Here is a 121,783-nt window from a genome sequence, read left to right as displayed (position 1 = left end):
TCCACATGGCAGTGGAGGCAAAGCTCTAAATGCTGATTAATAATAATGTTAGCTGTGAAAACGGTTATGTGTGAAAGCATCTAAAACAGTATTACAGCTTGTTTATGTAGGTGCAGTATAGATACACAACAAAAACATTTTTTTTAAGAGCAGCAAAACGTCAAACAATCACATCAAGTTTTCTTTTAAATTGGACTAAAATACATAAATATGACCAAATATTGAGATAATTTAGATAATTCTATATTATAGTTCACATGTAATTACAATTCGGTATTTGTTTGATATGAATTTATTTCAAGAAAGTGCTTAATAACGATGATACACATATTCAGATGTTGCCCGATTTAGTCCACAAACAACAAAAGGCTGTTTAAATCAGTATGATGGCTTAATATCCGTGACCTTTTAAATGAGGATTTTACTTGCTGCCAAGTCATCCTCGGTAATTAGAACCCTTGACCTTAATTCATCAAAAACAAGGCCAGAGTTTCAAAACCCAACCACACAGCAAAGCGATTACAGAAAGCTAATTTTTTTCCCCCGTCAAAATCACACTGAAACATTGGCCAATACTAAATCCCTAAAAACTCCTCCTATTTCCAACATAAATAAAACATGCAGGGCCAAGCTGTTTGCTACAAACTTTCATCATGTTTCTCTACCAACTCATCAACTTTTTCTTCGTGGCTTCCGAAAAGGAAGAGGACTCCAAGTATGATCTGTCTCTGTATAAGCGTGGCGACCTGTTAGAAGTGCCCAGGACGTTATTCACACATTTTGGAATTTACCTGGGTGACAACCGTGTGGCTCATCTCATCCCGGACATCCTGCCTTTGATTTCCAACAATAAATCTGCAATCGCCAAGATGGTGACAAACAATCGCTTGCTTCTGGGGGTCATCACCAAGGTGGCGAGTGTAAGAGTGGACTCTTTGGTGGACTTTGCTTTCGGCTCAGAGATTCTGATCAACCACATGGATAAAGTGTGCAACCAGCCTCCCTTGGATGGGGACGAGGTGGGACGGAGGGCTGAGAAACGGCTGGGATCAGTCACCTACAGCTTACTGTGGTACAACTGTGAACACTACGTGATGTACTGCAGATATGGGATGGCCATCAGCTACCAGACATACCAGGTAGAGTGACAGACCTCCTCATGCACTCAGTGCTGTCTTACAATGACACTGACTGACCAGTATGGGCATAGAAACAGTTTTCAGTCAGTGCAATTGATCCTCTTGTCCATAATGGCAATAAAAATATCATGTCTTAATGCCCTGCCTCAGAAAGAGGGAATATATTGAACCAAAACTACTGAAACTTTTTTTAGTAAGACAATTTATTTGACATAATCAGATTGCTGAAGGCTCACATTCGCTTTAATTAAACTTTAAAAAGCATTTTTGCACAGAAGCATGGCTGTGGATCTAGTTTTTGGCTACATCATTGAACATTAGGAACAAATATCTTTACAGCCGGTGTGGACAGGAGAGACCATTATAACGACCAAGAACTACTTAAATGTACACATTAGCGTGCAAGTATTGTTTTAGACAGGAAAAATGTGAACTTATCCTACAAAACTGCTCCACATTGTAATGAATTAGTGTAGATGGTGTGTTTTGCAGACTTTCTAATGCTAAATACATCAGAGAAAGTTATGAAATGTACTTTAAACAAACTAATGTTTATGTCACTTTTCAGCAGCTTTAAAAAAAAAAAAAATTTGTGATTATTATTTTATGATTTTTAAAAAAAATACAAAATCAGATTTCTTTTTCTGCCTTTGCATCTTGCTGACTGATGCATGGCAAAGGTCATGTGCAAAAGCCCGAAGGTTTAAGGTTCACTGCACGTGCAGCATTTGCAAAGCTGCAATACTGACTAAAGTAGCATTAATCTATCAGAATTTGTGACTCAGCAGTCTTATTTCCCATTAAGTGACTACTTTAATAGTTAAATTCAAACTTATTGACATTTGGTCGTATGAGGGTGTTTCCACAGCAGAGACCTGTTTGCTTCAGTCCACTGAACTGAAAATGAACTTCACCTATTCATGAGGTGAGCAGCTCCATCTAGTGTTACTTTATGCCCAAATTACTGTCATCAAGATTTTTTTCCTTTCACCACAGACTTCTGCTGCTTTACAAATTCATCCTTTACTTTCCACTGTCTCACTTTCTAATTCTGTTTCTTTCTGTAGTTTTGCACGATAGTGCGGAAGATTGTGTTCAGCAGAATGAGCGCCTATCTGACTGCGCTGTGTGGAGTATGCATCGCGCTGTTTTTAGGTTGTGTCACACCGCTGACAGTTTTACCGACTGTGCTCATCTCATTCACCATCTGGATGGCGGCCTAACGACCTCTGGTGAGACGAGTCATGAGAAAAGACTCTGGTGGAACGCTACAATAAAGTCCTGTGGCTTCACTGTGAGACTGAAGGCATTGAGAAACAAAGCTCTTCACTATGATAAACAATGTCAGTGTTTACTGTTTAGGTTGTTTAGATAGTTGTGATTATTTTTGTGTAAAATAACTGCTTGTGTTTTATTTTTGCCTTGATAGGATATAAATCTGCTCCAAATGATGGCGGTGCTATGAAACTTTTTTCTGTTAGATGTCTAATTTTGTCTGCTATTCATTGTTAACGTTCACTGGCTCTTATATTCAACTTTAATCTCATTAAGTAGGAGCAGTTCATAGGTAATAAATGGATTTTGTCACAGCACAGTCGCAAAACTGTAAAGGCTCAGATGAAGCTCAACACAGATGTTAAAAAGCAAAGACTGAGATAGGATATACTTATACTATAGTGTGATGGTACTGTACACACAATATGTGGCCAGAACTCGTGTTACAATGCATATTTTATCACCTTTAAAACCACTGAATAAAAGTAGTCAGTGTAATAGCACACTCACATCCTGCTGTACCTTAAATGTTGGCTTGGACAAAGTGCAATACGTTTCTTCTTTTGTCATGTAGCAGCGTTAGTTGTCATGTTCATTTTTGCCAGTATATTAAACTTGTATTTCTACCTGCTTCCTGCTGCCTTCCTTATTGTTTTTGAATCATCCTCGTATAGACCAGATAAAAACAGCATTTCAAATACGTAATTGGATGGTCCATTGAATACACCTTTAACACTTCTGGTAAGAGCCAAATGTTTGGCTCATCACGTGGTCTACTTTCTAACATTGCATAACCAACAACAATAGCATTATGCAGTGCACAGTGTTCCTAACCCTTTTGGCAAGACAAAGCAAAAAAACGTAATCGAATTGATGAAATAAATACAAAAGATGGTGGTGATTAACAAGGATTATTTCAAGTTTTAAATTATAAATCCTATTTATGGTCAAAGGGAACATAAAATGGGTCATGACTCAATTAGAGGTGAGCAAGGAATATTATAAGTAACAAATCAGATTTGTCTTCAATTTATGTAAGCACATAAGGGGATGTAATGAACCTCAAACTGAACTAATATGAAAAACAAGAAAAGGTCCAAGGCTTATTCAGATGGTTATTTCATTCTAACAACAATGACGATGCTTCTGCATAATAAAACTAAAACTGGGTTACAAACACACAAACAGCTCCCCCACCAAGCTGTAACCTTCAGCACACAATCGCTCCTTTAGTCGACACAGGATGACTGCCAACACCTAAACAAGAAGCAAATGAACTCGCAGAGGACAAATACAAAAGTACGGCCACTGGATGACTCTACAAGATGTATGGGAGAATAATGAGAAAGTGATAACATTTTTTAAAAAGAGTCTGTCTTTGATTTATGTGAGGACTTCAAACTGAACTAAACTGAGTTGCTGAATTTCTGGATTCCTTGTTATTCTAGAATTTCTTTGATGAATCAAGATGTAAGTTTGAGGAAATTCTCAGAAAGGTTTTATGACCTGGTAAAACTTTTTCTTTGAAAAATAGTTTGTGTCTCTGCATCATGCAGAGGCAAAACAAGTAACAGCAAACTAGGGTAGAAGATAAGACAGTCAGAATAGGCATCCAAGTCCACAGGGACAAAACAGACAGGAGCATGTAAAAGCACGCCAAAGAGCAAAACAGAGCCAGGAAAAAGAGGGCTAAAAGGCACAACAGAAAATATGAAGCAATGACTAATGTGCATATACATATGTAATGTGGAGGTGATGAGGGAACTAGGTGCAGGTATTACACCAATAATCATTCGTACAAAAATATACAGTTAGACCTAAAAAAAACCAAAAAATATTATTAAATCAATCACATCAGGTAAAGGTGCATTTTTAGATTAATTATAAAATGATGAGAAAAAAACATACTAGTTTTAGTTGCGTAAGACTCAAAATGTTCAACTAGGAGTCAGACCATAGGGAGATCACATCTGACAGCAAAGACAATGTACAGAGACCATCTGTTCTCACATGGCCAGAGCTCCATACGCAAAACTGAGCAACCTCCATCACAAGCAAGTTAAGTCAAGGTTATTTCATGTAATACTCTTTCCAAGGTTGAGTATGGGCCTCTCACAACATATACAATGATGTGGAAGTATCATACAAATCAAAATGATGTCAGGATGTTTGCCATCAAACTATTTTCTTAGTAAAAAGTCCCTCGAGTCAAACTATATAGCCCATATACCTGTGTCTTTAACTTGTATAATACAGGTCAAAGAAATGTTAAAGAAGGATAATTGCTTTAACATTACACTTTGGCACTAATCCTGCAGAGAAGCACTATGTATTGATTTACGAGAGACTAATGTAATGGCCTCAATCCCATAAGTTGTATTAAATGGAGTGCAGGTGCACAGTCCCTGCTGAGATTGAAGAGTAACTGGGTTTTGCCACTTCAGGTTGGATTCACCGTGGGAAATCTGATTTTCATTTCTATATTCCCAGACGATGTCAAACTTCTCCCTTATTTAGCTACCGATAAATACCCTAAAACATAAAGTATATCACATGGCTGCTATGAAAATCCAGTTTTCTGTTTCTGTGAGAAAAAAGAGGGATTGATCTATACTGAGAGCACAAGAAGGCAGTTTCCAGGTAGAGCTGAATTCTTTATGGTGATGTTTTTTTTTTAATATTGTTTGATATTTGATCATTTTATAGTTGAGACTGTACGATCATATAGCCTCTATCTCATTATATTGTCCTAGCCACAGCCTTGAGGGAAATTACAGTCCAAATATGTGAAATGGTTCCAACTATTTCTACCAGTTGAAAGCTTTCCTAAACCCATGCTGTGATTTCCAAATGCAAAATTGTGTCTGTTTTTAATGCAGTGTCACCTAAGGGGCTGAAGATCATTGCCATCCAAAATTGGTTTTCGGCCTTGTCCCTTTGCAATTTCACGTTAAGGAACATCATTCTTAAATTGTTGCATTATTTTCTCATGCAGTCCTTCACAGAGCGGTGAACTCCTCCCTATATTCACTGCTGAAAGACTCTGGCTCTCTGGGAAGCTCTTTTTATATCCAGTCATGATACTGATCTCTTACTAGTTAACCTAATTAGTTGAGATGTTCAATCAAGTTTTCCCAGCCTTTTGTTGCCCCAGTCCCAACTTTTTTTTAAACATGTTGCAGGGATCAAATTCAAAATTAGCATATATTTTTCAATAAAACAAAAAATGTCTTAGTTTCGATTGTATATGTTGTCTTTGTTTTATAATTAAATATGGGTTTACATGATTTGCAAATCATCTAATTTCTGTTTTTATTTACATTTTACACAGCATCCCAACTTTTTGAGAAACGGGGTTGTATAAAACAATGGGTGCATGCACATTTATGGGGTGTGTTGCCTTTAAATAAGCTGCTTTCAGAACTGAAATCTAAACTCAACTATATTGCCCGAAATTTAAACTTTGACCACATGGACTCCACCTTGATGGGGCAGTTGGATGTAGAAGGTGCTATACACCAGTCAAGTCCTTAAGTCCTTTTTGCCAGATAACCCACTCTTTAACACAATCTTTGGCACATCACAGGGTTTAGTGTAGGTTCTTGCTATTTTCTATTTCTTTCCTACATTTGGGCAAAATCTTTAAGAGCATCTGCGTTTACATACACATATGCACATGACACCGATATTTACATGCAAATTAAGTCCAACAATTACCCAAATGTTAAATTTGCATACTTACTTGTCGTTCAGAATAACTTCTTTTATTTTCTTTAATTAAATGCCACCAAAGATTTGTCTGTCAAAAAAATAAAACCCTCTTTTGTCACATTACAATGACTCAATTAAACATTTCCAGAGTTTTTCTTTCCCAGATTCTACTGAAATTAGACAAACAAAACTATTCACCTGTAATGATACCAAAATGGTGTAACTTGAAGTTACATTATGGAAAATAAATGACATATTGACTATGGAACACCTACCTTGTTTTTGCGTATTAGACCAAATTAGCATCATATTTCAACAATGTTATGGCTTCTGGGTCACATAACATGCATTTCAAGCCCAGTACAAAACTAAACCAACATTTTCAAGCTTGAGTTTGATGAGCACAATTTTTGTTCATTGCAAATCTTCCTGTTCTCAAGACAAAAATGGAAAATCAGTCGCTTATTGTTTGGTAGTTTGTTCGTATTTTTCATTGTTGGAGATTGTTACAGGTAGTTGAACTGGTGTGATGGCAACTGCGAGGTTTGGCACAGAGACCGTGTTGTGTGTTTTTTACAGTTTCATTTTTTTTGCACAGCAGCAGCCATAGTAATTATGCTGAATACTGATGCATGGGAGTAGTCTATCAGCAGGCAGAAGGAATATTAATCCCAGCTGTAAGAGAGCAGTGTTGTAACACTAGTATAAATTGACTTTATGCACACACTAGAAGCCTTGGTTCTGTGTTTATTGTTATTTGGACTCAAATGTATGGCACCCATGACTGAGGTTGAATCCTGTTTATCTAATTTAGATTCAAAAAAAAACTCTGATGTCGCTAGAGATACAGATATAAATTGAAGTAACCCAAGGAGGTTGCCTTGACATAAGAATAAAATAGAATAGAAGATATCTCACATTTTTTATTGCATCAGAATCAAACAAAAACAAAGGGTAACCAAAAAAATTGCAAAATACAACTGTTGTGAATGCTATCAGCACAAAATTGCCCATAGTTGTTATCGTGATCTTAGGTATGGCTAGGGGGCCTTTTCCACTTTTTAGCTGGCTCAGTAGGCAATGAGATACTGTGTTTGAGACAGTACCGACGTCAAGCATACCCAACCTTGGTTGTCATGGTAACAACAATAAACCTGTGATTAACCTTGTGACAGGCTTGCAGTTGGGTTAGGTTTAAGAAAAGATTGTGGTTTCGGTTGAAATAAGTATGTTAATTAAATAAGTTACATCACATACATCACGTGAGATAAAAAACATTAAGCAAGTTAACTTAAGTATGTAACTTCAAAAAGGTCAATTTTATCTTGTGTTTTCACATGGGACACTAACTGTGGTCCCTTGGGTGAAGAAACTCTTGTGTTTCATACATCTAACTACCCAGACCTCCTCCCTACATGGACTTTCTTACTCTATATACCTAAACACTTCCTCCTAGAAGTCGCATAGTAAGGGAAGTTTGAAGCATAATTATGTAAGTGACTAACTAATAGCCTAACAGCAATTTAATGGGCTGATAACATTAAAGTCAATGCCAAATAATGCCTCTCTGAAAAGATTACACATTCACATTATGCAGATGACGCCCACATTTATAGTGGTAAGTGTTTTACTGTCACCACTCTCGCAACCTCTTTTGCCGTCAAAAACGATTGTGCACACTGTACATTATCTGTCCAGCACTGAATAGTACACAGACAAAGTTAGAAAACAGTTAGTTTGTAAACACAGTGAAACATTTAGCAGCTCAAGAGTTTAGCAGGCTTATAGCAGCACTAAAAAGAGACTGAATAATGGATTTACATTCATCAGGTTGCTAGACTTTCAAATGAATGCTCTGTCAGTCTTTATCTGCTGGTTGTATAAATAAGCCAACTGTTTGCTAGCAAATTTTACCAACTTAATAAGTGATAATACCATATGTCAGTTTTGTGTCAGTTTGTTTTTGCTGTCCACAAGTGGCCAAAAATGATCACTTTAAGCAAGTATGAGAACCTCTGTCCTGTTAGAGCATTTTTTTTTTCTGTAATGTTCTCCTTCAGATGCCAAAAAGGTTCATGCCCTCACTACACACAAACAGTTTTAGGGGAACAACAAATAAAAAGGTGTCAACTTTAATTTTATTGTATTTAAATACATTATTTAGGTAAGTACTTTGGCATGGATAATGTATTTGTTTAGCCTTGGCCTTGCTTATTTGTTTGTTTGTTTATAGTCTTTCCATGCTGACTTGTTAGTGTAAGGTCATCCTAACACTCTGCTCCACCTCCTAAAATCATGGGGGGAAACATACCCATTTATTCAGGTTTCCTGAGTTGTCTCATTACTTCACCATCTGTGTCGCTACACAAATGGGCAAAGTGGTTGTTTGCCAAGGAGGCTGCTTGACTCTATTTCTAGGGGCCAGATGGTTTCTTAGTTTATAACAGTGGTAATCAAATCATTACAATGACAAGCCAGAGGCTTAATAATTTAAAATGAACTAGTTACATTATGCTGTACTTTAAATTGTAAAGTCCCACTCATTAAAATGTGAGGGTCACTGCACAAAGTGAGGTCTATAGTGATGATGCAATTTGTGGGTTGTGGAGTCAGTGTAGCTTTCGTTTCCTGCCTCATTCATATTACCTGGGCAAAACGATGTTTTTGTCTTGACTGACAAGAATGCTGTAAATAATTGATGATGGAAGACGTGAATGTGCTTTTGAGAATCACTGTGCCTCCTATTCAATTCTGGAGGTGGATAAAAGGCAAAGCACAGAGGGATAAAGCAAAGTGTAAATATCTTGCATGATGATGCCTTTTATTTCACCATGCAAAAAACAACCTCAACGTGCATTATAGGTGAGTTGAACACACACTTCAATGTGAATACGTAATTGCCTGTTTATATGTGGGAGCCAGACTGCCAGACTGCACTGGCTCCAGTACGGAATCAGTCTGCACATAAGTGTGCATAAATACTCAACACATGGGTGGTGATATTTTGTTCAGTGTGTCACTTCTGTCTCACTGCTGCAAGGAGAACATTAAGTGGATGACACAATCTTCATACCTAATTTGTATTTTTGAGTTATGTGTTAGGAAGTTTAATTGGAGGAAGTTTTTTTTTTTTTTTTTTTTTTTTTCTTCAGTTTTGTAGTAGACAAATGTCTGTCCTTTGCAGAATATTGTCTGTAAACCAGATAAATTGTATTTTCTTAATTGAGGGACTGGTCTGCGGAGGTACTCTCAGAGTTGAGCTCTTGACTATTGATAATACGTTTTAACAGTTTTTGATGAGTTATTTGTCTTCAAACACGTCGTAATTGGACTTTAAATTATCATATTCTCTCACTGTGCGCCTTTCAATGGGATTTGAAAGCAAATGTCGAAAAATACACTTTGCTTTATCCCTCTGTGCTTTGCCTTTTCCCAGTGTTGGCACACATTTCCCACTCTACACTCGGTCAGAAGAAGACATAACGTAAAATCACACTACTTGGTGGAAGGCGCATTTCCTCTGTGATTTAACCCGCCTCATATTTCGGTCTCTCACGGTCTCAGGTTAACGCAGCCCAGTGCCAAACGGACTGCAGTGCGCACTGGTAAATATTGCGCGCTTTGCCGCTGTGCGCACTTTGTTTCGCCTTGGAAGAAGGAGGTTATGCCGGTTATGTTTCGTTGGTTTAATTAGTTTGTTCGTTGGGAACGAGAAGAAGCACGTCAAAACTTTACCGGAGGCAAGAGCAATGAGAGGAATTCAAAAATCCAACTGTGCAGATTGAGGTGAGTGGATGTTGGTCTGCGTGCTTTTACATATGATGTCTTTTTCTTTATAGATAATCATCACAAATCGTCACAGAAGTCAAGAACTGGTGCATTTTAACTTCTAAAATGTTTGTTTTTTTTCGGCGCAGTGAATACTTGTAATACAAAGCAATTAGGCTGAGACAGACCCACAGTCAGTGTGAAGACTAATTCAACAATGCAAATAGAAGACTTTTAAAGTCCAGCAGCCGAGTACGGAATCAGTCACAGATTCAGGTTTGCTCTGTTGAAAGATAAACGATTTGTTATAATTATCAAATGTTAACATTTCATTGCAGATCATTGCAGAATTTATTATTCAAGGAGCATACAGTGGCTGTGGTTTGTGCATTTAGTGTGATATTGCAGGAGCCTTTAAAAGAGAATCCACCTCCCAAAAGGTGTATTGTGCTTTTGGATGGTAGAAGTTAATATCTACAAACACACACAGTGGTTATCTAAGAGTTGGAAAGCAGAGCATCAATGCTTCATTTGTCTTCTGGTGACACTTTGAGGAGTTTGGAGTTACTGACAGTATAAATTACTGACTACAAATGCGCTGTATGATATTTAAGATGTACATTTTAGTTCATGGTGGACCTTTGAGGGTTAAAACAACTGTTTAATATTTTCATTGCATCCATCTCATCCTATAGAGCTTTTATAGAGCTTTTGTCTGATGAATCCCAGGTAATCTTCCTTTGTAATACTAGTTAAACATTAGGCACCAGTGCAATCATAACTGGAAAATAACTGTAACATGCAATCTAATAAACTTTTTGCCAGGTTTCAGATGCAAAAACAGAAAGTAAAGCCTCAGAGAATTGTGTGTGTATGCATGTCCATTTCTCACACTGATCTCCATATTTGTTTCCCAGATTGACTTATGGGGACTGTTCACCATGGATACAGCAGATCAACTAAACCTGACTCAACTGGAAGATTCTCAACTGGAAGGTAAATCGTCAAACTGCTGCTCAGCTGCAATCAATGATGAGAACTTTTTGAAACTGGATGACAGCACAAAGCTGATTGGAGTTCAAGTTATTCTCATCCTTGCTTACAGCACCATCATCTTGTTCGGAGTCATTGGAAACTCTTTAGTGATATACGTCGTCTACAAGTTTAAAAATCTGCGGACTGTGACCAACTTCTTTATTGTGAATCTGGCTGTTGCCGACCTGTTGGTGAACACGCTGTGTTTGCCTTTCACCCTCGTCTACACCCTCTATGGCGAGTGGATGTTCGGTCAGGTGCTATGCTTCATGCTGCCCTGTGCTCAAGGCATGGCCGTGCACGTGTCCACCATCACCTTGAATATCATCGCTCTGGACCGCCACAGGAGCATCATCTACCACATGGAGACCAAGATGTCCAAAGACATGTGTGCTTGGATCATTGCCATCACGTGGGCCGTCAGCGCCATGCTGGCCAGCCCACTCGCCATTTTCAGGGAATACGGGACGTTCGATCTCTCACCGGATGAGTCTATACAGGTGTGTACAGAGAAGTGGCCAGAGAGCAACCTGAATGGAAGCATCTACAGTATATCAATGCTTCTGCTTCAATACAGCTTACCATTGACCATCAGCTCTGTGGCTTACATCCGCATCTGGAATAAACTGAAGAATCACATGACTCACGGTCGAAACGACCGGCAGCAGCGCAGGAAGAAGACCACCAAGATGCTGCTGACCATGGTGGTGGTCTTTGCTGTCAGCTGGTTGCCTTTCCACGCCTTCCAGCTGGCTGTTGACATCGACAGCACTGTGCTGTATATGAAGGACTTCAAGCTGCTTTTCACTGTATTCCACATTGTGGCCATGTGCTCGACGTTTGTCAATCCAATCCTGTACGGGTGGATGAACAACAACTACAGGACGGCCTTTTTGTCTGTGTTTAAGTGTTACTGGCCCTTCAGTGTGCTGTCAAGGTGCTCCAAATGCAGACGGATACAAAACGATGAAGACGGGGGCTGTACTGATTGTAAATCAACAAATGTCTAAGGTGCACAAACAATGACGGTTCATTGATAATCATTTGCTTAAATGTCCTTGCGGGCAAGGGTGGAGGTTGGGCCACAATAATCCACCCTCTACTCCCAACATGTGGTGAGAGGGTAGTTAGGAGGTAGACTGTGGTTATATTACATGTACATTTGTTTAATCACGGTGTCATTCTAAGGCCTCACCTGAAGGCCCAGCTGCTTCTCCCTCAATTTTCCCTTCGGTATGTTCACTTTAATTCTGAAATACCTGTCAAATACAATGATCCATTTAAAGATAAGACACGCACACAAGCCTCCCTATAATTTCAAACTATAATTTATAATTAGGAGCTCACCTAAAACCATAAAGGTGCACCTGTCTTCACATCAGCCTGCTCTTCTTCTCCATCCTGTCGCTGTGTTATCTGCATGCAACAATAACAGTGAGATTTTCATGGGATTTCTATAATGAAATTAGACTCATGATGTTGAGCCACCCATTTTATTTTTAATACTTAAGATGAGGGAAGCCAGGGTTACCGTGCCAGAGCAGTTAACGCTACCTAATATGATTAACTAAGATCAGGTGACTTTATATTTCCAAGGGTTGAAAGCCAGATACGTGAGGGAGTGAGCAGGTTTTTATTTTAACTGATTTACCAATTGCTACCTGTTGTTATGCTCTGGGCGGTGAAACCACTCTCTGCATGTCCCTTCTCTGTTTTGGCGGTGGCAAGATACCTACAAAGTACAAAAAGTACAAAAGGAGTTTGGATGGACCAAGTTATGTATTCTGTGCAGTGCCGACAGTAGAGGTAGAGTTCACCTATGTTTGATGTATGGACTGGCAGCCCTGATAACTTACCGTTGTCAGCACGCTGATTGCGTCCTCCTGTCTGGCAGTAAGTACAATATTTGTTCGGGACGTAAGCCTTCAGATATCCCACTGTCAGAGTAATCAAATGATAGCACGTCTAATTTGGAAGTCTTGGCTGTCGTCTCTAGGAGAGAAAATCACAATTCTATGACTTCCCGCCAAAGGCAGTGCAACTGCGTTTGCTCAAATATTGGAGGGGGCAATTCTGTCCTCCCAAAATATCGGTGGGGACATATTCCCACTGTCCATAGGAAAACCTATGCTTGTTTGTTAACATTTTGTTCTCATAAAATTAGGGATTTATTGAAGAAATTACTTTTAACATTTATCAGGGGGGCTTTAAATTTGCACCATTGTAGTTTTCAATCCAAGAAAATTGACCGTGTTTGTCACTTTTAGCATTTGCGAGTCAAACTGAAACGACTGTTTGTGACTGTTGATCCAGTTTGTTTGACTTGTGTTCTTATGATTTTCCAGGCAGTTCCTTTTAATGTATTACATGATGTGGATCTTGAATTTGCACAGGGATGACTCAACCAATAGAGTTTGATTAATTGTGACAGCACTCACTTTTGTTTAGGGAACATACAATAGACTTTGGGATTTGGAGAGAAGCTGAATCTTCCATTTCATTATATGAAAAGCAAAGTTATCCCCTCCTTCTGACTCACAATACCCTTACTCCAAAATTTCAGAATAATAAATGTATAAACCAATAATACTATGTTGGTATTAATGAACTAGAGTCCTACAATATCTTCACAGATGATTTCCCTCTTTTCTGCAGTTTTATATACAGTCACTTAGCAGAGAAAGAAACATACTAATATTCATGCCAGGCTCTAAAGCCAAGTGGCTTTTTATTGCCATATTTATTGAAGAATTTTACTGAAATTCAGCATAACGAGACCCATCTGGTCAGCGTTTGTAATACGAGTCTGGAACATCAGGATTAATATCTTTTTCTATGAGGCACTCACTCTTATCTCATAACTGCAGTTGCAGTCAAAATCTGTTTTCACATGTCACAACCTTTTTGGATTATCTAAAACATTACATGTTACATTAAACGATACAGTTCTGTCACCTAGAGATTATAATTTAATCCATGTGTATCTCAGTCAATTATTAAATCGTCTGTAAAATGGTAGCCAAGAGATTTGACCTCACGATGTCCTTTACAAGCATCTACATTTGATCTGAATTCAAGAATTTTTTTTTTTTATGATCTATCCCCTTACTTCTAATTAGTGTCACAGTCTTTTTGGCATCAGGCCTGATGTCAGTCAGCTCTTTATTTGGATCGCACACGTAGCTGCTGAAAAACTGCACTGCTGCGAGAAAACAGAACATAATCACCTGCACTGCTCACATAACATGAATAAAGTAGAAGAACATATAATCTGTGTCTCGAGGAGTCATCCATATACATTTTAAATAAGAATTGAGGTCACACTGAACACCAGGTTCCCGAAGACAATTTCTGGCATGAAACAGCTCTATCGTGACTAACCTGCATGGTCTACACACAGTACTAAATCTACAGCTGCAGTATTTCATCCCTGTAGTACATCTTTGCTTGTGTACCTCTTGAGCTTTCATCTCAAGGATATTGTAAACTACTGAAAATTAGCTCATCTGAATTTACTTGATTGTATGATGGTGATACTGATACCATCAGTGTTATTATCTAAAGTCATGACAACACAAATTATATCAAATGAGATGTGTTCATGTTAAATGTATTTTTCATCATGTATACGCAACTGTAATAAGACAGTTTTTTCACTGGTGTTGTTGCAGGTTTTTAGAGCAATCACATCTCGTAACTGCATTTCACACTTCGATGTGCTGAAAAGACCAAATAATGCATTAATTAGTATGGTGCTTTTAAATAAACTAATTGACCCGAAAGTAAGTACTTCTACTTAATTCAACTAAATTCCTAATTTTCATCATTTGTTGAGTGGAATTATTAAACTCTGATTTCAGAAGCAGCGATTGGTTTCTGCTTCTCAAATGTGCTGAAATTTGGACAGTTGGTAAGAAGGTGTTCGGTGACACCACTTTGGGTTCTGTAAAACTGTGAAGGGTGTGTTACATCATTTTATGACACTTCACAGACTGTATGACTACAAATTAATCAATAATTGCCAAGACAGGTCCCTTATCATGAAGTAGGTTTACTGAATTATCTGGTGGGTAACACTGGAAACCCTTCAATAGACTCGCTCTGGATTTTGCTAAACCAAGATAATCAGAAAACCTGATTTATATATATATATATAAAAAAACAAAAAAACAACAACATCTTGACATTTTTGACTTATATTCAATTATCTTCATAAACCTCCTGTTTATTTTAGCTGAAAACTGTTTTAAATGAGGGGTCAGTGATGTAAGGATTCACATGTATGGAGTGTGAAGAGTTGGGTGCTGATTTTTTCTGATACCTTTTTTGATTCAATAATTCTTTACAAAATGGACACGTAATGGACATTGCAGAATGTCTTATCAGTGGGAAAAAATATCAAATACATGTGACTTCATGACATGTAAAATTGAGAAACTGCCTGAATCAGACTTGCATTTAGTGAGGTCTTTGTTTTGGGGTCTGAGTAGTTGCTCAGGGATGCAGATGTTTGCAAGTGTTTGCATTTTGGGTTCAGCAGGAAACTGAAACAGACGTTCTTATTAGACAGAATAAAGGAGTTCCTCCCCCTCCCCAATATGTCTTTGTTTGGGGCATCTTAATTACCCCGATTTGCTTTTACAATGATTACGGCAGTGCTCAGGTTTTGAAGACCTCTTCCTGTTGACCACTTCCTCCTTGATTTACTCTGAGTGTGTACGTGAGGAGCCGGGGGACTGGGATATTAGCTCCAGGTCTCCATTTTTAGTAAGCTATTCATGGCGTGTTCAGGATCAAATCAATACGTGTTTCTTTAGCTGTCTGATGTTATTGAGCAGCTGGTGCAGTCAAACAGTGTGTCTCAGCATGAGGATACTGGCTAATGAAGTACAATAAAAAATAGCTTTGAGACTACTTAGATGAACCATTGTTCGCTGATGGTCTCGTCTTTTGGCTTTCATACGAGAAAGCACTTAAGCCACTATATCTGTCCATCTCTTGACTTCCCATCCATATTAATATTTGATTGATGGCATTTTGGCAGACGCGTGAGTATCGATTTTGTAAATTAAATGTACTTCTATTGTGGAATAATGAAATGGAGCCAGTATGGAAACAGTGTGACAGGATATTCATCAGAGTCGTAGTTACGGGCAGCTCATTAGGTTGAGTCTGTTTAAATAGGATGCTGGTACTAGATATATTTATAAGCAAACAGCAATGTGACAGGATTAGTACTTATGTAATTAAACAGAAAATTCACCATGTTATAATGTATTAGTAAAACTACATTTTTAAATGAAAAGAAAAATCATGCAATTTTGAGTAAAATTTTTTTTTAAGACCATTAGAAAAACAAAACATGTCATTTTAAATTCATTGCTGACCACTAGAGAACAGAAGAACTCCAAATCAATCTGACATACAACCCTGACGAAATCTTAGCTTTTAAAATGTTCCTACAAATCCCAATTCATCTATGGAGCAAAATGTTCATGTGCAGTCTACACAAAAATTCAAAACTGTCAAAATAACATGAAAACTTTATGTTTTCTAACACGTGAGCTTGACGTGATTCAATTATGTCAAGTCAACAAGTTTAGATTTTATGGTCATTGTACTAAGATTTATAAAGCTGATACAGCTTGATTTGTTCCATTAACAATCTACATTGTGCAATAAGCATATACTTTAATAAAAGCTGAAGTATTATTTTGATGAAGTAATTTTCCTACTCAATAAAAATGTGTTCATTTTGCATAAAAAAAAACAACATGACTCAAAAGATTCATAGCGTTATGTTGAACACAAAAAATATTTATACTGCCCTAATGTAACTTCACCACAATTCTACCAACTACAAAATGTTCTTCATTAAACAATGAATGCTACATTCAACAGAAATTCTTTTATTGTGTAATTAAATAAATTCTGATTAGGGTGAAACACAGATTTGAGGCAGGTGTACTCAAACCTAATTATATTGTTGTGGACTTTTGTGTGCACGTTTCCAAAAAGGAGAATGAGCAAGTTGTGCGCTGCAGCTGACATGTTAGCAGCAGTTCCACATTTAGACAACCAGCAGACTTGGATCAATGTTTGGAGTCACTTTTAACCATGGAAGCAATGTACAGTTACATTTAATATGGTCCTTTGGCTTTGATTTGTTTTTACAACTTCTGAGAAATAATATGTTTTTAGCTGCCTAAATGTTTTACTTTCTCTCTAATGTAGTTCTGGTATAACATACTGTGTTTTATGGCTGCCTGCAGGGGTCATGTGACAACCACAGGCTGATTGTGAGCATCTTAATTCGTTGTCGGACCAAAACATTGAGAGACTAAAAAGCTGGATTATCTCCATTGTCTTAATGTTGTACTCCCTATTAGCAACCTCTTTCTTTTTTTTTTATTTTTTTTTTTTATTTATTTTTTTTAACTTTATTACCTTTCTTCAATGTTCAATAACCTCAACATACTGAACTCATTACCTCATTGTGACTGAGCCGTCTATCTTTTGTGTTGGTCAAAGAAGTGAAACATGACACTGTGGCTCCCCCTGCTGTCTCAACAGACTAACAACATAGCCATAAGAGTCACTCCTCTCAACAAAACACGCAGTCAAAATAATTTAATCTGAATCAATCCTGTTATTGATGCTTTTGAGCATTATTGTTTTATGTAATAATACATTTGTCCATATCCAACATTGGAATACAATTATTGGAGAATTTTGTAAACAGGAAAACCCCAAACAGATTCACCAACTCTGTCATAAAAAACAGTCAGAAATGTTGCATGCACCTGATACATTTACTCATACAATAAAATATCAATACTTGGGGTCGATGTATCAATCAAATATTGCCTTGCAAAATTTTGCGATATGCTGTATTGATTTTTTTTCTCCACTCCTATTAGAAGAACCATAAAAGTACATGCAAACGTCAACGTCATTGATGAAATGCAAAGCAATGTCTGTATTTAAAAGGTGAACCCAATTTTAGAAATAAAGGAGAGGAATGAATTAATAAAGATCAGTACCTCTCTCCCTTGTCTCCTGTGGTTATTAGCAGGATAATTATGATTGACAATTGTGCTTCTTTAGTATAGAATATTTTTCTGTGTTTGGTACATGGAAGCTGTATTCTTTTATTACTAGAAACTCTACGAACAGATGCTCCTCCACTGGTAAATCCTCACATCGTGACATGTCTCCATGTGTTTTGTTGTCTCTGTCGGGCTCTTTAAACAACCCGTCTGTTCAGTAACCACCTGTGAAATGAGATTTCCAGCTCACAACAACAAACTGGGAAAGTTCAGAGAGAAAAGTGTATTTTTACTCAACTGTTATTGCACACAGACAACAAAGTGCAGATGAACACATGAAACGTAGATGCGGCACGTCGGCGGGTGTGTGTCTGTGCTAATAAGAGGGGGATCTATGCAGTGGGAAATGTTGTGATGAGGTCGTGCCCCTCCGGTGGTCTCATTCTGGCTCGAGCGTGAGTCTCACAGTACAGCTGGCCCTCCACAAAGAAATAGCCCTTCTGTTTCAGGTTGACGTCACAGTCGGAGCACACAAAGCAACCGGGGTGACGATATTTGTCCCGCGCTTTCACCACTGTCCCACTGTAGCATCAAAAACAGACAGATGTCAAGAGTAAAGAGAAAGATTTGCATGGAAAGTAATGGCGTGTCATCATGATTACTTGTGTGTACAGTTTGTGCTCTAAACACACTAAAAGTGCAAAAAACAGGAACTCATTTGAGTTAAAGACAAATTTAACACCTGGCTCAAAGGCAGTGTTTCTACTGTCCTCTCTTGTTATAATATTAGATTGTAAGTGTGTTCTGTATGCATTTGCTGAAATGTGCAAAACATTACTGGCCTGATAGCAGCTCTGGGATCGTTTCATTTAACTACATACGACAACAAAAATCCACATAAAAATCACATAAACCAAATCATCAAGGACATATTATTATTTGATGAATAATGTCTTGCATTTTCTAGCATTTGACCTAAAACATAATAAAAAGTACAAACTAAATATCTTTGGCACCCTATAATATAGTGACATCTTGTATAATATCCCAGCAGTAAATACAGATTTATGAAGCTTGTATTTAACTGTTTAAATGTACATATCTGTCTCCTGGCTGCAGTTTGTTGTGATGCTATTTTAGGACTGTATTGTTTCTGTTAATTTTCTAAACCTTTTGTTTGTATTGATGCACGGAGGGTCTTTACGTGAATCACAGATGATTTGCTCTATTTTTACTCACACAATCCCATTCCCACACTTGTCGCAGACGGGGAGTTTCTGCAGGTTTCCTGTGGGTGGAGTCGGTTTGGTTGTGGGGGCTTTGACTGTCCGAGTCACAATGGGACGATTGCCTGCCCGAATGAGAAAGAATCTGCTCAGCAAAACAACACTGTTTAATGGGAGCACATTAATGATAACAAAAAAACTGGAGCGATATAAAGCGAGAGACTGCAGGAACAGGGACACGGCCTCTTAATGACAGTTTCTTTGGGTTTTAAGCATATTTCAGAATTTCAGCTTAATTAATAAATAGACATGGGGAAGTGGTTTTCTATTGACATTAAATGCAGCTTTAATGCCACAGTACTTGAGGGGAAATGCATTCAATGACACATTGCTTCTAACAGTTTTTCATATGAGACATCCAGTGACAAAATATTGCATGACACATCCGAATACTGAATTGTAGTCTTTTTCCAAAAGAATATAATTTCCTGAAGTGATTATTTATGCCTTAATCAATCATCATTAAATTAGCAACATGTGCCATAGACCTTCAGCAGGTTGGTCTCAGGGTTGTTGGTTCAATCCCTGGCTCCTCTTGCCTACAAGTCTTTGAGCAAGACGTTAAACCTGCAAACTGTTCCTCATGCATGTACAGGAGGGAAAAATGGGACTTTTGAGTAAAGTGTCCCTTTTCATCAACACACGTCATGTCGATATGTTGGCCTAAAATATGAAGTATTTCTTCATAATATTATCTATGCGTTAAAAAGTAGTTAAAATAATATGTTCGGGTATTATTTGTTCAGAAGAGAGCTGAGAGGTTGATGAGAGGATTGATACCAATCATGTCTGTATACTAAATATGAGGCTGCAACTTAGCCCCGTGTAAAGAAACAGGGAAACAGTTTACCCGGCTCTTTGAGGGTGTCCCCAAAGTTCACTAACAGGACTTGTGAAATGTTGCTTTGTTTTGGAAGAAATGCATCATCTAGATATAGAGCTCACCATCACCGTCAATGAAATCCTGCAGAGCTTTGAAGGAGCCTGACTGCCGAGGCTCCTGAGGCTCCTCCTCTTCCTTCTGTAACATCCGGTACACGTCAGAATCCTCGAAGTTGGTCAACGTCCTGGGACTGAGCAGTGCATTCACACACACACAAACAAACAATCAGAGACACAGGAGCCGGACACAAATGTGCATTCTTCTAACTGTGATACAGCACTTATCTGCAGTCTTATTATTGTGACAAATAATCATACATACAATGCTAATGATGCAACCTTTTTACTGATTCTTGAGTCTTCTTTTCAAATCATCATTTAATACATAATAATTCCTTCCAGTCTGCGGATGATGGTTGTAAATACATTGTAAATACATACAGTGTTCATGTTAATAAGTCGGGAACTGATGCTGAATGAAACGTGGCTTTGGTTCGATGTGATTTACGTCTCATCCAGAAGTTGCGGTTCAGCCACAAAGAGAGTCTCCCCTGTCCGCTGGGGTGATATATTCTGTGACACACTATACATCAGAGAGCCTAATGAAATCCATATGAACATATAGGAAGGCTGAAGACTAAGATACTGAGGGACATACAGGCAGGGTGATTCAGGAGGTAAGTCATGTATAGAGCAGGTGGACTACAGTAAATATAATAACATCAGAAGCCCAGCAAGACTTCTACGATTGTTAAAAAAAAAAAAAGAATCCAAAAGCTGGATGGACGAAACGTGGATGCTCTGTTGGATTTTTGGATCCTTACAACTAAGGGAAATGTAAAGCTTGGCCTTAGGGTGGCGCCGTGGGAAAGACAACTTAATGCTGAAACAATTAGTTTATTGGTGAACTAAGTGTGAGTTAATTGCACTTAGAGGTTGATTAAAAAGTCATCGTATGAGTTTTGAAATTGTAAATCTGACCGAGTTAGTTAAATTAACTTGAGCAAACAAGACTAACAACATTTAAATATGAAGTTGAATCAACTGTTCAGTCACATTCTCTCAGTTTAAAGAGTTTGCCCTTAGATTGAAATGCTCTTAAATAGACATGAAGATATTTTGTGCCTGAGTCAGTACGAAGACAAGCTGTGAAGGCTGCTCCCAGTGACAGTTAGAGACCAGGTGTCCCACTTTATGAGACTGCATGGTATTTTTGTCCCTTATCCTGTGTCCCACAAATTCTGACAATGACACATTTTGATTGGCTATAGATTTCAAAAGTCAACCCTGCAGAACAGATGGGTTTATTTTCAAAAAAATCTGGAATCTGAATAATTGCCAAAGTCATCATTTATGTGTGGTAGTCATGAATGTATTAAAGAAACTATATTCTGTATGAATATGACATCCCAGTCACTCCACGGAAGATATAATCTACATATCATATGGCTGTTTAAGAATTTACTGCTGACTGTCTTAAAGAACCAACACATACACTGATGAACAGGCCGACCAAAATATCAACACCTCCATCCCTACAGTCATGGTTCTGGCGGATAGTGTCTGTTGCTCATGGGGCTTTTTAAAGACACTGTTTGCTATGATCAGCTGCAGCGCTCACCTCTCGGACTTGTGGGGAACCAGGCCTCGGATCTGGCCCTCCATGGCATCCTGGATATTGCCTGAGGAGTAGAGGCCTATGGGGGTGTTGTAAGCTGTACTGACCACCTGCCGCTTGTCATCAATGTTCGCTGCCGCAACAAATGGCTGAGCCCTTCGGTTGTGAGCAGTGCCGATGGGTTTATACTCCTGTAGGGAGAAGAAGGAAGCGAGGATGCAAATGACAAAATCATGAGAAGCAAAATGGCAGCTGTACATAATACACGTGAATCTATTTCCTACAAACCTGTGGTTCTGCTTCCAGGTTTATTTTAAATGGGTGAGCTCGGCCGTCCTCGACAACACGTGGAGACCACATTCTTGATTCATTCCTGTGAATTAAAGATAAATCAGAGGGTCGCCTCAAAATGCCTGCTGAACTGTTGTGGCTCTTTTTGAGTCTGTATATGAAAGTGGGTCTATAATCCCAACCTATAAAACATTCAGACTGCTTACATGCTGGCCTTTCTCTAAAATGCTACATGCAGTATAATTACTTCACCATTCCTATACTGTTATTTTCTTTTGTGTTTCAGAATCTACCACTACTACTAATACTGCAACTAATAATAAAATAAGCAATGGTAATTTTGAAAGAAATATACTGCATAAACCATAAGGTAGTTTAATGGATTAATTTCCAGATAATATTGCAGATTTAAATTTAGAAAACACATTTTCTCTTCAGTAGACATAAAATAGATTACACATTGCTTTGCTTTAAGGGGTCACAAGCCAAAGAAATTCAGGATCTACTGCTGTATCAATACGGAAAATAAATATTGGACACATCGTTTAAACACACTTGTACACGGACAAACTGCAGCAATGAGTGTGGACACGGCAAAAGCAGCACCTGTGCACCACAAAAACAACATCAAAGTTTAGCATGTATTGTCATTTTTTTTTTTTTTTGTAACGTACAGGCGTTGCTTTTGCTCCACCCACCACTGGTTAGTTAGCATGTTTATGCTCGTGCTTATAACCTTTCAACAGTGAGGCCGAGCTGATTGGCAGATTCCTTTATCTTGTTCTGGGCTTCACAGTGCAGCATGTCTGTGGCCGGGACTCCCTCGATGGCCAGGATGACGTCACCAGCGCACAAGTCGGCATTGGACGCCTTGCTGCCAGGAGTGATCTGGATGGGCAGGGATGAAGAAGGGAAGCAAAGGACAAGAAATAAGGAGACAGTCCTGTGCGAATGAGGTGATGGAATCAATCGAAAAACAGACGGTAACGAGGTGCAATGTACAGTAGGACACAAAGGGTCAATGATTGAGTATATGCTTAACACGGAAGAGTGTGGACGACATATTTGACATTCCTCCATCATCAGTCAACACCAGATGAGGGAAAATGACAAAAACATGCCCTCTTCAAACTCGAGAACTGACAACTGTAGTTGCTTGAGGTCATGAGAAATTTGGGACCCAGAGGCCAAGTCACGGGGCAGAATAGGCCGAACTAGTGCATTAATAAAGGTGGTGGAAAATAAATGTGTTGCTTATTTTTGTTCTTCTGAGTTGTTTTACTGTTTGTATTTATAACGAACAAAATAAAATATATTGGCAGACTCAATATACTATTTTTCCAGAGTCCTAACTCAGCTCTTTTCAACAATACATTCAATAAACCAGTACATAGATATGCATATAGTTTATATACACATTTACACTCTTACATTTATAATCTCAGGTGTCAAGAAGTTGAATAATACTTTTTTTTTTTTTTTTTTAAAGTAGGTTCAATTAAATCAGTATTTTCTGACTTTATATAATAAAGCTGTTATCTACTCTAATTTATTTTGATTAGGTGGAAGTAAAAATGTCAGCTTCTGCTCAAGTTCTTCCGATCTCAGTACTTCTGTCAAGGATCTCTCATCTATAAACCCTACAGATGTTAATTTTGGCTTTCAGTCGTGCAGCTGTTACTGACTCAATCAAGAATGTTTTTACAGGTGGACATTTTTAAAAGAATAGCTTTGACCTTCAGGGGTGAGTAAGACAGGAACATGGAGTATGTGAGAGCTGCTGCTGGTTTACACTGATCACATCTAAAATCAATGTCGGATTGCAGTTCAGATAACATTTGAAATTGAAATCTTGAAATGTAAGACTGAAATCAAATCGGAGAGGAATTAATTCAAATTCAAGTTTCCTGCTAAATATCACGAGGAAACTCCGCGTTTAGTTCTTCTTCACGTCGTTATTTTTCAGTTCATTACCATTTTAATATTGTGCACACATAAACTAATTAGCTATTTTGCGTTACAATGAATCCAAGAGTAATCACTTCAAATTTGGCAGAAAACAGTAAACTCTGTATTTCACGTTCTGTCCTTCTATAAATCCTATTCACTCGGACACACACTTGATGTACAGATGGTGCTGGCTTTGTGTAAAGTCTCAGGTCTGTTTTCCATCACTGGCACTTCATCTCTTAATGCAGTCCTCAGTGGCGAGGGCCTCCAGTTCGTTTCCCCCTGCTGGGATCACAGCTTTATGTGATTTTGTGTCTCTTGAGTCTCACCTGACCTAAATTCTCCTGCAACATACAAAAAAAACCACAGACTCCTCTAAGAAGCCTGATCATTCAGTCAAACTCAAACCAACAATTTCTTCAGGACACAAACTCTGCCAAACAGTGGCTGCTCTCTGAGGATCCCCACCACAGGAAGATACCCTGGTTGGTATGCATGTGTGTGAACTGCCCCTCTCTCGTCATGGAGATACAATAAACACGCACCGCTTCCCATTACATGACGGCATCCAGATGGAATATGTGTTCTGTCGGCCAGGAAGTGATGAAGATGAAGAAGAGCTGTGAGAGAGCCCCCACGGTCGTTGAGAATAACTCGGGAGGCAGCTTCAAACCGAACCGAACATTCCCTTGTACACTACACAGGGCATGACCTATGTTCAGTCATATTGCGTTACTGTACATAGCAAACTTGGCAAATTAGGTCATCTGCCTATAAATAACAGTGGATAAAAGTGCTGAGGGGATGTGTCATGCTGCCAAAGAGGGAGCAGTAATTTACAGTGGAGCATTTGTTTCAGCTCTGCAGTCTGGCTGGCTGTGTGCTTTACTGCTCTGATGTCTGCGAACTGAACCTGTGCATAACCATGGGCTTTATTGGATTCTTTTGTTTCCAGCCGTCGTGTCAAACATTTGTCTTTGTTTAAAGTAAAACCATCTTTTCTTTTTTTTGCTTCCTTCTCTCCTCTTCTCTCTTCTTTTTACTATTCTTGTTTGCCCTAACTTCCCCCCCCCTCCCTTCTCCTTGCATTTGTCTTGTGTCTTCATCCAAAAGTCAATGTAAGAAAGAATAAAGAGAAGAAATAAAAACAGAGAATCCAGTTGGAGTCGTGGGGTATCCAGGAAGTACAGTACAAGGAAGATAAATTTGGCAGGTTCAGGATGTTAGATGATGTGAAACCCTCGTCACTGAAGGAACACTCCAGCTACTGGATTTAAAGAAAAAACATCACACTTGGATTCAAGGAACAACAGATACGATGTTGGGGGTCAAAGGTCAAGGTAACGGTCACCTCACATTCATTCCTTTTATAAATGTGATTTTTTTTTTTTTCCCGAATGCCTTGAGGGACTTTCTTCAAATTTAACACAAACATTCACTTGGACTCACAGGTCAAAGGTCACCGTTACCTAACAAAACACGTTTGTGGCATTTTATGACAAAATTTAGGAATACATTTCACAATGTACAATTATACAATGGTAAAGTGATGAAATTTACATCATGAAGGCCAAAAGTCAACTTCACTGCGACGTCGTAATGTCCTGCAAAAACAACGTTTCTGTCCATTATTCAACATCATTCAGGAACAGAAGGAGAGATTGTGACCACATCTCCCCTTTGGTCTGACACTAATCTGATACACTAATCTTGGGCGTCCACCTTGAAACTGTGTTGGCTGTAAAGGTCTTCTGTGCTGTTAAAGATGCGTGTGAAACATCCATGTTTTATAATTTGTGGCTTTCCTCACAGCAACATATATTTTTGGAGCATTGCCTGCTGTCAGTCAGCTGCATTGTTTAACCATCGGAATACATAAGGACAAGTCTTCGCTACGTTTATGAGTTTGGGCTGACGTGGGCGTAAACTGCAGTTCGCGAAAACATACAGCTTCGAGGCGGTAATTCTAGTTAAGATTAACAATGGATGAAATCACACAAAGTAAAAAGGAGTTTTATCCCAAACCCTCTACTTCCCCTCAGCATTAAAGCAGAATTTTAGCATCTTTCAGCTCATCGTTTCAAAATTCTTTTTTGATAATAAAGCGGAGGCCTACGCTACAAAGCTCAACTAAACCTAACAAACGTGATGATAAAGCGAAATGGCAACATACTGTACACAATACCCGTCTAAATGGCAGTTAGCATCTTGGTTTGCGACACAGGTTTCTGTCAAGAGTATAAGTTTGTATGTCTGTCTTTTTTTTTTTTTACAGAGTTCCCCTTTAAGGCAGCTGTGTGTTGAAGAAAACGATGATTATCACTTGTGTTTACTTTCCTCAACCAGCTGGGAACAGCAGCGGGTCACAGAGGAGGATGTTCCTGACCAAAAATGGCAGTGAAGAGAGACACCGGATTCACTGCAGCAACAGTTTGTCACGCAGACAACATTTCTCTTTCCGATATATCAGATCTTTTCTTGGTTCTTTCTTTGACATGCCTCTCCCTGACATATATCAGATCTTTTCTTGGTTCTTTCTTTGACATGCCTCTCCCTGACAAGCACAGTTGAAGCCATTGCTTCTTGTGTTACTCCTCACGTATCATTTACCCTCCCAGATTCCTCTCCGCTTCCCTCTTCCATCCCAGTCTTCTCTCATCGCTGATCTCATGGAGGTCTCCGAGTGTCTGCTAACACAACAGGTGTGACATTATTGAACAGAGCCGGTGGTTTGTGACCTAACTATGTTTTCAGTCAGTAGTTCCTGATGTCTTTCCCTAAATATAGACGTGCACAGTCCCAACAGAGCAGGATTACTGAACTCTTCTCATCTGACCCTGTGTGTCTCTGGGGATTCAGCCCACAAACTAGTCTAAACACTGATAGAGAGACGACTGCTCAGTTTCACAATGTTTACTTCTGTGTTTTGAAGTGGTGGAAAAAGTAACTTTTCAAAAATAGAAAACTAGGACAAATATTTTCACGATGTCTCTTGGTGAAGTATGTCTTACCGACTTCTTGTATTCTATTTATGCGACTCTTTCCAAGGGTAACAAAAGTCAGCCTACCTGCACTTCTAAAGCTCATTACTTACCATGTTGTATGTTGTATGTTTGATCCACACAAAAACCTAAGCGCAAAAACAAACTTGCTCTTTTAGAGAGAGGCTTGGAGACTCAAGGACCGAGATATGAGGTGTTAATAAGTGCGCTTTTGACTTGAGCAACATGAGCTGCTTCCTTCTACTTCTGGTCTTTGTACTGAGCTGTGCTAGCTGGCCACCAGCTGCATATTTACTGGATTTGTCCTCTCGTCTAACTCTAATGTGAACTGTGCCTTTAAATTTACTAAATTCTCTTTTGGCTTCCATGGCCATTCACTTCTATCAACAGGAAATACCATAACTGCAGGGAATTACCATTATCATTACAGATGAAGATAACTTCACACAGTTTAACCAAGTATCATTGCAATCAATCATTTGCTTGTCCAAAGTATTAGTTGTTCTTCTTAAATGTCAAAAAGTTTCATCTACAGACTATCTTTCACCTCCCGGCGCTGCTTGTGCTGTCAGTTTACGAGGACGATAGGCTGCATGATCCATTAAGTCAAGCTAAAGTTGAAGTTTACCATCTCCTGAACAGCTGCACTGTTACAAGAGACATATCACGACACTGTGGTCATCACTCCAATCAATGGCAAATCTATTCCTCTCCGTGTTGACGCAGTTGCCGGCACGAACGTCCTGTGATGTATGGAGGTTTAGATAAGTTTGTCTCAACATAGAAATGCTGTCTCTCAGGATTCAAAAAAAAAAAAATTCTGTTTGGCCAGACTTCAGGTTTCAGTTGGAAATCATTCGCACACGCTGCAGGATTAGAATCCTTTTTAGGAATATTTTCTGCACTCCTAAATTCTTCTGTCTGAAATCCACTTAATGAGACGTATGTATGTGTGTGTGTGCGTGTGTGTGTGTGTGTGCGTGTGTGTGTGTGTGTGTGTGTGTGTGTGTGTGTGTGTGCGTGTGTGCGTGTGTGCGTGCACATGTCAGTCTACAATGCAAGCTGCTATTTGTATCTAAGCCTCTTGCCTTTACTGTGGCACAGGTGCAAGCCCCATACCACTCCAGAAAGAACCCGCCTGGAAACACAATGATGACACTAAAGCAAACAGTGATTAGTCTGGATTGGACCACCAGAGGAGACGAGACATTTGTAAAATACACAACTTAGAAAAATGAACTGGGGGAAGAAATTAAACGAGAGCCATAGAAACAAGTCAAACGTTTTTGTTTTGCTCATGTTGTGAAAAAGAAACTGTAACAGCCAATGGAATCTTTTATCACCTTTTAACAGAGACATCATATCACTCACTCACCCTGGAGATGGTCAGAGGCTGGTTGAAGTCCTTTCCTCCCGTCAGGCGAAAACCCCAGGGGGCCGGCCCGTCCAACACGACATTATGTGGCATGACCCTTTAATGTCTCCCAGCTGTTACAACAGCAGCACGGACAGTAAACTGCACACTGCCGGGATCACAGTTGAAGAGTAGAGGAATATCAAAGTGATGGAGATTTTGAACCATGCGGGGGAGGGGGGGGGGGGTGTAGGACGGGGGTAGTTAGGGGGAGGAGAGTGGACAGACCACACCCCAGCAATGAGGTAACTGGACAGATTTTGGGATCCTGCTCTCAGTCTGTACCAGCAGCACTTGCTCACCTAAATCTCTTGAGTATGTCTTCTTCCGTCCTTTTCTATCTCTCTCCAAATAGCAGCCAGCCATCTGCCTCGTAAATCAAGTGCAATTTAGGCATAAGCTGTGTTTCTCAACCAGTTTGGGCTCACAGTCTGCTCTTACCCAAATTAACACTTGTAGACAGAGTGAAGATGTAAACCAGCCTCTGTTAGGAACCAGCCTGCCCCCTCCCCCCTCCCCCCCTCAGCGATTCTCCTGCCCGGGCGGGCAGCTCGTGGATCTGGCTGGCTGGCCTCCTCTCGCTCTGGTTGACGGGTCTTGCTGCTCCTGTCCATATTTGGTCTGGAGGCGAAGCTCCTCTCTGAGGCTCTGGACGTCTCAGGCACATTCCAGCCACTATTGATCTGGATGGGACCCAGGGCTCACACTCCTGAGCTTCAAAACAATTCATTTGTCTTTGTTTATACCAGAAACTGGGGGTCTTGTCTGCAAAAAGGAATCTTTTCCTTATCTCTCAACAAGCTTCTTCTGCAGCGAACAAGAATCCTATTTACTCTGCTGGTTCCTCACGATCAGTGTTTTGTTGCAGCCAACCCAGGATTTGTTTTGCTTGCTGCATGCCTCTCTCTGCATGTACCAAAAATGATGAAAAACACCGAATGTGTCCACCAGAGCGCTGTGTCAACAAACTGCGAGTAGGGCATGTTAATCTATGTCAGTAATGAAGCTGACATTGAGCACGAGATGATTTCATCGCGTGAATGAAAGAAAGTCACGTTAGGAATCACGCCACAAAATTCACCATCTGCTGAGCACTCTTCCAATCAAGCGTTTCAGCGTGGACCACATTCATGGTTTGTTTCTGTGGTCTAATATGGGAAACACTAATAGTTCAAAAATTGCCTCTAGACAGTTTTAACAGAGCGAATCAGTGGTAAAAGTTTACTCGACTGCATATATTGATGCTTTTAATTTCTTTCATTCTCAGTGCAACGCTCACCAACTCGCACCTGCATCAAAAGCGTATTTGGCACACGTACAGTGAAGAGCCAAAAAAACAACTAAAATACTATCCTCTGTATGACTTGATAACCCTGTGAAAGAAACATGTAAATGTCATCAACAAGTGTTTTTCCTATAAAAGCTACAGATGCCACACGTTTTATACAGCCCCCTTTTCCAAGTATTTTCTGATATTTAGTTTGTGAGGTTAACGTTTCACAGCACGTCACAGGTCGAAATTGTGTTGCACCTGTCACCTCAACCCAACAGTGAAGTCACGACGTTGTAGAATACTACTTAACCTGCTAAACAAAACATTTGTGACCCGTTTTTTAAAGATTCAAGTTGTCAGAAGGAAGAAATGTGTGTGGAGCTCCGAGTGCCACCGAAATCCCACAATACTTTTAATTTGTTCACATAAGCGTCCCTTCTTCTTTTGATAGGCACACTACTGCCTTTTATTGCACATTACCGCCACCATCTGTTGACGTGCGGAATTGTGTAAACCAAACGCATTCACCTGTATCCCGCCACCTTCGTGCTGGTCGACGGGTCAAAACTCCACAGGCTACCTTCTAAAGATTTCCTTTTCAGTCACGAACAATGTCTTTTCTGTTGAGCTGAAAGCAAAACATATTTGGAAATATTTCATCTACCAGCTGGATTTTATTAGCAATACAGCCCCATAAAATTATCCAACAAATGCTAAGATACTGTAGAAATACTTAGGTCCAAGAGTGTGCATTGGGTTTGATATTAACATGAATAACATATAAGATTTACATCATCATTACATGTATAAACATATCAGGAGTCAAATTCACGTCTTCGGTCCAAATCCGTTCTGATGTTTGTATCAAAGGCAAGACAAGAGGTTTACGGTTCGTTTGAACACTGAGGAGGTTGTGATCATGTTCTCTGCACACTTTCATACACTTTCTTGGTGTTTTCTAGACTACATATGCATAAATTAATAGTTTTTTTTTTTTTTTTGCATCACAGAAGAGGTTTACATATACATGGCTATTAAATGAGCGAGTTGGATGTAAGGCAGCAATCACCAACTCTACTCAGTCTACCTACAGTTTAAATACCTCACTGACTCTTGAAACAAGAAATACCCGCAGCAGAAAAAAAGAAGAAGAAAAAAAAAAAGAGGGTCTACAAGCCCGGCTACTAGAACAGCTTTCAGATGAGTCGAGATCAGCACCACCGATGAAGACGACGTGAAGGATGTGAGGAAAGAAAGGAAACCAAATGTGATGGTGGGTGAGAAACAGCTGACTTTATAAAGCAAGTGGATGTTGGCCATTTCACAGCTCTCATACAAAAGGCTTACAAAAACACCACAGACACACACACGCACACAAAGTGTTCTCACACCAGCTGAGAAAGTGAATGACAGGAAGTGACGTGAAGGACAATGGACGGTAAAATATTTTAAGGTGCTTCAACAAAATTGTTTTGTTGTCAGTGTCCAAAGAGAAAAAAAAATAAAAAATAAACAAAGATAAACACATATTCATATTTACTGATCATGACAAAGCAGAGATGGAAATTGCCAATTATTCCAAATAATACACACATGAACAGTGATACACTACGTACGCAGTCTGACGACAGGGTGAAACGATGCCACCGGATCCGGAGGAAAAACTGCAGTTGCACGACTGAAGTTTTTCGTCAAATGTCATTTCATCCTTAAATCGGCACAAAACAACAGGACACCTGGCGAGTCATTAATATAGCCCATTAACTATTATGTTATCTGGACAATGACAATAAAATAACAATCCTTCAAATGTAGGTTAGGTGCAGTTAAAATATGTTTGAAAAAAAGAAATAAAAGCAACGTGGTGTCCCATTCTTTCCGAAACAATCCAACAACAGTTTGATCAGCGTTCATCCTCTAATAAATATAATACCTAAAAAGGTCAGTAACCTGTCTGCGCACACCGTCCACATATGACCCCTGAAGCTCCAATCAGAGTAACCTTTAGTGTGTAAAATCTGAAGTGAATCTGAAATTAAACAAACACAACTCGGTGTCCCAAGGTTTGTTAAAGTGCGTCAATCCTAATGTCGAAAATACCGTTGTGTTTTCAAATCTTAGACAACACGTTTTAGAAAGCAAGTACAGCAGTGTCAGTGATGTTTTGACTCAGGTGCAATATCTGAAAGCATTGTTGATTATGATTAATAATACCCCCAAATTCGAATCAACCAATGAAAACCTTGGGTGACACAAGACATCGATACATGCAGTCTTTTCCACATGTAACTCGGGGACGCTATCGTTCTTTTACCGGCCTGATGATGCAACATGGCTGCTCAGTTCACGCAACAGACCTTCTGACACAATACTGCTTTTACAAATCTCTCTGCACCGAACCTCTTTGGGGATGTTTGTATATGAACACTGAAATTTTCATCAAGATTTAAGAAAAAAGAAAGAAAGAAAGAAAGAAAAAAAAGGTGATCTTGGTGATCTCACTGCCCTTAAACAGTTGAAACAGAAAGGAAAGCATCACTGCGGTCCTTCGATATCCTTCCATCGCTGTCGAAAGTTTTAGGTCGCTGACTGAAGCACAAATTTTGGATTCTCCATGATAGAAAAATAAGGGTAAAAAGATAAGATTAAAAAAAACAATATCGTTTTAGAGAAGTCTTTCATTAAAGATGGCTAGTTACAGCTAAGTATTCTGTCTGTGTGAAGCTGACAAGCCACACATACACGCAAACACACATAGATGTGCGGCAGGTCTCTGTAGATGTCCTGCGGGTGCTGTGCTGAGGGCGGTGAATGTGTCACAGAAAAGGGGCGGGGCCAGGGGGAAGTCTGGAATCATCATTATAGCTGCTTCACGTAGTTTCCTGGGAAGGTTCCAAACAACTTGCTCCTTCGAGAGGTCCCTGCACAAACACAGGGTGACAGAAGGAGGTCGTCAGAGCTCAAAACACGGGCTGAGACTGGAGTGTAGCTGTTACCAATACTATTGTAGGACACTGTAGCCTAGAAATCAGTCAGCTGTGGACATTCAAATCTAAACAACTGACAATTAAAGAGGTTTTCAAGTAATTTAGCTTTCTGTAATGGGGATGTAAACAGATTGTCAGAGTAATTACACTTAATCTGTTAATCTCAGTTGGGAGGGACAATGTTGACTTCTTTCCACACAGTCAGGTTAGATATATGTGGTAGCACCACACTGACATCTAGTGGTGTCAGCCTGTTGATATTCGCGAATCATTTCGACAGTATGTCTCCAACACGCCACCAACTCTGATACACTTAACACTGTCCCAACTTGGCCTGGATACAAATAGCATGTTTAGTCCAGCTGTGTCTTAAAATGTTTCATTTTCCTTTATGTAGTAGCTATAAATGTAAATTACTATGATACAAAACAGATATTGCATTTTTCTGTCCTGGGAGAGGCATCGCTCCTCCACAGTTTTTGTAAATTTTTCTCCAATTTAAGAGATTTTCAGGGAATTTCTTCTAAACTGAATCTTGGGTCTAAGACGAGTTGGTGCTATATGTTGTGAGGATTATAAAAGCCCTTACAAAATGAGTGATTTGGAGCAGAATGTAGCATTTTGTGACATCTAGCAATGAGGTTGCAGATTTCAAACGACTTAACAACCCTCCACTTCCAGTCTGTGGTGGGAAACTCAACACAAAAGGCTCTCTCCAGGGCCAGTGTTTGGTTTGTCTCATCTGGGCTACAGTATGAAGGGCTTATTCTACGATAACGAAAACACAATGACTCTTAGTTTCAGGTGATTAAAAACAAATAAGAACATAATTATGAATATTATATTCCATTTCTGGCAAGAGATCTCTCTCAATTCTAGACAGTACTGACTGTTTGTTTGTTCAACAATAAAGGAGTACGAAATGGATACAACCAAGTAAGGTTCAAGTACCATGAAATTGTACTTCAGTACAATACTTGACTAAATGTATTATGTTACAAAACACAAACGACTTGACAAAGTTGTATTTTCTTACATAATAGGTCAATAGCGTTGTAGAAAAAAAAGTCTACTCTATATTTCATGTGTCTATAGTTGAACTCATTCATTCCTTCATTGACTTTCTCATGGTGAGCCTGTGTGCCTCTTTGTGGCTTTTGGAGGTTTTGCCATGTCTATATAAAATACACAAATTGATCTGCCTTCTCTGCTGTACTGATGAACTATAAGGTTATTCACAACTGTGGCTCGGCGTATGACAGGTTTTCTAAGTACAACAACATATTAAAACAATTATTCTTTTTGCTCGTTGACGTATTTTCTCATCTTACCAACAAACCAGCCGTCATCACACTTCTCCATCACATCAACAATGTCTCCTTCCTTCAGCTCCAGCTCGTCCTCGTTGCGAGGCATGTAGTTGTACAGGGCCTGGTACCTGTGTTGGAAACACAGATGTGAACTATCCACGACACACGGCACTAACGATATTCTGTTCTGTTTTGATTAGTCCGATAGAAGATTGTCAGCATAATCATAATACAGTTGTAACAAATGTCACTTACGGGTCTCCTCCACCGTGGAGTGCATCCTGTACTAACCTCTGAGTGAGAGAGAAAAAGAAACACAGACAGACAATAAATCAAAATGTGCTATTTTGGGGGCTTTTGTTTAGGGTTCGAGAAGAAAAGACTTTTCATGTCCTCACTCATTACTCAGAGATATTACAATTTAATCATCTCATTGAGGAAAACTACACATTATTAAGAAATCAGCCTACTTTAGCATGCATGGTACAAAATGTGTGGTGATCAGTCATGAATGATGGCTTATTTCCAAAGACTGCCTTCCTGCACAGAGACGAGAGTGCCGTAAGAGCATGGTTGAATGAAGACATGCCCCCCTACCCTTCGACCTCTAACGGGTGACAGATAGGACCTCCGGGAAAAGATGGGGCTACGAGGAGGTTTACCACCAACAACTGGATCCTGCTTAACAGGCAGAAAGACCAGACAGCTATGATCTTCAACAGTAAGCAAGTCAGCGACCTTCGAAATGAGCTGAACACACAGCAGAAAGTCGAATGGCATGCTGTAAAACATCAGCCATCAACATGTCAGTAAAAATCTTCATAATCACACCGCAGGACAACTCGCACTCCCATTTACATTCAAGCATGTCTCTGCTGCCCTTGAATCATCATGTTGGTACTTAGACGTTAATACACAACACAGGTTAGTCCACAATATATTTCTATTAATCATTCAGTTCAAACCAACAGCCCAAAACCTAAAGACAATCAATTTAGAAGTATATTAATCAGAGAAAAGTTTCAAATTGGCAAATTCTTTCAGCAAAAGCCTCATTACAATCCTCAGCACCAAACATGTGATCAACGCCATCATCTTCACATTCTGGCTTTACCTTCACTTTGGGAGACCTACGTCCTGGATGGGGTGGAGCAGGGACAGGGGGAGGAGAGCGTGGAGTGGAGAAGGGCGGGGCAGCCGTTTTAGCGGGAGACGGGGCGGGAGGGGGAAAAGGTGACTCGGAGACGGAGCAGGATGTGACGGGACGAGAAAAACAGGGAGAGCTAGAGGGCTGAGAGAATGAACGCTGCGAGGCAACGTCTGCAGACGGGTGAGAGAAGAGGAGGGGAGGTGGTGAGACAGACGGAGAGACTGGAGGTAGCGGCGATGTTGAGAGTTGAGGAAGGGATGGGGGTCGAGGGGAGACGTGAGGAATGGGGGAGGCGATGCTACGGTCATGCTGTTGTGACCGGGAGAAACACGACGAAGGAGAAGTAAAAGATGGAGAAGGGGGAAGTACGGAGGTCAGAGGTGGTGGTACGGAGGGTGAGGAGAGACCGGGGGGAGGAAACTGTGTCAGAGTGGAAGGAGAGACTTCAGCCTATAGGGATAAACACACACATGAATACTGAAGCTGAATCATATGACGACAACTTTATAGATGCTTTAATGCTGTTGTGTGTGTATTTGACGAAACCCCAGAAGAGACATGGAGGAAAAAAAAAAACTGATGGATGAACAAAAAAAAATCCGCTCTAAGGATGAGAAATTTGCATTTGAATCATGGCGAGAAATATCTCACTAATGTCCCACGTTTGATAAGGAACAAAAAAACAAAATAAATAAAACATCTCCAAAAATGCCCCCCAAAAATGAACACCATACTTTATCAGCATACTATCATTTATAACTGTCTAAGAAAAGACCAACAAGCTGTCAGCACCTGTCACACTATAACTTACTTTTATTCTTGGTCTTAAAAAAAAAAAAAAAAAAATCCCATTTGACTTGTACATTGATAATATATTTGAGTTCCCACTGCATTACTCCTCTTTGACTGCACATATACAAATCCTCAAAAGTCCTGTACTTTATCCACACACTATCATTACATATGTCAGTCCATAGGCTTCTGCAATTCCAAGACAATCTTTGGATTTCAGTCAGTAATCAATTACAATTACAGTAGTTTATTTAAAATATCTATATTTAGAATTCTTTTGACCCACTTTACGTCCAATCCCTCTTCACCAGCCATTCACTGCAGAGTTTCACTCTGCATGAATTTGCATTCACTGAATAAGTAGGACACTCCTTAGCCTCCTGTATAACCTCCACAACATCTGTCACCATGGATATTAATAGATGCTTTGATCAGCTGTGAAGTTACTTTACTATGTCTTGTTCACTTATAAAGTAATATGGCTGAGTAATACGAGTACAATGATTTTTTTTTATTTTTTTTTGGCAAAACTAAACTAAGAGAACAAAATGGTCAAAAAGTCGATTTTTAATTTTTTTTTTCTTTTTTTTTCTACAAAATAAGAAAATATTTTCCTCAATGTCCCTTTCAGGGCCTTGACGTATTTTCAATCTCAACAAAGGCAGCTCACACCATGCTCTACCTGTGGACTGAGTCTCTCATTTAAAACTATTAGGTCCTCCTCTTTGTCCTTTCTAGTTTCATCCTCTTCCTCCTCTATGAACAACTCAGTGTATCCCTTTCCTTTTACTGACGGTGCTCTCTGACACTCAAATTGTTGCTCATTCAGAGTTTTCGACTGCTCCCCCCACAAAACGGGCCGCGGCTGCATTGTTGCAGGCTTCTCAAACTGCACGTCCAACCGAACCGAGTCACTTGCTCGAACAACAGGCGGGGCTTTCACTGCTGGCTGATGGGATTCTTCGTCTTTTAGCGGGAGCCTCCCTCTCCGAGAGTCACTGGTCAGCTTGGCAGTTGGGGAACCAACAGGAGACGATCTTAAAAGGTCCCCGTCGTCTGCGCTGCTGGAACCATCCAGAATCATGGACAGCAGCTCGTCATAAGGGTCTTTTACTTGCAGCTCAATGTTGGGAGTTTTGCTGCGTTTGTTTACTTGCACAGTGGACTGGTGCTGTTGTGGAAGTTGTGTGGGGGACTGAATTGGCTCTGTGTAGGACAAAACCTCTGGCTCGCATAACATTTGGGGGGCTTCAGTGATATGTAACCCGCCGCTGTTATATTGCAGAGAAGAGTCAGGAGGTGGAGAGCTGAATGAGGAATGAGGGGCGGGAGGAAGAGGAGGAGGAGGAGGAAGAGGTGGAGCAGGTTGATGGAAAGGCAGCACAGCTGTGGTGTGACCTAAACTGAGGCTCTCTTCTTTAAAAGTGGGGAGTCTGGGAACTACCTGGGGTGTATGGGTGAAGCCTTTTTGTGATGGTACAGGTGGGAGTGACTTTGGCTCCTGGGCCTTAAGGAAAGGTGCAAGTTCAGCGGGGAGGGGAGGGGGAGTGGGCGGTATGGGGGTGGACGTGAGGGAGCGAACTGGAGTGGATGTGTCCAACGTGAGGGAGAGCCACTCGGAGGTGATAGCTTGCATGTCAAGCGTTCTCAAAGAGGGGTGAAGGGAGGGGAGGTCACGGGCGATGGGGGGTGGAGGTAGATGATAGAAAGGCTCCATGAAAATAAAGTGAGAAAGAAGGAAAAGTGTGATTTATCAAACTAGAAGAGAGAAGTACCCTGAGTGTTTTGTGTGTCTGGCTGAACAGAGATTAATGGGCTATCGAAACAGGATTCACTCCTGTTTGCAGATTTATTTATTTATCTGAATATATTCAAAAATAGCACACTGTCTCATAAGGCCGGAGGCCTATTCCCTTTGCTGATGACTAACACTATTGTTCCAAAGCATAAATTAATGTCCAAAAATCATTAATGCTTCATTTATAAAGTAGCTCAAAGTGCTTTTTTTTTTTTTTTTTTTTTAAACTTACAACCTTTTGTGCATTATAAATGTGGAGTTCTGCTGTATGGCTTCATTATTTGTTGTAGTCAGAAGAGTGAGTGCGTGCGTGTTCTGCGCTCTTACCTTGCTGGGTGTGGAGCTTGGTGTCCTGTTGCCAGGGTAACAATGTGGATCTATGTGGTGGGAGGAGCTCTTGGACGGCGAGCGCTTGACGATGTCAACGTAGGACACGGGAAAGATGCCCTGTTTGGTTGTGTCTGGGATCTTCCCCTCGTACCAGTTCTGATCCACCTGTCTGATCACAATGACTCTCTCACCCTACACACACGCCACACACCCAAAATACACACATCATTTTTGTGCATTTTTTATAGTTTACAAAAATATACCATACTACCTTTCAGACTTCTTAAAGCCACAGAGGAGTGTTTTATTTTCATAGGATAATAGCATCATCACAATTATCAACCTATTCCAAAGGGTTTAGTTTTGTTTGAAGAAGAATTGTCAGTCTGTGGCACCAGCTAATTTTCTGGATTTCGTTTTCCACTACAGATAGTTCCCCCTCAGTGTAGCTGGTCATCATAGTGACGTTGCGTGACTCCACCTTCAATGCGACACATACAGGAACAATGGAGGATATTGAAGGGATAGTGTTCTTGATTTTTCTGTATGTGGTGTTGTTTTAAACACAATTAATTGAGTAGTCCAGTGAATTAAGAAATTGCGGCCGCTATAGTGGCTTGGCAATTTTACAATTGAAAGTTTGTGCAGAAGGTGTCGCAGAATAATGACACAATGATGACACTAGCGACGCTTCTCTCTGATCAATCAGTTTGATGTGACCTGTTAGTACCGGCTCGGCTCATTGGAGCTGATGTGATCAGGTACAATCTGTAACTTTTATCTAATGAAACCAAGACAGGCCTGTACAGTCAGGTAGAGTTGTACCGTAGCATGCAGTGGAAAAGTGTTGTGTGAAGTTCAACCGTTGTGTATCAGTATTTCCAGGTCTGATTCGCAGGTTGATTAGTCACATGTATTGCGAACTACCACTGTGTGTATTGATGCTAAATTTTTGGGCTTCAAATCAGCAATTCATTTTCCAGAACTACCGCTGGTTGCCTTCATTTGATCAAATTAATGATCAATATCTGGTAACCATAAAATGTATTACTCTGAGGTTTTAACGACATCTGTATGACGACTTTTTCCTCTGCAATTTGAGAACGTTTTGCATCTTTTCACCGTCATACAACTTCAAAACTCAGCGCAGGAAATACAGTTTCAACCCATAGCGTGGATCACGAACCTTTCTTAGTGATAGCTCCACATTCGTATCAGCATTGAAGTTGTAGCGTGCCATTGCCTCTCCAATCTCTCTGACATGCGCTGGAGGAGGAGGACGGATTGGCTGCTGCTTCTCTGACGACGGCATCCTCTGTGCACGTGTGAAAATTGGTGTGAATGAGTGAATGTATTATGGACACTAACTGAGACAAAAGATGCACTCACGCATACAGTATTCAGTCCAGACGCACCGAGTCACATATCAGCAGCACACTTACCTCTACATATGATATGGGGAATATCCCCACCCGTCCGCGGTGCTCTCCTTCATACCAGTTGGCATCTATCTGCCTGATGATGTTTACTGCATCACCCTTTTTAAAAGTCAGCTCCCTGAAACACAGTTGTATCAGTGAAGTGTCTTTGCATGCAATTTTGATCCGCTGTACAGACATAAATGAGACAAGAACTGAACAAGACATCATCACTTCTACAGCATTTCATGTTAACGGGCATCAGAGGCCGAGTGTCAGCCAACAAAGCAGAAGTAAGAAAGACCCAGCACTTCATTAACCAGCCTCAGTCATGCATACACAAAGACTGCAATAAAAGCCATCCAGATGTATTGGTAAGTGGTAATGTGATGAAGACTTCTTAGAAAGCATGTATGTAACAAAGTCTGAAGTAACATTTAATGGAGCAAGTTGAGATGTCTTGATGTGCAGTTACACATTCGTGGTTTAGAGCTCGGCCTCCTTGTGCGTGCACCTCAAAACGTACGGTACTTACTTTGCCGTTTGTGCCTTAAAATCATAAATGGCTCTCGCGGGCTGTTTCTGATGGAGGAGAGAGAACAGAATAAGTTGTGTCATCTGTTTATGGGAGACCTAGAAGAGTAGAGTGAGAGAGAGAAAGCCGGCGGGTATCATCAGGTATAACATTAAATATAGATGATACATATGTACATTTCTTTGCGCTGCAGTACTGGGAAATTAAAGACAAAGAAATTAGCCTGTGGATCTTCAATCTGAAACATACTTATGATGCCAAACAATCACCTCATTTATGACACATTATTTAAGTGTAGTGTGGTTTAATAGTGGTGAATGGTTGTAATTAGGATCAGACATGTCGAATAAAAATGGTGAGCTAATTTGTGTGACAACTGAAAACACTGAAAGGTTCATTCGGTTAAAATGATTTTTGTCTGAAATGCAGTTTGCTGTTGAGAATACAAGCAACCAGTTTCAATGTTGTACCTCTCTGTCAGGAGTCGGTCTTCTACTCTGGGGTGTGTGGCGTCCATCCATGGTGGAATAACTCCTGAGGACATCCTGGTCTGTGATGAGCATGACAAAAGTTCACAGGAGTTACCATAGTAACCACTATAATGCCATCCGATTACCTACAATACAAAAATGTGATCTGGGAAAGCATTAAATGATACAGTGATGATGCCATTCCAACAGGTGAATGAGGGAATAAATGCTTGGGTCAAAAATGACAGGCAGGTATGTTTTATTTCCATTTCATAGGAAAAAACAAAGTGGTCAGACTTCTTCCACAATACAGCACAAAAAGACACATGCAATCCTACAAAATATGACAAAAACACTTACATATATACAAGCAAATGACATCAGGGAAAGAAAATGAATTTGTAAAATATGATGACTCCATAAATCAGTCTTCAAAACAAATATTCCAAACAAAAACAATGATAAATAATGATAAAAAGAAATAAGGAATAGTCACATTTATTTACCCCAAACAGCAAACCTGTCTCTAAGAAATGACATTCCTATACAACTAAATGGAAACAGCAAATATGTTTTTAAGAAAACAAAATTGCTATTGGATTATTTTATGTTAAAACAATGAGGAAATGTTATTGGTTTATGTATTTGCAAATAAGTTGATCCTGAACATTCAGTAATATGTTCACTGACAACGGATTTTTCACTAAATCATCGAATCAATATCCACTTGTTGTGACTATACCATCATTACACCTCTTGGGAAGGCTTGTGGTCCGTTTTAACACAGTCCAGAGACTTGAGACACATTATGTCTCGACATGTCACCAGAAGCACATTCTTTCTCTGACCTTGTCCAAAGAGCTTTTGTTGTCTAAATCTAACATCAGATGTAAGTGTGGATGGAAATTCCAGCGTCTTGTGCAAGTGAGAAGCACTTTGAGTGCCCAAACTCTAATGCAGGCAATAAATGGGACACTTCATTCATTTAAAAATAAATGTATCCAGCCAGCAATTATGCTGCACTAATAACTGGGAAAACCTTTTAATTGTATAGAGATGTAATATTTAAGGAGACAGGGTTGCAGCCAAAGTAATATACCATAAATTCTCAAATAAATGTTTTTCAAAATTGTGGAAAAAATATTAGGCATTCATTTGAAACAATCTTCTGTTTGGTCCATATCACATTTTCAGAAGAAACCTCCCTGTTTTCTGACCTGCTCTTGTTTTAATTTGCCATTTCCACCAGTAAAAACAACCAAATTATGTCTTACTAATCGAACCACTCTGTTACTATGTTTTTCCTGACAGACCTGTTGTTCTTCCTCATTATCTAATTCTAATATTTTCTACTTTTCTTTTTGTTCAGTATGAAACGTCTGTTAATAAAACAAAAAAAACCTTTTGAGAAGCTCAAAGGGCAAAATCTGCCAATTTCACTCACCAACTGTTCATGTCAGCAGGAAGCGTTTAGTTTTACTGACAATGGGTTTAATATTTAACAAATGAAGGGCCAGATTATATTTGAGAATTAACAGTAAATGAGTCTTAATGAATGTAAAGTAAATAAACAAAAAAAATAAGCAGTCACGGCAGTGTCTGCAGACCAATGAGGAGAATTGGAAAACGGGCACAGGCAGTATTCAAGGAGACACCGAAGTAAATGTACGTGGATGCATATCTATATCCATGCATGTATGTGTGAAGAAAAAAAATATCTATGTGTATGTATGACTTATTACAATACAAAGTGAACATGTGTGTATATGTGGTGTGATATGTTTATTTTCTGCACCTGAGTAGCAGAGACCATTTCCATTGCCCTGCTCCTCTCCATATTCATTGTTGTTTGAGGTCTCCGAGTGTCGTCCGTAACAGGCACTGATCGGTGACTGTAGCTGTGGTGACTGCAGCTGTGGTGACTGTAGCTGTGGTGACTGTAGCCGTGGTGTGGAGGGGTCCCCTCTATATGAGGCGTACCCTGTGGGGCTCCCATCTGGGTACAAAGATGCAGAGGACTGACCTCCGTGCCAACACCCCCTCCTCCCCCGCAGCGAGGAGCTTCGTTCAGGCACATTTGGCAGCAGCTCGGCCAGGATTCTCCTCAGGATGCTGTCATCGGGTGCCCTTGGGCTTCTGTGACCTCTTTCTGCTTGAATGTGCTCATATATGTCTCTCAAGGCTGCATCTAGTGCTTCATAAATGGCCTGCTTGGACTTAGCTCTGCTACCTCGACCTCCGCCACCGCTGCATCTTCTAGAGGTAGGTGGTGAGCCCTTTTTCCTGCGGAAAGGCACTGGGCTGACCAGAAAGGCCAGCTTGGACATCGCTTGCTGGGACTGTGAGCTCTGGATTTGGGAGTGGCTGCTGTTGCCCTGCTTTGAAGGTGTCTGGTGCTCCTGCTGTGCTCGTTCTCTCTCATGGCGGATCATGGTTGTGAAACGGGTGTACGAAGCCGGGCAGCGGCCTTTGCAGGAGCTGATGAGATGGCGGTGTTGGTAGCCCTGGCTCTGGCCTATACTTTGGTGACCAGGATGATGGTGGTGATGGTGGTGGTGATGGTGATGACGAAGGTGTTGGTGGTGGAGCGTGGAAGAGCCGTAAAGGCTCTCAGAAGAGGTTAGTGAGCAATGGTCAAAATCACTCTCACTGCAGAATGAGGAGCCCTCCACCTGGATGAAATCACTGAGGTCAGATGCGACAGCGTCTTGTTCACTGTCAGAATAGTCGGGGTTGGCTTGTGGGCCTCGGGGAACGGGAGGAGCAGGAAAGGACCGTCCGCGGCCGGGCTCTGGCCCAACACGAGGCTGACCCTCTGGTGGGCTTCGAGGTCGATGCAGGTGATCCATGGAGTGAGGTACGGTTCCACCGTTGCCGTTGTTGTCTTCTTCTAGTAAAGATTCTATAGAAAAACGACGTTTTGGAAAACTAGGCGTGCCACCACCACCACTGCTAGCTCGGGATGACGAGCCGCCTGGTGTGGTGGTGCCTGAAGGCACCTCACTATCACCTAAGTTAGGCATAGATTTGGACTTCTGAATAAGACGCTCATATTCAGAAATGCGGTTTGGCACCATATCGCGTGGCACTTCCATACCCCAAGACGGTGTCCAAGGAGAGAGACGATGTCGATGCAGATGAGGCTGGCGCTCCAGTTCCAGGATGCGAGCACGGACCGAGCGGATGACTTCAGATGGGATGAGCTGAGCTCGGTCGATCTGGTGCATCTTACGATAGAGCTGGAGAAAGCCCGGTGAGTCGTGCGCCCGTCGCCGGTGGAGCCGCGGCAATGAACGGGTGGAGGTCGATTGCGTCGACGGATTCCCATCGCACACCAGTGACCCAGCACTTTCTGAGCGGGTGGCGTTGCGCCCACCTGAGCCAGGATGCCCGTCATTTAGCAAGTCATCACAGCTGCGTGACTTCAGCTTGCTGGATGAGGATGGCACCTCCTCTGCACTGCTCCATGTCTCGGTGTCCTGGCGGTTTGCCTGCCAATTGTTCTTACAACAGACAGACTGCTTCGAGGAAGAGCTGCCTTCCTGGCTGGAAACCTCATGGCAATGGACAGGTTCAGAAGGGATAGGGGGCAGAGAGGAACTCTGATAAGGACCTGGGGAGGTCAGACTGTTTGAGTACATGATGCATGCGTCCCCACCTTTCAGATGTCCAATAGAGAGCAGCGTGAAAGAAGAAGGAGGAAAGTAGGTTAAGCAATAATACCCAGCAAAAAGGTGGGGAAGCTGGGGAGAGGGAGAAGAATCAGGAAAGAAAGAGAGAGAGGAAAATAAGATGGTTTTATATATTTGTGATATTTTTGTCCTTCGACTTCCACCAATCAGTGAACCTCAAACCGGACAGACACAACAAAATCTTCTTTGATTGTCTGGTGATGTAATAAGTACAGTGCACATGTATAACCGGGGAAAAGGAGGGCGAAGGGGGAAAGACAAAGGCAAAGTTAAAGGGAGATTCTTCAGTGTATGCGTGTGTACCTTTGGCTCTGGAAGGTGAGGATGGTGAGGAACGAACGACAGGTTTCTTTAGGCTGCTGCTGGGTCTGTAGGCATCCACCGGTTTAGGGGAAGTTGCAGCTCTGCTCTGAGACTGAGCATTCGTTTGGGAACTTGATGGCTCAGACTTCCTTCTCTTCCTGTAGTCGCTGGCAGCACTACAAAACAGACATCAGTGACAGCTACTTTGAGAACTCTAGACACCGATAGATGCAGTTTGTGGAGGGCATATTGAATTTAGGCACTATAAGTGCACTTTGGGGCACTTTTTCCTTTATACCCTGTGTCATGAGTATTTAAAACCCTTTACAGACCAAACTAAAATAAATTACAAGCAAGAAAATCGTTTTTCTAACTACCCCATTTCTAAACCACTCTTAAGAGGGACAAATGAAGAATCAAAATGTTGCCACAACACACAGCATTATGAAAACCATGAATAGATTTGAAAGAATAATTGTTTTTTTTACTTATTGTTGTGTCCAAAAAGATAGACAACAGCGTGAGTGTAACCTTTCTGATTCTAAATGCCTTCCTCCCCACTAACCCAATGGATTTTCTATTGACAACAAACAAGCTTAATGTCACTTAAATGAATTACATGGCCTATTCAATACATCCCTCCCTATTCTGCCCTTTCTGTTCACCGAGGAAAATGCGACTGAATAAGCAGGCCATTGGTGAAAAGGAGCGGGACGAGCGGGGGAGGAAGGGGGGCTGAGGGAAGGATGGGAGGTGAAGGGCAGAATCAATAGGTTTGCTGGGTTAATTTATTCTGGCTCAGTTAGTGAGAAGGAGAAGCAAAGAAGCCTGCAACCAACAACAAAAGCAAATAAAGACCAACACTAATCCTTGCAAATCATCATTAATAGCAGAAACAGGATATTTAGAGCAGAGACGAGGCAAGAAAGAGCAGAGTTTTGATACTGTGCTGAATCACAACAAGGACGGCTGCTGTTGAGAGGATGGGGGAGGGGGATGGGGGTGATGCGGAGGAAACATAAAAGAAACAGCAGTTACCTTGCAGGTCTCTCCGGAGGCTTGTCAGCAGGGGCAATGTGGAGGGATGTCTGAAATAGGGCAGACAACAAAAGAGAAAAGTGAGTGCCGCAAGAACAAAGACTTGAGGCAGAGCAGCTTACAATGCACAGCCTGCATGCGGTTGTCGCTGTGCCACACTCAAAACACTCCCCCAGCAGAAGGTGCGATGGATGCTGGTTCCACATGGCACACCTGACCAAGAAGAGGCCTACTGGTGCACACGGTGAAGATACATGTCTGGTGTCTCTTGGGTTGCTCTGAAGGATGATGGCAAAGGTGATGTATCGAAGGATGTTATGAGCTCAGCTCAGAGGGGCAAATGTTGCCCCGAAAAACCTGGCGTGGATTGGCTGGAATGGACTTGGTGGCAAATAATATGCTAAGCATCCAAAGATTAGGAGGATGTGTCTTTAACAGCCTTCACAAAGCAACATCCCACTCTTCATTCAGTAAATAGCTGCTGCAAAATCATACTGCATTGATTCTACTTTACATTACAATCATTTTAAGCACTTAAAAAAAAATAACATCATCTTTAAACTAGATTTCAATTCATGTGATTGGTTAGAAATTGTGAAATTAACAACACTACTGGAACACTCATGAATGTGAGATTACCTCAATGCGCTGGCGAGCGGAGATGTCTGGATTATAATCCAGCCGTTTTTTAGGAGGCTTGAGCCCCAAGCAGCAGCAGTGAGCAGGAAGGGGAGGAGGAATAGGAGGAGGAATAGGAGGAAGGTGAAGATGAGGTGAAGGAGGAGTAGCAGTGGTGACATCATGGGGAGAATACAAAAGAAAAACAGAAAACAAGAAACATGTGGAGAGAGTGACACCCGTTAGAGAATCCTAAAAACCAGAGATGGACTAACTCACAACTACTGCTCATGTGCTTTGCTTGTACGACGGACACACATGCACTCACTCAATACACACAAACGAACACGCGCACACACACACACACACACACACACACACACACACACACACACACCCCTACATCTATACATTCCTTCATATAAACATTCTAGTGAGATCTATCGATGCTTGATGCTAATTTCAGAATACAGTTAAAACTATGGGTTCTCAATGCTAAAATAAATAATATCTTTATACCACAGAAGCACATACATACACGCATGTACCCATGTAGCACACACACACACACACACACACACACACATGCAGAGTGTAAGAACAAGCTGTAAGCCAAATGAAGCACAAGCTGCAGTGTTGTGTTTATTTGGGAGTTCAATCCATCGCACAGTGAGATGCTGTGATTTAGTGCTGATTTACTGGTGCAGATAAACTACAGTTCATTCAGTTGGTCAAAACATTTTGTGACTTGTCACCTCAATAAACACGCAAAACACTGAACGCACTGTGACATTCTGTCCTGGCTGGATCAGTCAGTGCATATAAGGAAGCCATCTACACTCTAAGGGCTTATTGAGTGAGGTGAAACATTTCAAATATTGCAGGTCAAAATCTCAATACACAGCTGAACATGGCTTTGACGAGACAAAAATCATGCCCACTTCGTATGTGAAATTTACACCTGAACATTTCAAATAAGCCCAGCAAGCCGTCACCTGATGTCATGCTCTAGCATGGACAGAGGCATGTCCTCATGACACTTTGTAAATTAGTCAGGCTGGGGTAATTTGATCCCACATCTGTGGTGAGAGGCATTCCCTGCCATAAATCAGTAGGACATTACTTCCCCTACATCCAGTAGAGGGCGCTAAAGCACTTTGCTTACAGACACACTGAGCACTTCTTTCTACTTTACCAAAAGTGAAGATAAACAAAAATATTAGCAGCCATAAACAGAGGATGAAATGAATAAATAGGCTCAATAAAACGCAGATTAACTGATATATAATAGAAAGTACAAGATATGTTAAAGAAACTGCACAGACTTTTGTCATGGCAATGATTGTTATCTATATTGATAGGAAACATCTATTGCATATTTTTTTAAGTTCTGATCGACTGACTGATTCTTCTGTTCAGTTTTACCAGCCTGGAGGTCAGGTCATCTAAAACATCTGAAGCACACTGCCTTTTAACCAATTTCCCTGCTTGTTTTTGAAAAAAAAAAAAAAAAAAATGCAAAACTGAACCAACTGAAATGAAAGTGTCCAGTTTGTGTGTGAAAGTATGAGTGCCTGCTCGTCTCAAGGCCCAAAAAAACAGCAATACAGAGACGTAACACAGCCTGTCACAAGGGTGTGTGTGTGTGTGTGTGTGTGTGTGTGTGTGGGACGGAGGGGGGGGGGGGTCACAGCACCAAACAAGTACCACATGCCCAAACAACTCGCCCCACCCAATCTAACAGTGGAGACATTAAAAAAAAAAGAAGTAATGGGTGGGGTGGAGAGAGTGGTTGTAGGCCTATGGCAAGGTTGTGGTTGAGGTAGTAGCTAGGCCCCGACTTACCGGCCGCCCAAACTCCAGCTCGGAAAAGAACTTATACCAAGGCTCGTTCTCTAAATCTATGTCATCATAGGTCTGGGAAAGCATGATAGTGACAGAGAGAGGCAGAAGAGGAAAAGACAGAAGAGAGGAAGTGTGGAAAGGAGTCACACACAAAGAGAGACATGGACCTCATGGTTAGGAATGGGCAAAGGTGGCAAAGAGAGATGGGCACAGGATGAACTAGGATGAAGATTTAGACTGGCTCATGGGAACAAAAGTGATGACGCAGAACCCATTTACTTCTGAAGTTTCACTTGTACAGTATATTGGTGACAGTATGAGCGTCCCAGTCAGCCAGCCAAGTGCTAAACGCTACCACACTCCAAATAGGGATCCGGCTAAGTGTCAAATATTTTGTTATTCACAAGTGTAAAATACCTGATCAGAGTTAACATAGTGATTATGCTTCGTGTGCTGCAAGGACAGCACCATGAACCATTTAACTGCCACTAACTTTTTAAAATCTTACATCTTTTAAAATCCTATTTATTTTTATATCACTTTTCACTGTTTTTCTTATATATCTTAAAACTTTTGTGCTAGATATCTGATGAACTATACATTGTTCTGTTGATGAAAAGTGCTATACAAATAAACATGTCATCCTTTGAAATGACACAAATCTGCCACATTTCCCCCCTTTAGTCTGCCTCAAAGTTATTCTCCATCGACACATTACACACTAAACCCATTATGTCACAATGCAGACGCCTTTAAAGGTGGATTTAAAAATGTTTTTCTTTATTTTGATTTTGATTTTATACACTTTATTAATCCCCGAGGGGAAATTTCTTCACTACAGCAGGGGGGCTCTCAGGGGGGAGATGCTGCAGCAGGCTGCCACTAGCGCGGCGCCAGGTAACCTGACCTGAGGTGCATGTTTTTGGATGATGGGAGGAAGCCGGAGAACCCGGAGAGAACCCACGCAAGCACAGGGAGAACATGCAAACTCTGCACAGAAAGGCTCAGGACCGGATTCGAAACCGGAACCTTTTTTGCTGTGAGGTGACAGTGCTAACCACTGCACCACCGTGCCGCCCAAACAGTTTACAGTTCAGGACTGAGGTGTATTGTTTACATTGAGAGTTGTCAGCTGTCACAGTGTTTCCTTATCAAATGTTAAATATTATTGGCTGAAAAGACACTGTATATAATGCAATACTTTGCATTCATGGCATACAAATGATGGACAAATTGCTTTTAGGAGCAAGTTGTTATTTCTGTTGATGTCACATGAGAAATTATAACACTCAGCTCTTCCTTTGTATCACAGAGATGCATTTCCTTATCAAAACAGCCTGCAATAAACTGGGATGTTAAGTACAGTAGGTACATGCAGCGAGTTAATCATCAACTCTTTCCTGTTGGAAGTTTAAACAAAACAAAACTCCCACAGCTTTTCCTTCCTGTTTCCATTTACACACGGTCAAAAGGCCTTATTCATTTTCAGAGAGTTTTAATGTTTTTCTAACTGTAGACATGACGCAGTGTTTACCACACGCTCTTTCTGACCTTATTCCCACGTGAAAATGGGAGTTTTCGTGCCAAGTGAAATGCTGCCAGGAGATGTTTTGTCGGTGTTGTTGCGTTACATCTCTCTGGCTAAAAGGATAATTTAGCTTTCAGAAAAATTAGTCACCTTGTAAAAAAAAAAAAGGAAAAAAGTGAGGCCTGGCAAAAGTGCCAATCAAACAGATACAATAGACACAGACTCCAAAACAAAACAGCGACACAACAAAAGTGCGAGAAAAACGTTTCTTTTAAACATAATTGCTCAAATGGATGCTTCACCACTGAGGATGTTTTAGGGTGGCCTTTTTGTACCTTGGATAATAGAGAAAAAAAAAGTAGTAATCAGACAGCAGTTTAGCCTGTGTGGGTACTCTCTCTACAGCTCTCTCTTTTTATTGCCTCTGTCTATCAGGGACTGACTCATGCATTATTGCCCGGGGAGCGCTCGCTGCAGTCATCACATTAAACATCTGTGACACCTTCACAAAAACCTCTTGCTTCTTACTCTTTTGCAAAAGATCCTCATCTGTAACTACATTAATTCCTCGGTCCTTATCTCAAGTGCGTCACAGCTATTATTTTTGCCTCTCAACGCAGTCATTATCTCTGCTGTCTGCTTTGTCATTCACCCCACACATAAGCCAACAGCCAGTACAGTCAGTCGAGGTTGGAGTGCTGGAAACATTCGCTTTTTAACGCCCACATGGTCTCTGACAGAGATTAATGCAATAGTCCATAGAAAAATAACATGTCTACCGGACTAGTACACAAGAGAGATACATTTGTTTGTGACTATCTTCTCACTCCCACAAGGCCGTTAGTTTTGAAACCTAATTGCTGCAGGGTTATATTACACAATGTTATCTCATGTTTAGATGTTTATCTCGAGTTGAGCATCTTTTACTGAACAATAACAAGCATTGCCTTAAAGAAATCACCAGATCTTCAGATTAATAAACTCTAATAAATGTATTCTCGCAACATGTCGGAGTGAAGTCAGTAAGAGAAGCACTTCTCAAAGGATTCAGAGGTGAAATGTCAGTATTTCAGAGATACTCACTGGTCTTTCATGCTCCAGAATAGAGGACTTCCCAGGCTCGTACTCAAAAATACTCTTGGGCTCTGCTCGGTACTTGCGTGTGTCCACTTTTCTGTCAGGAGGACCCCAAACATTCCTGGTGCAGGGAAATCAAAAAAATGTTTTTTAGAAAACAGATAAACACTTTGTTAGTTATTTTTTAAGCAATTTTTAATCTGATAATTAAAGGTGACCCGAAATTGAGATGTGAACAAAGAGTTTCTGTCAAAGATTTTAATATACTACAAAAATAACAAATTACATCATCCCATTTACTAAGTCATGTACAAGAAGTCGAGGGGTGGTACAATTTTGTGGTGCTCTTATTGATTAAATATCTCAACAATACTGAGGTGTAATAAATGAGGAAGTTCATCTTGCATGTCTGGTGAATCTTTCTCCCGGTCGCTGTCTCTGGCTCTGAGTTGGAGGAGGGATGGCATGGGTGGAGGTGGCGGGGGTACAGGGGATGGCGAAGGCTCTCGAGGTCCCAGATGCCCTCCGTTGTCTGAGGGGCTCTTGGACAGAGGCCTGTATGTATGTGTCCGAGGAGCTGGGTGGGCCATGGTGGTGCTGGTTGACGGGCTGTAGTCATCTGTTCAGGATAGGATGGAGGAGACGGCGGTAATGAGGCCAGTAAGCCAGAAAGGAGGACACGTGTTAGGAGGAAATGGCTTTTTGTATGAAACACAACTACTGTTAACAAAGAGAAGATCTCACCGTTGTTTATGACAGCATATGATGCATTGTATGTGTCAGAATAGTCATCATCTGTAGAGGAAAAGGTACGAAGACTGATTTGGGATGCATGCACAAACACTTTGTAGGGTACAGGTTACACGTTTGTAATGTCCTCAGAGAAAGCACCTTTAAGCAGCTTGAACATAACAGCTGCAAATCATTTTAAACAGGGATTATTTTTCCCAGTAGAAGTATCAAAACCTCCAAAACATCATGATCCACTTTACCTTTATCTATCCACAAGTTCAGGAGCAAGTTTACATTTTTTTTTTACATTTTTGAGCTTCTTTGAATCATGTGATTCAGAGTGAACTGAATCTGACAAGAGCAGCAACAGAAACAGGAAACTATCCACAAGAGCCACCTTTCAATTCTACAGGAGAAAACCCTCTAAAGATACACTCTGAGTGATACTGGAATATTGCCTTGTAAACCCACTACATTATGCGACTATTCAGGGAGCCATAGGCATTCTCTGTGATGCATCAAGACCATCACAATCCCACATAATCCTGACGTAGTCCGTGTGTGTGTGTGTGTTTTGTATTTGCTGTTGCAGAAGAAGCCTGAGCAGTTTGTAACAAACAAGCCTTGTACTGATTGTGCGATTCTGTCAAGCCCATAAAATTGGAGCAGATTTCCCAGGACAGCTCCGTCTCTATTAGAGGTTTCTCTCGATCCGCCTCCTCTCCAGACTCTCTTGCTCTCATCTAATGAGTTCTGGCCCAGGGTCTGTTTAGGTCTTTTGGATTTAACAAGAACTGACACGCACAGACACACAAACATCCACACACGCGTACGAGCAGCATGCATACATGAGTGATTCCACTGAAAATGTCTGATGATCAAATTGCAGCTCATGATAGGACATTTCAGTGTTTCAGTGAAGCCTTACCTGCTTTGTGAACTTTGTGAATCTGTTTGAACATAGTTTTGTACCAGTCCTTAGGCCTATCCACCGTCTGTGGAGAGAGAAATAACCATAAAGATTCATGAGCCGTAAAATGTAACATAAACTGGAAAGCTCAAGTTCGGAACTATAAAGGATCCCCACGATTTTATAGGACATTAAGGAGCTAAGGAAACCCACAGTCTTTTTCTGCTATTCATATTACTCACACAGATAATCTAACTTATCATGCTGAGGCATGAATAAATTATTTATAAAGGTTCATTTATTATATCTGGAGACATTTCAAACCCTCCTTGTTCAATCAAAAAATAAGAATATTGTTATAATAAATCACCTTTTTCTCATCCAAGATAAATATTCTTGTCAAGAATGATTAAAACTTGGAAATATTACGTAACTATTAAACTTGTGTTAAAATGTCATGGTGGGATATGTTTGATTTATCTATAATATATTTGGTCTGTACTTGAATAAGAAACAAGTCTCAAAAGTGGATTACATATTTCTCCTCTCACAGTCACATCTTGGACATCTAGGCAGTAAAATATAACTTGTTGACATATTGTGTTTCAATGACATATTGGTAATTATTAAACAAAAGCTTGGGGTGGACATTTGGTGGATATTTTCTTTCAGGAAGACCTCAAAGATTGAATTTATTTTTGTTAATATAGTGTAGGTTACAAATATGAAAAGTGCATTGCATCGACTCCTATCTCATCACCTCTGGATCAAAAACAATAACCAGATCCAAATCTGGTTATGTTATAACATTTTTACTGCTTACTAAAAACATAGAAGTGAAAAACAAAGGATGCCTCAACATTAAAAAAAAATAAAAATAAAATAAAAAATCTTAATTTCCACATTCTTGATTTATAAAAGGCCACAGTAACCAAACATATAGCTGCTATAGCATGTAACTTCCTAAACAACTATGGAAGTCTTTTTTTTTTTAGTATGAGCACCTCTGTGTGTGTGTTAAGGTAATACTTTCTGAAAACACTGTCAGGTTTGATTTTACACTGTAGAGTTACAGAAGCCATGTTGCCACAAAACGTAAAGGCTCATGTTGCTGTGCCTAAAAAAATCCAGGTGAAACCCTGGTATGTGTGTCTTTGTGGAAACACGATGGCTCTAACAGCCACTTCAAAAAAGAGCTATCAAATGGCAGTGAGACTTAATCCTCTCTTTATGCAGTAGCACTGAACACTGCCTGGATTCTGGTCAGAGAAGAGGCAGTTTGGCTCCACAGTGAAGGAGTGTGTGTGACTGTGAATGTAGCATTGGCACAGCAAAGAGACGGGCCAATTACCGCTTCACTCTCCACGGTTACCAAAGCGAGTGGCCACAAAAATGTTTGTCTGCTCACAAGAAGGAGCATCTGTTTTTCTTCTTTCCTGCTTTTTATCCGTTTCAACTTGTCTCTTTGCTTTTATTGCTCGTCTCACATTCTTCCTCTTTCTCTCTCTCTTATTCCGTAATTCAGCATGGCCGCCATTAAATGCTACTCTTCAAGAAACGGATGACTGAGAGAAGTGTTAATGCATGGAAAGCCTCAGAGATAACACACTGGCACACACTTTGACAAGTAATCAGGGAAGACTTTGCGGCACCAAAGCAAAGGCCTCGTCTTATAGCTAGCACACAGAGGAAGAGTAAAAAAAAAAGATAGAGAGAGTGAGGGATGAAAAAGGGCTTTTAATATGGGGTCAAAAGCTGCTGACAGCTGGAAGTAATCCCTCTCTAGTGAACCTGATCATATATCAACACAGCAGAAATGGGTCAAAAGACACTCCTGCGCTACACTACAGCAACTAACTGAAGCGGTCAAAGAGATGTGCTTAGCTCACCGTGCGAATGGCGATGGGGATGCCAGACTCATCCACGGGGCCGATGCCTTCATAATGGGGGGCTTTAACGACGGACACCTTTTTTTCTTCCTCTGAGAAACGAGCGATGGGCACAGTGCTGCTGATGCTGGTGTGGCCTGACATCACAGACTCTCTGGTGACTGACTCGCTGCCTTCTACAAGAAGGAAGAAAGGAGAGAGAAGAGACAGACATGACAGCTTGTTCTCGAAAAAGTCCAAAATTTGTCGTCCACATTTCAATGGTTCTGTCTCCTTCTAATGGATCTACAGTACACATCATATTCTGCAAACCTTACTTACTTTGACTTCTCCAAATGTATACTCCTTAACTCCTCAACTGATAAAAAGCAGTGATAATGAATACTTTTAAGCATGTCTTATGGAGCAGTAACATCACTAAATAACTGCTGGCAAATGACCAGATATCCTTGGCTCAAACAAAAACAGTGATTCACCTGAACTCCTGCTCTGTCTCTGGAGCCCAGTGTGGAGTGAGGCCGGGGGCGGAGGGTAGGCTGGAGGAGACAAGGGCCTCTGTGGGTGACTCGTACTTCCATTCATAGAGTGAGAGAGGAACTGGCCCTAGGAGTGACCCACAAGCCAGAAACAGCGTAGTAAGATACAACCAATAACGGATGAGAGTAAAATGTACAATACTAAAAAGTCTTGCAGAACTTAAACATTAGATCAAGAATGTGAATGCAAAAAAACATTGAGCAGACAGCAGAATGATTAGTTTTATAAATCCAACATTAGTCATTATATTGCTACAAGCATTTATAGGGGCAGAAGAACCAGGTCAAATAGAGGAAGGAATGGGCTGGTAAACATATATTGGATCTGATGTGATTCATAGGAAGTGCTGAATCTCAATGTAAGAACAATTAGTGAGGGAAAAGTTACTAAATCACTTCAAAACAGAAAATATTAAAACAGAAAACTCCTCGACATTCACTTAAATCTCATTATGAATTAGTTGACATCAAACTCTTGACATAAACAAGACAGTAGACATGATATATTCATAATGGGAGGCTTTTCTGAAAAACGCTTTCGCATTCAACATGACACAGGAATAAATTATTTCATCTGACAGAATAATACATTGGAACTTAATTTTAAGGCTTGCAAGTTCACTCCAAAGATTCATGGTGAGATGAGGTAAAACTGATGACTACCTTGAGGCAAAAATGAGAATGTATCGCTTCAAATTAAAGGTCCCATATTTTACTGTTTTGTGGTGTTTTATTTGTAGTCTTGAAATACATAAGATATTTTGTGATTTTAAATACTCAACCCATCTCAATATAGTTTTAAATTGACCATTTTAAGCTTCTCTCTGGAGCTCTACCAAGAACAGGCTGTGATGTGTCGGAGTCTTTAAGGCACATTGATATCAATGACCCTCTCTTCTGATTGGCCGACTCTTTTTGTGACATCACAAACGTACAGAAGTCCAAATGGCAGAGTTGCTACACACGTGTTATGCGCATTTCTCTGTGAACCGAGGGTTTTGACACATTCATCGTATTTATATACAACTGTACTTACTATATAATCCAAAAGGAAATATATATATATATATATATATATATATATATATATATATATATATACACACACACACAATATGGGACCTTTAAAGAAAAAAGTGATCTCTCTGTTTACCGTCGACATGACAATGTTTCTTGCCACCATATTATAGTAGTAAGTCCTAACTTTGAACAAAATGAACAATTCAATGACAGAGTAGATTACGGCTGCAGTTACTGTAATTCTAATGCTACAGCCAACGAACTCAAAGCAATGGCTTCAATTTAACTTCTGTAATATGGTTCCAGATTCAATGACCACATCTTAGATTCTGTAAGCATTTCAAAAGTCAGATGTTGCCTTTGTGGATGGATGATTTCTTGGTTAGAGAACCAACTCTGCCTAATCAGCATCTCTGTGAGAGAGGATTTGTGGTCGAACAACAACACTGGATATTTGTCACTTAATTGCACTGACGGAAGATGCAAGTCCGGAGGCTTGAAGTATAAATACTTAAGGCAATGTAACATTGATTGGCACAATGGATGCAAATTGCTCGGAAAATGTCAGACGAAATAATGCAGGCCGAACAAAACGACAATTCAGTTTCAATATCAGTCTTGAATAGCTGTGAACACAACATGCACATGCAAAGTCAAGCCATAATCTAAAGATATAACATTATTTGTCAGGGTCCCTTACATCTGCTCACTGGTAAAGTAACTACAGTCTTGACACATGTTAAACAGTAAAAAACAAAAACATCCTCCCCTTAAAAAAACAACAGTCCTTTAAAATGCTTATAACCTGTAGCTAATGGCATCCAACAGGGTTCTTCACCCTGCTGCAACTTGACTGAAAAATGACTGTCACATCATGAATTTTTGATGTGAACTGAGACAGTGTTATTGCAAAGAATAGCAAGAAAAAAGGCATACCAACGAGACACAGACAAGCACACATAGACAGAGTTCTAATGACAGACAAGTGTGAATTGAATTTTGGTGTCTGACAGGTAGGGTGTAGTTGATGGTTAGTGAAAGGTAAAAACTGGTAGTAATCACACGCTTTGTAGAGGTTTGGTTCAGCCATCCAAATGAGTGGGAGGAGGGCAGGACCGATTTGTTTTGGGTAGTGATGTGCGTTATAGAGGTGACTTGTTTGGATAATTACGTTAGTGACAGTGGGTGCTGCAGCAGTGGAGGCCACAGAGGTTGTTAGCGCATCATCAGGGCCAGCAGTGGATGTGTAGGTGGAGACATGGCTGAGGGTGGGCGATGGCGTGGGTGAGGCGCCAGGTGAGTCCAGGCTACAGATCTGCAGCTCGTCCAGCAGACCCGCCGTGGATGACGAGTAGTGGCTGAGAGCTGACACCGTCACAGGGGAAGCCGTGGGCGACGCACCGATGCTCAAATTGCTGACTGCGGTAAGGCTCGGCCTGCTCAGCGCAACGGCCGTGCTGCCAGCTCCACTGGGAACATATGGGGTGGGTGATAGGGCTTTGGGCATTAGGCCTGGCAGGTAGTCGAGCGAATCTGAGCTGTGGCAGCGATAGGGGGAGTGCCGCGCTGTGGGGTCAGGGGAGGGAGGCCCCTGGTGTCGGAGTAAGAGGGAGTTGATATGAAAGGGAGGAAACGAGGAGAGTGCTTAGTGATATCACTTATTAGCCACATTGTCAAAAGGGATGTGTGGAAATAACATGTGAGCCTAACAGAAGGCGAAAATGCTGATGTGAAGACACACAGAGTCATGAGGCCGCAGCATCATCTTCTGAAACGTGATTAATGCTGAAAATTGAAGAGGCTCTGTTAGTTCAAACTCTGTGGAAGGCAGCAAATTATAACTAGTAAACAATAAATGAAACACTTAATTATCACACAGACAGTAAAAATTCACACAAATGTCATATCACAGTTTGGTTGTTGGATCGGTAGCTTCAAGAGTAACAAACTAAAGGGCAACACACACAAGTAGCAGATTATGTGCATCAAATCACCCAACGGCTTTTTTTTTTCCAAGAAATGCGAGTGTCACAATGTGCCAGCTGCTGTACCCTCGACTACTTCTTCTGTTATGTGCACCAAATGATGTGATGCTGCTGGTGTGTCACCCTTTAGTCACTCTTGATGTCACCAAGTCATCAACACAGTGATTGCATTATAAAGTACTTAAAATCTACAACACGACTGCTGCATTAGTCACGGTATGTAGTCACTTATGTACCAACAGTTCTGCAGGTGAAGGTCTTGGTGGAATTGCAGGCGGAGGCTTTGTCATCTCCACCAGGGATGGAGCCGGGGTTGGGGTTGGGGTTTGGTTCGGGGCTTGATCTGGGACCTTGACTTCCACTCTGGGATTTGCTGCATTTTTCAGATTCTCTGTGCCCAAGTGGACAGAAAGCGAAGTTGTCTGTGTCGAGGGGTGAGGGAGGGTGGGGCCTTTTCGTGGAGGTGGGGAAGTGAGTGGAGGAGAACATGTGGTCGGGGTCTTCAGTTGGGGATCAATATAAGAGGTGGAGTGAGCAGGTGGGTCAGGGATGGTGACAGGGGTTAGCTTAAGGGAAGACACTTTACGTTCCTGTATATTAGCAGTGGCCGATGCATTTAAATTGCTAATATCATTAGGGACGGTGGATGGATTTGCCTGTTGGAGTGGGTTTGTACGGGTCTCTGAGTAGGAGTAAGAAGCTGTGCTTCTAACAGTGTGGGACTCTTTTAAAACTGCTTTCTCATTCTTGGTGAATGTTAGCATTCCAGGACTCAAATCATTAGCCAGGGCAATCAGCGAGCTGTAGTCTGGTGGATTAGTGCCAGTGGGCGAGAGGTGAAAACTTTCTCTCCTGGGGGGTGGCAATGGCACGGGACTGATATCCTTGTTAGCCAATTAAAAAGCAGCAGCCATTGTAAGTTCAAACGACAACAACAAGAAAAATCATCAGCAAAAAGCTTGATACCATGAACAAATACAGTGTTGTTCTGGGTGAATTATCCATAATTATGGTTTGTGTTCTCATTAAGAATAACCTTTTCTCACAGAGACTTTTGCAAGGCAATAATGTTACAACACGACATGATATGAGCCTTAATTACACAGCAGTTTAACAGAAAAAGGGCCAAATGTCAAGCTGTATCAGTCCAGTGTGTCAGATATGTTACCTGTGTGGGTGACTTCTTGTCCTGCAGGTTGGGTCTGACGCTGCGGAAGCCTTTGGCAGCGAGAGATGAGTTACTTGCGTCTCCATTCTTAAGGCCGTCTGTTACACTCCGTGACCGCCAAGAGTCTGGAGATCAAATTTAATCATATTAACATTATTTTCTGCACTGTGTTTATATTACATGATCTTGTCTCATATTGGTTATTTCATAGCTTTTTTTTTTTGTCATGTGTAATATTAGGAGTCTCCACCAGAATTACCCTGAAGAAGAACAGAGACTTACCCACATCCGATGAGTGAGAATCACTCCCTGGAGAACAGAGAAGACACGGCAATAATAAGTGACGAGACTGACTGTGTGGTCACATTCATCCCTGGAACAAGTTCTACAACGTAAGATTACACCGAAAGGAGCTGTCATCTCTTGTGAGAATGTTTAGGATGACAAAGAGTGTGACAGGGGAGACGGGTAGAAGACTCGGCGGTAAAGAGCACAAGACAGAAAAATAATTGCTCAAGGATTACATGACTTATTCTAATGTGACACAGTTCACGATATCACCCGCTGTGCCAACATTTTAGGATACGCGAGTATAAGTGAACTCTGTTCTCTTAACCAGAAACCACCAAGACAAACATTTGCAAACTACCAATTACCAAGAACGACTTCTGCTTCAGTTTTAACAACTATTAATCTAGTAAAAATTTGCAGCTAGACCAGTGCGTGCAATATAGACAAAAAAGGGTTTCAGAATTTGAAAGTAACTGTAAAGAAATGCAAATCAAGAAATACAAAGGCTCTTGGTGGCAACAAAAAGTGTTTGGAAGCTGTAATATCCGTCAAAAGGCAGATTAATAAATACTGACAGTTAGGAGCCAAAAATTACTGCACATGCCACAATTACTATTCAACTGTTCCCATTTTTGAAGTTTGTTAATTACAGAGTAATTGAGCGTTAATATTTGAAGCCTGCAGGCGTTGTATTTCCACCTAAAAAACAACTAAGTATATAATTTACCTTGGGCTTGGACTGTACAATGAATCTACTGTGACTGCATAAAACTGAACTATGGATCAGGAAGAATGAAGCATTTCAGTCAACACAAAATGCCCATCCACAGATATTTCCACTTTTTCAAGAGGAAGAGTGAAATATACTACACACACAGTGAGGGAATGACATGGGGCAGTATGAGAGCATGCCATATGGCTTTCAAAAGGAGGGCAGATTCACATCAACATCGGTGGGTACAGTACGACTGATTTAGGAAGCAAAACGAGCCAAAGAAAGAAAACACTAAACACAGGATAACAAAAGAATTATACAATGAACTGATTAGAAAAAATAGCATCCCCAAGTCTAAACATTGCTTTAAGCATACCAAGGCAGCCACAGCATTTCAAATATGCTCAAGCCATATCAGGTTGATGAAGCCAGAACATTTTCAATAGCAACAAGTCACTTTTTGTGAAGACTTACCTCATGCTTTGACCGATAGTTTAGCCCAGACAATACAGTGGCCTGTATTTTAGGTACTCGGTAAACAGTCCTTATTCCAACAAGTGTTACTTTGTGTGTTTGTGAGTGTTAGTACCTGTGGCTAGATTTGGTGAGCTCTGGACCCTCTTCATGGGAGAGAGTACGAATGACAAGGCCACGCTTTTACGAGCACATCCTCCGCTATCTGAGAAATCACAGCCGGGCACGGTGATCATCGAGGCAGAAGCAAAAGCACATGCACATGCGTGTACACGCAATAACACAAGGACATTTACGAACAAATGCACCCAGCCAGGAAAACAAATTATGTAAATAATGCAATTAGAGGCAAAGCACATGCATTTCAAGGGTCTAATTTGTACTGAGAGCTCAAAAAAACAAATGAGCTCAGGATTTGTCTTGAAAAGGGTCAGGACAGGTAAGCAAATCGAAGTACACAAATTGATATGATATGGTATTAGTTTACACTGACCTAAATATAAATAAAGTTAAAAAAATAAAATAAAATAGACAAACTAATTGCGTGACCAGAGTTGCAACTGAATTAGGTTACAAAAATCACAAACAGGATCACAAATTTAGTAGGACTGATGGGATAATTAAAATCAACAATGTTAATAATTTCGACTCAGTGTAGCTAAACACTAATACCTTTCTGTTTACTGGCATAATGTCACAAGTTGGAAACACCCCCATTGACTGATCTGTGGTGAAATAACTTCACTTCTCATGAGTAAAAGGTTTTCTTTCTAAATGCTTTTCTCACTGAAGAATCTGGCAGTGAGTTTGAGAGAAGCTGCACTTCTGTAGCTTAGATCAGTACTTTAAAAATCGCTGAACAACAAACCTGTTTTGATTCTAAATCTGTGTTGCTGGTTGTCTTTCAACATTTAACAAAGCTATTTTTATGTTGTAAATACAGGCATATGACCAATATGAGTCAAGCTACTACTGGCAGATGCACAGAGTGGTGGTGTGTGTGGAGAAGGCTCATTGATAGATTACTCATCACCGTTTCTCTGGATGAAAAACACGCTTCAGCTCAGGACGGCTGCCAGGTTTAGGGCAGAGCTTTGGAAATGTATTGACGGAGGGATACGTAATTATGTTTTAAAGCAACAAGCCAAATATACATGATGCTTTCAGACACAACACCCCAGGCCCAAAATGGACCGAGACCCAAGTGGTGAAACAGGGTCAGGAATAGAGTTACAGCCTCGTGCCTACAGCAGAGGAAAAGTAGCACACACAGCAGCTCATAAAAGAGCTCTGGAGCCTGAAATGTGGAAACGTATTGACTTTTTGTTTTAAAGTACAAGATGTCAATAACAGTTTCCAGACGAGATAAACTACAATCAGTCGAAACATATTTTTTAAACTTTGCAAAACAAGGACATGGACATGACGGATGGATGGATGACTCTCCAACAATGTCATATGTAGTTTCTATGTTGGTTTCCATTTGCATACCTGTATTCATATTGAAGAGCACTTCTTACTGATCTTCTACAGGGGGACACACTTTCCTGCAAAACAAACACAGAGTACTTTAAGCAAAAGGCTGTTTTATTATTTAAAGTGTTTCACAATTTCATAGCAATTTTATAGCTAGTGTTTTCTAGAGACCTATTTACAAAATGATATTTTGATGATAATACAATAAATAACCGCGTTATCAACAATACAATTACGAGTGAATTTCCAGGCCAAATTTCCAATGGTAGAGACGAAGCATCTCACAAACATCCTCTCCTAGAAAACATTGCCATTCAACTGCTTTGACCGCAGCTGGAGAAAAAGAAAGAGGTACCATCTTCCAAAAGCTGATGGAAGCTCTAAAAGTCTCCTCCTGAAAAACTGGGGATGCCTCATCTGTCCATCCACGCTGGATTACAAAACTGTGGAGTGGCGCATGATTTGTGCAATAACTATGCTGCGATAACCACAAGCACGCGAGTGTGATTAGTGATTATTGTGCAGATTAAATCGGGTTTCCTCGAAGCTACAGCAGGTTGAGTGCAAGTTAAGACAGAATGAACATAAAATATATCGGTTTGCGGTGAGAAATAAAAATGAATGTAAACAAACAAACAACAAATTCTGACATCTATTCACGATTGTAAAATTGCAGGTTTGTTATTGCTACGCAATGAAAGGTTTACAAGAAATGTGATTTCAATATATGGTTAAAACCTGCCTCAGAAGTATTAACTCGCAAGCATTCAGTCCACACAACGCAGCGCGTTTGAGGGTTAAAGACGTAAAATCTCTGAGCAGAGAGAATGTGAAGAGATTAATGGAGTTTAGAAGTAGTAAAGCTGTGTGCCGACACTGCAAGTTACCATACGTCAGCTAAATTTGAACTTCTGTCACACATTTTATTCTTTCCAACTTGAAGATTTATGGGCTAAGGAGAAGACTTCCTGGAGCTTATAGATGATTGAAAGCATCCACTGCACTTCCCAATTTTCAAGCAAAACAAGCCTGCTTCCAGACCTCTGATTTGTTCAGTGATTCATGGGAAGTAAAGTGAAATGCCAGATCAGTTTAACTCTGAGCGTAATGAGGCAGAGGCCTGTAAGAGACTGGCAGCTTAAAGCGTGCGGTGGCTGCTGCCCGATGCTTGCAGGGATACGCACCCTGTTCAGGACAAGTTTAGAAAACCCATTCAGAGGTGCCAGAAGGTTTGTGACTACTTTACAATGTTTTGTATTTTGACACAGAGCTGATATAAAATGTGACCAGGTCCTCATTTAAGTTTTAAAATTGGAAGTGGAAGTCCTCAACAGTCTGACCACAAGCTGTCTTTTAGGCTTTGAATTCATTTTTTTTTTTTTTTTTTTTTTTTTTAACTCTTTCACTTCAGATTTTGTACAGCTCTCTAGATTATAGGTACAAGTTGAAACTAAATCAACACATTCCTCCTGTTGTGTTCAAAGATGTTGAAGCCAAACACATGGAATCCAAAAGTTGGAACATAACCTCTTGTTGCTGATTAAGAGATATAAAGATCTCAGCAAGTTTTACAGCACACAGACGAAACCTAAATGGTACTGATAAATGACACAAAATACCATGTTTACTCATAAGTAGTAATGCCTTTCTCGTGCTATAGGGAGCATTTTTCTTGGAACTGCTGCAGCAGGACGCATGATTGATATGAATGAGGGCACACATCAAAAGCCAAAGTCAAAGCACAGACTGTTGCATCGTTGCGTGACTGCATGGACGTGTGTCATCATTGGACTTAGTGATCATGACAGATACTACAAGTGACAAACTACAGTGGCTGCAGCAGGGATCATACATGTCTGGTATGTAAATAACTCTCTCACGCACACGCACGCACACACAGTTTACGTGATGCATTTCACAGAAGCTGTTTACATGTTAGTTTATGTGGCTCAAAAAAGTCTTTAGCTAGTCTGAAACATTATTACAGAGATGTGTAACAATTGATTTTATGAGTGAAGTTTAATGATTGTGATAATAATAATGATGATAATAATAATATTAATAATGATGATAATAATAATAATAATAATAATAATAATAACAATAATGATGATGTGCTTAGCTACGATTTTCATAGCAATTTAATCCGGTGTTCAGGTGGAGCTTGCACAACCAAATCAATATGAATACTTTTCAAAATGCTGTTCTTTCAGTCTTCATATGTAAATGTTTTGGATAGGCTGATTTGTACAGTGATGTTGCACCACAATAGGGTTCCATTCATATATGGCTATCAAGCTATACGATGGTATTAAAAAAATGTATGGTTATCATACCATGCACAAATGCTTATTACCGCTATTGAAAAAAAAAAAGAAGCAACTTGGGGAGACGCTCGCTTGCACATTATTTGACACTCCTTTCCTCCTCGACGGCCTGTCAGATTCAGCAATGGAAGCCACACGCTCAGATGACATGAAGAAAAGCGAAAGTGATCATATCACCATCTCCACCCCCAAAAAAGTGATTAAAACTATGTGGGATAACCTTGGAAATCCTTCAAAGGAACGCAGGGTTGACCTCGAGGACGGATATCCAGTTTGCCATAGGAGGAAACGCATCAAACACCTTCACGCAGATCACAGTACGTGTCCGGTTAACAACTTTAATGCTTAACAAAACAACGTTTGAGTGTTTAAGTCAATCAAACAATGTACTATTGAAATAATTTTCCACATCTGAGCTCCCAACTTTTCCAGCTCTGGGTGGTGACATCAGTGTGAGAGTTTAATGAACACACAGCTCTGGCTGAGCTGAACTCACCTCCTGTAAACTGTCAACTTTTTTCACAATCGTTTAGAGCACTTCTGATGGCACTTCAAACAATGTCACTGGTAAAATAATAATAATAATAATAATAAAATACTGTAAACAGTGATACTATTATAGCACAATATTTTTGGAGGTGGTTATCATTCCGTGAAAAACTCAAAATTATAGTCCATGTAAACATCCGCTGTGTTACATATCAGTGAGGATCTCTTTATTCTCCACTGGACATTTAAGCTGTGGAATGATGGAAGTACATATTTAGCTGTTTGTGGTTGAACCTAACCCTCAACCTTTTTTTTTTTTTTTTTTAAACCTGACAACAGATGACATATACTGTATTATCAGACATTTGCTTCAACACTGACAGCTTTGGGCCTCATCGCACATTGACAAGTAGAGTGTTGATAATTGTGGCTGTCATTCACTGGTGCTTATTTTGGAAAAGGTGTGCGGCCATATTCTGACATGAATGTGTAAACTGCCTTTGTACTCGGCTCTAGTGATGAGTGCCACTGGATGAATGGCATAACATTAACATGTATTTGACCGTGCTGACAACTTAAAAGGCTTCATTCAGATAAAAAGTTGGTACATCTAGATATAGGAACGGTAGATTTCCGAGATCTATTTTTCCATTATAACTGAAATTGATTAAGAGCCATAAAAATGCATTCCTATTCTATAAAAATATACTCGTTATGACAATGTATACTGTTTAGGTGTAACTAAACTACAGTATTCTGAAAAGTGTATTTTTTCCTCACTCTTGCAGTTCCCTAGTTCCAACCAATTAGCAACACTTTACTTAGTTTAAAGCCGCAGTACATTTGCAAAAGGTGTCTTAACATTCGAACTAAACTAATAAACTGATCATTAGCTTATTGCAGAAATCTGTACTGGTGAACAAGTCGGCCAATAAGTAACGAGAAATTTCAAAACAGAAATGCCAGACTATGTTTGAGGTCATTTGGAAACAGTGTGTCCATTTCATTACTCGTTCACCAGAGGTAACCAATACGTTTATTTTCCAGCGCTGTATTTTTTCACAAAGTAGCTAACACTATCCTATCTAGGCTGTTATGTTCACCGTGTCGTGTGATTAGTTACGCATAGAAAGACATTTTTCGCTTATGAGTTTGAAAAGTAGACATTAAAGACAGAATAGTGGCTATATGGAAAAGGCGATATAGTTTGTCACCTACATATATTTTTGTCAGTTCATTTATTTAATGTAGCATTTCATAACAAAACACATACATACGTTGGATTTTTATCAGCCCAAATATGGAGCTAAATGAGAGCAAATAGTACTTGGAATTTAAATGGCTATTAATTGCATTCAAGCTGCTTCAGCTTTGCCAAAATAGTGACATGAGCAACAAAGATAATACAATTTGTTAAAGAGAGCATTGGATCATCTCTCAGGCAAAACATATAGTCATCGATTCCAACTGCAGCGACTGGCAATACATTTTACAGGAGCGCTCAGCGACAGGTGCAACATGAAAGTACTGCACATTACAAAACCTCCATTAATAATCATCAATATACTACTATTTGCCACCATGTGAGGCTTTTCAAACACAGTAACACTGGTGATAAAGAAGTACTATGACTTGTGGGAGGGCATGAAGCGGGACATCATGGGATACTTTCTGTCCCTCAAGACCTAATCCTCACCCTCATACAGTACGTCCTCATAAATCTGTCTCTGAGAAACACACACGGAGACACACACACACACACACACACACACACACACACACCCGCGGGGGTAAATCATGGGTCTGGCGTCGCAGGCTGTCGGCGTCCAAATGATGGTCAGATTATAAACAGCATCATGTTTCTTGGGGACAGATCAGCGGCGACACAGCAGCTGTGGCCAGGGTGTAATGTTATGGCTAGACACGGGAAGGAAACGCTGCAGGCTCCACACCTCTGAACCACTCTGCCCATTTGTACGGACAGACTCTTTTAAGCTGTGCAGCCCTCTCTAATGTTGGTCATGGATCATTAGCTGCACATTTTAGCATGCGTATCACTGGATGTGATAAATGTTGCTATTAATATTCAGCAAGCGCTTTTCCAAAAAAAGAGAAGCGGTGGGTAAATGTTGAGAGACCAAACACTATTATTTCTAATGGAAGAAGTGAAGTGTAAATCCCCAGAATCTTAAGAAAATAACTGGACCCTTATTTCTCAACGAGTTGTTTTCAATTATTGCCCTAGTTCTGCAGGCCCAAGAATTTGGTATGTTAAATTTCTTTCAAGTCATTTTATTTTGTTACTTTGCCGTGGTTTATCCACCAGCTATAATTTAAGCATTGGTAGGCCACTCTGGAGACTAGTGTCTATATAATTACGGGCTGCAAATACACAACTCGAAGCAATAAGCCACAGAAAGCCGTGATGTCCAACATGAAGCCCATTGAGTCTCTAGTCACTTGGTTTGTACCAGTGGACTAAAAGGGTTTGCACACTAAATATATAGGACACTGCACTAACTATGATGGTAAGGTTGTCCTGCTGCAAACCTATAATAGAATAACATTATTGCTGATTTGAGCTCTGTTTTCTGAGCCCTCCTTCCCTCGGTGACAAGGTAATTCTCAAAACCAGAAAAGTTTTATTATTGTTGACTTGGAAACATCTCTTGTTGACAATTTACTTGCAAAGACTACAGATAGGTCACAGTGACCATATGGGAATTTCCACGCGCAATCTGTGTCCGTGCGCTTTTTTAATTATCTCGTAAAATTAGAGTGGAGACAGCACAACAAAGCTGGACCACTAGAGACTGAGGATAAAATACACCAGAGAATAGAACGAACCACTATCTTTCACCATATTAACAGAAATCATTCAGTTATTGAGCATGTGATGAGAAAAAAAAAAAAAAATCAAAGAAACCCGACCCAGTGTATGACTGTCAGAAGTAAGAAAACAGCAACATGCCCTCAGTGGCCAGGATGCCTTTAGTCACTGGCAGAATGCTTCAGCAGAGACAAAACAAGAGTCTGGAAACAAATGCCACCATCATTCAGCCGCAGTATTTCAACTTTCCTTTATCTTGTACCTTGAAAAAAAACAACAAAAAAAAGCCCACATACTAAAACAATTTCAGCTTAGGATGGAAGTAACAACTGAAAAGGCTTTATACTCCAATAACTGTGCATCTTTTACTTTGTTTATTTTTGTACTAAGCCATTTCTCTTTTTTTAAATTGCATGTGGTCCATTTGGAATTCCTATGTGGGACTATGAATTATAAACTGCTAATCTGTCTCTTATCGGCTGATTCATTTGCAATGAATGTCTCCACCAACAAAAAGATTACACCAAAGTATTACAATATTTTCAGTTTCATATTTATGCCTCAGTCGTTCTCTCCTAATTGCGTGATCCACAAATTGGTTGAGGCATGCTATTTAAAATATTGCAAAATTATTCTCAGACGGAACAAGGACTTCTCATTTTCCGTTTAGAAAGGCTTCTTCACTTGCAAATATCCCTTCATACACTGTATCCCATTTACAAAACAACGGACAGATCCGAGGCTTTGCCATGACATGGTGTACTTGGATCCATAAGCATAGATAGGGACACTCGAGCTATCATGTAAAAAACAAAAACAACTTTCAGAGTAAAATGTATTTGTAAGTCTGCAAATCAGTTAATTTAGTTTATGATCAATCTGTCTTAATGGATAAGCTGACTTTAAAATATCCGAAAATGGTGAAAAATGTCAACCAGTGTTTCAAGTTGCAGCCTACATTGTTTTTTTTTCCTGTACAACAGTCAACTAGAAAAATATATTAAATTAAATATTTTACATTTACTTGTAGGAAATTGTATTTCAAAATGCCATATTTCAAAAGTCTAAATCTGACAGACCTTTTACCATTTTTTTTTTACAAAGCCTTTTAAAGGCTGTGTGCGTGTGTGTGTGTGCGTGTGTGTGTGTGTGTGTGTAAAGTCAGTAGGGGAGAGAGTGAACAGTCATTGGAGATAAACTGACTATAGTCTCAAGGGTCCTGACCCTGAAGTGGTCACTCAGACTGAGACATACTCACAGGATGTCAACAGATTAAGCTCCTTAGCCAATCTATTTAAAGCCCTAAAAGACCTAGAAGTCATCACAGACATGTTCTGTTCAGCCTTTAGAAAAGATTTTTGTTTGTAACAAGCTTAATAATTACAAAAAAAAAAACATGCTGAAAGAAACATTATTTAACATTAATGGTGCAATATTCTGTGTGAATTAATGAGACCCTGTGTAGAACCTTCAGCTATGCTCCAAAGTGAACATGAGGTAAAACCCGGGACTCAGACATTTTATATGGATAAAACTGAAGTGAAAAGCAGAGAAATTTGTAAATCTAAATCCCTTTTCAACAAGAAAACAGAATGCCTCAAGGGATCCAACATAAATCCCAAAGTCGAGACATGGTGAGCCTGAAACTGAACCAACAGGGAGAGTGACCCCTCCAAAAAAGGCAGAATTTAGAATTTCTCCATTCCTTAATTATTGAATTGAAGCCAAGTTATTTCAGTGGTGCATTTTTGTGGTCAGAAATCGTGGGCAGCGAAGGGTTGTGGTGAGGAAAAAACAGAAAGGCTTGGGAATCAAAAGGCTGTCCATCGTACTTTAAACGGACAATATATTTTACAGCCAGGAGGTGTTCATGTTGAGCATCAGCTCAACAAGTAAGCATGTCAAAAGTATATCATTATCGGTGGATTATATCCACAGAGGAGATGTAGCACTCTCAAACTCTGGGTTTGGAATTTATCATTTCTAGACTCAACTTTTGAAGCGTATAAGCATCAACATTTTTACAGTTTGAATTTTAAAATGTGTAAGAGAATAAATCAAAGCAAGTTCTTTTCTAAACTAGCGGAATCATTTGCCAAAGACTCAGATTCTTCAATTTGAGATGTTTTTTCACCTTTTTTTTTTTTTTACCATTCAGTGTCCAAATCAATACAAAGGAAATCATAAATACAGTGAAATTTTACAATTTAGCGGGGATAGCTAGCGCGCTTGCTTAAATTTTTTTTTTTTTTTAAATCCAGGTGACAACATGCGCTGGTGGTTAACTGAAACCTGAGGTGGAGTGGTTGGTGAACTAGGTCAGCTATAACCATGCCTCAGAGGATGCCTAGGGTGGCATTTCAAACTTTTGAAGGACAACCTCAACATAGTTAAATGCAAACGAGTAAGTTGCAAAGCTAGGCGTCCATTCTGCAAGAATTTGGGCAGACCTACTTTACATGTAATGCAGGCAATACGTCTATTCACGAGGCCAATTGAAGTTATATGGTTTGATCATCTCTGCTAGGCCCATCATGAACAGAGATAACCACAGAGCATCTATTTGATCTTCGCATCCAATATGTCCATTATTCCATAGCAGGCACTGTTTTATTTAAACGTATTTAATGCATAAAAAGGGACATTTGGGAAAGTCTGTACGAGATTGATTAAAACGGATACAAATATCTTTTGCTTGTGTTAATATTCAGGCAAATCCTTATGGTCCATCCATACTTCACCACAGAGATGTGTCAAAGTCCTTGATGAGGGTACTTCCTAGGTGCAGAGTTAAAATCCCTTTAATGGACACATCAGAGTGTAATATCATGGTGCCTTCCCACATTTTCACTAAGAAAATTCATGCATTTTTAATGATTATTTCGGACATGTTTTGCTCAGCCTTATGAAGTAAAAGTTTGATTTGCTGTTGCTTCAGCACACTGAAACAGAAACGTCTGGCCTGCATTTGAATTTACAAACGCAGATAACTGTAACCACTAAACAGTTTCGGCTTCACATTCTTGCTAGTCAGAAATATGTTAAATATTCAGCCAAACCAGGCTTTAAATCAACATAAGTGCTTTAATTCATTTCTAAAAACAAACACAGAAACATGTTTTTCTCATATATTTCAGAACCAAAAGCTTCAATCAAATGAGTCCTCAAGCAAAGTACTGTTGGAACCCTTTTTCTCAGCAAGTACAAAGCTACTTATTGTCAGATGCAGGTCATATTAGAAAGAATGTTTTCTCAGTGCCATGGAACTGTTCTACCAGCACATTACTGCCACTAGTTGAACAACAACCACTTCCGACAAAGTCTGTGGTATCGGCCTTGTTTGTTCAACCTTGCCACTCATTAGCAGACCCCCCTCTGGCTGTATGAATGGATTGGTGAGGTCAACATACTGACCCTGCATGCCCACTCGATGCCCATACTGCAAACAACAGAAGACCATGTGTTCTGCAGATTGCATCACAACACCACTAACAAGCAAAGCCACTGGCCTGAGAGCACTAATGCAATTATGTAACCCAAGCCTGAGTACTGTGTGTCGGGGATATGGGAGAAGAAGAATGAATTGGATGTGACAATTCGTGGGTTTGTTATCTTCCCATTCGTATATAGAACTTAAGATGCACACAGTGAATACTGCTCTGATGTACACAGTGAAGAGAGATTAAAAAAAAAAAAAAAAAAAAGAGAGATAGTGACAAAGAAAGAGCCGATTAAGAAGTACGTGGAAAAGCAAATGAAAAACAGAAAAGATCCACAATACAGAGAGGATGAGAGATCATAACATGAAACGTTAGATGTACTACTACTGTAGACGTACTGTTGAAAATAATTGATATTAGCATGTTGGATTATGTAAGCTGTCTGGAAAAAGCTTTCTGGGGACAAACTATCACCAGTAAACAATAGAGCTGCCACTGCTTTACATCTACTTCAAACTAGGACAGACACAACAAGCTAATGTAGACACTGTTACAAGGAGATAATAGGACACGCAGATGGAGGGAAAATGTTAGTGGGAGCTGAATGTCAAAGCAATTTCAAAGATGAAGCTTGAGCTCTTCCTGACTGGACATTTTGATGGTGTGTTACAGCCGGCCTCTAGTTATGGCTTCAGCTTTCTCAAATGGTTGCATGAAGGGAGTACGGTAAACTCAGCAGCTCAAAATAATGTTGAAACTGTAGTGCTGTCAGCGGAGGGATAAACCCAACCACTACATTGTTATGCTCACAATGGGTTGTATGAAAGCAACAAATGAAGTCTTGTTAAAATGCTTCGGTGATAATGAGCTTCATGAGCACGTCGACATCACTTCAACAGCAGGAACGTACGGCAGGTAAACGCCACACGTATCACCTAACGCAGCTACGAGAGAGCATCTAAGGTCATACCATTAAATAGACAAGTCATAGTCATAAAAAACAAGCAAAGAGGGCTTAAACAACACTGTATACATGCCAACTTTTTTTCCCCCCCATACCTAGAAATATTTATGTGATATATTTGTTTTAACTAAGAGGAGTCTTTCAGGAAAATGCAGAAAAGAGCTTTCTCACAAACGTTCCTATCTAAAGAACGAAGATGATTGAAGGAAGCAGTAGCAAAGAAATGAATCATAAAAATGCTCGCTCTGTCCTGCCAGCTGAATTCTTTGTAAATAGTGGTGATTATGAATATTGTTTGTGAGGAAGGTAGTTTTCTGCAAATAATTATTTTGGATCACTGCCCCTCTACAAATGATCCAAAACAAATTCTTATGACTGTGTATTTGGTTTTCTTGTACATAGTTATGATGACTTAGAGAGACAATTTGCGACAAATTACATTGCAATTTCTAATTTGTTTAAGAATGAGTTAATATGTTGTTCGTTCAAAACATTTTTACAAATGTAATGCTGGAAATAAACGAAATAGTTTGAAAAATAGTTTTTCATTTGAGGCAAGGGGTACACAAGCAGAATGGCTATCAGCTGTGGCTAAGATTACATTCCCCATACATAGTCTGGATTCCCCAGGTACCAGTGTTAAGTGTCGAGCATGAAGATAAGAGGAACTTTATTAGCAGCGGTGCTATATTTACTGCCATTAGACAGGACCCTTTAACCTCTGAGGTGGTCCAGAACACTGGACAAATCTAGCAGAGGAATCTTCATGTGCTCTGAAGAAAATATGATCATTTCAGCTTTAGTTATTCCTAAAATTCAACATAAGGCCAAAGAGAAATGTAAACTTTCCTGGTCTATCAGAAATTATCTGAGGAAGATGGCAGTCTACCCATTTCTCATTAGTTTAAGAATGAGAAGTAACAAGTAAATCACTTTGCAGAACAGTCCAATAGGTTTTGGCCCTTGTGATGAAATGTTGCCTCTATTTTCACGAGGCTCCTTTTAGAGAGCTTTGTTGATGTTAATGGTAAGACGCCATTCTGCAACTTCAGTCAACATATTCTTAAATCTTTGTGAAAATATAGAGGCATCTTTAATAGTATTGTACTTGTCAAATTGAATGACATAGATGCCCGTTTACTGCCAGTATTCCATATATTCACTGCTTTTATTCTGATAAGATCATTTCTGAACATCTTTGTCCGTTTGTATAACAGCTTTTAAGCAAATACCCTGTATCAGGAAGAAATGTGGAAGAGGAGAGTCACAACTGAGCTACAGTAACAAGGGAACTTATTAGGTGCTGAAAAGTGAAACAATATAGTAGTAATTCTGGACAGTCCCGCTCAGCTCTCTTATACGCAGATCATGCATACTTCAAAATATTCTGTGCTTTATATACAAGTAAATAAAACTGTGTTCAAACCTGACTCATTGTAATCTCTCTCCAACCGAGTACAAACTGTACGTCGAAGACCTACCAGTACAGGTGATGCACATCTAGCCAAGCAATCAATGTATCTCTATCTTAGTCTAACATGGTTGAGTTCTGACAACAGGTAAAGTTTTTCTGGGACCGGATTTAAACCAGTAGAACCAACCAAAATTAGGGTGTGCCGGTGACGCTTACAGGGAAGAGATGTAGTGTCTCTGTGTACGTGAGATCCAGAGGAAAGCGAACCAAGCGGCCCGTTCTACGAACCGAGGCTGGGAACCACCCCTTACTGTGTACCCGAAGGGTCAAGGTGACATTCCACAACACCTCCGAGACTGGCCTAATGGAGGGATCGGTGCATTGCTTTTGTTGAATGGGAAATAAGAGACGGTGAAACAGACTGTAACAAGAGATGGAAGTACGTAAAAGGAACACAGGAGGAAAAGGAGATTCTGGGGCAGAATTATGGGAATGTAAGAGGTTAAGGGAAAGGAGACAGGGAAGGTCTGAGGGGTTGAATTTATTTATTTTTTTTTAAATATATATATATATATATATATATATTTAATCTCATTGATAGAAATGTATACATTTTTGTTTTGTCTAGATTTAATTGTTCCTTTTTTTTGTTGTTGTGAAAATGTCAAACAAATAAATCTGCTGGGGTCAGGCATAAAACCTTTCAACCGTCAAAACTGCAATCTAAGTTATTTCCTGAAGCTATTTCTGAGGTGACCATGGTAGAAACCACAGTTTTTATTTGACACCATTTCCCCTGTCAACTGTCACAAAAGACAAAAATTCTACACTTGGTCTATAATTGTGGCCTCTGGCAGAACAGATCACAATTCCCTTTTGGTGTTTGGGCTGTAAAATCTATTCAGATCTCTTTTAATTTACATTCTGTCGAAAGCATCATGTGTTCATAACAAGTAAATATAGATGTGTGACAATTGACAGCACAACAATGTCTGTGTATTTAAGGGTGACATTAAGGAAACACTTTCAAAATAAATCACTTTAAAACATATTGAAATATGATAAATATTCTGGTGTGGAAGAGGTTAATTAAACCGGAAGAATACTGGTTAATCTATAATCTTAAAATCATTTAAGAAAGATGTTGTCCTGTGTTATGGCATGCAAATGTATTGAGTATCACTGTCATATGAGTATCTTTTGTGACATTTAACCCTAAAAGCCTGACCTGCCTCCCCAAACAACAGAGTGCAGGTGCAGCAGTCCATCAAGCAAAGAAATGTAAAACGTACCGTCATAAAACCAAAAGACAGGACACTCGCTAAGAGGAGTCAGGTGTAGAGGTGAGCCAGAAAGTTTGTGCTCCTTCTTCTCTTTCTCTTCTTCTTTTCCGATTCTTTTCCTTCCCTCTGCTCAGGACACGTCTCTCCTTCTGGTCAAGCTCTATTCCCAGACCTCACCCCGTTTAATGCCTGGGAAACACAGAGACAACAGAACAAGGAGAAAGTTAGAGAGAGCGCCAAAGAGAGGGAGTGACAGGGAAAGAGAGTTCCCTGTTTGGGTGAAGCAGTGATCAGATACGGCTATTTTCAGACGCAGGCATGCTCTTCTATGAGACTGGAAAGTTACCCCCCCCCGCAGTGTAAATGGGTGGGGGCTAAGTGACAGGCCTGACCATCTCTATTTTACCACACGCACACATGTTTGCATGCGTGCATACCACACAGTATATGCTGTACATGCACACACATGCACGCAAAGACTATGTCGGAGCACACATTCACATGTACAAACACCAACACACACACATATACGTGGTAATTGTATATTCCAACAGGTAGACACACCTTTGCCAAGTTAGGATAGCGGTGAGCGTGAGCCGACGCCTCTATACACTCATCTTTATTCCCAGGTTTTAATGCGACACAGTGGCTACAAGGATCTTCGATGTGCGCCTATGTAAAGTGTCCCTCTCCACACGGAAACTGACACGAGTGTCAAATTGTTCTCACGAGATTTTCTTTCACTTTCAGTTGCTGACGGTTTGACTGCCTGTCAAGAAGGGTCGCTCAGACATGTGCAAATGAACACACAACTACATGACAGGCGTGCGCACACACCACACACACACACACACACACCACACACACACCACACACACACACACACACACCACACACACACTCTTTTCTTTTTATCCATGTCAATAAACCATATTCTGTCAGTGTCACATCAGGCTGTAAATATAAATACAAATTATGTGTCCACTCACCTGTGATATTAATACTATTCCTGCTGTGTAATCCATACGGGAATGTATATTTGGAAATGACCACACACATACACACACAGGCTGAATATACACAGGAGAGAGGTCAGCCAGAAGCACCTCTAGACCCCCGACTCCCTGCTATTCCCAGAATGATGATGTAACTACTGCTATTAGCATCTCATACTTAGAGCCTGGATACCTAAACCCAGCCAGGCAGCTACTGTGCAATATGCAAAAGCATCCATCTTTCACCCTTCAAACACATTTGCTACAATAAAACAAAAACAGGCATACAAATTCTCAACTAACAAATTATTGCGCAGTTGGGTCCAGAAAGAGTTCGGCAGTCACTACAAAAGGAAAATCGATTTAGTCATTGTAACGCAGCTCCATCAAGTCCTGAGCAGTGAGTTGTTTTCCCCAACAATCAGACAGCCCCCCCCCCAAAAAAAAGTTACTGATGTTTAATTCTGTTTAAATCAACTAACTCTAAATAAGGAAACGGTGAGGTGACATTACTTTAGTTTTCTGACTGTTTAGATTGCATGCAAATAATTACAAACAATCGGGGTCTACATATTAAATGGGCCCACTGTTCCCGAGTCTCAATAACAATACGTTTAACATGGTAAGTAACGAGCATTTTAGTTTAAGGCTACAAAGGTACAATGCTAAACTCATGCACGAGTTCAGCCAAGTGCCAACGTGTTGCCAACCTTTAAATCAAACATGGACGGACTCGGTTGAGTTGTCCTGGACCAACACTGTGTGTGTCTGCTGTCATCGGGCCAGTGATGAAGTGGAAATGTAAAAATCCTTTTTACGTGGGTACAAATGGCTCCAATGATAACTAACACTTGTGCAGCTATGTCCCCCTTGCGCCTACGCTGCAGACCTTGGGGTTTGTAAAGCCCGCTGCAGTGATCAGTGTCAGCAGAGCAGACAATCAAACAGCAGCTGGCCTTCAGAAACTTCTGGTCACATGCCAAGGATCACCGAGGTATGGTGAAAATCTGACAACTGTCAGGTGCTAATGATGTAACCTCGGGTGTAAAAAAAAATCAGGGCAGTATCAGGGGACCGATGAATTCTTAAGTCCAATTAGGGACACGATTAACTACAGACCACCTACATGACACTTTACAAAAGAGGACCAGCACCATCTACAAAAAAGTTTCTCAAGTTTGATGGATGGGATTTAATTGTTACGGGTCACAACCATCGTTCATTCTAACTTAATCCCGAGTTGCAAAAGCATGTCCTAACACGTTTTGCGTGCGAATGATTTACAAAAACAATTAAAACCAACATGACACAGCAGCAGCTTAGGAATGATCTCATTTAAGTACCGGAGCAAACTATTTTTATAGTGACTGACACAAACTCCCACTCAAACACACCGACACTTTGACCTATGAGCCACTCTGGACTACAGTAGCCGCGTCGACATGGTCTCACCCGTACAGTTTCAACACCTAATTCATTATCAGCTTCTGCAAGGCCCCGCCATTCCCAGTTAAGTAAGTGGCAGGATATAAAAAGCAGAGAGAGAGCTGTGCATGTAGTGAGTGTCACTTACTGGAAAACACTTAAACCTGGGAGAAGATCAAAAAAGGAAAAGTATATCCACAAATACGTCAAACTCTTAGACGGTGCCAACATTTTGTGACTCTGGAAGAGGACACGTGGAATATGAGATAGGAACTCCAATATGTTATATGTTGATAGACTTAACACAATTTTTAGATGTAATTTAAGAAAAGAAATGGACAGATTACCTTTTTGATTGGTGTATCCAACTTCTCGAAGTATACGTCTGTATTGTCAATTTTGATGGATAATTAACTCGATGCTACAGCAGCGAAAAACTATGTTGCTTCGCGCGTTTTTGTTCACAATAAACATACATGTTGAAAACTAAGTTCAAATTTTGCATGTGTTCCTCCATTCACCATAATTCGCAAACATCAGGCAGCAGCTAACATTGACCAACATCATTGTCTGACGTGTAACAGAGTGCATTTGCTAAATGTAACCGACCCGTGTGCTCAGGGTTCCTTGTAATTTAGCAGGACACACTATTACTTCAACTGTGTTGTGTTGTTTAAAACAGGTCCAGACCCTCAACTATTTTGAAGCTTCTTTTAAATACAGCCTTCGTATAGTGCTGCAATAAACTTGTGTTTTTTTCTTACAAGTACTGAAAAGCATCAATTAAAATGTATAGGGCTGAAATAATACGGACAATGATTGCATTTTATAAAAGGATCATAGTTTGGCAGGACAAGCTAAAGTAAAGATGTACAAGATAATCAAATATTTTTCTGCTGTATAATAAAACCTTTTTTAAAAAAAAAAAAAAAAAAATATATATATAGTTTTCTTTCTACAATCAAGAATACAATGATCATGTTCCTTATAACATTAAGCATTTATTCAATCTTTCTGTATTTGCTAATAAAACGTTTCATATTTGATTATCATACATCAAATGCACATTCACTAGATTTATGTAGGTGCTATGGCTTCCTCCCACAGTCCAGAGACGTGCATGCAGACTGGTGATGCTACTCAAATTGATTCTCAAGTGGCTGCAGGTGTGAATGTGAGGGTGGATGTCCGTCTGTCTGTCTGTCTGTGTGTGTTGGCCCTGTGATGGACTAGTGACCTGTAGGGTCAGCTGGGATAGGAAAAGCGGGTATCGCTAATGGATGGGTAATGTGCCACTGCGTGAACCACTGTGGACAGAACAAGAAGAGATCACCATTGTGTTGAGTGTTAATTCTTGCAATGATAACGATACGAACGCTATACTGTACAGCGGATATGCCAGTTAGGAAGCTATGAACATGTACATACAATCATCCGCTCAAGTAAAATATTAAAGAAAAAAAGGCTGCGAGAATAAAAAGTCATCGCCACCAAATAGTATGGTAACAGCTGAAGGTCACTGAGAAAGATCAGGGAGCATACATGTCCTGCAGGCAGTGTCTTTTATCAGCGAGACTAAGAATTAGGCAAGCTCTTCACACGCCACTTGAGCCATGACATCAGCTTCTGAAGAAGGGCAGTGAGAGGGGGAGATAAATGAGGAAACACTGTAGAGGGACAATGAGACAAGAGAGAGCACCAAAACAAAGAAATAAACAGACAAAGGAAAATTAAAAGGGTGTGTTTGTATGTGTGGGAGAGCTAGAGAGAGAAGGAGCGAGAACGTAAACAGTGGGAGTAACTCCCTCCCCTGTTACATCCAGTACTTTCAGGAGAAATGTATCACATGCTCTGATCCCATGTTGGCCTGCCTTGATCCTCTCACCTCTCACTCAAACATACATGCCCAGCAAACTGTCTCTCGCAGTAACTCTAAACTGGCATGTGCGACTGAGTTAACTCTAACAGAGACATACGTCCTGGCTCATTGACCATCAATCAAGTCAAAATGCTACGATCGCTCATTAAGTGTGTATATTTAAGCCTCTATGAAAGGCTGTTTATTTGGTGCAGCGCCCCCCCCCCCCCCCTCTCCCCTGTGAGACAGATAGCAGCCAACTGTTGCTTGTCATATTACATCCCGCTGTGTTGCTTCCTCTCTGCCAGACACAAGCATGCAGTCATAGAAATACATAAAATACTACATCAAAGCCCCGGTCCAATAAAGCCCACAACACAGCACTCACACAGGGCAGGTGTGTGTCAGTGGGGGTGGTATGAGGCTCCCGGAGTGACAGCGTTACACTTTGTGCATCCTGAACACCTCCCCAACTCTTGCTGCTCACCCAGCATTGTATGGGTGTATTGTATGGGTATTAATGGGTCTCACAGATAGCATCTGTCGCTGCTGGCCCTTTCGAGTGTTTCCTCATTACATCATCCCTTTTATACCAGTTAGCAAATAGCCCCCCAATAATATCCAGGGGTTTTCAATTGCTATTTGCTCATTGTGAAAACTGGGATACACAGCTGGAGGAAAGACAGCCAAACAAAGCAACACATTGGTCTCAAAATATGATCCGACTCAGCGCCTTATGGATTCTCATCCTCGCTAAGAAACACTGAATAAACCTCTAATAGCAGGTCGACGTAATCATTCTTGTACCAAGAATGAGGGGAAAAACAAAAAAACAAAAAAACAACTGTACCTCAACAATGACTTCATAGCTCCCGTGAGGCATCAGCCTTCATAATACCAACTACACATCAGATGTAGAAAAAAGTATTTTAAAGATACTCTTCATTAATTAAAGTAGCTCCACGGGACACACCTGTGATTAAGGATCGGAACAAGATAGACCGGTGTCATACATTCAAAATACAGACCCGAGTAAGCACTTTAACGCTGTACTGCACCACTGTATACTCGCAAGTGCAGGCTAACAATAGAGATTACCCGAAGCATTTAGGATGTAGGTTAAATGTGGATATTTCAGTTTACGCCAGCTGTTTGTTACCCCCACATAAATGCCCTCACGCGGACGGGCCGCACCGCTAATGTTTAAGCGGTCGTCTTCCCGCAGCTTTACAGCCTGTGGTTTCAGCATTAAACATCATCCCCAGTCCCATCTTCCTCTAACGCACTGGAAACAGAAATCCGCTGGGATGCACTTTAATGGACAGCGTGGCGACCCGCATCCCGGACGAGACGCTTCATTTGCTCGCCGATTGTAACTACGGGGGGGGGGGGGGTCAGTGTTGCTCGTAACGCACTTAAAAACCAGTGAAAACCAGTGAAAAACAGCCCGTTTACCTGCTCAAACACAGCGACATGACGCCGGAGCCGCGGGTCGGAGCCGAGCCGAGCCGAGCCGAGCCGAGCCGCGGGTCGGTGGGAGAGAGATAACACGGCCCCGTAGCGACACCGCTGATACCGTGTGTGCTTACCTTAAAAGCGCCGCCGCCTCCCCCGTCGACACGTTCAGAAACGTATCGTGAAAGTAATCGACGTTTTTCACGTGAACTGACTTTTAAGTCCTCAGTCGAACAAGAGCAGAAGTGACACAAAAAAAAAAAACAACAAGAAAAAAACAACAACACAGCGACTCGGGAGCCGGCGGGGTGATGAAACCGTACACCTGTTTTTTTTTGTTTTTTTTCGACGCGCATGGATGTCGCCGGTGTCGGTGGCCGGTTAAAGGTAAGTCCCTCCGTCGGGGGTCATCGGGCCTCGGGTAGAAGCGGTGAAGCTGCCCGGTCCCCGGTCCCCTGTCCCCCGGTCCTCGGGACACTGAAAAACCTCTCAAGGAGAAGGCAGCGCGGTCAGTTCACCGCCGCATGCCTTTCTTGACTTACATGCGCCGGTCAGTCGCTCTCCCGACTCTAAAAAGCAGCCGCGTCAGTCCACAAATGGACTGAATCTTCCTCCGTTTCCGGTTTTTTTAAATTTATTTTTTTATTTTTTTAAATATTATCAGTCAATGATGCCGCGGCTTCGTGCGCAAAATGGCCCCTGTTATTTTCATTCAGCGACAGTCTACCGCGAGCTTCTCATTGGGTCTTCGTGTAGCCATGGCAACGACCGCAGTTCAATCAGTGCTCGCAGAGGCCCGCGCGCAGCTCGCTGACAGGAGCGTGGCCCTCCGTCTGCTGTCCGCAGCAGAAAGGACTCCCGACGCGAGGTGCTGAAAGTTAGCGGAGGCTCTCCAGACCGTGTGGTAATGGTTGGGACGTGACAATAATACAGTCAGGCGGTGTCAGGCCCCGCGTCTAAATTGGGGGAGTGATTAACAAGAAGTCATGCTTAGGAATAGAGCTGTGCCGGAAATGTCATGCGTATGTGTGTGTGTGTGTGTGTGTGTGTGTGTGTGTGTGTGTGTGTTTCCCTGGCAGCAAACCTTGTTGTGATCAAACTATGTTGAGGGACATTTTTTTTACGCTATTAATAAATTGTAATTAAGTTACAGCTGGACTTCCTGGTAGAAGTGAATGTTTTGAATGGGGGTTACAAAGCAAAGAAGAGAGACCTCAGTTTTCATTATCCATATTACACACCGAGGCAAGTGTAAACAGAGATTAACTGGTGAGTTTGGAGATGTGGGTTAAACAAGGACTTTTGTCCTGTCGACATTTTGTTTGTCGACAGTAATGCTTGAAGATGTATTATTTTTGTTCCCTGGTGTACTTTTTTTTTTTAAATGTTTTTTTTTTTTTTAAAGAGGATAACATTACAAATCTTAGTAGCCAACAACCAAAATGTAGTGAGGTATATTAGATGAGAGTGTCTGCAGTGAGCTGGCTTCTACCAATTATCAATCAAAGTGGTGCATCCACGCAGCACAGTGAACACTGGGGGGGCTATTTTTTTTCAGTTGTTGACAAGAGCTGAAATGATTTTGGTGGCAGCAAGATCCTGCAATGATCTGGAAGTGCTCAACTGTGATAGGTGTGGATTTATATCAGCGCTGACATAGTGTTGGTTTTTACACACAACTTTTTAAATTAAAAGTGACATTTTTGCTGTCAGGTCTGCCGCCTTTGCTGGGTAGGTGCCAGTGAACTGAATTATGGGTTTTTCTTTCCCTGTAATACAAATTATATTTGTTTTAACTCAGTCTTCAATAAGCAAAACGTGTCTTGATTTCTGATGGCTTTGCTGTGGAATTCTCTCCTGTGTGTGTGTGTGTGTGTGTGTGTGTGTGTGTCTGTCTCTCTCTCCTACACAGAGCTATTCAATTATTTACAGACTGGATCTAGTACCTTATCGTCAGTGTGTGATAGTGGTATCCTGTGACCATGCCAGAAAACACAACATTTAAACAATCAGCAGTGATTTGTTTATATCTCATATGTTCTAAAACATCCATTGTTAAACCATCTATCTATCCATCTTATACTTGTTGTTATAAGTTGCCGTTATGATCTGTTCCAGTCCATTATGACTAATGAAGTGCAACATCAGAGACATGGATCTGCTGATTTGGAGTGTAATGCCCTGAAGTGAATGCAAGCAGCCTTTTCTTATAAATTCTTAAAACCTTTAGAGATGGTCTAGTAGGTTTATACAAAACAAAACAAAAACAAACAAAAAATCACACACAAAGCCAAACAAAATTGACCCTTCAATCTCATGAAATGGCTCTTCAGAAACACATCTAGCCTTTTGTAAATACACTGTCTGACAAATACAATCCTCTCTGAACTATCTGTGTTCAGCTACCCAGCATTTAATGAATGGAAAAGCAGCAAAGCACTGCTGTTTTATGTCGAACCTAATAATGACACCAATAAAAAAAAAAAATGATGCAGTGCTTCTAATCTGTAGATTACTCATTTTGGGGCCAACATATACATTTGATGCAAGCACAAAACTATTTTCTGATACATTTTTAAGTCGGTTGATTTAGTGTAGTATATATAACTGACAATGTTTTATTAGGTCATGCAGCAGGATGTTGGAGCTTTTTACTGGATGTTCATTAACATGCCATCTTAAATATAAATAACTGAAGTTACATTAACAACGAATATGAACAGTTTGAAAGCTGCAGTGCTATTTTGTTGTTAACACATTCATAAAGGGTTATTTTTCTGTCAACTTTAAAGGTGTACAAATTTAGACCGTTATTGATAGCTGACCTTTGTGGGATGTCAGCAAGACCACATCTGTGAGTGTGTATGTGTACATGCATGTTCTTGTGAGTGTGCATGTATGCATGCATGTGTTTGGTCTTTTATCACCAGCTCTTATGTGCACTCCTTACTGTCATCTTACTGTCAAGAGGGTGCCTTTTTATAGGCATACTATCAGCCGTGCACTCTGACAGGGCCAGGGAGGATGATGACGATACATTATGTCTGGCATGCAGACATCCATGGCTGATATGGGTGTAAACACGTGAGTGCAATCCAAAAGCTGGCCTTGAATACAAGATATACTGAAACTGACTATGGTCAAGAGACGGCGACATTACAATTCACACAAAGTATCTGGATCTATGCTAGACGTTCATCTAAATACAATTATGTCATAATACCCCCCTCCCCCCCTCCATAGTCAGAGATACCTTTATTGATCTCCATCATAGCTGCAATTTTCGAATGTTCAAGCTCAATATACTACCAAAGTATCCTCGTAGCCTCTCTTAGAATAGCCCACAAGAAAGGACAGCAGGCTGGCACATGGATCTTGTGAGAAAATAACTCTTATCTGAGCAGTGGCACTCTGTCACATCTTTCCACTGTTGCTTTCCAAAGAGATCCACATTTGGAACAGCTGATACTGAGGTCCACTGATCTGGCCAATGTTAAAGTAGCACAGTGGTGCTGAATGAGTGGATGGCATAGGAGTACACGATGACATTGTCTGGCCGTGACATCATGCTACTCCCACTTCCATTCCAGACTTGCTTTGATGTCTGAGAGCTGACCAGGTGAAATGCCAGAGCAAATCTGTGAGAGGCTGCTGATGTTGAACTTCACATAATCTCTCTGCTCAGCAGTGTCACTGAATACACTTCGTCTATTTAAATCAACCTTTTAACTCCTGTATGTTGATGTGAGTTTGTTTTGTCTTGTGTATTTTAATTTCCTCAGGATTTTATTTATTTTACCCTCATTAATTGCACACGTCTTCTATAATTAGGCTGGAAGCTTTCTACATTTTTTTGAATTCGTCCAAGGTCAATTTCGACTCTATATTAATCGAATAGATCTATCGAACAGGATTCAATTTACCTCGAACCCAACATTCTGGCCTCGGCCCGGCTACTGTGCTACATCAATCAAAAAGAGTGAACATTGCCCAATGAAATTGCCAGTGTCACTCACGACTCCTCCGTTACTGTCAGCTGGTGCTGCAGTGTTATGACAGATGTTGTGGAAACGCTGACATGACAGAACAGAGAAAATTGGTGGGTGAGAGAGTTTGAAGGATAACAGAAAATAATGATTGACACTGTGACATGGACAGAGGAACAGAGAAGCAAGACAAGAGTCATAAGCCAAACTTTAGCTTATACAAGTTGACATCTTTTGTCTACCTGCCTAGACGTAGTTACTTAATGGGAATCTTGAATGTGTGGCTATGCATATTATAGGTGTCAAAAAATACTTGAAGCCATGTTGCTTTATACAGAAATCTAAGTCCAATAAGAAGCTCTCTGTAGATACACAATACTGGGCATGGACCACACAGGGGTGGTTGTTTCTAATTCAAAAAGAACATTTTATGAATTTCAGCAATATTATCAACCAGGAATTCATGGCAGGCTCATACTGTTATTTGTATGATAAAATAAATAATGTGTCACTATCAGCAGCGTATTGCAGGAACTTGATGTCTGAATCCATGTTAAAGATAACTGCTGCCTCATTGGTTTTTTTTTATATTTTTCAATTACTAATAATCCAATAGTGCTGAGGATGTTTGGCAGACTGAGACTGGAGGCAGAGAAAAGAGCTGCAGGGGTAAATTAATTTTCAGCAATATTCATCTTGCCCATATTTTTCAATATTGTAATAGAGCTTACAAATACATTTGCTGACTTAGCTGGTTGAATAACCTGACAGGCTTTATCTTTGGTCTGCCTTGAAGTGCTTGAGTAATCTCTAAAACTCGAACAATCCATATTTTCTATAATAACAGGGAATCAAATGACTTTGCCACTATAAGAAACCTTTTACACAAAGCTACAGAGTATTATCATCTGACTCCAGTGCTATCAAGCTTTAGGCTATTTAGGTGCATTGTGTTTATTGCACTGCTCCCAGATTCTACTCTTATAAACTCCCGTTTCAAGCCAGAACAGGCAACTGTTCCATCAAGAAAAGTCTACTGTAAGCTACATTCTCAGCACCAAAATGCAGATAACGTTAGAAACTAGCTGTTTTTTATCTTCAAATGAAGTCAGTAGCTATTGAACATTCTCTATTTAAAATAGAATCATGATGCACTCACTTCAAATTCTACGCTTTATAAACATTTAACTAAACATTTAGTTGTCGGTAAGACACAAACATTTAACAGATGGTTTTTAAGGCCTATCCCCAAGATATACATGATGTACACTGTTGAGTTTCTGGAACATTGCACCTCCCGAACACTCTCTTTGACAACCTGATAATTGGTCTGCATGCAAATAGTACTTTTTCCCGACAGTGGGAAACCTTGTTCAGCTTCTGTTGTATTGGATTAAACATTTAAGACAAGCTTTCACCCAGCATGAATACCCAAATTATTATTAGCATCTTAAACAGTAAATACATAAATGAAGATAATCATAAGTCTGTCATAGCTCTTATAATTTAGCTGAGAAAGTGAATAGGCACTTTGCCATGCATGGCTCTAATGGCAGGAGTGTTGATCTGACAATAGGTTCCACCTTGGTCCAGACCTAACTATCTCAATAAACATTGACTATATATACACATTAAATTAGGAACAGCTGTCCATGGTCCTCAGAGGAGGAATGAAAAAAGACTTTGATGTTCCCAAAGCACAGTTATAGGATTGACATCTACTTGATGGGTTTTGCAGCAAATGAAAGATAATCATCATCACATGGGCTTTATTTATGACAAATTTGAATGAACTAATGATATCCCCATCAGACTCGGTTGTACTTTGCGTTTAGCACAACAACAAATCATCAAAGTGCTTTACAGACAGATACAATTACGGGATTACTCGATTGATGGTTACAATTTAATACATAAACTGTGCCACAGTACAGTTTCACAGTGGAGGTAGATTGACTGTACATTATTGTTTCCACTGTACATTATGTGAAATAGTCACGTGTGTCAAAATAATTGTAGTACTGTCGGAATTGAGATCACGGTGATAAACGTTAACCTGATTTTAGAACATTTAATCTGACTGTTGGAACTGGGAACCACATCCACCGCTCTCACTTTCCTTATCAGGGTATGAGAGGAGCTTTTGCTGTTTATGCAACGTAGCTGCCGTTTCATGTTCCCCATGTATGTCTTCTAAATACAATTGCTGATAAAAGGTCTCTGTGGAACACATTTCTAATATTACTCTGCACTTCATACACCTCGGTACCCTTGGCTGTGGGTAAGCCAGGCCTCCTGTGTGACTGATGAGTGGATTGTTAAGTGGCGTTGTGGCTGATGAAATGTTGCAAAGCTGGGTGCTGATGCGATGTGTGCCAGTTTGCCCCCCTGGTAGAGCACGAGGGAGAATAAGACTCGACCAACTTCGAAAAGACAACCTCAACATGAAAGGCAAGGAGTAAGAGCGGATGGAGTGAAGATATGGGAGTATATACAGAGGTGTAAAGTATGCAGGGAACAATGAAAAGTGATGTGACTGAAAGTACGAGGTGTTGATCAACTGGTGGATATGCCAGCTGGCGCATATTATTCCCATCGCTCGCACGACCAGGTGTTCAGTGAGAAAACACACGCATTCTCAGTTTAGAGAAGTGTTGGGGGTCTCATGCTGATTTTGGAAATGTGGAGTCTACATTATATTTCGAGAATCTGGAAATAATATTTATTTTTTGTCATTTGTGTTTTTAACTTCACATTAAGTGCTGAACATAAAAAGTGAAAATTAGAGGAACATATCTTCCTTTTTTTTCATGGTGATGTTTCCATTGATTTAAACTAAAAAGTAAAATGAGTGTTCAGTTTATGTGTTTGTATGAAAATGCATTAAAATAGAGGGGAGGACATGAAGAACAACACCACTATGCTGAGGCTAGAAGGGTGTTCAAAGCAAAGGGAGGTTAACATACACAAATGTTCATCTAGATATAAGAAACGACCAAAAACAAGTTTTAAATATGCTCTTTGATTTGTCAAGAGCAATGAGAGCATAATGAAGAGGGGAGTTTATAAAATAATAGTTTTACTGACATCTGGAAAGAACTCTGATAACCGTGAAACGTCTTTGCCATCGAATATTGATGGAGTAAGTGGCTCAGATAAAATTTCTCAGGCAGCCGAAACATTACTATAATCTGTTTTCAAAAGCAATACGTTTAAAATGGGCAACACAGATAACAATGAAGATGTGTGTGTGTTGTTAATCCATAAGAATGAAGCAGGCATAATCCAAGAGATAACAAGGCATCAGGAAGGCTATCCATTACCCGATATTCTTACAAATACAATATGCAAACTTCTACAATATGTTCTATAATGTTTGACCATATAAACTACAATAAATTATTTTCCAAATTGCGCCAAACAAGGGTTTCCAGATTCTTAGTGAAAATCCTTGTTTTCTGGTATGAACACCAGACAATTGGGGAATTCTAGGTTTGTTCCTTTCCGAGTGAATAATGCAGCTCAAAAGAGAAGTATTTTATCTCCTAATCGTTGTAGCGTCTATATGGATGTTCTGTGTGTATCCATTTGCCATTGTTATGTTTTGAAGAATACGCTATCTTTGAAGTGGGTGGACTTTTTATGTTGCTCTACAGCCATTCAGTAGAGGGCAATCATCTCAGCCTTCATTTCTTCTGTCCACTCAGCCATTCGACTTCCTGTGCATTATTCTCTAATCCATTTAGTTTTCATAGCCGGTCATTCCCAGCCGTCACTTTCTTTTATTTTCAGTGTAGATACCTACAGTATATCAATTAATACAAGCTTTTTTGCCATTGAAGGTGGTTGAATTGTGCTTTTCCTACAGTGACACGTCAAAATATCTTCTATAAATAGTACCTCTATTCTAGTATTTGCCAAATTTCATATTGAGGTTTTGAAAAATTACGTCAAAACCATGATGACAACAAAAACTTTACAGTATTTTTGGGATATTTAGAGCTACAAATCCTCATTAAACATTATATTAAACTTATTTATACCCCGTTTAAACAAAGCCATCTGGAGAACACAGCAGCACATATTTCTGTCTTTTATCTTAACTCTGCTCACAGCCATGTTCTCAAACTATAACAGAATAATCGTGTTGTTCTACATCAGCATTGGAGGAACTGTCTGTTTTTGGCAGAATCAGCAGCATCACCAGATCTTTCCTTCATCTACTTGCTAATGAGCCTGTTAGTGGAAAGCATTTATGAAAAAGAAATCTGCTTCAGATTTCTGTCCTTGGTTTATGGGTAAAGCTGTAAATCCTCCTCATAGATTTCCAGCTTTTTCTCGGGCCTGTAATTAAGTAATGGCTCAATTAATCCTATCAAACCTGAATTGCCAGAAGGGAGAGCAGGGACATTCATAAGGAGCCAACTGGAGGAGATTAATACAGACCTACCACACGGTAGGACTGGTACACAACCGTGCACACACAACACTGTGCAGTTTAGTGGGTTTAGAAGTTTCAAAGAAAAAGTACATGTGACTCTGTAAAGGATTTCAACTGTGGCAAAGAGGGCAAAGTTTGTTTGTGTCTAAAGAGGAGATACAATGTAGTTTTTCCTTTTGCCTAAATAGGATGAGAAGCAGACTTTCTGATGAACTGTGGCTATCACAGTCATCAAAGTATCAAAAGACTTTTAAGTTTCAGGATTCTGTGTCTTTTCTGGTTCTGTTGAGTTTGGGGGAAGGCAATCTGTCCAAATGGTTTTCTGAGGAATGTGACCCTGAATCTCCCTGTTCCTTCTTTGGTAACAGCGCTGCTCTGCTACATCAAGAGACCTGCATCACTAAATCGCTGTGGACCACATGAGCCAGAGAAATATTTGTGTGTTTGGCTAAAGGGGATCAACTTATTACAGAGGAGTTTACGGAAGAAAAACGTCACAAGTGGTTTTATTTATTTATGGATTACAAACAGGATCTGTTCATACTACATAAATACTATAGCCGATCAAATTGCTTTTCATCACATCTGCTTACATATTTTTTTCTTTGTTTCTTCACTTGTCTGTTTTGAAATAACGTTCATAGACAACACTGTTGTAATTGCACACATGAAGCACCCTGTAGTCAGCTGCACTTCAAATAATGATGGAGCTTTCTGCAACATCACAACACTTCTACATTAAATAATTGCACAAAATCCAATGTATTCTACATAAAGTTCCTCCAAATATGATGCTCTATTTGTATGTTAATAGAAATTAATTGCATCTGAGCATTCACACAGTCCTTATCGCCTTTTAAATCAAGAAGGCATTTAGAACCATCTGTTCACTATTATAGACAGACTGGGTTGCTGGCACTACCAGACTGTTGCACCCAAAGCCCAAGGTGCTGGCATAAAGCTCTGCCTGCCGTCTTTGCTTTCAGGCTGGTGTTAAAGGTGTAATCTCCCTCTGAAAAGGCCACTTGTCCCACAGCTTTTAGCACATGGTCAAATCCCTCCGTCTCAGCTCCCTAAGAGGAAATGTCCTCGCAAAACTGGGGGCGCGGCTCACTGACTGTACTGCAGGCAAAAATCACACTATTGTAGACCTCAGCACATCGCTCTCTCAAGACGATGTGAGAAACAAACATTTAGGTAAAAGTCTGTATTAATGTATTCATTTTCAGTCAGATGACTGTAGAATTTTCACACTGAATCCAACACGCATAGACAAACAAAATCCACAACTAATAGCATATCATTACTGAATATAATGATTTTTTTTTTTTTAACAGGTCCTTAAAACTTCTCCAATTAATATCTTTATGTTAACTGTGAATGTGTTAAGGTAGCTTGCAGATAATTTCAAGCCCCATAAAATGATCACCCAAATAACACGTTTGCCAAATGTGCGTTTACAAAAATGTTTACGCTAACAGGTGTTCGGCACATGAACAAACCCAACCTCTCAGCCAGTTTTCAAAGAGCAACTCAACACTAAATAACTATTTTCAGTGACTGAACCAGTAACTTTAAGCAATGGTGACCCCCTCACTTGCGACAGAGAGAGCTCTTGTCAGTTAGCCTAAAAGACCTCAAAAGTCACAATGATCATAATAATAATCACTGTTGTACTTTCTCTGGTGCATTTGAACGCGACTGCTTCAGAGAAAAGTGAACTAACGGTATAGTCGGTGACTACAATCTTTGAAGTAAACAAAGTGTTTTGAATCAGCAAAGTCATTTCACTTTTTTGCCACCACTTCCACCCACAAGTGGCCAAAAAAGTCTATCAGCACAAGTTTAAGGCCTCTGGTCCATGCATATGTCCTTACATGTTACATATAATATGTAGTATATTCTAGCAAAAATCTTTGCGCTGGAACAACTGATGTGCCAAATTGAGCCACATTTATGTAAAAGTTTGCTTGCTTCTCTCTGTTTCATATTCTCTCATGTTTTCTTGACCTATGACAGAGGTGAGTTTTAATGTGTGTAATTGAAGAATTTAAAAGATTCAGTAATTAACTCAGTTGTAGCAGTCACATCTGCCACATTTGAAGTTGTACTCCTTCCACGCTGAATTGTGTCTTGTTGCATTTTTCTGAGCTGCACTGCAGAGAGTTAACAGTGCTGTAGTAGATCCATGCTGCTGATTCCAGGTCAGTATTGATGTCCTGTCACCCCTGGGGACCACTTATAGTGAGAAGAGACCCGAGTCAGCACTTAGTGAGCACTCGCCAATGATGAGAGACAAATGGCATCGGTTCATGCCCAAATGAAAAAAGATAAATACAATGAACTTATTCATTATTTCACAGCAGTAGCAGTTGACTGTATAACAACTATTGCTTGTCAAAGTAAAGCATGTCATTTTCAAAACTGTATTTTGTGTCATGTGCCTTGAATTAATTACAATCAGTGATAAAAGCGTCCATGTGGATACAAAACTGAATTCTCTGGGATGCTACGTCTCTGTCATCTCACGGTGACAGCTCATTCTGCTGCCTATGAGACAACGGCCATCTCTGTGCAGTGTGACACATCATATGGAGTCATCCATGCGGAGTATCCCCATGTCCCTGATTGAACAAATCTGGCAGGGAACACTAGGCTGAATAAATCTCCATGTTCTGCCCGATATTTTCCCAACCACCATATCAAAATGCACATATATTGCTTCTAATTATTTGCCCCTCCCTTCCTGCGAGGTGTAATAACCGCCGTGTTCCTGAACAAGCCGTGTGTCAGTGGCTGACACCAGTAGCAGAGCTGGGAGTCTGACCTCCAAACATCATTGGTCAGCAAACTGGGGAGGGGGAGATATACTGCAGTGTCTTTTTTCTTTTTTTTTTTTCCCCTGCAGAGGGCAGAGAGAACATGCTACAACACTGCTTCTACAGCCTACACCACTCCTTTTATGTACATTACCCTTTCCTCCTTCCACCATCTAAAATCTCTTCATCCCACTTTGCATATTTTTCTGCTTCGCCAACCTCGTGTTGAGATGGATTTATCCACTCTGTTTTAAATATCAGAGCAAAGGCAGGCTAACAAAGACTTCAACTACCACGGCTCTGCTGAATTTCTAAGAGTGCGAGCTCGAGTTTTGTTTCTCTCACCGAAGTTGCACATACGGGAAATGCCCATTAGACGATGACAGCACACGGCTATGAGTCTACAACTCCTTATCACCACACCGTCAGGTCTTTTTGGTGCAAACAAACTACAAACAAATGTAAGCTCACAATAGAAGTAGCGTCACTGTGTGTTGTGCACAATTACGAGCTCTCCAGTCGGTCTGTCGCGAGGACTTGAACACACCGACAAGGAAGTTTCTGCGTGAGTTCATGTACATGGTCTTATAACGCAGGTTAACATCCACTATATATAGCAGTGAAGAGCCGAGAAGGCAAACTCACCTTTAGTTCCGAGGCATTCTGACAATCCACAGATTCGGTCTGCAAATGAGGGAGATGAGATTTACCCGAGCCGGCAAGATGAAGAATGTGGTGCACACACTCCCATTGATGGAGCCGCTGCCTCCCCCAGTTATCCCTTCTGCATGAGAGAATTCAATCGCACGTACACATGACACGCACTAGCCACTCTCTGGCTACAGTAAATAAAACATGTAGAGCTATGGCACTCACTCAGTCCACAGGGGTGTTTCTCCACCCTCTTAATCCCTCGTTCCAGTGCCAAGTTGTTTCTCCTGCGAGAATCTGATCTATACCCGAGTCCTGTCAGCTCTCATGTCTCCGTTTGCCTCCTTCCCCTTCTGAGCTGTTGACAGTGCACCTCATGATCTAGCCGGTGTTTTGGCGGAAAGGATCGTTGCAACAATTTCCTGCTGCATCATTCGCGCCGCTTCTCATCACAGCCTTTTCTGCTCCTTGTGCCTTTGATCTCACTTCATTGGATTGCCCTTTTTCATTTATTGCATTACCAGCTCGACCACCTCCACGGTGCTGACCATGCGAGCTGTCTCCACCTTTTACAGGTCTTCAGCAATCCAGCCATTGGCACAAAGCCCTGTAAGCTGCCTCAGTTTAGCTGTGAGGTAAACCAATCAAGTGGCCTGAGTTCTGTCCCAGCAAGGACCTGTTCAATTAATCTGAGGGACAGATAAAGGGGAAAAGAGAAGGAATAGGAAGGATATGTTTGTGTGGCTGTAAGGGGGAGTTTCTTGCAGTTTTTCTTTTTTTCCTTGGGACAATGTAACGTTTCCTCTCTTGTACACTGTGAACCAACAATGCAAGGCATCACAACCGTGCTCATACACAGTGTTAATCCAGTGACAAGAGAGAAAACATGCTTTGTTAGAAGGTCACATCAGGGTTATGATCCTCCCTTCATAAATCTATGTTTAATCAACCTATTGGCAGAGAGAGTGTGCAGCGGAGATGGAAAACAGGGAGCAAGTCACTATGATAAGTCAGAGGGGGATTTAAAACATTGAACACAATAGATATCTCTTTTGGTTCAATGGCAAGGCTAAGGATTTTACATGGCATACACTTAAATCCAAAGAAATCAATTACAAATATTTGTGATTTCAGTTATTTATTATTTGAGTTATGTATTAAACATTATTAATTAATTATTCTGCGAGGCACAACAGAACTTGAGTGCCGGGTGCTAACATGCAATACATCATGCTAACATTTAGTCAGCTGTTTTTGAAGGTATTCCACCAAAATGAAAGTGTTGAATAAATCAAAAATGTAACCTGATGATTGCACCGGATTATATAGTCAGGGGATCAAAGTGACTTCATTGATGGGGAAATACCGGCTTGGCTGGGTCGCGTTCTGGCTCTGGCTAGAATAAAGCAATCAGCTCCGGTGGCCGTCAAAGCTTGTGACTCTTAACAGACACACGTGTCAGCGGCATCCCAGAGGCGGCTCTCAGCTTCGCTTCACTAAAAATACACACCTAGTCTATTTTGGATGGAAGCTGCATCAAGCTGCACAAAGAAGATCAGCCGGGCAGGAAGTCAAACAGAGGAACGGCATTCACAATCCGGTTAGTTTTTAACAATAAAACACCCGGTGCAGACTCACGATCATAACTAACATCATTACATCAACTTCTCACCCCGGGTCTTTCAAGTTGGAGAAGAAATGTGTTCTCCTCCTGCTGCAGGCATGGTATGTAAAACATAGATAATCATCGGGATGAATGTTTTTTTTAGGACTGAAAAACACAGCAAACTTTATGTTAAAGCACAACAAAGTAGGAAACAACAACAATAAACACAAAACGGCCCAGAAAGAAATGATAAAAAGCACAAAAATCAAGGAAAAATGACAAAAGTCAAGAGGTCGACAAAATGACAACAAAACGCTTTGCTTCTGAAATGCTCCTGGGGAGTTTTTAGGCCGTGCAAAGGACAGAACCAAACAGCATCGCACATGTGAGACGGGAAAGATTTGTGTCCGCAGAATTCCACGCGTAAAAATGTTTGTCCTCTGGAGACCCCCCCGAGTGTCTCTGCAATCCTTCCAATAAACCTTTTTTTAGCCGGCACCAAAGTATTACACTGTCAGACTAATATTACTATCTTTAACACTGTCTCACTAGCACGGCTAAAAAGAGGTTTTCACAATGCAAGGAGAGAATTACCAAGTGTAGAGTATTAGAGACAGCCTGAACTATGAATTCAAAACTAGACCAGGAATGAAGACTGACTTCTGATTGAAGTTCCTGCTGAATTTCAGTGAGATTAATGATTCATTTCAGTGGCTCTGTGACATAGTGCAGCTTTGAACTGTGCCAGTGTTGGTTTGGATTAATGGCATACTTGGGAATGATGGGACATTCGCTCTGTGGTATCACAGCTGATGTTGAACGAATTAACACGCTGCGGTTCAATATGTGCTGGTGTGATATGATTAAAGATTTGAAATGACAGAGGATATTTCAGTGAGAGATTTCTTAGTTTACCGAACTGTCAACAATATATTTAAGCAATTATGCATTAAATCGATCATTCGAGGGGAAATTCCTTTCAACTGAAAAGACTTACTTTACAGCTTAACCACCAGGCCATAATGATGAAATGACATATCACTTATAATAAGGCTTTTGCTTTCGGAGGTGCAGGTTTTTTGATCTACTGTGGTTTAAATGCACTCCGATTCATTTGGCATCAGCAGCACTACATTACTGCTGACCTTTAAAAATGGATTTGCAGATGCAGTTATCTTTGGATTTATTGCTATTTGGACCTTCTCAGTAACGCACTTACTCGCAGCCTAAGACTGCAATGATATCGATATGCACTGCTTAAAAACCCACTTCACTTCAATTACATGCGATGAACTATCTTAAGACAGAATCAGACATTTCAACTCACCTCCTTTAACAGCATTATATCAAACCCTCCCAGTTGACCTGTATCAATTTTGCACAAAGATAAAAAAAAAAAAAAAAAGGGTTTTCCATTAAATGTTCTGGTCACCACAGTTTAATTTGTACTGCAACACCCCTGACGCACGTCCACAGGCGCACAGTGCACAAACAGAGTGACGGTTACCATGTCATTATATGTCAAACACAAGGAAGACAGGGCTTAAAAACCTGGCAACGTAAACACACCTCTGAATATCAAATGTCACGGACAGGCCTGCACACAAACAGAGAAAAAAAAACAAAAAAATGTCAAACCTAATGTTATAGAAAGGAGCATCTTATCGACCCATATATATATATATATATTTTTGCTTCAACCACCAAATGCATTACATTTAAAACAGGAACAGAGATTGAAAAACATGCACTTACCATGAAACGTCGTCATAATTGAACTGTCAATCGTCTGTTGTTGCTGTTGAGTGCGAAGGCAGCAATGATCTTGTTCCTCCAGTGTTTACGACCAAACACTGCAGGTTACTGGTTCCTGAGTGCCTCCTGCTCTTCAGGTCGTTCATCAAAACGCCGTATTCTTCTGCACACTGATCCAAACAGCTCTTATCAAAACGTCTCTGTTAATTCACAAATGGCCGTGCGTGCTACCATGTGTTTCCATGTTTCGTTTGAGTCTCCAAACGCGGACGTTCACCGACTTGGAAACCGACTTCGCTCGTGAAAATGCTCTATTAACCGGAAGTAAAAGTCAGGTTTAAAAGTTCAACACTTGCTGCAAATCAGGTCACCTGTGTTGGCTTTATGCTTTTTTTTAATTTATAAATAATTGGTTTGTTTTATTCACGTATTCATTCATTTTTCATCTGCAACTCAAAGGAGGAGAGGCAGCGCAAAGTACACCGTGCAGAATCTGCTGAGGGACTAATGAGACAGGTGGGCGCAAGAACTGGCGGGAAGAATACAATGGCAGGAAGTAACAGGTAAATGACTTCAAAATAAAAGCGGAAACCCATCAAATTGAAAGGCAGAACCATGAAAACAACCGGTCAGGTTTTTTTTTTGGATTGAAGCCGAGTTGCTGCCACTGTGTGCATTTCCCAATATAATACACATTACAGACAGTCCTGAATAATGAAGACCATATCCCAGACCACATGATTTAAAAAAAAAAAAGAATGAAGTATGCTGCAGCAAAGAAGAAAAAAAAAAAAGGCAGAAAGTTTAGTTAGGCTAAGTATTATGTATCAAATGTAGTATGTGAGCATACATGTAGGCTACAATATTTCCTTTACTTTTTAGCACATGAAATGCAATGTACCTACGAGGAGACATAGGGATGACTTCTGTGGCCTTATAATGGTGAGATATTGACTTGAGTGGCTCACTAACAGTGTTTTACTGCCCTCTTGTGGTTATTTGTGACAACCTACAGTAAATAGGCCTATAAAGTGTTTTTCACTTCTCTGGTGGTCTGAATGTTGACGTGAATTTATGTATTGTAGCTGATCACTTACTTAACAAAGTTTTCTGTTTTTCTGCTCAAAGTTGGCTTAAAGAAGTAAGTAAGTAATGGATGGCACCCACCCCTGCCTTAACACCTTTAAAGTGTACTTGAGCAAAGACACATAGGGCCAATACATTAAAAAAAAAAAACCTGTGTTGGTAGTGTGCAGCTGTTTGTGAACATTCACGTTAAGCAATGCAAACATGGATTTAAAAAGGTCACAAATACTTTTTTTTAATGGTTAATTGCTACAGTTGAGGCCTATTGATTTGGCCTATATCATACAGCATGATATGGGTGGTAAATGCAGAGTCCCTGAAGGCCTCAAGGCAACTGATGAAATACAATCCAAATAACAACACGGCATAACAAGACATCAAAGCTTTCCTTAAAAAGAGAGGAAAATACCAAGAACAAACAGATGTAACAAATAGATAGAATAAAGGGGAAAAAAAATAACATTTGTTTATATAAATGAATTCTTTCAAAATGTATATTCTTTCAAATGGATAAGTGCTGTGCCCAAGCCTTTTCTGGAGTTGTGACTGTCAGAGTCTTTTTTAAGACAATACCACAAGTGAGTGGATCACTTATAAAAAGTGTTGAGCTATAGGTAGCTGCTGTTCTTAAGACAGAAAAATCAACTTAATGGTGCACTTTATTCAGCTGGTGAAAGGCTCACATTCAGCTCACCATGTGACTACAATAAGAATGTGCATTACAGTAGGCTAAATGTCTTAAACCTGAACTTTGGTCTACACCAACAAAGTAATTACACCTGCCTCCTTTCAGATTCAAATAGTTTATTCGTCAAGTGGTTCGGCACAGAATGTGTCTTATGAAATAAAAAAAACAATAAAAAAAACAAACATATATTATAGCCCATTGTCTATAGCCTATGTCAGCTGCAGATCCAAATAAATGTTGTGCAATTTGTAGGCAATATATACTTTTTGAATTCAGACCCAGAATTATAGGCCATATGAAAATCTTGAAATGATTAGACAGTCATGCTGTGTTTCAAGAAAATCCATCTCCCCGAAGGTTAGAAAATTAAAAAGAAAGAGAATTAAAATAAATTAATCTTTAAAAAAAAAAAAACTACTGATAACTATATTAAATAGTGCCCATAAACAGCCCAGACACAGACTACAACGCATTCACTGGTATGCAGCAGTAATTAAAAACATGTTCTTTCAAACTCATCTCAGGCTTTATTACTCACACTTGCTTACATATTTGAAATGACCGTTTACAGAAGTCTTGATAATCAAGTTATTGATTCACTAGATTTTGTACAGTGCATTTTTTCCAGAGGGTAAACTTGGCAAACAACACGGCACATCCTGTTCAGGCACATTTGTCCGTCCCACTTCAAGTCTGTATCTGATCCGGTACAGTTTCGCCTGTTTACAACAACTGTTATCTAATCTTTGGCGAGGTCTACAGCACCGGTAAAATTTGAAAAGGCACTAGGAATTGTCCTTCATCTGTAGTCCATGGTCACCTGGTTTCTGTTTGTCGGACGCGAGTGTGTATTTGATAAACAGCCACTGAGACAGAAGTGAAACCAGAGTTGCCTGTTCCTCATTTCCGCATTTTCTTACTTGGTTGCCTCATAAGCGCCTACTCAGACTTTGTAGCCTACTATGTATTCAACACAAACAGACGCTGCACTAGAAGTGAATCTCTTATGTCTCACATCTGGATGTGACATATCACGCAACGGCTACATTTGGTAAGTACTCTGCGGTTATTGTATCCAAAACACAAGGCGATCTCAGAGTGCGTGAAATGTCAGCGGGACACTTGAGCTATAGGTATCCTATAAATAATTAGCACCAAGTGATAGTAATAATTGTAGGTAGACCTATAAGCCAAACATGACTGTTAACAGCTTTTAAAACTCAACTCTGTGCATATTGAAATGAAATAGGTTTTTTACTTTTTTTTGTCACTCAAGCAGCACATTGATTCTCTATCGGGATAATGTTTATCAAAGCTGCATTTCTCTTTGTTTGTTAAGTTAAAGGTGTCATAGTAGGGATAAACCCAAAAGGTATATCAGGCACAGCTCAGTTCTACTCTGCTCAACAGTGTCTTCTCGGGCCTGTTAGCCTATTGTTTTTGTTTTTAACCAAGGCTTTCACAAATGATTTCTGTTTTGTTTTCAAAGATTTCTAAAACCATGTGTGCCCTTCGTTCCCATCTCCTGACACGGGTCCTCATCATATGTTATCTTCTGAAGACTCATTGCACTGCCTCCCAGAAGAAGGCCTCTTGCTCTGTGCAAGATGGCAGAGCTGACTGCAGTCACATGCGCCTCAGTGCGGTCCCCCCATACCTTCCCAGGAACATCACCAGCCTGGACATGTCCCACAACAGATTGGTGGTGATTGGCACCGAGTCACTAAAACCATATTCAGGCCTTCTCCACCTTAATTTCAGTTATAACAGCATCACTAAGCTGAATGGGAGTTTGGGCCAGATGCTGCCTCTGCTGCAGACACTGAACCTGGGACATAACGAAGTGCATTTGTTAAAGAAGGAGGATCTGAGTCACTGCAGCGGTCTAACACAGCTGAATATGGCTAGTAACAGGCTAAAGCTACAAGGAGAGCCCTTCTCTGCTCTACAGGTACAGTTGTTCATGCAGTTGTGTTAATAACTGGAGAGAGGAAACATTTGAAAAAGAAATGAAGTGAGAGTGAATAGTAACTTTGAGAAAAACTTTAGAAGGAAAAGTATAGTTTCATACACATGCAGTTTAAAGTACATCTACTCAGGTCCTGAACTTAAGTACAATTACACAGTACTGGTGCTCTACTTGATTACTAATGTCATGCTGTTTTATAGTTGCTCTCAAACTTACATTTTAGAGGCAAATATTGTACTGTATTGAACTCTACTTTATCTGACCAAAGTTACTAGTTATGTCAGCTTTTTTTTGCATACAAACCAGATAATCAGTGTTTTCGGGGTGGGTTGTATTCAAGTTTTTTTTTTGCCTCGGTACCTTTTTCCCCGTTTCCAGTTTTAATGCTAATCTAATTGCACTTCGTCTCGCAGTTTGAATGGGAGGAAGGATCAAAATACACGACAGAGACAGGTGTTGAGTTAACAGAAAGATTTACTTACAAATCGAAACAAAACTAGGTAACAGTTCGTCGTCCCAACTGAAAACAAAAAGATCAGCAAAAGTAGATTTCAAGATAATTAAAAAACAAGTTCCACACAAGAATGACTTAACCTGGCGACTTTCTCACGAGAACTTGATCTGATAATCCAGCAACTAATGAGTAAGTTAAGGGGAGTATACGTACTGACTGGGTGATTGCTGAGGCACTGTAGCTGGGGCTGATTGGTAAGGTGGGAACAGTTGAGGTGAGCTTAGCAGGCAGGAGAACATCAGAGAATGGGGACCTCTTGTGGGTGGAGGGAGCAAACAAACACAAACCATGACAAGGCAAGGTTAAGCTTACTGGCTTCTGTCAGTAGTTTAATAAATACAGACATGAGAGTGGTACACATATATAAACGCATGTAACTGTTGAGAAAGCCGATCAACATATTTCCCAAAACGCCAAACTTCTACTGCAACGAGGTAAATAAACACCGAAACAAGCAGTAAAATAAGAAGAGAAAATACATAAGGACTGTATTGATCATGACACAAATGAATTACATCACAAGAAAGCAATGAAACTAAAATAAAGGGGCTGTGGGTGTGCTTTTTAATGAATATGATGTAAACGTTGTCGGTCCAGCTCAACAGTTAGGCTGCTCATACTGTGGGTTTGTAAATACAGTGAGCTACAGTATCTCTGTAGGGACATGGAGGGAAGTATCTTGTGACCTGAGAGAAGTGCTGCCTTTTTAAATTGAGACTTTGTCTGAAATATATTGTGAAGCATGGCACTGAGGGTTTAATACACCTAAGGTAGTTGTTTGATATGCCTCTCATGTACTGTGTTAAATAACCCTTTACTTGGTTTTCTTTCTCCTTTGATGATTCACAGAGCCTGAAATTGCTTGATGTTTCCCAGAACAAATTACAATCAGCCAAGCTGGGCTCTGAGCCTCAGCTGCCCAGCCTGGTGAACCTCAACCTGGCATTCAATGACTTCAACACTCTGAAGAGAGAAGACTTTTCTTTTCTGAAAAATTCATCCTTTCTGCAAGTCCTCAACCTGTCGTCTGTGTCTCTAAAAAAAGTAAGAAACTTATCTAGAAAAGGGAAATGAAATGGTGTCGTCAAATAAATTGGAACCGTTAGTAGAAAGTAGAGTTTTTGTAGCACCTTGCTTTCAGTTGTTTGTTTTGTTTCCCTTTTTCTGTCTCACTGTAAGATTTCTGTGCTTGTTGTGTTGCAGTTGGAGACTGGCTGCTTTCAGCCCATATCAGGTCTACGTACTTTAATCCTCAACGGAGGCAGTATGAGCACTCTGGTTATTTCCGAGCTCTGCTCAGAGCTGTCAGGGACAGCCCTTGATGCCCTGTCTCTTCAGAAGATGAAACTGGTCACACTCAAAAACACGACCTTTACAGGACTGCAGAAAACAAATCTAACCTTTCTGGATCTGTCCAGTAATGGCATGGTCACAATTGAAGAGGGCTCATTTCAGTGGCTGTCTAGACTTCAGACTCTAATTTTGTATGACAACAACATCAGACACCTGACTAAAAGCACATTTCAAGGGCTCCAAAGACTGAAGAAACTCCAACTGACAAAAGCTCTGGTGAAAAGTTCTAAAATTGATGATTTCTCTTTCCAGCAATTAGGCGCCCTGGAGAGTTTGCTATTAAACAACACTTCAGTTAAGGAAATCACAGAGCACACCTTTACAGGCTTGACAAGTCTTATAGAACTTGATATGAGCTGGAGTAGTTATACATCACTCCGAATCATCACCAACAAGACCTTTGTTTCACTTGCGGATTCACCAATCAGAAAGCTCAATCTGATACATACATACATAACACAGATTCATCCAGGAAGCTTTGCTGTTTTACAAAACCTCACCATTCTTCTTCTTGATTACAACTTGATTAATCAGAATCTCACTGGCAGGGAATTCGAAGGCCTCAGTGAGGTCCAAGAGATCCACATGACCAAGAACTACCAGTCTATCAATTTAAACTCCCAGTCATTTGTTAATGTAGCCAACCTTCGAGTGCTGACTTTGGGAAAAAGTCTTCGAGCCACAGCCTTGAACGTGGATCCCTCTCCCTTCAGGCCCCTGTCCAAACTCACCATCTTGGATCTCAGCAACAACAACATCGCGAACATCAGGGAGAATCTGCTGGAGGGGCTCGTGAACCTCAAGATACTGAAACTCCAGCACAACAACTTAGCCCGCTTGTGGAAGAGTGCCAACCTTGGTGGGCCGGTGCTGTTTCTCAAAGAGACACAGGGGTTGACAACCTTACAGCTGGATTTTAACGGACTGGATGAGGTCCCAGTGAAGGCCCTTAAAGGATTGAGTAACCTCAGGGAGCTAAGCCTTACCAACAACCTCCTAAACTATTTTAAGGACTCAGTTTTTGATGACCTTACGTCACTCCGGATTTTGCGTTTAGAGAAGAACCTGATCACATCTGTGAGGCCTAAAGTGTTCGAAACCCCCATGAGCCACCTCAGCCTGCTCATCATGGACAAAAATCCATTTGACTGCACATGTGAGAGCGTCCTGTGGTTTGTGACGTGGCTGAATGACACAAATATGACCAGTGTGCCAGGTCTCAGAGACCAGTATACATGCAACACCCCACTGGCTTACTTTAACCACTCCATCATGGACTTTGACACCCTCTCTTGCAAGGACATGACCCCGTTTCAGGCTCTTTACATACTGAGCAGCACAATGGTTATCATGCTGACCGTAACCGCGCTTCTGCTGCGTTTCCATGGCTGGAGAATTCAGTTTTATTGGAACATAATGATCAATCGCACATTAGGATTTAGTGATGCCACAGCTGCAGAGGGCAGGGCATTTGAGTACGATGCGTACATCATACATGCAGAGGAAGACGCCAGCTGGGTGGAGAGAAGGATGATCCCTTTAGAGAATGACAAGTGCCGGTTTTGTTTGGAGGATCGGGATGCAGACGTCGGCACACCACAGCTCGAATCCATTGTGAATAACATGAGGAGGTCCCGAAAAATCCTGTTTGTCGTCACTGAAAGTCTTCTCAACGATCCCTGGTGTCTACGGTAAATCAAACATCCACTGCTAAGGCAGTGCATTTTGACAGACTATACATCAGGTTAAAGCTAAGTATTAAACCAAATATGTACAGTACTGTGCAAAAGCTTTTGACTCTAAAAATAGAGATCTTTTCAAAAATAATGAATAGTTTTATCAAATTAATATGGGATACAAGCACTCTTTGCTTTTAAATCAGCATCACCTCACATTTGTAAACAGTTTTCCCTGCATCTCAGAGCACTCACAAGCTTTGTTTAGTGTCCTCCGTCTACTGATGTAATCTCATTGGATGAAAATCTAAACCTCTAAAGGGCCAAAACCTTCAGCACAATACTGTATATAACTTCCAACTTCTTTAAAATTAAAACTTTGTGATGTCTCGTATGTCTTGTCTAAATTACATAGAGTAAGTATTTGTTTTACATGTAATTAGTACGTTTTTAAAGTTGTTTTTCTTCTCTTACACCTTGTGTGTCCTCTAGATTTAAAGTCCATCATGCACTTCACCAGGTCATCGAAGCCAGCAGGGACTCGGTTATTCTGGTCTTCCTGCAGGATGTTCACGACTACAAGTTGTCTTGCTCGCTCTTCCTCCGCCGGGGCATGTTGCGTTCCTCTTGCGTCCTGGACTGGCCTGTCCATAATGAGAGGGTACCGGCCTTTCACCAGAAGCTCCTCATTGCTCTTGGCATGACTAATCGATTACAGCAGTGAATGTTTTTCCATGATAATAATGGAAAATTGTACGCATAATAATAATAACCAATGTTTGAACAGAAGTCGCTTTCTATCGCATAATGTTTTGCCCTCTTTATATTCTGCTGTTATACTCTATGTGCGGTGTAATACATGAGTCATGCTGTGTTTGTATTGTAGCCTTGCATAACAATTTAATTAAACAACATGAATATTTCAACTGCAGTAAATTTTATTATAACTTTGCAGAAGGAAATTACAGGCAGACACACATAGTAAAATGAGGATTTGTGTGTCTATACACAGCACACACACACACAAACACTGTGTCATTTTTTGTGTATTATTTACATTTCTGAAGTAAAAAAAAATAACAATATTCTCTGGTATTGTTTTACTCCAGCTGAACAGGTTAAGCTTGTCTTTCATTATTCATTACTCACATATTCACAATTTATTGTTATTTAGTCATTTTATGTATTTCTAATGTACGGCCAAACATATCTTGAATGAAAATCTGTCCAAAGTGCAGTTGCAATGCTGCAATGTCCTAAGTCAATGCTTGTGATAGAGAATTTGACGCAAATACAAATAATAGTGAATGTGGCCCTAAATTAACCTCAAGCTGTTATGGGATGGCAAAGCATGATTTTAAATGTATAAGTGGTATTCATCTGAACTAGTATTGTGGCATGAATCTTTCCATTACACGTAGTAATCTTGTTGAGGTCAATTAAAAAAAACAACAACCAGAATAGTTTCAATATTCTGCTGTTCTGACCTCTAGCGGTTATAACAAGAAATCAACACATTTGTTCCTCAAAACTTAGATGAGCGTTGTTGTGCTCATGTCCACATTACCAAGTACACAATTCTTACTTTTTTTATTGTTAATTCTTTAACAATTGTCAGATACATTTTTGGCTTAAAAAAATGTTTATTTCTGTTGGTTAAGATAAATAGAGATTTAAATTGAGTTAATATTTTGTGCACGATGTAACAGCAGTCTGTTCCCATTTACTGAATATTTTCTATTTTAATGTTTTCAGTTATGTTGCCTTTCCTTAGCTTTTAAATAATAATTTGAAATTGAGTTAATGTGGATTTAGTTGCTTTGACAAAGCTTCGAGCTTGCTTAGTCTGGACGAAGACAGATTTATGTGAGGAGAGCAAATTGTCCTTAAAAGGTTCATTTCTAAATCTTGCAGTATAATGTTTAGATGGGACGACTGTGGTCATAAGTCCCAAAGCATCTCCATCACTTTTGAAAAAGCTTTTTACCTGAAACCAAAAACTTAAAAAACAAAAACTTAAAGCAAAAATTGTCATATTCTATTCATTCAGTGAGCTGTTCAATTGGATGCAAAATGCTTGCTTATTTCCTAACATGAAGACCTCAATGTTTTTTCAAAGCGTTTCTCATACTTATGGCTTTTTATTTAAAAGTTTTTCATGAGTGAGTGACATTCATAGTAAATAAATAAACAGTACATGGCATCATAATCTCTATTGTAGTTATAGCATGAACATTCAATCTTTGTTGAAACTGTGTCAGCATTGTTGATTCAAAATGTCCATCTTGAGACAATACGAACTAGCCTGCAAATAACCTCAAAAACATAAAAAATATTTGTGGTTGAAATTTAGTAGTGGTGCTTATTTAACATGTTTCTTATTTAAAACAGCAGCAGATTTAACCAACACATTAAAGTTACAAACAACTAAATATGACTTTTATGATTTATATCTTTAAATAGCAGAACATATATGTAATCTGACCAGATTATATTCTCAAAATAAAATATTTGGGTGATTTTAAAGTATCTAATTCAAATCAAGACCAACATGCCAACATGTAAACTGTCATGTTCCTATTTTTTTATTTACACAAGATTAGCTTCCAACATTGAAACATGTTACTAAAATATAGCTGTTATTTATTAACCAGTCAGGTTTGGCATGACACGGAATGTAGATGTTAATAAATACAAGGGCAGAATAAGTGGGACAACGTTCTCGGTCAGGGACAGTCGGTTACCATACTGTGAATAATTAACATCTTTAATACGTAATTGGAGCCAAAACAGCTTCCTCTGTTTACTCACCTCTAAATTTTCATGTTTATCGATCTGCTATATTGCACCCTTTGTGTCTCCTATTTCCTTCTCAAGCAATCTATAACATTTCCCACTCCGTACTGGGGCAATACATGACCACACAATAGACCACAGTGGGACCCCATAACCCAGTGAGTTGTTAACAGCATGCAGGAGGAGGAGTCAAGGCAGGGCAAACACTGCTGATTTGAATGTCACATGGGCACAGCCTGGTGCTGATACTTCAGCACACACATATGCTGTACAGACACACTGCAAATCAAGATGGGAGTGTTAACTGGTATTTATACTATAGCTTTAGTTGGAGTTAGCATCTTCATTGCTGCTCTGACCTACATCACCTACAAGCTGCTGATCAGTTATCTGCACAAATGGTTCGAGATGAAGCCCATTCCGGAGGTGGAAAGAACGTACCCCTTCATTGGAAATGCACTGCAGTTCAAAACCAATGCAGGAGGTAAAAAAAAGCAATCAGTATGGTACAGAAGGCTGTAAGGGCTGATTTACACACTAACAAAACTGATGAAGTGAATTTAATGTTTTTGTATTCTGTCTTTGTGTCAGATTTTTTTAATCAAATACAGTGTTACACCCGTGACTTTTGGGATGCACCGCTGTTAAAAATCTGGGTCGGACCAGTCCCTTTTGTGGTTCTGTTTCATGCTGAAACTGTTGAGGTATGCTGACTGAAAGCTTCTCTTTTGCAACATGTTCATAACATAATCAGTAGCTGCAACACGTAAATGTGCACAGGTCTTATCGTGCAAACATACCTTTGATCCAACAATACATCTCTCAGTATCTAAATGAGAGTTTAGCTCCTGAGATGAGACAATTCTGCAGGCACAATTGTAACACTTAGATATATCATTGTAGTTTCCGTTAAAACAAATCTCACATTTATTGAAGTGGAAGCTGCATCATTTAGGCCAAATTGGGAAAGACAATTTGTGTTGACTTAAACCTTCCCATTTAGGATATCATTGGACTTTAACACAGTTCTGCTCCACTGCTGCAACCTCTGTTTGATACCTGCTGTTCACCAATCCAGTATTTAGTCAAGTCAATTTAATTTATGTAGAAACATTTAGATTTATTATATGTACAAATTACAAATCTGCCTAAGGACCTCTCGAGTTTGTTCCCATCTGAACTGTATTTACAGCTTTACAGTATCAATTTTGGGTAAGCTTTAAGGTGGATGATTGTCATGCTAAACAAATCTCTTCATGACCAGACTGAACCAAAGTGTGATACATCCTTTTCATTTGTATTAGGTATCTTTTAAATACCACATTTTCTGTTATATATAATAGTATTATTGTTTATGATATTGTTGTTTTTCCCCACAAACTGTCTTTTGTAGCCGATTGTGACCAACGCCATTCACATGGAAAAAGCATATCTATACAAATTCCTCCATCCTTGGCTGGGAACTGGTCTGCTCACCAGGTACACCTGCTGCTCTACTCTAAACAATTTTAAAAAGTTGTCGGTGACGATCAAGATTGATCAAAAGATCAGTATAGACTATGAATAATCAGGTTCTGAATTATACATTATAAACAGGATATACCACCTGGCTGAGATTGGTGACACACAAAATGAAAATGGAGTTTTTATGGGAGTAGATGTGAAACAAGTGAATATTTTTGGTAAACTGTCACTTGATTTTTGCATCTGTGGAACATCAATGTTTTTAGGAATTTGCAGTTTGCTATTTAGATTTTATTCTAGTAAAAAAAAACATTACTGATCTGAAAGTGAAGCCATGGGAAGAATCGTGTGGGGTGTCATGAAAAACATGATTCATATAACTTCCTTATAAACGTATATAATATATAATTAATAAAAAATATATAATGTGCACACCAAACTTCGTGCTTCGAGCTGCTACTGTTCCAATAAGAATATGTACGCAGGTGCAGCATGTGTTTTCATTCGTGGATGTTTTCCTTTTTTGATCAGTACTGGGAATAAGTGGCGTCAGCGGAGGAAGATGTTGACTCCCACCTTCCACTTCTCCATCCTGACGGACTTCTTGGAGGTAATGAATGAGCAGGCAGAGATCCTGGTGGAGAAGCTGGAGAAGCAGGTGGGGAAGGGTTCGTTCAACTGCTTCAGTCACATCACTTTCTGCGCACTGGACATTATCTGTGGTAAGCAGCTGCATGTCAAAAGAGTGTGTGTGCTTGACCGGATGAACCTTTCACCTCTTTTTACACACATAATGTAATTATGAAGAAGTATTTTAGTGGAACGTGAATTTGTATTGGAAGATTCAAACACGCTTTGAACAATGTTCTTTCAGAAACTGCGATGGGAAAGAAAGTTTACGCGCAAAGTAATTCTGAGTCAGAGTATGTTAAAAGCGTCTACAAGTAAGTTATTTACATTTAGTTTCTATCACACAATTGCAAACAATAATCACTGGAAAATATCTGATTAGTTCTGTCGTGTTTGCTGTCTTTATTCTAACTTTTTATCCTCAGAATGAGTGACATCATCAGCCGCAGACAGAGGAAACCGTGGTTTTGGCCTGACCTCCTGTACAACTGCTTTGGTGAGGGCCAGGAGCACAACAAGACACTCAAGATCCTCCAGTCCTTTACATACAAAGTGAGTAATGTTGCCACTGAATGTTTAATGCCTTAATTAAATCCACAATCGTGCAGAATTTAAACAGAGGAGGCAACATTTGTACAACTTCCCTGATCTCATTTATTCTCAGGTGATACATGAAAAGGCTGAGAACCTGTCCTACACCGACTTAGACACTGACCAGGGCCCAAAGAAACGACACGCGTTTCTGGACATGCTTTTGAAGACCACATATGAAGATGGCAGCAAGATGAGCCATCAGGACATTCAGGAGGAAGTGGACACCTTTATGTTCAGGGTTGGTGATTTGAAATAAAACTAAAAAGGATACTTACAGTGGGACTACTGGTATGCTATCAACAGTAGATCAAATGGCGATGTAACTACCAAAACAGTTGCTCATATGAGGAACCCAGCTTTGTAGGATGATTATATGACAAATTTTGAGGCCAAAAAATGAGTTTATGCAGCTTTAAAGTCTTAAAAATTATCTCTGTATTTAACAGCCTTTATTTTGCAGGGTCATGATACTACAGCCGCCTCTATGAACTGGATCCTACATCTGCTGGGCTCCCACCCAGAGGCGCACGGGAAGGTTCAACAAGAGTTACAGGAGGTGTTCGGTAACGCAACCCATCCCCATCGCTCTCACTTTAATGACGTTGTTTGTTGTCCTGCTGGAAGGTTTTTGACTCATCGTATTCAAATGCATTTGTTCTTTGAAAGTCGAGGGGAGCTTAAACAGTGATAATAGCTGTGAAAATCTTTGACAAAATACATACGAAATAATTGAATTACTGTCACAGCTGGGTGGATTTACCATATCCTCCATGCACTTTTCCATGACCTAAACTCAATGGCCTTGCAGCTGAAACAGATGCTAATTTTACACCAGTTTAAGGACCTAAACTTGCCCTGAAGCCCAGCAAATTAATTTAGTCATTTTCCCAACACCTCTATTTCCAATGCCAACCTATTTCCACATACATTACCACACCTACTGGTACAGTGTGGTAAGGTATCGACAGATACTGCATGTACTGTAGATATGCAATCAATTTGTACTTTTAATAACTGTTGATTAAAAGTCACCAGGTACAAAGAAATGATTGCACCGAAGACTCTTGGCCCTTGAGATTATGGCTTTATGACTAAGCACAATACATACATGAGATTTCACCTTTGAGGGTATGTTTACACTGGGTTTGTATTCTGTGATAAAAAAAAAAAAAAAGATTTCGGCAGTCTTTCCTGTTTAATTTTCACAGGCACGTCTGACCGACCAATGAACACCGATGACTTGAAGAAGCTCAAATACCTGGAGTGTGTGATCAAGGAGGCTCTGCGACTCTTTCCCTCTGTGCCTTTTTTTGCTCGGAGCATCGGTGAAGACTGCTATATCAGTGAGTTTCCACAGTGAATGATGACACCTGAGTGAAACATTCTGTTGATTACAAATTCCCCACGGTGGTGGTAGTATTTTTCACAAGAAGGGAACAGAAAGGAACTCAGGCTTTCTCTGTTGTTTTCATTTAGAATCTAGTTCTCTTTGAGACATAACCTTGAATGCATGGTGTTGCTGCAGCCGTCTGTTCCACAGTTTTCCTTAAATTTCTTCAAACTGATCAAACAACTTTACTATTTGGCAACATGAAGTACAGTGCAGTGACTTTGTGTCATAAAAGAGTGAATGGTTCGGTATAGAAAAAGATCATGTTGGAAGTAAACACCTAAAATCTGGTGTCACAACAGTCATCAACAATTGCAAGTTATTCAAATGTAAGTAGTGCTTTTGTTAAAGCTGATAGGAAATGATGCTGGCAATTTGAAGTTTTAGTGAAAAAACAATTGTACAAATTAACCACTGACTGCAAATGTATTCTGACTGGTAGCCGGGCAACGGGGAAAAAAAGCACTGAAAGAGGATCTGGTCACACTTTATGCTACAGGTCTCCAGGCTTGTTTCCTCTAAGAGCTACTTTGACTAAATGAGTGTTCAGTAACATTTATTCACATAGCTGAATAAGCTTCTTTTATGTGAGCGTGTTGTTCTCTCAGACAGGTTAGAATAAATTAATAAATAAAAAATGTTGAAATCAATCGCCAGATAAACTTGGTCAGCCGTCAATATACCTGGGTGGCTCGTCCAAGTAAGTCTATTTGTGGGAAGCACTGCATATTGTTCGAACCTTCTGCCATCTACTCAGAATTGGGTCATGGGCTATTAGTAGTTAGTGAGCTATGGGTTGGAGAACCTTACTCTATACCCTCTTCTTAAAGGTACCAGTGTCATTCAGCTTTCCCACAAATGAGTGTCATTGGTTTATTGATGCATCATATGTTTAATACCTGGCATCTAATATCATCTGATCATATTGTCGTGTGGTTTAGGAAACTATCTGTATTACTCTTCTTAATCTGTAATACTAATGTGAATACTACACGACTCCCTCAAACTCTCCTCAAGTCACTGAAGCTTCTGGGTAAGCTGATGTTTATGTGAACATCACTATCTGATGCAGTTTTTGGGGATTAGCTCTCTTGCAGAATTCTCTTTGCAGTTCAGATTCATTAGGTTAGGTTAGGTTAGGTTAGGTAGTTACTTTATTAATCCCCGAGGGGAAATTTTTTCGCTACAGCAGCATACAGAAGCAATAAGATAATAATAGAATAATAGAAAGCAATACAATAGCAGTAAAACAGCAGTAAAATGGCAGTAAAAAATATGAAATATAAAATATAAAATGCACAGTATATACAGTATATACATATATCTATATATATTATATACAAACAACCAAGAAACACAGACAACAGTGTTATTGTTGTGTGATGGATTTTGCCAGAAGTGAGTTATTGTACAGTCTTATTGCGCTCGGCAGGAATGATCTCCTGTATCTGTCCTTGTGACAGCGGAGCTGGAGGAGTCTTTTGGAGAAAGTGCTCCGCTGTCCCCGCAGCAGGTGGTGGTTAAGAGCTCACTCAAACAGAATATTGTGTAACCATTGGCAATAAATGGTCAAATTCACTGACGTAGGAGTCCCGGAGGAACACAGCTTCCACGGTAATAAACTGCCACAAGAAGTTAATTGATTAATTCCGAGCATCATACTACTAACAGGATAATTCAGATTTATTCCAACTGGGGTCTTATTTTTGTAGTACAAATAAAATTGCACATGTAAATAAACTGTACTATCCCAGATTTATCTTTTAATTCAATCATCCGTCCTTTGATATTTGGGCAGTTCTCATCCCTCTATAATGATTCCCATTAGTTTAAGTGTAAAGAGTGAAATTTATAATGATCCCAAATAGAAAAAGGTTTAGGGAATTGTAAACACATTTTGTTCTTAATTAAGTTATGTTTTTACTTGTAGACAGTTTCAAAGTTCCCAAAGGTGCAAATGCAATCATAATCACCTACGCTCTTCACCGTGACCCGCGGTACTTCCCCAAGCCCGAGGAGTTCAGACCTGAACGTTTTCTGCCAGAGAATTCAGTCGGGAGGCCTCCGTACGCCTACATCCCCTTCTCAGCTGGACTCCGCAACTGCATCGGTGAAAGCTTCACTTTATTGTTTACTGGATCTGTCTCTGTAGATACTTTAATTTCTGAATGAAGCTGTTATCATATCTTACATTGCGCCTTTTTTTTTTGTTGGTCTAATGTTCTTCAGGTCAGCGTTTTGCACTAATGGAGGAAAAGGTGGTTGTGGCGTCCATTCTGCGTAACTTCAACATTGAAGCTTGTCAGACACGCGAAGAGCTTCGTCCTTTGGGAGAGCTCATCCTACGACCAGAAAAGGGCATCTGGATCAAACTGGAAAAGAGGAGTCCTCTAACTTCATCAAACTAGACCATGATCCAGTTTACCAGTCTTCCTGTTTGGTCTTTATTTGCACATTGTTTTATTAACACATCCTCAGAAAACTGGTGAAAAACACTAATGCTTTCCCTGTACAGGATAGGGAGAGTCGTGACCCTGATTTTGTGATTTTCGACTACTCTCATCATCAATTAAAAAAAACTATTAAAAGCTCTTTGTCTCAACAAGAAACAAAACAAAAAGTGGACAAGTATTTCATTTGAAAACTTAAAATGCTACAAACAACTGAACAATTACAGTACTTTTTAGAAAAATACTTCACTCTTACCCTATAAATGCTACGGTTGATGAGAAGCTTTAACAACCATAGCACTTATAGGGTAAGAGTGAAGTACTTTTCTAAAAAGTAATCATTTTGAAACAGTATTTATTATTAACTGGGTGAAAAATGTGATAAATAACACTACTGCACTGGAGTCAGACACCTATTTTCTCATCACATTCATTTTGAAAGAAAAATATTCATCATGATTCACACACAGAATACAATCATCTAACTTATCACAATATTTTATAACTTTTTAAAGTAGCGTTTGTGTTAATTTTGTCTATGGCTGCAAATCTAGAGGGAAAAAAATAGAATAGAAGAAACAAAAGGATTTTTCATGGTTAAGAGACTTCATTTTTCCATTATGTTATATACATATTTTGTGGTATTAGCTGGTAATGAAATCTTGAGTCTTTATAACTGAGAGGTGCAGAACAGAGCTTAATAATAAACACATTTACATATTCATTACATTTACAAACACCACAGCAAAGATAAGCCTTTAATTTTTTCAGCATTTCCTATGAATGTTAATTTTAAACCTCTAGCTGCAGTTTTGTCCCTTGAATGACTCCATAGTACATCTCCTATCTCATCTTGTTTATTACTGTACGTTTGATATATGAGTTATTTACATTTGCTCATACTTTGTGTATCTGATTTCCTTTGACAACTGCACAGGTCATTTGACAGAAGTCATTTTGACATGTTTCAGTCGGAAAAGCATCCGAGCCAATAATGAAATAAGTAATAATATTAATAATAATAATAACTTTATTTATATAGCACCTTTAAAAACAGAGTTTACAAAGTGCTCTCCAGAGAAGCAAAGAAATAGTCATACATAACATCAATACTGGTAAACATTTAAGAAAACAGGAAGCAAAAAAGACCATACCATTAAGGTAATGAATATAACAAAACCAAACAAATAACCAAAACGAGCAAATGGAATAGAAAACAAACAAATGAATAAAATAAACAAACAAAAACAGGGGAACAAAAGAACTGCATAAAAGGACATAAAAGGACGACATCACTTAAAAGCACTTCTATAAAAATGTGTTTTAAGAAGTAATTTAAAAGAAGTTATTGATTCTGCAAGCCTTATCTCCTCAGGTAGGTCGTTCCAAAGTCGAGGGGCAAAAGCACGGTCACCCTTTGATTTAAGTCTCGACTTAACCGGAGGATCTAAGGCTGCGAGTTGGCCCATATGGGGCTAACATTTCAATAATGTTGTTCGGGGCCAGACCCAGGCGGGCCTTAAAAGTGATCAACAAAATCTTAAAATCAATTCTAAAACCAACCGGGAGCCGGTGGAGAGAGGCCAGAACTGGAGTAATGTGATGTCGTCTGTTAAGACCAGTAAGAAGCCTAGCTGCTGCATTCTGGACTAGTTGGAGGCGGGAGATAGATTATTGGTTTATGCCAGAAAGGAGGGAGTTGCAGTAGTCGAGTTGAGACAAAATGAGTGCATGAATTACTTTTTCCAGGTCAGAGTGTGACAGTATGGGTTTGATTCTGGAGATGGTTCTTAATTGAAGGAAGCAGGACTGGACCATTTTTTTGGATCTGTGTTTCAAAGCTTAACTGAGAGTCAAACATTACTCCCAAGTTTCTGGCAACAGGTTTTAAATAAGCAGACAGGATACATCGTGTCGTTGGAGGATTTGGCCGAGTGGAAGCATGTAGATAGAAAATAAAATTGGACCTAGAATTGAACCTTGTGGTACACCACAGGTAACGTGTGTCGTGGAAGACGAGTAATTACCTACAGTGACCGAGTAGATCCTTTCTAAAAGGTAAGAATAAAATCAGCTAAGTGCAGCGTCCTTGACCAGCCGGAGAGCTGTCGGGCGTCATGGTTAAAAAAGTGGTTAAACCTTCTAAAAAAGGTTAAAAAGGCCGGATAAAGGGATAAGAACAACAGGTAAAAACACAGCTGAAACGGTTGCGATGCGGCCAGCAGGACACACTTAGCCCCACCCCACCACTTACCCGGCTAGAGCGGTTAGCCCCCCTGGAGCTACACAGCCTGTTGGGGCAAGACGAAGGTTAAATCGCCTCCCCGCAGACGGCACCCAGACTTTAGTTTAGCCCAACTGCAACTGGGCAAAGGGAGGCAGCCAGAAGGGGCAACCGATTCGCCGGGCAGTGGACAAGAGGAGAGTAGCCCTCCGACCGCGCATTCACCAGTCAGCGGTAGCCTGTTAGCAGCGACAAGCAGTTACTTCCTCTCTGAATGAGATGTTGTTTAATTAATGTTAATTAAACATGTGTATAAATTGTCTGTGGCATACAGAAATATGTAATCACTTTTATCAACTTCTAAATGACGTCTGAATTCCATTTAGCTGCTTCAGTTTCAGGGCCCTCATACAGTGCTAGACTACCACACTGCCATGACTTACTGGGACACCTGAGCGTTGTTATTAGTCACACCTGTGTTTGTGACAAGGCAATTGCCGGGTTCCAGTTGGCGTACTCACCTATTATCACTTGCTATTTTGAGTGAAAAAGTGCATTCACACTGTCCAATATGGAGACATGCAGTGCACTACCTGCAAGGTGCGCTAAAAACGGTCCAAAAATCGCTGAAAAGCTGGACACTTTCCACACTCAAAGTCAAAATCATACTTACTGAATCCAAAACAACTATGGACTTAAATATTTGCAATGGTCTACCTGTACATGCAGGATATACACAGCAACCTGATCCTACTCAGTTTACTTATGAGTACAAGTGAGCCTTTGACACTGTACAGTCATCTGATACAATATCAATACAGATATACAGTAAATCTATGTGGCATAAGGAGTTTCCCACGTGGTCTATATTATGCTGGGGACTCACAAAATACTAATTAAAAACGGCATAATCAGAATCAAAACTAACTTTTAGTGTGTCAACTGCCAAAATACCTGAAGACTACATTTCCCATAATGCTCCCACCTGCCCACATCTTTCAAACTGCTGACACTCCACATTCATGCAGCTTTAAGTCAACCCTGAGTCAATGACATCACTATGACATATTCAGGGTTATTTTCTTAGACTTGGCAAAACTCCCAACGCGGCCACATGTAGTCGCCCTCACGATGACCTTCATTTGAAAACTTGATAGCTGAGTCGGGTGTGACATCCAACACAGAGTATATTTAAATAGTACTCACATGAACTCTGAACACTGTCAAACATAACTTAAGTAGTTTGTAAAACCTCTTTGTAAAGCTTCTAACCCATCATCGCCCTCATATGCACACATTGAGTTTTATGATTATCATGAGCCAAACTCTTTTCTCACCGAATCACAAAGAGGTCAGAAGGCTCCACTGTAAGAAAAGATAATCACAGCATGACACAGTTACAAATGACCCCATTCATTATGTCATAGAATGATTTAGCTGGCGTGCCTGCAAGGGTCATTGCCTAACACCAAAATGACTTGACTGATGATGAATTGCATGCTCTTTTCCAATGTTATTATTTGAATTATTGAACACGTCTCTAATCAATGGCTGGATAGAGTTGAGGTGCCCGAGTTCCAAATGAAGCAGGAAGAGTTCATTTATCTGAGGATCTCTAATAAATGGCTCAGATAAAGGAGCTTCAGTGCGTGGCTAGGGCAGGTGGGTTGCATGAGATTGCTTTTCAGGACATTATGCCTCCATTTTATTATAATGATAAAGCATTCATTTAGTAGTATTATGTCTATAATGAGCCATGAATTAAAGTATCTAAGTACTGTACAACAATTGTAAATAGAAGAGGATGTGAATGACAATACAGACCCAGAGGGGTGGCAAGGTGAATTTGAGGGGTCATTAGATAATTAACAAGACAGGAAAGATTGGAAAACAGACTTATCATAGCCATATTTATCTCTCAAATCTTTGCTTCAGTCTTATGTAATGTTGGATAGTTTTATGTTTTATTTATGTCTCATAATAATATTCAGATGAAACACTTTGAGAAGGGAAAACAGTGCTAACAGCTCACAGACGGAGCCAGGATTTTTGAATACCCATGTTAAAGTAGAGCAGCCCCTCCAGATAATATTAGAGGCCTTAAAAGTAGGTCAAATTTTCTCTCAATTTGTATATGCCTAAATCTCAATTTATTCATTTTTAAAACTCTTTATTGTTTTAAAAGCTGTTTTATGCTCCAGAGTTTCTCCATGAGTTAGAAAGGCAAAACAAATATACTAGTAAAGCTAAATTCTGTTTGTTTATGATCTTGGCATAACAATGATAAAATTAAGTAGAAAGTTCAAAAGATGTTGGTATATCTGCTTTTTAAAACCCCTCTATGTGTAAAAAAAAAACAATGGAAATGTAAACTGCTTTTCAGGTCTCCATATACCCCACCCCAAAAAATAGAGCCCATGACCTTGTTTAAGTCCAACTCTCTAAATCTGTGGAAGCCAAAACCTTTGAAGACCACTGAAGGATGTAGCTTTTTATTTAAACACTATATTAACCATATGCTTAACACCACTAGTCAAAAATATACTGTGGCACTACTTTAAGACAATCCACCAGACGCATGCAAAACAATATGAAATAGCAATACAAGCAACATGAAAGGCTTCAAACAGACTTTAATGTCAGCAGGTATCATCAGAGACACACATTTTCCCAGCGGGGCTTCGTGATGAAATTAAATGAAACCACTTTGAGGAGAAATGTGATGATAGATTTTCCCATTTCACTTTAAAATTGAATTTTTTGCTGAATGTATTGTGAAATATTTCAACTTGGCAGAGAAAAAAATACTGTATGTTCTAAGTCACAGTAAGCTCCTCACATTTATGAGAGTGGTGCAATTATCAAATGAGCTTGATTACACACCCGTTTAAAAATAAACTGTAGTTTCCAATGATGTCCAGTGAGAGGCAGCAGTGTATGCTTTTCAAAATGTATGCAAAACACAGTTCAGCGGAGTTGGCTGTATGTTGTACAGTGTGTGTGTGTGTGTGTGTGTGTGTGTGTGTGTGTGTGTGTGTGTGTGTGTACATGTCTCAGACAGTGAGTGATGTTGGAACAACACTCACAGCAGAAAGAAGCTGCAGTTTTTTTCTGTCTCAGTGCCCGGCAGCTTCGTGTTGATGTGAGTGACAACTGTCTTCAGCATGTGTACAGTTTATAGCCTGTGAGTTTCAGATTTTCTGTGTGCTGACACTTGAATGACACATTATAAATGTGCAATGTCTCTTTAAAAGTAGTTAATTAACACGTGTCCACTTTGTATGTTGTAGCTCAAATGCATGGAGCACTGGCACCCCATTAAACAGCAGTTATCAGTTGTCAATCGGGACTTTAGCCTATGGCCAGTAGAGCGCTACTCCACCTTGTAGTCGGCTTCGTAGGCCGTTCTTAAAGGCATACATGAGAGTACCAGTGACAGGCATGCTGGACCTTTGTTGTTATGGTAAACACAATTAACGTGGTTAACATATTGTTGTTTGTGACATGGTTCTTTGGTTGGGTTTAGGGCACCAAAACTACTTTGTTACATTTAATAAAAGATCTTGTTTTGGGTTAAAATATGTTACGTCACATGTGTATGTCAGTTAAATACATTGGATAAGTTAACTTACATAAGTTAAAATAAGTCAGTACTGACTTCTGTTTTTATACGAGACACAGAGGTTAAAGGTCCTGTGTTTGAACCATCTAATCATCCCGACCTGCACCCTATGTGGACTAGAGGTTGCATGGCAGCTGCAGTTTGCCCAGGTTGAAGCATAATTATGGGAGCGAATGACAACCAATGAAGGCCATTTAATAGACTGCTATTGTTCTAATTTGGCACCTTAACACAGTGCAGAATCCTTTGTTACATTTTGAGAAAAATCTAAATTCCAAAAGCATATAAAAAACTCTACAGACACGATTTTACATATGACAGAATCAATCTAACTAAGACAAACAGTGTGCGCAAAAAGCAGCCCAGCGGCTGTCATTCGCAAATGGCACAAGACTTTATACTGACAACCTCGTCCTTTTGCAGTGACAGACCTGAACTGACTTGGAAAAATTCCTCTCGTGTTTCTCAAGTTAAGAACATAGCGATACAGAATAAACTCATCTTTAAATTTAAAACATTTCCACAACCTACAACTCGCACTATGCAGCCTCCAAACAGTACCCGGCACTCGAATAGGCTTAGATTGCAAAAAATTTTACAGCCAGAACGAACACCAAGAATTCAAGTTAAAAGCTAAAATAAGAAATCAAAGGATTGGGTTTTGCTGTATTATACCTTCTAATTATTGTCAACAAATCTACTGAAGAGACCAAAACAACCAATTAATTTATCCTACAAACAGTGTGTCCAGGTAGGTATATTTTTATTGTAGTCCAAAAAACAGGAGCCAACCTCTGGGCGACATATTTTTTCTTTCCAGCATTGTTATAAACATGTGCACTGGAGTTTATTATTAATCAAATCCATGCACCATCCTATAAAAAGCCACGTAGCAAAAAGTCTATTCACTGTAGCTGAAAATACCCATCTTTTTTTGGAAATCACTGAGCCTTTTTAAAAAATGAAATGTTATATATACCAGAACACCTGTTGTGATCTCATAGGAGGAAATTGAATTGGAGACGAGTGCCACAGACAGGGTATGTAAACAAACAAAAAAAGGGAGAGGCAGGGATTTGACAATAGTGAAATCTACAATAATGCCAGCCTTATAATGAAAACAAGAAATTTAATTATATTATTGTACGTACAATGCAAGATAAAGTACCCATTTTAATTGATTATTACAAAGAAAACAGAAGCTGAATAACAAAATTGGTTATTTGATTTCCCAATAGATACCTTGAGATGAACATTTTATATATATAAAAAAAAAAATAGATTTAAAACATTTTAGAGGTGTTTTAATGTTATTGATGTTTTTTTTGCTTTAACCAACAGGCAAATGTTGTTTAATAAACAATTAAGATCAATAGAGGACTGTAGATTGAAGATGTAGTTGCCTCAGGACACAAGAAGAAGGTGTAGCTTGGCTGGTGTAGTATTTATATCTACATCTCTGTGATGTCTTGTAGACCTCGCGAGCCCACGGAGCACAGAGACCAGTATTGAGGAGGATAGGATGTGACAGTATCCCGAGATCTGACTGAGCACCATGCTGGAGCTTCATGACACACAGCTATCTCTATTGGTTGGTTTTAGTCACTCTCCCACACATGTATGCGTGCACACACACACACACACACACACACACACACACACACACACACACACACCGGCACTCGCAGTTAAACCACCCCCTCATTTCAAGATCTTTTCTCGTCTCCATCAGCCTGGATCCTGTCTGTTTTCTCAGCAAATGAATGCCGCCGCTCGAAAACAAACTCAAATCAGGATGGCGTCGTCCCGGCAGGGAGACAGGGATGGAGAGAGTGAAGGGGAAGGAGAGAAGCAAAGAGGAGATGGGAAGTGACTGAGATTAGATAGAGGGAAAGCAAATGAGATATCGGGCTGAAGCACGAGAGAAGGAGTCTGAGGGAAGTAGAAATTGAAAATGAGGATCAGTGAGAGGCAATGATCACACAAACCAGATAATACACCAGAACTATCAGCTAAGGATATCACTGTCACAGCAAAGAAGTTATTCCTTTGGGTTAAGATAACCCCCATGCCTGCTATCTTACTGTTCCCATAGAAACGTGGGAGCTGGTTAGCCACCAACTTTGAGGTGGACCAGTGCACATCGCTCAAGGCGCCATGGCCACGCATTCTTCGCTCCCTTTGAAGTTCACCAATACTTAATCTCACAGCTAAATTGTTTGAAATGTGGGTCATGGCTCCAATTTTACTACAGTGGGGTACGACTTAAAAGCCAACCACAGCACGGTATATCAGTTCTTAGTCGCTTTTATACCTTTGTTCTAAAAATAATCTCTCTATATTAATTTCTAATTAATCAAAAGAGTTTCTGGACATGCTCTGTGTTGGGTTTCGATTGAAAGCAAACAAATGTGTTTGAATTAGGGTCAAAACAATTTGTTGAAGCTGCTGATGAGGAGTCAAAGAAGGATACATGCATTTAACTGTGCTTTTGAAGGCCCAATAGTGTATTTCATTCATTGTAAATAAAGCTTATGTGTAAGTTCAATATGAAAAATCTATTTTCTCATGTTTTGGTATAAGTCCACCTCGATGAACTAGTCCTGCTGTGCTATCTTCTACATCACTTCCCACGCTGTCAGAATCACCCGTTCTCAAACCTGACGTCCAGTAATTTTTCTGTCCGCTTTTTTCGGACCAGTCAATCTCTGTTTTTTAAACGTCAGTAATTCTGTCGTTCAGCCTTTTTAGACTTGCACGAGCCTCCTCCACCCCATCTCTACCTAATTCTCCTGGTCTTCCAGGAAGCCTCAATTGAAGTCTTATCAGACATCCACCTTCATCGCTCCACCATCACCACCAGCGTCTAGGTTCAGACACTTCACCTCAGTCATGGCCCCTTTTGTGTGGTCTCATTTTATTCATCAATCTGTCTCATATCAATTAACTCTTTTTATTTACTTATAAATTATCTCTCCTTTAAAACTGTTTGGATTTGTGTGATTTTGGTTATGTCACATCTTCACAAATGAAAGTAAGATGACAGCTCAACCCTTAAATTTACTTACAAATGTATTATTTCAAATGATTTTATCAGCTTTGAGTGAAAAGTTAAAATCTCTGAAAAATATAAATAAATCTCAGAATATCGCGGTATCAGGTTGCCCTCCTTTTTGCTTCAATGACAGCAGCACTCGAGCTGCACCATTTTGGTCAAGCCTGACAACCCACGTTATCACTGTCACAAAGTGGGATTCAGGACTCAAAAGCACGACTCAGAAGAGTTTGAAATTCAATGATCTTGGCACTTGGCAGATAATGAGTCAGGCAAAAGTACAAAAGGAAGCTCCACAATTAAAGTCAGGCCAGATCAGATCAAAAGGTAAAAATGCTGGTAACGACAAACTGGCACAGGAAGGAAGGAGCGCACAGACCGAATGCACAAGAGGGTGGGAAGATAATTGGACACAGGTGGAAACAATCAGGGCAGAGACAACAATCACAACGGCAGGAAGACAGGAGGACCGGAAGTGAAGTGACCTAGAACAAGGCAAAAGGTGAGTACACAAAATAAAACAGGAAACGGACGATGAATACTAAACAGGTAAGAAAAACAACTTAACAGAAAGGCGGAGACGTGGCAATCCCAGCATGATCTGACATCGATCCAGAGAACTTCTTGTGATAACTTGTGATCAGCACCCTGATCAGCTCTCACTTCTCCATGTCTGGCACAATAAACGACATTTGCACGTGACGTGAGCCTTCAGATAGCCACCTCCCTGTCAGCCAATCAAATGCTGGCAGGC

General features: G+C 40.1%; 6 protein-coding genes across 8 annotated transcripts; 4 read left to right on the top strand and 2 right to left on the bottom strand.

Annotated features, from left to right (window-relative positions):
• The first annotated feature begins 653 nt into the window (after positions 1-653).
• LOC138209246 (lecithin retinol acyltransferase) lies at positions 654-2,362 on the top strand. The gene is made up of 2 exons (XM_069167693.1): positions 654-1,139; positions 2,207-2,362. Exons 1-2 carry the CDS (start codon positions 654-656, stop codon positions 2,360-2,362), a joined length of 642 nt encoding a protein of 213 aa, XP_069023794.1.
• Positions 2,363-10,822: 8,460 nt separating this feature from the next.
• Positions 10,823-11,938, top strand: npy2r (neuropeptide Y receptor Y2). Its single transcript, XM_069167799.1, has one exon. It carries the CDS (start codon positions 10,835-10,837, stop codon positions 11,936-11,938), a length of 1,104 nt encoding a protein of 367 aa, XP_069023900.1. The 5' UTR covers positions 10,823-10,834.
• A 5,605-nt stretch (positions 11,939-17,543) lies between these two features.
• LOC138209312 (PDZ and LIM domain protein 3-like) lies at positions 17,544-28,564 on the bottom strand. The gene is made up of 7 exons (XM_069167798.1): positions 28,382-28,564; positions 22,791-22,942; positions 22,052-22,136; positions 21,767-21,954; positions 20,209-20,336; positions 19,217-19,328; positions 17,544-18,559 (listed from the first exon to the last, which is right to left on the bottom strand). Exons 1-7 carry the CDS (start codon positions 28,472-28,474, stop codon positions 18,370-18,372), a joined length of 948 nt encoding a protein of 315 aa, XP_069023899.1. The 5' UTR covers positions 28,475-28,564; the 3' UTR covers positions 17,544-18,369.
• Positions 28,565-30,966: 2,402 nt separating this feature from the next.
• sorbs2a (sorbin and SH3 domain containing 2a) lies at positions 30,967-80,484 on the bottom strand. Its single transcript, XM_069168036.1, has 29 exons — positions 80,395-80,484; positions 74,537-74,716; positions 61,796-61,851; positions 60,420-60,509; positions 59,107-59,133; positions 58,825-58,949; positions 56,843-57,262; positions 54,592-54,718; positions 54,116-54,291; positions 52,245-52,311; positions 51,329-51,379; positions 50,990-51,203; positions 50,591-50,705; positions 47,980-48,051; positions 46,156-46,212; positions 45,517-45,566; positions 44,479-44,654; positions 42,279-44,141; positions 40,484-40,563; positions 40,014-40,060; positions 39,503-39,617; positions 39,247-39,375; positions 38,058-38,252; positions 36,615-37,643; positions 35,105-35,590; positions 34,588-34,671; positions 34,246-34,283; positions 34,012-34,118; positions 30,967-32,614 (listed from the first exon to the last, which is right to left on the bottom strand). Exons 3-29 carry the CDS (start codon positions 61,803-61,805, stop codon positions 32,553-32,555), a joined length of 6,012 nt encoding a protein of 2,003 aa, XP_069024137.1. The 5' UTR covers positions 61,806-61,851; positions 74,537-74,716; positions 80,395-80,484; the 3' UTR covers positions 30,967-32,552.
• A 77-nt stretch (positions 80,485-80,561) lies between these two features.
• tlr3 (toll-like receptor 3) lies at positions 80,562-103,942 on the top strand. 3 transcript variants are annotated; one of them, XM_069168037.1, is made up of 5 exons: positions 80,569-80,647; positions 98,782-99,243; positions 100,625-100,819; positions 100,979-102,819; positions 103,297-103,942. In XM_069168037.1, the coding sequence occupies exons 1-5, from the start codon at positions 80,615-80,617 to the stop codon at positions 103,526-103,528; spliced, it is 2,763 nt and encodes a 920-aa protein (XP_069024138.1). In that variant the 5' UTR covers positions 80,569-80,614; the 3' UTR covers positions 103,529-103,942. The 3 variants fall into 3 exon arrangements, with proteins under 3 accessions (XP_069024141.1, XP_069024138.1, XP_069024140.1); XM_069168039.1 differs by lacking the exon at positions 80,569-80,647 and adding an exon at positions 96,817-98,343 and having other exon boundaries at positions 103,297-103,941; XM_069168040.1 differs by lacking the exon at positions 98,782-99,243 and having other exon boundaries at positions 80,562-80,647; positions 103,297-103,937.
• A 1,929-nt stretch (positions 103,943-105,871) lies between these two features.
• cyp4v2a (cytochrome P450, family 4, subfamily V, member 2a) lies at positions 105,872-112,298 on the top strand. The gene is made up of 11 exons (XM_069168041.1): positions 105,872-106,084; positions 106,192-106,304; positions 106,994-107,079; positions 107,596-107,786; positions 107,939-108,008; positions 108,120-108,246; positions 108,359-108,526; positions 108,749-108,851; positions 109,497-109,631; positions 111,609-111,788; positions 111,908-112,298. Exons 1-11 carry the CDS (start codon positions 105,892-105,894, stop codon positions 112,084-112,086), a joined length of 1,545 nt encoding a protein of 514 aa, XP_069024142.1. The 5' UTR covers positions 105,872-105,891; the 3' UTR covers positions 112,087-112,298.
• Positions 112,299-121,783: the final 9,485 nt, after the last annotated feature.

The sequence above is a fragment of the Embiotoca jacksoni genome, unplaced genomic scaffold (genome assembly GCF_022577435.1).
Source record: "Embiotoca jacksoni isolate LCO1_2020_lvr unplaced genomic scaffold, fEmbJac1.0.p SCAF_4, whole genome shotgun sequence".
In the NCBI taxonomy this organism is placed as follows: domain Eukaryota; kingdom Metazoa; phylum Chordata; class Actinopteri; family Embiotocidae; genus Embiotoca; species Embiotoca jacksoni.
The sequence above is the reverse complement of the archived record's forward strand: the minus strand, read 5'-3'. Positions and strand labels throughout refer to the sequence as shown.

Excerpts from the sequence above, each read along its gene's own strand:
- LOC138209246 (XM_069167693.1), top strand. The coding sequence starts at position 654 with ATGTTTCTCTACCAACTCATCAACTTTTTCTTCGTGGCTTCCGAAAAG. Across the intron at positions 1,140-2,206 it reads TCAGCTACCAGACATACCAG|TTTTGCACGATAGTGCGGAA; the intron begins GTAGAGTGACAG and ends TTCTTTCTGTAG.
- npy2r (XM_069167799.1), top strand. The coding sequence starts at position 10,835 with ATGGATACAGCAGATCAACTAAACCTGACTCAACTGGAAGATTCTCAA.
- LOC138209312 (XM_069167798.1), bottom strand. The coding sequence starts at position 28,474 with ATGCCACATAATGTCGTGTTGGACGGGCCGGCCCCCTGGGGTTTTCGC. Across the intron at positions 22,943-28,381 it reads AGCCTCTGACCATCTCCAGG|ATCACTCCTGGCAGCAAGGC; the intron begins GTGAGTGAGTGA and ends CTGCCCATCCAG. Across the intron at positions 21,955-22,051 it reads ACCTGGAAGCAGAACCACAG|GAGTATAAACCCATCGGCAC; the intron begins GTTTGTAGGAAA and ends TTCTCCCTACAG.
- sorbs2a (XM_069168036.1), bottom strand. Across the intron at positions 50,706-50,989 it reads GAGAAAGATTCACCAGACAT|GAATGTTTGGGGTCCTCCTG; the intron begins GCAAGATGAACT and ends TCCCTGCACCAG. Across the intron at positions 39,376-39,502 it reads TCCCCATATCATATGTAGAG|AGGATGCCGTCGTCAGAGAA; the intron begins GTAAGTGTGCTG and ends ACACGTGCACAG.
- tlr3 (XM_069168037.1), top strand. The coding sequence starts at position 80,615 with ATGGATGTCGCCGGTGTCGGTGGCCGGTTAAAG. Across the intron at positions 80,648-98,781 it reads GTGTCGGTGGCCGGTTAAAG|ATTTCTAAAACCATGTGTGC; the intron begins GTAAGTCCCTCC and ends TTGTTTTCAAAG. Across the intron at positions 102,820-103,296 it reads AACGATCCCTGGTGTCTACG|ATTTAAAGTCCATCATGCAC; the intron begins GTAAATCAAACA and ends TGTGTCCTCTAG.
- cyp4v2a (XM_069168041.1), top strand. The coding sequence starts at position 105,892 with ATGGGAGTGTTAACTGGTATTTATACTATAGCTTTAGTTGGAGTTAGC. Across the intron at positions 106,305-106,993 it reads TTCATGCTGAAACTGTTGAG|CCGATTGTGACCAACGCCAT; the intron begins GTATGCTGACTG and ends TGTCTTTTGTAG. Across the intron at positions 108,852-109,496 it reads AGAGTTACAGGAGGTGTTCG|GCACGTCTGACCGACCAATG; the intron begins GTAACGCAACCC and ends TAATTTTCACAG.